Genomic DNA, 144,179 nt, shown 5'->3' with positions numbered 1-144,179 from the left:
GGACTTAATGGGTAACCAGTGCAGACTGGCACAGGGGGAGACTTCAGTGTAACGGCTGGAGAGGAAGATGAGCCTGGCTGCTGCGTTCAGGATAGACTGGAGAGGAGAGAGCTTAGAGAAAGGAACATCGATTAGTAGGGAGTTACATTAGTCAAAACGATGGATCAGGGCGACAGTAAGAGTCTGAGCTGTGTCAGTGGTGAGAAATGGTCGGTAACTACATAGGGGGCCATCTACTATATGAGGACTAGAGAGGAGCCCATGTACTAAAAGGGGGGACTACATAGGGTTCCATCTACTATAGGGGGATTACACAGGAAGGGGCCATGTACTAAAGGTGGGGACAAAAGTGGGGGTCATATACTATAGGGGGATCTACACAGGGTGCCCTAACTATAGGGGGATGCAAGCAAGCTCAGTATCAGTATATGCGCCCATTGGGGGGGGGGGGATAGCTCATGGCACAGGGTTCATCTAATCTGTCCCTTAGCAAGTCCAATACTTCTCTTAGGTTTAGTGAAATAGTGACGGGTCTACGCAAGGTGTTGGAAGAGGTAAATTTCCCCCAAGACATAACATTGTGCCCCTAATGTTGGTGTAATGCAGGTGGAACATGTAAAGCATGAACAGTTACTGGTAGTGGCTGAGAATGAAGAGTTTAGCTGTGCTGTGAGTAAAAGGCGTGAAGAAACTAGCATCCCTGGTCCTATTCTGCTTTGAAGGATGATCACACTGGTTTGCTCAGAGGGAATAGAGTTGCTTGAAGTTGTAATAAGTCTGACAGACATAAGTAATATTCCTGTCCAGATGCCCAATTCAGGTACCAGGCAAAAGCTATAGGGTCCTTGTAAAGCTCAACCCCAGTGACTAGAAGTTGTAGTTGTAAAAGTAGATTATTCAGACAAGGGTCAGGTGGTTGTTTACAAGAACAACAGCCGCTGATCCTGTAGGCCTCTGCAAAACGAGCTCTGGATATTACTAATGGTGGTTTTATACGGAACGATTTATCGTTCGAATTTGCATGATAACGATCGAATTTTGAACGATAATCGTACGTGTAAACGCAGCAAACTATCAAACGACGAGTGAGAAATCTCACTCAAATCGTCCTCAAAGTTCTCAAATCGTCGTTGATCGTTCGCAAAAAATTCGCAGATCGTTACATGTAAACAGTCTTTAAACTTTTTCACCTATGTGTGAGATAGGCTTAAGCGATCGCAAAACGATCGCATAACGATTTTTCCGTACGATGTATCGTTCCGTCAAAATCATTAATCGTGCGATCGGGCGAATTATCGCTCCGTGTAAAACCACCATAACTTTGAAGCCTCTAAAGGCTCCAGTCAAAAGACCATGAGGTCAAGCAAAGCTGACTACAGTGCTACCTCGGTTCTCAGACTGCTTGGAACTCAAACTGTATTTTCAAGGAAAGTTTGCTTTGGTTCTCAAACTCTTGCTCGGTTCTCAAACCCAGTCTTGAAGTACTCAGTATCTGAATGTTTTTGCGAGCGTGGATGGTGGGTTGTACCTGGTGAGTTTAGCATTGGTGAGGCTTCCCATACAGTACAGTACTGTATAAGACTGCTGGAGTGCATATACAGTGCAGTAGTAGTACAGGCAGTGCACCACCATCTCCCATCCTGTACTGTATAAAACTTCTGGAGTGCATATACAGTACAGTAGTAGTACAGTCAGTGCACCACTATCTCCTATACTTTACAGTGCTGGGATGGGGGGGGACTCTATACAGTAAAGGATGAGTAAGGAGTTGGTGACTACTGTAGTATAATAGATGGTTTTGTTGAATGTTTATTGTGTATAATGTACTGTACAGTATGGTGCTATTCTGTTCTGTACTGTAGAGATTAAACTGGGCACTTTTTAATGTCATATATATTACCATAGGTAATTATTGGTTGGTGCTGGAACCAATTAAACACATTTACACTATTTCCTATGGGAAGACACTGCCCGGTTCTCAAACTGCCTTCCTGAACCAATTAAATTCGAGAACCAAGGTACCACTGTATTTATAGACAACTCATTATACTAACTCCTCTCATTCCCTTTGAACTTTAGTAAAGTTCTGGGACTCTTTACATATTACCACCAGTAGATGGCAGCAAAGAGTACCCAGAACTGAATACTCTGTATATGGTGTGATATGAATAGGATTAACACCACCTGCAAATGCACAGGCTAAAAGTTACAGTACAATTTACATTATTAGAAATAAATCCACATTTTCTGGCATAGTAATAATATAACTGGACTCAGATTGCATTACATTCAATACCAGGGAGTATGTGACATAAAAGAGCAAACAATCCTTCTATGGGAATATGGTGCTGTCTATTAAACTATATTGCTGTCTGTGCTGTCTATTAAACATTATTGACCGCTGTCCTGCATAATATAAGGCAATGATCTTTGTAACATAGTGAAGTTGCATATAATATATAATGCTTCATTCCTTTTTGTTCCCATACATAGATATAGTATATATATAAAAAAAAACTGCCAACATATGGCATGTCTCTCGTCTGTAGCCTGTGGCTAACCTATCCTTGAACCATCCTTATGTTTTATCCACAGTCTTCACTCACTTATTCACTCTCTAGTGGCCATAACTGGTACTGCAGTTTTATCTGACATTTTAACAGTACAGTTTGTTGCCTTCACGATTTTCACATGACTGTTTCATCTAAAATACCTTCAAGTGATCTTACTATGAAAAAATGGTGGAGAATTATTTATCATCCAAGGAAAGCTTGATTCTGTCGTCCATTTTCTGATCTGTACTGATTAAAGATGAGTGAATCGGCTGAGGTTCGGGTTCGTATGAATCTGAACTTTTGGCTTCTGATTCCCACTGCCTTCTCCGTGGAGAGAGTGGATACAACCTTGAGCCATAGGCTGTATCCCAGTTTTCCAGGCGGTCCTCCGGCTGTATCCACCCTCTCCACGGAGCGAGCAGACAGCGGGAATCAGAAGCCGAGAGTTCAGGTTCATACGAACCCGAACCTCAGCCGGTTCGCTCATCTCTAGTACTGATCTAAACAGTTTGTACCACTGGGCAGATTTCTGGTTTAGTTTGAGCATATTTTCTTTGGATCAGTTTCAGGTTGAATCCCCATTAAATTGGGTTAATAGGTGCTAGACTAGTTGGGTTAAGGATTTCACTGCCATTCGTTTGGGACTTTCTCATGTAATGGTGAGGAGAGTACACCAAGAATGGTGAGATTCTGGAAAACATCCAGTGAAAGAAAATCCTGAGGAAGTTGTCGTGAAAAATTTCAGAGGAGGCTGGTAGGGATCATTCTAATGAGCTGGTTGTGACCAGTCAACATTAGGCTCCAACTAATGTCCAAGAACAATAGTTAATACAGTGAGCAAAAGAGAACCAAAAAAGTAGTGGAAAAACATTGCCTGGTCTGTCCCTCCCATGCTGATGGGAGGGACAGAATTTTGACAGCGCTGTGTTATAGGGGCTAAACATAGATGATAGATAGTGTAATAACTACACCTGTTGGGACATTGGCACGGTTTTCTTTTCAGTCTGACACAGTGCTCTCTGCTGCTACCTCTGTCCGAGACAGGAACTGTCCAGAGCAGGAAAGGTTTTCTATGGGGATTTGCTGCTGCTCTGGACAGAGGTGGCAGCAGAGAGCACTGTGTCAGACTGAAAAGAAAACTGTGCCAATGTCCCAACAGGTGTAGTCATTACACTATCTATCATCTATGTATAGCCCCTATTACACAGGGCGTGTAGAGGAGCAAACAAGCACTGTCAGCACTCGCTTGCTCCTCGTTCCCCACTCACTGCCAGCGCTATTACACGCTTCAGCAGCAAGCGGGTCAGAGCTTGGGGGGGGGGGGGGGGAGGCAGCGCGGGGAGCTACCCTGGTAATTGCTGGATCGTCCGTGCAGCCCATAGAAGATAGCGGCGGTCTGCTGCCACCACTCATATTCAACAGAGCGACGGCAGCAGATCGCTGCTATCTAAGTTGTTTGTCTCTTTGAACATGTTGAAAGACGACAGACAACAATCAGCCGACATCGTTCACGTCGGCTGATCGATGTCTTCTATTACATAAGATGATTATCGGCTGATAATCGTTTCGTGTTATAGGGCATTTAGTATCTATTATCTAGGACACATGATTCAAATTACTACTCTACCAGTCTATGAATACGATTGTATAGGAAGACATAAGAAACCTCTATAATAATACATTATTTCTATTCATCTATTGTGCAGATATCTCATACTATATACTATATTCTACAGCTTGTTATCTATATTTGATAGCCATACCATTATAATAGGTATAGCAATCCTTTTGTGTACATGTACAACTTACAGTCTAGAAACAATTATATTCATTGTTTTTCTACTCTGATGCCATAGAATAGGGAGTTTTATTCTTGGGAGTAGATCTCCATCTCCTGGACATTATGAGAACTACAGCCTTTATTCACACAAATAATTTTATTCTTCATCGATTCTCTAAAATCCTAATAATCTCTCTGCAAAGTCCAGCTGTTATTGCATGATGGGAGACGAGTGTTCATTTTGCAACAGCCAGAAAGCAACAGATTGGGGGCCACTGACATAGATATATTATGCAATAAAATATGTAATAATTCATCATCTTTCCTTGGCAGAATAAAATATTAAACACGACCAACAACCATTTCTCATTGTAAATATGAATGCAAAGGAAAACAACAGCAAGAATGCTGACATGGAACATAAAAAAGCACTAGATCTCTATCATACATTAAAATAACATATAAATCATCCAAGAAGGCGGTTGTCATGTAGTCATGGAAAATATTCTAGAAAACCTTGAAACCTTCACATGAAGGTGGAAAATACTCATGTGATGAGAACCCTCAACTGACCTGTATTATAACAGCAAAAAAAATACAGAACTGAAATATGTATAACGACAGCCATGAAAGCAGCTTCCTGTGCCAATCGTAAGAAGGCCCACAGCTAGGATTCCTATATATAAAGTCTGTATTGTCTTCATTACATTCGGATTTATTATTGACTGTGTGGATTTTTATTTTTAGGTGCTTTGGCCTCTCCAATATGAGGTGGACTAGGACCAGACACAGTTGCCCTTACTGGGGTCAGGTCCGCTGCTTCACTTTTTGAGGGTAGATATCTGCCCACACACAATAGATAGTGTCACTTTGACCCCATTGGTGTTCACTCTATTAATAATGCTAAAATAATGCTTGGGGAATGGCAAGAGAGCTGGGCAATGTTCAAGCAAAGTTCGGCAAACCAAAGCTAATGTAGCAAAGCAAATTAAATATAGTCAGGGTCGGCGCCCCCATGCACGGAGCACACTTACTGTCGGGCGGCAGGCCCCCCCCGACAGAAAGTGCTGCGCCGGAGTCCCCTCTCCCCCGTTGTTTAGCAGGGCCCCCCGCACTGCTGCCTTCCCCCTTCTCCTCCTCTCCCTCTTGTGACTGCCGTGCTTGTGGTCGCAAGTGGCAATCTGGCCCCTGGCTGATGCATCGCTTCCTGGGGGTGTCCCGGGGATTCCCAGGAAGCTCCCGCATCAGGAACCTCAGTGTGTGTCGGCCGGGACTTCCTGTACAGGGAGCGCATATTAGAGGCGCTCCCTGTGCTGAAAGTACCAGCCCCGTTGCACGCTGAGCTTCCTGATGTGTGCGCTGCATGCAAATCCCCGGGAAACCCCCAGGGAGCAATGCAACAACAGGGGCAGTAGAGGAGAAGACAGCAGCGACGGGGGAACGTGTTGTTAGGTGAGTTGTGTGTTTGTTTATTTTTTTAATTTGCTGTGCACAGAGGGACATCTATAAGGGAGATACTATGGCGGGAAGCATCTAAAAGGGGGACAACAAACGGGGGACATCTATAAGGGGGGGTATACAGGAGGAGCCATCTATAAGGGGGACAACAAACGGGGGACATCTATAAGGGGGGATATACAGGAGGAGCCATCTATAAGGGGGACAACAAACGGGGGACATCTATAATCGGGAATATACAGGGGAGCCATCTATAAGGGGGATAACACTGGGGGGACATCTGTCAGGGGGATAATACAGGGGGGACATCTATAAGGTGAACCACAAAGGGGGGACATCTATAAGGGGGAATATACAGGGGAAGCCATCTATAAGGGGGATAATACAGGGGGGACATCTATAAGGGGGAAAACAAACGGGGTACATCTATAAGGGGAAATATACAGGGGTAACCCTCTATAAGGGGGATAACACTGGGGGGACATCTGTAAGGGGGATAATACAGGGGGGACATCTATAAGGGGGACCACAAAGGGGGGACATCTGTAAGAGGGAATATACAGGGGGAGCCACCTATAAGGGGGATAACACTGGGGGGGGGGACATCTATAAAGGGGATAATACAGGGGGGACAACAAAGGGGGGGACATCTATAAGGGGGAATGTACAGGTGGAGCCATCTATAAGGGGGAATATACAGGGGGTGGCATTTATAAGGGGGAATATACAGGGGGAACCATCTATAAAGGGGATAACACTGGGGGGACATCTATAAGGGGGATAATACACAGGGGACATCTATAAGGGGGACAACAAAGGAGGGACAACTTGTAATCTGGTACTGTGTAATATTGGATTTATTATACAGGATTTAGTCAGTAACAATATGGTGGTGATGGTAGTGGTTATGGTGTAGCAGTAATATTTCTCCTTTGTATACTGTTATTATTGGTAATATTGGTCTGAGTATACTGGATTTGGTCAGTACTGGTATTATTGGGAATATCTATTTGATATATATATATATATATATATATATATATATATATATATACAAACACACACACACACATGTACACTACCGTTCAAAAGTTTGAGGTCACCCAAACAATTTTGTGTTTTCCATGAAAAGTCACACTTATTCACCACCATACGTTGTGAAATGAATAGAAAAGGTAAGGTAAGCTGGAGAAATTGCACCCCACGCTTCTAGAAGCAGCTCCCACAAGTTGGATTGGTTGGATGGGCACTTCTGGCGTACCATACGGTCAAGCTGCTCCCACAAGAGCTCAATGGGGTTCAGATCTGGTGACTGCGCTGGCCACCCCATTACCGATAGAATACCAGCTGCCTGCTTCTGCTGTAAATAATTCTTGCACAATTTGGAGGTGTGTTTAGGGTCATTGTCCTGTTGTAGGAGGAAATTGGCTCCAATCAAGCGCTGTCCACTGGGTATGGCATGGCGTTGCAAAATTGAGCGATAACCTTCCTTATTCAGAATCCCTTTTACCCTGTACAAATCTCCCACCTTACCAGCACCAAAGCAACCCCAGACCATCACATTACCTCCACCATGCTTAACAGATGGCGTCACACATTCTTCCAGCATCTTTTCATTTGTTCTGCGTCTCACAAACGTTCTTCTTTGTGATCCAAACACCTCAAACTTGGATTCATCCATCCACAACACTTTTTTCCAGTCTTCCTCTGTCCAATGTATGTGTTTTTTTGTCCATCTTAATCTTTTTCTTTTATTGGCCAGTCTCAGATATGGCTTTTTTCTTTGCCACTCTGCCCTGAAGCCCAAAATCCACTGGTGTTTTGCGGGTACTATTTAATGAAGATGCCAGTTGGGGACCTTATCTTCTTGCTTAGTTGTGCAACGTGGCCTCCCACTTCTTTTTCTACTCTGGTTAGAGCCTGTTTGTGCTGTCCTCTGAAGGGAGTAGTACACACCATTGTAGGAAATCTTCAATTTCTTAGCAATTTCTCGCATGGAATAGCCTTCAAGAATAGACTGTCGAGTTTCAGACAGTTTGAGCGTTTAATTGACCACACAAATGTGATGCTCCAGAAACTCAATCTGCTCAAAGGAAGGTCAGTTTTGTAGCTTCTGTAATGAGCTAGATTGTTTTCAGATGTGTGAACATGATTGCACAAGGGTTTTCTAATCATCAATTAGCCTTCTGAGCCAATGAGCAAACACATTGTACCATTAGAACACTGGAGTGATAGTTGCTGGAAATGGGCCTCTATACACCTATGGAGATATTGCACCAAAAACCAGACATTTGCAGCTAGAATAGTCATTTACCACATTAGCAATATATAGAGTGTATTTGTTTAAAGTTAGGACTAGTTTAAAGTTATCTTCATTGAAAAGTACAGTGCTTTTCCTTCAAAAATAAGGACATTTCAATGTGACCCCAAACTTTTTGAACGGTAGTGTATATATATATATATATATATATATATATATATATATATATATATATTGTAGGGATCTTCCCGGGGGATGGTGTGTTTGGACACAGTTCACAGCAGACTTGGACTTGTAAAATAACAGCTTGGCGTTTATTTTCAGCATAAACAGTCCGTAACAGAAATATAGCAACACTGTGCTTTAAGAACAAAACAAAAGGTCTTGCCCGTCTGGGCGCTAACTAACAAAAACAGGTTACCTCTCTGACACTTCAGTCGGCAGTATTGCGGGGTGTGAACAGGCCCCAGCAGCGGCTGTCTTCCCAGCTCTCACCAAACAGCATGCAGGCTGTTCACTCCTGGCTGAGAGAGAGAGACCTGTACACTGAGCACACCTTTTTGCCTTCTCAGGCTGATTGGGATCAGAGCTCACCTGATCCCAAAACCCACACTGGATCGAGGGGGAGGGAATGGCAAGTCCCACTACCAAAACCTACCTGCCATTCCATGTAAGTCCAGGCCCGGCAATAATAAATAATAGCTCAGCAGCATAACACTGCTGAGCACAGATGCCTCCTGGACTCACCATCTCACACTATGTATCAACCTGGGTGAGATGTACATCCCCTCGAGCACTTTTCCCGTGACATGTCCACATATCCCCCCCCTCTTCTTCAGACCGGAGGGCTGAGCATTTTGTCCCCACAGACAGTGTACCCTAGATAGGGCGTCAGCATTTGCCTGTAATTTCCCTGGCCGGTGTTCCACCATGAAATTAAAGTTTTGGAGGGAAAGAAACCACCTAGTCACCCTTGCATTTTTCTCCTTGTTTAATTTCATCCATGTTAGGGGGGCATGGTCTGTCACTAACTTAAACCTCCTGCCTAGTAAGTAGTACTTCAGGGATTCTAGGGCCCACTTCACTGCCAGACATTCTCGCTCAACTATGGCGTAGTTTTTCTCGGCCGGGGATAGTTTCCTGCTTAAGTACATCACCGGGTGCTCCTCGCCATTCACGACCTGTGAGAGGACGGCACCTAACCCTGTGTTAGAGGCATCTGTCTGTACTAGAAACTCTCCGCCTAAAGTCAGGGGTAACTAGCACAGGCTGTTGGCACAAGGCAGACTTAAGGCTTTTAAAAGCTTTCTCAGCCTCTGGAGTCCATGTCACCATTGCGGACTTCGCACCCTTTGTCAGGTCAGTTAGTGGGGCTGCAACTGAAGCAAAATTCGGCACAAACCTCCGGTAATAGCCGGTAATACCCAGGAAAGCTCTGACCTGTTTCTTTGTGAGGGGTTGAGGCCAATTCTGTATTGCCTCAATTTTATTTAGTTGTGGTTTCACTAACCCCCTCCCAATAATGTAGCCCAAGTATTTGGCCTCCTCTAAGGCTAGTGCACACTTCTCTGCATTGATGGTTAACCCCGCATCACTTATGGCATCTAACACCGCCTGGACCTTACAGAGGTGACTTTCCCAATCCGGACTAAAAATGACCACATCATCGAGGTAGGCAGCGGAGTAATCACGATGTGGTCGCAGAATCAAGTCCATCAACCTCTGAAAAGTGGCAGGGGCTCCATGTAACCCGAATGGCATCACTACGTATTGGAAGAGCCCATCAGGGGTGGAGAATGCAGTCTTCTCTCTAGCCTTAGGAGTGAGTGGGATCTGCCAGTAGCCCTTAGTGAGATCGAGGGTAGTTATGTACCTGGCATTACCCATCCTTTCTATCAACTCATCTACCCTGGGCATGGGGTAGGCATCGAACTTGGAGATCTCATTTAACTTTCTAAAGTCATTACAGAACCTCCAAGTTCCATTGGGCTTTGGGATTAACACAATCGGGCTGGACCACTCGCTCTGGGACACCTCAATGACTCCTAGGTCAAGCATACGTTTTACCTCGGATGATACCGCCTCCCTCCGTGCTTCTGGTATCCTATAGGGCTTCAGGTTTACTCTGCTTCTAGGCTCAGTTTCAATATGATGACTAATGAGATGCGTACGCCCTGGTAGGTCAGAAAACTTGTCTTTATTTCTCTGCAGGAACTCCTTAGCTTCCTGCTTCTGGGATACTGATAGGGTGTCACCAATCCTGACCGGAGGGATTGGTGGTGACAGATGACCAACAGGCTTTGTCGCCACCAAGGATTCCCTGTCTTTCCAGGGCTTGATCAAGTTTATGTGATAAACTTGGAAAGGCTTCCTTCTACCTGGTTGGTGTACCTTGTAGTTGACCTCACTGATCTTCTCTACAATTTCATAGGGACCCTGCCACTTGGCTAAGAATTTGCTTTCTACCGTGGGAACAAGTATGAGTACCCGGTCACCTGGGCTAAAGGTCCTGATTCTTGCAGAACGATTGTAAATTCTGCTTTGGCCCTCTTGCGCCCTCTGGAGGTGTTCCCTTACTAGGGGCATTACAGTGGCTATACGGTCCTGCATTTGTGCTACATGCTCTATAACACTCTTGTATGGGGTGGACTCACTTTCCCATGTCTCTTTCGCTATATCCAACAAACCCCTAGGGTGACGACCATAGACTAATTCGAAGGGAGAGAACCCTGTGGACGCTTGGGGTACTTCCCTAATAGAAAACATCAGGTAAGGTAGTAAGTGATCCCAATCACGACCATCCTTTTCCACCACTTTTTTTAACATATGTTTCAGGGTTTTATTAAACCTCTCCACTAACCCGTCTGTCTGTGGGTGATATACAGAGGTACGTAGGTGTGAGATTTTAAACAGTTTGCATAGCTCTTTCATTACCTTTGACACAAATGGGGTACCTTGGTCAGTCAAGATTTCCTTGGGGATCCCCACCCTGGAAAACATATAAAACAATTCCCGTGCAATTGTTTTAGAGGTAGTGTTTCTTAGGGGTACAGCCTCAGGATAGCGGGTCGCGTAGTCCAACACCACTAGAATGTACTGGTGTCCCCTAGCCGACTTTACAATGGGACCCACCAAGTCCATTGCGATCCGGTCAAAAGGTACCTCTATGATGGGGAGTGGGACCAAAGGACTGCGAAAATGCGACACTGGAGCGCTAAGCTGACATGTGGGGCACGACTCACAGTATTTTTTTATGTCAGCATAAATTGCAGGCCAATAAAACCTCTGGAGGACTCTCTCCTGTGTTTTATCTGTCCCCAAGTGGCCCCCAAGGACATGATTATGGGCCATGTCGAGTACCTGACGCCGGTACGACTTAGGCACCAGAAGCTGTTCCACCACCTCCTCATTAATCTTAGTGACTCTATAGAAGAGATCATTAGTCATAGAAAAATGTGGAAATCTTTTCTCAGCTTCTGGTTCCTGAGGTACCCCATTCATAACAGTGACCTGCTCTCTCGCATTTTTGAGAGTGGGGTCCTGTAATTGTGCAGTACCAAAATTATCCCTAGACACCTCTAAGTCTGGAACATTTTGCGCAGTGGGAGGAGCCTCTTCCTCACCAGCCAGGACCTGCAAAGGAAAAGCATCATTTTCATCCTGTACATTTTTATCATTTACCGTGGGTAATGCAATAGACTTAGGGGTCTCCTCACTCCTTTCAGGGGATTGTTGTTTTCCCCATAGAGCCCAGAATAAAGGAAAATCACGCCCCAATATCACATTATGCATAAGATTTTTAACCACACCCACTTCATATTGTACAGCGCCTAGTTCAGTCCCGACATTAGCCCGTACTATAGGGTAAACCTTTGTATCACCATGTATGCATACCACACTCATATGTCTTGCTGGCACAAAGTCCCCAGTCACCAGGCTGGCATGCACCAGGGTGACAAGGCTTCCTGAGTCCAGCAACGCCTTAACAGGAAAGTCATTTACAGTAATGTTGCAGACTTGTGGTTCAGTCTCTAGTCCAGTGACTGCAACAAAAGACGGCTCCGCAAATAGCGACTGACGCCGGCTAGCGTCACACTCCATGGGCTCAGTGGTAAGAGGGCAATGGGCAGACATATGTCCTGTCTCATGGCATCTCCAGCACTGGATAGGGCCTGGTCTCCTTGGCAGGGAGTCCTTTTTAGGGCCACTTAGCCACCGGGGACCACCACCAGTCTTTTGCCCCTGAGACGCCTCCTGAGCGCTCTTCCCTCTATCAGCACCCCTCCACACTCCCCCAATAGATGGAAGTCTCTTACCAGCTGACGGCACAGGTCTGGCACTCCGGGGAGGTGACGGTGCTGCAGGAACATCACGGAGGTAGTCCTCGGTCGCCTGGAACCTCTCCACAAGGCTGACAAGTTCGTCGGCACTCTTAGGGTCGCCTTGTCCCACCAAGCGTTGCAGATCAGCAGGAAGTGCGCGGAGGTAGCGATCCATCACGACCCTCTCTAGGATCTGTGCAGGAGTAGAGGTGTCTGGCTCCAACCACTTTCTTGCCAAATGAATCAGGTCGTACATCTGGGACCTCGCTGACTTGTCCAGACTGTAGCTCCAGTTGCGGACTCTCCGGGCACGGACAGCAGCAGTAACTCCTAGTCGGGCGAGTATCTCTGCTCTTAGCCGAGGATAGTCCTTGACCTCTTGCTCACTGAGGTCATAGTAGGCCTTTTGAGGTTCGCCTGTTAAATAGGGAGCAATGACCTCTGCCCACTCAGGGGAGGGTAACTTTTCTCGCTCAGCCACACGCTCAAAGACAGTTAAATAGGCCTCAACATCGTCATCAGCAGTCATCTTTTGCAGCGCACGCTGCACAGCTCTTCTCACAGACAAAGTCTCTGGCGCGGCTGCTGCCACCAGCTGGGGATTAGCACCTGCAGACGCCTCTTGCTTTGCTATCAGGTGCTCAATAAGTCTCTGTTGTTGAGCCATCGCTTGTTCGTGGCGCAGATTAGCATCTGCCAGAGCCTGTTGTTGCTGCCGATTAGCCTGCTGGTGTGCAGCCAATGCCTGTTCATGGCGCAGGTTAGCAGCCTCCTGATCCTGCTTAGCGGCTGCCTGAGCCTGTTGTTGTGCGACCAACGCCTGTTGCTGTTGCAGACTCACTTGCATTAGCTGCTTCATCATTTCCTCCATGTTGCTTGACTGTTTTTGGAGTGAAGCAGCAGCCTTCACCCAGGACATACGCAGCTGTAGCCAAGTTGATGCACACCGTTGCCCCTAGCAACCGCTTTGCCCGCTCCGCAGCACCAATTGTAGGGATCTTCCCGGGGGATGGTGTGTTTGGACACAGTTCACAGCAGACTTGGACTTGTAAAATAACAGCTTGGCGTTTATTTTCAGCATAAACAGTCCGTAACAGAAATATAGCAACACTGTGCTTTAAGAACAAAACAAAAGGTCTTGCCCGTCTGGGCGCTAACTAACAAAAACAGGTTACCTCTCTGACACTTCAGTCGGCAGTATTGCGGGGTGTGAACAGGCCCCAGCAGCGGCTGTCTTCCCAGCTCTCACCAAACAGCATGCAGGCTGTTCACTCCTGGCTGAGAGAGAGAGACCTGTACACTGAGCACACCTTTTGCCTTCTCAGGCTGATTGGGATCAGAGCTCACCTGATCCCAAAACCCACACTGGATCGAGGGGGAGGGAATGGCAAGTCCCACTACCAAAACCTACCTGCCATTCCATGTAAGTCCAGGCCCGGCAATAATAAATAATAGCTCAGCAGCATAACACTGCTGAGCACAGATGCCTCCTGGACTCACCATCTCACACTATGTATCAACCTGGGTGAGATGTACATCCCCTCGAGCACTTTTCCCGTGACATGTCCACAATATATATATATATATATATATATATTTTAGTTTTAGTTTGACTGAAAATATTATTCAGAAAGGATTTGTCACAGATACAGATGAATCCAGGAAAGGAGCGGGTCAGCATGTTGTGTCTCACCGGTTCTTTATTGATGGGCCTCAAGGAAAATTTCCTTTGGTGGGCCCCAGGTACCCCAGTCCGACACTGAATATAGTGAATAATGGGATAGGTAGGCCTCCCCTGTAGGTAACTCCCCAATAGTAAGCCCCCCAGTAGCAACCCCTTCTCCACTAAGCATCCCCCTGGAAGATAGTCTTCTCAAGTATGGAGTATCCCCCAATGTAGTAGTCAATCCCCCTATTACTTACACCCCCCTCCCAGTAAATGGCATCCCCGATGTCAGGCATATCTGTTGTTAGTAAGAATCTCCCCAGTAGATAGCATGCCCGAGCACACGAGTGACATGCACCACCGGAGCACTGGGAGAGAGTGCAGGATGCTGCCCAAGGCTAACGAGAGATTGGCACAGCGGGAAGCCAATAGCTCTCCCCTGTGTCAGTCTTTGCCGCTAGCAGCTCAGAGATCACAGGCCAAGAGGACGACTGGCATCAGGGAGCAGGGGTTCCCTTTAAGCTGAACAACTGTGTGCCAAGCAGCTTAAGGCCATGTTCAAACAGTGTATTTTTTAAGACAAGAATGGTTGTTGTTGACGGTTAACAGCCATTGTTCAATACAGCCGCACAATTAATTGACTAATAGACTTCAATAGTGATTTGGGTTGCAGGCACCAAATAAAATAGTGCAATAGTAAAAAGTTCATCGTATTAATTGGTGCGTGTAGATAGCGGCCTGCCACCCCAGCGTGTAAGTCCAATGTAAACACACAAGAAAGTTTCTAATGCAATATCTTTATATATGAAAATTTCCAATCTTACATTCAGTAGACATTTCACCACTTGTGCAAATAGCATTGAAAACGAGGAAGGAATGTAAAGTCCTTGGCTCACTCAAAGCTCTTCTGGTCCATTCGCAACAAGATCTTGATGGAACATCCGTGTTCACATGCTGTGTAGCAACGTTTCGAGAGTAATCTCTCTTTCTCAGGCATCAACTTTCATGTGTGTGTTTACATTGGACCAAATAAAAAAAAAGATGTTCCTGTGGCCGATATGGCGGTATCGGCTGCAGGGATATGTACAACGGCCTTTGTTTGACACTGCCAACAACATTGCTAAGTAAAACAACGGCTGTTGTTAATACACTGTGTGAACATAGCCTAAGGGGAACACTGTTTTCAACCCTTTACCACAAGTGTTTGGACCCAAAAGGAAACCTGTCAGCTCACTTCTTTATAAACCCTCCCCAGTACCCAGGGGCGTAGCTAATGTCTCTTAGGCCCTAGTGCAAGAGGTCAACTTGGGCCCCCCCTTTCTCGATGCTATTGGTATATATATATCTCAAGACTGATATTACCAATAATACCAGTATACAGGAAATATCACCATACATATTACCGCTATACTGTTACTAAACAAATCCTGTATACTGAGACCAATATTGCCAATATTGCCAGTATACAAGGGGAAATATTACCGCCACACCACAACCATCACCACCATATTGTTACTGACCAAATCCAGTATACTAAATCCAATAAAACACAGTACCAGATCACAAGTAACAAATAATTCCACCACATACTGACTAACACCACCACATACTGACTAACACCACCGCTGCTACTGAATATAATCCTCTGTACATAGACCAATATCACTTCATACACTCATATAGAGGTGGACGCACTGTACACAGGCTCTATACACCATATATATTACAGTGCAGTTATATCAAGTGTCTCACAGGGGACATCTTCTCTGATCAGAGTTCTTCCCTTTTCATCTTCTCCATCTGCCCTGGGCCGTTATGAGAACTTCTCCGAGCCACGAATTCACAGAATCTGCCAGACAAACATATTAGGCTCCTCACACTGACACCATCCTCATCTCTCTACACACTGCACATCTGTACTGTCCCCTTTACACCCTTATTTAGTAGGTAGCCCTGACACTATGTGACCCCCCTTACAGTACATGCCCCCCTCTGTGCATGCCCTATTGTATACACCCCCCATGTAGTCCACCTTATAGATGGCCCCAATGTTTCCCCTTATAGATGCCCCCCTGTGTTGTCCCTCTTATAGATGTCCCCCATGTTCTCCCCCATATAGATGGCCCCCCATTTTATCCCCCTTACAGATACCCCCCATGTTGTCCCCTCCTCCTTCCCCTTCATCACCATAGTACTACCCCTTTCATCCTCCTGCCCCTCCATCATCATACTACTACCCCTTCATCCTCCTGCCCTTTCATAATCATACTACAAACACCTCCATCATAATACTACCACCCCCTTCATCCTCCTGCCCTTTCATTATCATACCACTACACCCTTCATCATCCTCTTGTTCCTTAATCATCATACCACTACACCCCCATCATCCTCTTGTTCCTTCATCATACCACTACACCACCCCTCATCATCCTCTTGTTCCTTAATCATCATACCACTACACCCCCATCATCCTCTTGTTCCATCATCATCATACCACTACACCCCCATCATCCTCTTGTTCCATCATCATACCACTACACCCTTCATCATCCTCTTGTTCCTTAATCATCATACCACTACACCCCCATCATCCTCTTGTTCCATCATCATTATACCACTACACCCCCATCATCCTCTTGTTCCTTCATCATCATACCACTACACCACCCCTCATCATCCTCTTGTTCCTTAATCATCATACCACTACACCCCTCATCATCCTCTTGTTCCATCATCATACCACTACACCCTTTATCATCCTCTTGTTCCTTAATCATCATACCACTACACCCCCATCATTCTCTTGTTCCATCATCATACCACTACACCCTTCATCATCCTCTTGTTCCTTAATCATCATACCACTACACCCCCATCATCCTCTTGTTCCATCATCATCATACCACTACACCCCATCATCCTCTTGTTCCTTCATCATCATACCACTACACCCCCCATCATCCTCTTGTTCCATCATCATCATACCACTACATCCTCATCATCCTCTTGTTCCTTCATCATCATAACACTACACCCCCCATCATCCTTTTGTTCCTTCATCATCATCATCATCATCATACCACTACACCCCCATCATCCTCTTGTTCCCTCATCATCATCATACCACTACACCCCCCATCATCCTCTTGTTCCATCATCATTATACCACTACATCCTCATCATCCTCTTGTTCCTTCATCATCATAACACTACACCCCATCATCCTCTTGTTCCTTCATCATCATACCACTACACCCCTCATCATCATCTTGTTCCCTCATCATCATCATACCACTACACCCCCCATCATCCTCTTGTTCCTTCATCATCATACCACTACATCGTCATCATCCTCTTGTTCCATCATCATCATACCACTACACCACCCATCATCCTCTTGTTCCTTCATCATCATACCACTACACCCCCATCATCCTCTTGTCCTTCATCATACCACTACATCCTCATCATCCTCTTGTCCTTCATCATACCACTACACCCCTCATCATCCTCTTGTTCCTTCATCATCATACCACTACACCCCTCATCATCCTCTTGTTCCTTCATCATCATACCACTACATCCTCATCATTCTCTTGTTCCATCATCATCATACCACTACACCCCCCCATCATGCCCTTTAAAACAAAAAAATCTTTACTCACCTGAATGGTTCCTCTTCTTGTCACGCGCGCTGGCGGGCTTCCCGCGGCGGGGGTGTGGGTGTGTGGCTTCCAGCGGAGGGGGCGGAGCTTCGCAGGACCTGTTTTTTTGCCCACAAGATGCTCCCAGCCCCGCAAGTCAGCCGGGGGTCCGTCCCAGCCTTCCTCTTGTGATCGCAGGCAAAACATTGCTTGCGGTCACAAGAGGGAGTGGGAGGGGAGCAGTACAGTGGCAAGGGGGGGGGGGTCTCGCGGACCCTGGTAACTACGCCACTGCCAGTACTCTTTAGATGTTGGACACATTGTTCACTGTGTCCTTAAAGGGGTTGTCCAGGCCTACAAAACATGGCCATTCTCTTCCAGAAACAGCACTGCCTCCACCCTCCTTTCAGCCACTCAGGCTTGATTGACACTTTGAATGCTGGGATGGCGGCACTGAGGTTGGCAATTAAGCCTTAAGATCCCCATACACCTTATACTTTTGTTGGCCTTACCCGCTGCAATCCGTCAGTAGAGGGTGTAATGGGCTGTCCTGACCAACCACTGACAAGAGAAGAAGCCACACATTCTAGTCCTCCCTGAGGAATCTTTCTGGGTGTGCACTGCCCCGGTACCTACCGAGGAAGCATTCACCTCCGAGAAGAATGGCCTGGCAGGGTCTGGCCATGACAGAATTGGTGCAAAGGCGCATGCAGATTTCAACCTAAAAAAGGCTTGTTCAGCTTTGTCCAGCTATCAGAATTAGCGTTCTTCTTGGTAAGGACCACAATTGGAGCGACCAGGGTGAAAAAGTGGGGAATGAATTGTCCATAATAGTTGCCGGACCTCAGGAACCATTGTATAGCTCGTCCAACGGGCATCGCCACTGAAGAACCGCCGAGAGCTTCGCTGGATCTATTTTTAGACCACGGTCAGAGATGACGTACCCAAGAAACGGAAGGGTGGACTTAAAGAACATGCACTTCTCCAGCTTGGCATGTAGGCGATTGTCTCTTAACCATCATAGCACTTGACGTACATGTCCCACATGGGTCTGCAGATCTGGGGAGTAAACACATATAAATATATAATTTAGTCTATGGCAGCAAAAGAAAACTTTATACCACTCTATATCACAAGCTGCAGGTAAATTAATTTATCTTTATGTTGATCATCACAGTAATCTCAGTAGGTTCCCAGAAATGCGCCTCTGCACTACTTGACAATCCAACACAATAGGCTATATCTGGCAATGGTTACATAGCAACCAGGATGTTTCCAATGACTTTTCTGCACTCTCATTGCTGGATTTCTCTGCCATCCAAATTACTTTTTTTAGAAATACACTTAGATGTAGTCTCTGGTACATTTCCAACAGACCTGCTTTATACTTGGGTGTCATTGGCATAACAATGCCATGGATGTATTATTCCAACACTACAGACAGTTTTAAGTGTTTTTCCTTGTTAGGGCATTCAAGATCTTTTGTACACATCCAAGAATGTGCTGACATAAAGGGAAGTTAGATGCCAACTTCCACACTGACGATACACTGAGTGTAGAGAGCACCCTCTCCCCCCAAAACCTGTCTCATAGTCAGACAGCTAAAACGTGTAAGAATCCATAACTCATCCTACGAAGAAAGAGCTCCTCATCCAGTGTTTTTATTATATACAGTATTTAGAAACAATTATCATAAAAGATAAAATGGTTGTCTGGGCTGGAAGAGTTTCTCAATATGTGGCCCAGGCTGCAGTAATGATAACAAACAGGTATACTTGCCTGGCCACATTCCCCTGTGCGCACAGTCTATATCCTCTTCTTTACCAGCTCTAGGGCCGGTCCATTTGGACAAGTGCTCAGTGGCGGATGGGAAATAATGATTGATTTGCATCTGAACCACACATTTCCTATCCACAAAGAACATCAACGGCAGTTGTAAAAAAGAGTAGAGGGGAAGTGGGCCAAGTAAGTATACCTCATTGTTATGTTCTCTGCAGCCTGGGCCACCCAGGAGGAGGAAGAGCAATACTTCCCCTTGCTCCCAACACTCCACTTCTACCTTCCTGTCTTCATCGAGCAACATGAAGCCTACTTTGGGCTGCAGTGTGATGTAGCTGACACCAGTCTCTGGATTTAATTAGTTCACCACAGTTTTGGTTCTGCAAGTGTTAATGATGCTGAAGATTTGAATAAATTGGGGGAATTTACTTATACTGAATAATTCATAGACTAGTCCAGTCAAACATACCGCCAGCTTACAGTGAAAGGTAGATGGGGGCCTCCTCACTCTCTACTAACAGATGATGTTGGTGGAGATAAGGGTCGGGTGTTTTGGATAACAAAAGCTGGCACAGAGCAGTTTGGTAGTAGCTTACCCCCTCCTTCCCTATAGACAGCACATTAATGTACAGCTAAAGTTTTAGTTGAAAGTAAAGAGGTAAAAACATGCTAAAGACGCCCATACACAACATAGCTTGGGTGGTTTATCATTAGTTGATGAACATTGTCCTCTATTGTGGCCATTTCATGGCAGTTAGCAGTAACCATCATGCACTGGAACTCTAATAAGGTCAACAGGCCCAACAACGGCTCTGCTGATCTAACTGATCAATGCTTTGCAAAAATCACTGATGGGGGAACGAGTTAAAGTAATATAGACTGATCAATATGTGTGTGGACAGAACAGGTTTTACCTACAGGCAGAGTAGGCATGTTCATATAGATGGTCAAGGAAGAGAAGCATCTGCTTAGAAGAACACTTACATGTGCATACACTGAAAGGTAGTTATTAGGCTATGTATTATCCACTAGGTAAAATTGATGCCCGTTTTTTTGGACGGCCGTCATTTCACAGCACATAGCAGATATTTTAAAATGGCGGCCATTATTATATGGATAACGGCCATTGCTTTATTATAATGGCTGTTAACTGGCATGAAATGACTGCTGTCCAACAAAAACGAACATCATTTTTAACTATGGTGGCTCAGTGGTTAGCTCTGTAGCCTTGGCGCTGGGGTCCTGGGTTCAAATCCTACCAAGGGCCATATGTGCAAAGAGTTTATGTTCTCTGTGTTTGCGTGGGTTTCCTCTGGGTACTCTGGTTTCCTCCCACACCCAAAACATACAGAATTTAGATTGTTTGCCCTATTGGCGACAGGGAGCAATAAGTGGCAAAACTATGTAAAGTGCTGCGGAATCTGTGTGGGCTATTCAAATAAAAGCATTATTATTACATGTTCACTCTCAGGTGCATGGGAACAGCCCTGGCGCATCTGCCAAAAGTATCCATATGGCCATAAAGCCCCATTTACCCATCGGATGCCAACGGAGCTATCTTTGCTACTCTATACAGCGGGGTACCATATAGTATATGTTTTTTACTTATTGGTGACTATACCACTTATTCTGACATTTTCTTCAACTTGATGCAACTTCTAAATCTCCCCAAGCAACAACCTCTTGATTATAAGTGGGTTTATTTTCAGCCCTACAGAGCTCTCATCAGAACTAATATACGTTATGTCTCACAATTACCATCATTTATAAGGAAAATTACAAGGAGTAATGCAAATTATGAGGAGTATATACGGTAGGTATTACATATAAATACACCAATCACTCTGTAGTGTGCTGCAAAATTACATGTTCTGTCATTTACGTATCAATTACCCATCATTTCCATTAACGTTATTCCTCCATAAAGATCAAATGACTTAAGCTGAGTGGGACCGGAGCTTCTGCCTGTATTGGTTTCTGCATATATTTATTCATGATTTTTATTCACATTTATCTACATTATCTGAGCTCTTTTATTTTATTTCCCATAATATTAGGATTTATTATTTTCCCTATCACAATTCTTTGTCTTGTTTAGTGGTATTCGTCACAACCTTCTGTTAGAAGGCTAAGGCCACATTCACATTATGTAACTCAGCGGCTGTTCTCGGACACGGCTGCTGTCTGTGAAGTTCACCCCGGCCGGATGAACATCACTTCTGTTAAATAGGAATGCGGGCACATTCGGGTGTGTCCGCACTCCAATTATCCATAGGAGACAATTTAAAATATGGTCGGAGCCGAACTTTACATTGTCTGCACAGTCACTTTAGTGCCGCACAAAATTGACATGCCAGTTTTCTGTGCGCCCCACATGGAATCCCAACTGGAGTGTATACAGAGTGTATACTTTCCAGCCGGTATTCCATAGAACACAATGTCATTTGACACTTTCAATAAACTGCAACAACGGCCGATATTTATAAAAAAAAATAAAATAATAATAATAATAAAGTGTGTAAACAAGGCCTTATGTAAAAAAACAAACAAAAAACTTTATAAGCCTGGAGGAGGGAAAATTCAGAGGGTGCTAGATGTTTTGAGAAGTGGAAGTGCACTACTATGTTCTACTTGTAGCAAGTCTGTATCTAAAACTTATAGACTCTCGCCATGTGAATAAATTGCATATTGCATATATAAAGGGTAGTAGTGTGCTACACAGTTGATCACATGCGGCTTACCATGAATTGTTGTGGTTTCTCAGCAAGTATAGGTAAAGCATGTGGTTTCCTTCACACTATGGCCCGACATTGGCAACAGGTCAACCCAGTGTTAGGCTATGTTAAAGGGGTTATCCAGTGCTACAAAAACATGGCCACTTCCTTTCAGAGACAACATCACTCTTGTCTTCAGGTGCGGTTTGCAATTAAGCTCTATATACTTCAATAGAACTGGGCAGCAAAATCCTGCCCAAGCTGGAGACAAGAGTGGGGCTGTCTCTGGAAAAAAGTATCTATGTTTTTGTAGCGCTGGATAACCCCTTTAACACATTTTTTTGATAATGACCAACAGTCGTTAATAATTACAAAATAATTATAAAATAATTATAAAATAACTATATAATTAGTTATTTCACCTAAAAAGACGTCAGAACATAGCAATAGGGTGCGTTCACTCATACCGCTTTCGCAGTAGATTTCACTCTGCAAGTTTAGAAGTGAAATCTGCTGCGATACTCTGGCTATGGCTATACTATGGCTATGGCTCTGCATTTTCACAGCAGATTTTTCTTCCACTGCCGGGCTGGTAAAAGTAATAAACAGCAAATGCTTACCTTCCCATGCTCCATGGGGGCACTCCTGCTTCACAACATCTCCTGGTCCCAGCTCACTGATGGCTTGCTCAGCCAATCACTGACAATGGCGGGACAGTGCACTTATTGGCTGAGCAGGCCGTCAGTGAGCCGGGACCAGGAGACTGAAGTAGGAGTATGACGAGGGAGCGTGAATATTCTAAAAAAAAAAGGAACAACAAGACTAAGGGTGGTATTACACGAAGCGATTATCGTTCGAATAATCGTTCAATCGGTCGTATTTGAACGATTATCTTTAAGTGTAATAGTAGACAACGATTAAACGACGAACGATTGGTCGCTGGTCGTTTAATAGGTTTTGAATCTATTTTTATCGTTTGTCTTTTACACATCGTTCGCACATCGTTCGTTTGAATAAGATGTCGTTAGCCGTTCCCTGTTCATTCGCAAATTGAAAGGGGAGTGTTCTTGAATTTTGTTGCTCCAATATAACCGATAATCTTTCTGTGTAGTAAAACGAACGATTATTAGGCAACCGCTATTGCGATCGTTGGAGATCGTTTATCGTTAATCGTTAATTGAAAAAAATCGCTTCGTGTAATACCACCCTAAGGCTATGTTCACAAACAAATAAAGGTAAAATATGGTTGTAATTATAAACCATATTGAATAACATCCGTAATTGAGTATGACCAAATCCAGTATACTAAATCCAATAAAACACAGTACCAGATTAATATAGTATCAAATATTACCAACACATACTGACTAACACCACCGATGATACTGACTAATACCACCACATACTGACTAACACCACTGCTGCTACTGAATAAGATCCACTGTACACAGATCACTATCACCTCATCCAGTCATATAGGGGTGGACCCAGCTCTACACAGGTTCTGTACATTACAGTGCAGTTATATCAAGTTACTCACAGGGGACGTCTTTTCTCATCAGGGTTCTTTCATCTATTCATCTTCTTCTTCTGCCCTGGGACATTAGGAGAACTTCTCTGAGCCATGAATGCACAGAATCTGCCAGACAGACATATTAGACTCCTCACTCTGGCACCATCCTCGTCTCTCTACAAACTGCACATCTGTGTTGGCCCCTTTACACCCTCATTTAGTGGGTAGCTCTGACACTATATGATCCCCTTATAGTATATGCCACCCCTGTGTAGATGGTCCCTTTTTCAGTCTTCCATATAGATGGCCCCATGTGCATCTCCTTGACAGCCCCTCTCTGTGTAGTCCCCTTATAGTAGATGCCCCCCAGTGTAGTCACGTGTATCCCCTATAGTATACAGCCCCTCCTCTGTAGTCCCCATTATAGATGACTCTCTCTGTGTAGTCTCCCTTACAGATGCCCCCTGTGTTGTCCCCCTCTGCCCCTCTTTTAGATGGCCCTGTGTTGTACCCCTAATAGATGGCCCCCCTGGGTTGTCCCCCTTAGAGATGGCCCCCTTATGTTGTCCCTCCTTATAGATGGCCCCTCTGTGTTGTCCCCTTATGTTGCCCCTCTTATAGATGGCCCCTCTGTGTTTTCCCCCTATGTTGCCCCCCTTATAGATGGCCCTTCTGTGTTGTCCCCCTTATGTTGCCCCCCTTATAGATTGCCTCTCTGTGTTGCTCCCCCACTTGTTTTCCATTTTATACATGCCCCCTTATGTTGTCCCTCATATAGATGCCCCCCCGTTATCCTCTTATACATGCCCCCTTTGTAGATGGCCCCTGTGTTGTCCTCTTATACATGCCCCCTATGTTGCCCCCCCTTGTAGATGCCCCCCTGTTTTGTCCCCCTTATGTTGCCCCCCCTTACAGATGTCCCCCTCTGTGTTGCACCCCCTTGTTGTCCCCTTATACATGTCCCCCTTATGTTGCTCCCCCCTTGTAGATGGTCCCCGTGTTGTCCTCTTATATTTGCCCCCCTTATCTTTTCCCCAACAAAGCAAATAAAAACAAAGAAAGAAAAAAAACACACAACTCACCTAACACCTTGCTCCCCCGTTGCAGCTCCCTTCTTCTCTCTTCTTCTGCGGTGTTGGATGGGCCCTAGGCTGTTCCTGGCTCCATGGGGGTGTCCCCAGGATTCCCGGGCAGCACACGCACCAGGGAGCTGGTTGCAATTAAAAACCTGAGTGTGTGAACACACCTAAAGGGAGAATTACCCAGTTGTAGTATATGCAATAGTAATTAGATCACCACTGATCGCCAAGGACATACTAAGGAGAGTATGGCTATGTTCACACAAAGTTAAAAATAGAGAAAAGGCGTCCACTTTTGCAATTTAAATAACGTCCGTTTTTGCCATGGTTTAACTAACTGCAATGGCAATGCACTGAAGTCAATGGAAAGACGGAAGTCCAATGCACACAATTTATTGAATAATGGACGTTATCACCGCGAACGTCAAAATAATGTCCATTTTTTTCCAACGTCTTTTGCAAACAGCAGAAGTTTTTTATTTGTTGTTCACACAGTTTTTCTTTTGTATCTTTTTCTCCATTTTTACTATTAAATTCAATGGACTTTTCAATTAAGCCTCACCCAAAGGCCAATTAGTAAGCAAACTAGAATAATGTACCAGCAGCCGTCATTGCACTAAGGGGAAGCCAGACAGCTAAATGACATCTATTATTTTAGACTTAAAATGATGGACGTAATTTTAAACGGAGCTGAAAAAACGTTGTGTGAACATAGCCTAATACCAAGTAATATATCACTAGTATTGTGTAAAAGAGATGTGCATACAGTAATGTTACTGTAGGTGGCAGCAATAGTTCTCAGTCTCTACTATAAATAGAAATCATGTAAAAAATGTGGAATATCCTGAATTTCATCATATTGTGTCAAACTTGATGTAATGCTCCTTGCAGCAATGTTATCTTACAACAGGGTGTGTATGGGTGTTTGTGGAAGGTTAAATTTAAAGTGCCCATACACATTAAATGAAAGTTGTTTGAACTCGCGGAACTGGCTAATTAATATGTGTGTATGGTTGTCTTTACTATCTCTTTATAGCAGGTAGCTATGGAACAGTCAAAGGAGGACCCTTCAGGCCGTATTGCATGGCATGACCTGACAGGTCAGCGTTCACTTTCCCCTCATTCCTCGCTCACTGCCTGTGCTATTACACGCACAGACAGCAAGCAGGGAGCAGGGAGCAGCGGGAGGGGGTGCCCTAGTCTAAGGATTGTCCAGGCTGTTGCCACCAATCCTATTACACCGTCGCTTACATGATTGTGATAACTATGCTCAGCCAATCGGGGCTGAGCAGATGATGATACGCCAGAGGGGGTCCGGCATGAGGGAGGGCTGGAGCAGTCCAGCCGGCCTCCTGAAGATGACGTTATTGTCCCAAGATGGTGGCCAGGGTCGACAGTAATGCGGTGAGTATAATGCACCACACTTCCGAGGGTGGGGGACAACCGGGGAAGGGGACCATTCACTTAAATAACACACATTACAAAGTTGTATAACTTTGTAATGTGTGTTATTTAGTGAATAAATATCGAGCACCACACTACACCTTTAAGCCAAACCCATCAAAAAGTTGTAAATTTTTGTTAAAATGAGCTTTACACAAAATTTACTGACTTTTTGAGCACCAAGGGGGGAATTAATCAAGTTCGTCATAACTATACACCAGTCCTAAATAAAGTTTTGCCCCACCTGCCACTAAAATTGACATCAGCGATCATGCTGATGGTGGTCATTTAATTGTCTGACCAATGCCAATCCAGTAAGACCCCTTATTGGCATCACTGTGATTGCATTTCTTTAAAAAAAGGTGTAAAACAATATAAAACATGATGTCAACATGTCAAAAATAAAAAAAGTACATTTTTGGGTCTCTAAATGGTTAACGGACAACTGCGATGAAAAGCTTTTTTCCAGTAATTGAAACACATTAGGGTCCATTTACACAGAAAGATTGACAGATTTGAAGCCAAAGCCAGGAACAGACTATAAACAGAGATCAGGTCATAAAGGAAAGCCTGAGATTTCTCCTCTTTTCAAATCCATTCCTGGCTTTGGCTTCAAATCCTTGGCAGATAATCTGTCAGATAATCTTTCTGTGTAAATGGACCTTAACAAAGTTATATAACTTTGTAATATGTTACAATCACCTATCTGCCTGCCTTCCCTATCTTTTCCCCCCTCAACCACCACCAGGAAGTGAAGTAAACTCATTTTTACCTAATGACTGTTAACCCCAGGCTGCTTTGTGACAATGACATCATCAAGAGGGAGGTGGGTCTAATCCCTGTTAGGCCAGCCTCCCTTTGTCAGATGACTCAGGTTGCTCAGCTCTGATTGGCCGAGCAAGCTGTAAGCCATCTAACAGTTCTACAGAGTCAGTTAGACATCACAGGAGACAAAGTGCATCATGGGAAACCCCAAACCAGGAAGTGAAGAAAAAATGAAAACACCAACTGGAGCTTCAGTTCATTTTTTTTTATCAGCATCGGACTTGTCCTTTAAATCATCATTCATGACTTTTTCTACATGTAATCCACACAAACCAAGCCCAGTAATCTGAGAACAGAGCAAAATAGGCACAGCTCTGGTCTTTGTCTAATGTTGCATATGCATCTGCTATTGTGGAAAGTAAAGAAATGTACTGGTGAGCAAAGTCTCTGCTAATGTTATAATGGAAAAGAAAGACCGTAAGCTCACTAAGATGACATTTACACTTCAGATTGCAGTGAAACTATGGCAATGTAGAAATGTAGACAATGCTTCTTCCTGTCTGGCGCCCTGGAATTATCTGGCAATGAATAGTAATTTATTAACTATTATTTAACAATCATTGCCATTATTTGAAGGAAAAAGTCTGAATGACACATGGGGGAATTTATTCATTTATTTTGTCAAGCCTTCCTCCCCCTGTGGCTCACCTCCAAGGAGTGTGGCAACCCAGTACACCCACTGCAAGTGGGCAAATAAGTAACAGACTGTGTCACCATGCTTCCTGGAATAGGAACAGACGGACAAAGACAAACAGACAAAGAGGGGCGCTAATGTAGTGTAGTAATCTAAGAAATAGGCAGAATGCAAAAGCAGATGTTAGTGCAAGAAACTAACCTTGTTGTGTTGTGCAAATCATAGACACAACACTATTGAGGAAAGTATATAGGGAAAGTGATGTGTCCGCAGCCAGGCTCTTAGTTCACAGCAGATGGCTCCCGTCTCAGTGCCACTGCCAGTATTGGAGTAGGAAAAGACTGTAGACAACTTGTATAGCTACGGCGCAAGACTTGCAAAGACAATGCATAGGGTCAACTTTTTATTTGGGCAATCTAAGCAACATGTTTTGCTGTCGTATTGACACCTATATCAAGTTTCTCTGACACCATATCAAGAGGAGCTTGATAAAGGTGTCAGTACGACACCGAAACGCGTTGCTCAGATTGCCCAAATAAAATTTGTAACCTATGCATAGGGTACCTTGGATTGTGTGTGCAAGTCCTGCGCCATGGCTATACAAGTCATTTCCTACATGCTTCAAGGAAGTGAGCCGCTGGGAAGCAAGAACAGAAAGTACTTTTTATGTCTTGGCACAACAATAGAAAAGGCAGGTTTATCAATGTATTTTCATCAGTTTCCTGGCATAACTTGAGAAATGTGATCTTCCGGTGTTCCACATACAAATGAAATGACTAGGGCACTGAGTTGTATTATACTGAGGTGTATCAGAATACAAAATAATGTTCATTAACAATGGACACAATGGTACACTCAAAAAATACAAATTAAAAAAAAAAAGTGTAAGCTTGGAACTGGCCTATAAGATAAAAGATCCTGTCTGCTGCTAATAATAAGGTACAATGCTAAAAACAAAAGGGCAAATAAAAAGTGGGAAAAAAGCAACACCAATAAACCAGTATAAGCAAATGTCAGTGAATATAGTAGGAACATTAGGACCTCTATGGATTTGGGGGGATCATGATGCACACAAGGCATTAGAAAACAAAATCTTGGCCTTGAGTTCAAGTGTATTTATTTGATTTAATTCAAAGGTGATCATGGTCATGGTAGGTACAGTACATGTTTGCACTCCCATGCCATGAAGAAACCATAAGTTGATCATAAGACCTATCAGAGGTGGGGACTGGTAGAAAAAATAGCATTTATCAGCTTGACACCTGAATGCCGAAAGGGCTAAACTATAAAAATGATCTTTTGTTTCATTATTAATATCCCTTTCATTGCATTAGCCCTTAAGATACTCTTATTGCATTTTTTCTGTAAGATGCTGTTCACACTACTAGTGGGAATTGCAGTTTGTTATCGCGTTTTTATAGACAATCTGTCCCATTATGCGTGTTATACAAACCACATATAATACAAGTAATACTTAGAGTTCGCATATCGGGTTTCATACATATTTTGTACATATGAATTTAATCATACTTTGTCATTGTGTTATGTTATCTTTAAAGAGGACCTGTCGCGCCCCGTGCCGGGTCAGAGCCCGACGTACCCCTCGCTAGAGCCCCTTATACTCACCTCGTTCCCGAAGTCCCGCTTCTTCAGCCGGTCCCGGGACGGAGATATCACTGTGGGAAGCCCAGCGCGTGCGCTGTTGAGGTGAGTCCGACCATGTAATGTAATGTAATCCATGTTTTTATCACACACATGGTATAATAACTCATTTGCGGTACGTACTTGTAACACATGATTGAAACATGTGACTTACATTGTTTTCATGATTGGTCCTTGCTACTTTTTAATCCTTGCATGCACTAGTGTTTCTTATAACATGATGAAGCGCGCATGCACGAAATGCGTTGTCTTATGTGTGCTCCTATATGAAGCTTTTTAATGTTTTTGACAGGTTTTAACTTTTACAAAAAAAATTTGAGTGCTGGATCGACACACTTTTTATGCAAGTATCTCTGCAGTAAACTGAATGTTTGCTCTTGCATGGGCGACTCGAGTAAAGAAAACATTTCTGGTAAATTCATGTACTAATCATGGGAAAGTAGAACTTAAGTTTCGAAGAGGTGGTTTTCAGAGTAAACACATAATAAAGGTTACTTGGAGGGTTTCGAGCTTGCACTGGGAAAATACCTGCTGTCTGTATAGAGAGGCAGCATTACCAAAAAAAATAAAGTGCACTGTACAATAAATGTATGAAGTAAATAAAGTAGGTAACAGCTGATGGATGCTGGCGGTACTGTACCCTTGAGTGACCTACGGTATAGTCTATTTTGAGTGAGATTTGGGATTTAAAGATTTAAAGCAAATGTAGCATCAGTACATTCGCTTTAAGTCTTGCACATGAATAGAACAACAGCTGAGAGGGCAGGAGCGCGGAGGTGCACCAGCCCTCCCATAGAGACACCGTTTGACACTGAGGCAGGTGGGATTGCGCGGCTGAGAGCTCTGTTGCGGAATTCTGCCGAATTTGCTCAGTGTGGACATACCCTAAGGGTCCTATTCCATGGGCCGAGCAAGGCCCGATCAACGATGTAAACGAGCACCGATCTGCTAGATCGCCGCTCGTTTACTGGACCTATTCCACGGCTCGATGATCGTTGAGCGAGGGCTGCAGGGACATTGTTACCGATGTCCTTGCAGCCCTTGCCTGCAGGTCTTCTCCTCCGCTCTATCTTCCTTCCCGGGTCCCGCACGCTCTAGCTTCAGAATGGCAGGCGGTCCCTGCCTGTGATTGGCTGAGCGCTTCGTCAGCTGACAGGCCATTCTGAAGCTACAGTGCGTGGGACCCGGGGAGGAAGATAGAGCGGAGGAGAAGACCTGCAGGTAATGTATGCTGCGCTTCTCAAATCATCGGTCGCCCGCCGCGCACCGCTATTCCACCGTAGCGATGCGCGGTGGGGGAACGGTCTGGCCCTAAATGAACAATCAGCCGATGACACGAATATCGGCTGATCATTCTCTCTATTCCACCGAGCGATAATCGGCCGAATCGGGACTATTGGGACGATTATCGTTCCTGTGGAATAGGGCCCTAAGGCTTTCTAAAGATGATGCAGGATAACTCCTCTCTGATGTCTAGGAGAAGGGTTATTCTTTTGTTCCAACAGTGTCCTTTCCTGATGAGACCTCCCAACCACATCTTTCTGCAAAGGGTGGAAGCTAATCTGAACACAGAACTATTCTCCCACTGAGACTCACCATTTCCCTTAGCCTTGTTTTGGTTACTAGAAACCTAACTGTTCCTTATAATTCTGCCCACTTTTTTGTGGGAATGAAATGTGGTGTCTGGATCCTAGAAACACTGCTGCTGTGGTCGGTTGAAGAACAGACTTTTGTTAATTTATGACAGGGGTGCATAACCCGCAGATATCAGACTGTTTCCAAACAGGATGGTCAAAGGATGTCCAGGATTGACAGGAATTGTAGTTGTGTACCCCTGTATTATGGTACAGCCTGTTTGTTTTAGAAGGGATAACACCACGTCCCTTCTGCCTTGAAAAAACAGAACGTCATCCAGAGAAACCAAACACATTGGCCCAGATTTATCAAAGGGTGTAAAATATAGACTGGTGTACTGCCCACAGCAACCAATCACAGCTCAGCTTTCATTTTTTATTTTACACCAGTCTCTATTTTACACCCTTTGATAAATCTCCCCCATCATGCCTTATTTTTTCTCAGACAGGTGATTACCTACTTTAACCCCTTCAAGACAGAGCCCTTTGATGCGGAAAACTCCAGGTCAAATTAATGCAATGTTCCTCCCCGCCTATTTTTCCACCTACAGGGCTGGTTGAGGTGTAATTTTTTGCGTTATGATCTCTAGTTTTTATTAATATCATATTGGTGTAACAGAAAATTTTTGATCGCTTTTTATTATTTTTTTCTGATATATCATTTATAAAAATCACCAATCCTGGTGTGTGTCTGTTTTTTATGTTTTGTTTACGCCGTCCATCGTGCAGGAACAATAATGTAGTATCTTAATAGATCAGACAATTCCACACGCTAAGATATGTAATTTGTTTATTTATTTTATTTTTTAAAATATTTTTATTTTTATAATGGTCAAGGGAGTATATTAAACTTTTATTATTGGGGGGGGGGATATAAGGTTTTTTAAAAATACTTTTAAAAACTTTTTTACTACACTTTTTTTCACAGTAAAACATGCAATCATTAGATTGCATGTACTGATCTATGCTATGCCATGGCATAGCATAGATCAGTGTTATCAGTGGTCTATGCATACAGCATGCCTGAGAGAAGACTGTATGCACAGATCGCTGAACCGGCAGGATGGAGGTAAGAGGCTTACCCCTGCCCGTCGGTACATGCGATTGTGAACCCTGCACTCAGTGACAGATGCTTGCTCTGTTATTGAGTACCTTAAACGCTGTGATCGCTATAGATAGCAGTGTTGAAAGGTTTCATGAGACACAGCTGCGGGATCGCGGCTGCCTCTCATTACCAGGACACTGATGTGTGCAGGACCACTCTCACTGCAGCGGTACCGCACACATCAAACCCCTTCAGTGTCAGGAACATCAGGTACCGCACACATTAAACCCCTTCAGTGTCAGATACATTCCTGCTGCACTTGGTATGTGCAGCAGGAACGTATATCTACGTATCGCTGACGTGAAGGGGTTAATACCCTTGCAAAGGGTACCATTGACCTCTCCAAAGGAATTGAAGTAGTTTCCTGTTTTGGGGCACTATAGAAATTGAATAAAAGACGTCTTTGAGAAGTGTTACTTGATACTTTTGTAAATAAATGTATCTATCTGTCACTTAATAAAATGGAAGAATTGTCATGCAGTGGATTTCTTAAGCTTTTGCTCTGATATAAAAGCTGTTAAAACTACACATCCTTAACTGATTGTAGAGCATAGACCACAGCCATGGCTACTGTACCTGATAGTAGTCACAGGCTGGTCCCTGGCACTGATAAGACCCATCTGTACAGAAGGGCCTTTTAAACAGGTAGGTAGGATTCTTCAAATTTCTTCAAGAGAGATGCATCCCTAAGCCCAAACAGATTTACTGTTTGCAAATTTGGATACACGTAGCATTTTGGTCATGCATGCTGCCATATAATTAAATGCCTGTCCTATTATAAGAATCACTTTACCTAAAGTCTTGAAGGGGCACTCTTGGCAACGGACAAACAACGGGACAGAGTAACAGGATAGCGTCGGTGGCACTGGGGCCAGGAAGTTAAGTAAGCATTATTATTTTAAAGCAACCAGTCCCCGGGAGTGTGTAAAAAAAAGTACCTTGTTGGATTACCCCCAGGGTTCTTGGTGGCAGTCAAGGCCCGGACGCCATCACTAGGTCTACTACCTTTCTGTCGTTCTAATAATATACAATAGAGGACTGGCAACATGGGCAATCTTAAATTGCATATTCTACATGGTATTATACATAGTATTGTTAGTAAAAGTATTATTGACACTAGAGTGCTTTTTTGTCAGATATATCAATGTAATTTTGCAAAACCAAAATGCCCTCCTTAATTAGTGTCGTTTTGAATACAAATTGTGTAAAATTCCTGATGTCTGAGGTGTCCGCTATTACCCATCTCTGGGAAAACAACTTACCAGAGAGTGCTCAGCCAACTCAGGATCAGCCAACTCCAATTTGTAAATAGCTGTGTTAGCCCCTCTAAGGGTGGTATTACACGGAACGATTATCATTCAAAAAAACGTTAAATCGTTCAGATTTGGATGATAATCGTATGGTGTAATAGCAGACAAAGATTAAACAACCAACAAGAAATCATTGGTCGTTTAATAGAATTTGGACCTATTTTTATCTTTGATCTTTTGCAAATCGTTCGCATGTAATAAGACGTCGTTTGGTCATTCGCAGTAGCGGTGAACGCAGTGACGACAGGACGAATGCAATGACGATAATAAGTAACGATCATCATTCCGTGTAATTAGGTAAACGATTTCAAGTTGTTCGCCATAGCAGTCATTTGAGTTTGTTTATCGTTAATCGTCGAAAAATCGCTTTCTGTAATAGTACCTTTAGATAAGGTGGACAAGCATGTAAGTGTATCACATCTCCAGTCCACTTCATCCTGAGGGCAATCCTGAAAAAAGGTACGGAATTGAAGCAAAATACCTGGGAGTGTTTAAAATTATTTTCAAATGAGGTGGAGAACTGAAAAGCTGAGCTGTGATTGGTTGCTGTGGGCAGTTTACACCAGTCTATATTTTACACCCTTTGATAAATCTCCCCCATAGAATCTGCAGCACCTTTATTCCTTATGGTTTCTGGTGATTTTAAGTCAGTCCCTAGTTAAGTAAACCTCTATCATCTTTACTCAATGTTTCTTTGCAGGGGAGCTGTCAGAAGATGAGAAGGAGGAAGAAGAAAGTGTTCCCTGCCCTGCAGAAGAAGGAGGAAGAAGAAAGAGTCTGCCCTGCAGGGACTTCACTCACCGAGACAGATGCAGAAAATGAACATGCGTCATCCTCCATTGCTGCCAGAAATCTTCTGAGGGGGCTTACCCAACATGGCTGCTGCTGCTAGGGAACACAGCAGCAATCACTTTTCCTACACAAAGGGGAGACGCTGCTGGCAATAGTAGGTGGCTGCCTCCCGCAGACCAATACATAATTGCGACGTGTTTGTATTAGTTTTACCTCCGGCCCAAGCAGGGGCGTAGCTAAAGGCTGATGGGCCCTGGTGCAAAATGTTAGCTTGGGGCCCCCCATCTCACCCGATCAGGCAAAGTCATATCTAACGTTATATCCAATTACTTCTAATGCACTGCCACTGCCTCCACCTCATGTACTGCACTACTGCCCCCTATAATTAATGGACTGTACTGTGTCATTGTCTAACCATTGTATTCCAATCTTTGACTCTCCAGCTGAAAAACTACAACTCTCATCATGAACTGCCAGTTGGATAAGATGGGGGTTGTAGTGCTGCAACCTGAAGAGCCAAATGCTGCAAAACTCCCATAATAAACTGTCAGCAGGGCACGATGAAGTTTGAACTTCTGCAACCTGGAGAAGTCACCTGATATCACCTGCAGTCCTATGTAACACCACAGATAACAGTGATATCCCTCTGAGTACAGATAATGTAGTAGTCACCTGCAGTCCTATGTAACACCACAGATAACACAGTAATATCTGAGTACAGAAAATGTAGTAGTCACCTGCAGTCCTATGTAACACCACAGATAACACAGTGATATCTCTGAGTACAAATAATGCAGTAGATATCACCTGCAGTCCTATGTAACACCACAGATAACACAGTGATATCCCTCTGAGTACAGATAATGCAGTAGATGTCACCTGCAGTCCTATGTAACACCACAGATAACACAGTGATATCTCTGAGTGCAGATAATGTAGTAGTCACCTGCAGTCCTATGTAACAGCGCAGATAACACATTGATATCTCTGAGTACAGATAATGTAGTAGTCACCTGCAGTCCTATGTAACGCCACAGACAACACAGTGATATCTCTGAGTACAGATAATGTAGATATAGATCCCCTGTGTAACCCCCCATAGTATAGACCCCCTGTGTAGCCCCCCCACAGTATAGACCCCCTGTGTAGCCCCCCCACAGTATAGACCCCCTGTGTAAATCCCCCACAGTACAGACCCCCTGTGTAACCCTCTCATAGTATAGACCCCCTGTGTAGCCCCCCTCCCATAGTATAGACCCCTTGTGCAGCCCCCCCTCATAGTATAGACCCCTTGTGCAGCCCCCCACAGTATAGACCCCTTGTGCAGCCCCCCCAGTATAGACCCCTTGTGCAGCCCCCCCCAGTATAGACCCCTTGTGCAACCCCCCCCAGTATAGACCCCTTGCGCAGCCCCCCCCCAGTATAGACCCCTTGCGCAGCCCCCCCAGTATAGACCCCTTGTGCAGCCCCCCAGTATAGACCCCTTGTGCAGCCAAGCCCCCTCCCCCCAGTATCGACCCCTTGTGCAGCCCCCCCAGTATAGACCCCTTGTGCAGCCCCCCCCCAGTATAGACCCCTTGTGCAGCCCCCCCAGTATAGACCCCTTGTGCAGCCCCCCCCCAGTATAGACCCCTTGTGCAGCCCCCCCCCCAGTATAGACCCCTTGTGCAGCCAAGCCCCCCCCCCAGTATAGACCCCTTGTGCAGCCCCCCACATTGCAACATTTATGTAAAAAATGAAAAAGAAAAAAAAAACAAAATAAACTCACCTCACCTGGATCCTTGATCTCCCTCAGGCCTGGCAGCTTCTCTTCAGTTCAGTGAGCTTCCGGGATGCCGGCCCCGGCCGGAAGCTCACTGATGCAGGACCGCGGCGCCCGGATTTCTCCTCTCTACTGCACGGCGGCTGACATGTGACGTGATAACGTCACATGTTAGCTGCCGAGGAGGAGGAGAAGTCCCGGCGCCGCGGTCCTGCATCAGTGAGCTTCCGGCCGGGGCTGGCATCGCGGAAGCTCACTGAACTGAAAGAGGTCCGGCGGCCGCGGCTATTTAACTGCATGGGGGGGACCGGGCCGGGGGGCATATCCCCTGCCATGGCCCCCCCGGATTGGGGGAGCACAGGAGGAAGTGGCAAGGGGGGCCGTGCGGGCCCCCCGAGCGTAGGGGCCCGGTCGCCATGGCGACCCCTGCGACCCCTATAGCTACGCCACTGGGCCCAAGGTATTTATACATCTAAATGCCAGGAATGGGAGCAGGAAAAGCAACATACCAAGCATGTTCTGCTGTTTACAATGCTTCTTTTTTTAAAACATGTAGAATCAGATAGATTCCAGAATCCTCAAGGTTGTTGGCTGATCCCTCAAAGCTTTAAGGGTTCGAAAAGCTTTAGATCGTAGCCATATTGTGGCTCTGATTTATGAGGATCATATGGATAATTTGTCACTCATAGAGATGCAATGGGCTTTATATATATATATATATATATATATATATATATATATATATACAGTATATATATATATATATATATATATTCAACCGAAAAAACTTGTGGCATGATGAGTCACATGTATGTACAGAGCAACTTTCCCCTAGAATATCTCATGGCATGCTGGGCACAAAGAGTTTTTTGGTGATCTGGTGAGGTTCAAGTGGGTAAATAGAGAGACGGGGGGTTCCTGGGTCTCCTGAAGAATGCTTTAAGCTGTAAGCCCTCTTGTATTTCCAAAATTGCAAAATGCAGTTAGTAAATAGCATGTTAGTGCTATTAAAATTATAATAATGCTGTGGCCCGGGATGCTGGATACTGGTCTTGTACCAGCCGGTGGGCTCTGGTGTTTTGGGGCAACTTGTCACAGTATCAGTGACCACCCTGGTAGGTGGTACGAGTGCAAGGCTTCTGTATCTGGGTGAAAATAACTAGTGAAAGTTTTCCCACCTAGTCTAGTGTAGTCAGTAGACTTGCATCTGTGCTCTACTGCGGATTATTCCCACTGCCTTTTCTCTCTAGGGGGTGACTGTCCTGAATTGAAGAATCCATGGCATAGGCAAGGATTGTTACTGTAGTTTCTGTTACCAAAAGGTTGAGTTCAGCAGTGCATGACTGCTGTAGTCTCTCGCACTGGAACTGGTCATGACTCCTCTGTCCACCGACAGGGACTAACCCCTGACTGAGGCTACTTTGCTCCCCAACTCACTCTGAACTAACCAGGAAGCCTCCTATCTTACATAGGAACGGTAAGTGCAAGAGAGTGTGTGAACAGGCTAACCTTACCTCCTGAACTGCAGCTGTGCACAGGGGGAGGGAGACACCTAGTGGCTGGAGTAGGGCACAGCAACTACATAAACTAGCTGTGGCACCTGAAAGAATTAGTTTTACCTGGGTGTGTGTAAGACAAAGAACCACCTGTAATGGGACACTACAATAGAAAGATATAAACATAAAGAAAGCTACAAACTAAGATGACTCTGTTTTTCTAAACCCTTCTCCAGTGTCAGAGAGGGACACCTTAGGCCCGCCTGGGAATTTGATTTTAGGGGCCACCCTACATACACCAAACATGACCAGTGCCAAACCTTTCGCATTACTATAGCAACTTTGCACAGAGCTGTGTATGTGACCAGTGATGCAGGCTCACTGCTTGTAACTTGTCAGTGACTCTATGCAAGCAGCATAGCGTGCCACTTAGTTTCTTGAAAGGAAAAGTCCCATAAAACTAACAACGTAATGAACATAATGAAGAAAATATATGTACCTCTCCGTTTCCGCTTCCTTAACGATATCAGACAGCCGTTGGTATCTTTCAGCTTCTTTAGCTGCCGGGCTAATACATTACCTGTCCACGCTCCCACCTGCTGATCTCAGCATCCTGGCATTCTGCTCAGCCAATCAGTGGCTGTGGCGGGACAGTGCACTGATTGGCTAGGGAGCTGGAGAAGCAGGTGGGAGCTCGGGTAGGTAATGTATTAGCCTGGTAGCGGAGAGTAAAGAGGGCAGAATCTATATTGTTGGAGCAGAATGAAAATCCACTGTTAGGGTATGTGCACACTGAGTAATTCTGACGGAAACTCCATCACTGAATTGTCAGCTTGCGCCCGCTCGCGGACTGCGGCACGCGCATCTCCTCCCGTGTCATAGACTCCATTCTATGCACGGGCGGATTCTTTCATCCATAAAAAGAATGATAAAGTTCATTCTTTGGACAGAGGACGGAATTCGGCTGTGCATAGAATGGAGTCTATGATAGGGGGGAGATGCGTGTGCCGCAGTCCGCGAGCGGCCCCAAGCTGAGAATTCCGCGACGGAGTTGCTGGCTGAAATGTGCCCTCTCTCCCCCTCACTGCTTAGCTGACAGCTAGAAGCTGAGTCCCAAGCAGGTTTAGATAAAGGAGGAGAAGTTACAAATGAGTGCACATAATGTGTACTCAGGGCCGGCCTTAGGGAAGAATTTTGGCTCCCCCAGTTGTATATAGACCCCTGTGTGTTGCCCCCAGCAGTATATAGACCCCTGTGTGCTCCCCAGCAGTATATAGACCCCTGTGTGCTTCCCCCAGCAGTATATCGACCCCCTTGTGTGCTGCCCCAGTAGTATATAGACCCCTGTGTGCTCCCCTAGTCCCCAGTAGTATATAAATCCCTTGTGTGCTCCCCCAGTAGTATATAGACCCCCTGTCTGCTCCCCCAGTAGTATATAGACCCAATGTGTCTGCTATCCCAGTAATATATAGACCCCCTGTCTGCTACCCCAGTAGTATATAGAACCATGTGTGCTCCCCCAGTAGTATATAGACCCAATGTGTCTGCTCCCCCAGTAATATATAGACCCCCTGTCTGCTACCCCAGTAGTATATAGAACCATGTGTGCTCCCCCAGTAGTATATAGACCCCTGTGTGCTGCCCCAGCAGTATATAGACCCCCTTGTGTGCTGCCCCAGTAGTATATAGACCCCTGTGTGCTCCCCTAGTGGTATATAGACCCCCTGTTTGCTGCCCCAGTAGTATATAGACCCCCTGTGTGCTCCCTCAGTAGTATATAGGCCCCCTGTCTGCTCTCTCAGTAGTATATAGAACCATGTGTGCTCCCCTAGTAGTATATAGACCCCTAGGGTGCTGTCCCCAGTAGTATCTAGAACCCCTAGGGTGCTGTCCCCAGTAGTATATAAACCTCCTAGGGTGCTGCCCTTAGCAGTATATAGACTTCCTAGAGTGCTGCCCCAGCAGTATGTCGACCCCTGTGTCCTCCCCCAGCAGTATATAACCCCTGTGTGCTCCTTCAGTAGTATATAGATCCCCTGTATGTTCCCCTAGTAGTACATAGACCCGCTGTGTGCTGCTACCAGTAGTATATATACCCCCTGTGTGCTCCCCCAGCAGTACATAGACCCCTGTGCCCCCAGTAGTATCTGGAGACCCCTAAGGTGCTGCCCCCAGTAGTGTATATAGCCCCCTAAGGTGCTGCCTCAGTAGTATATAGAGCCCCCCTAAGGTGGTGCCCCCAGTAGTAAAGAGGCCCCCCTAAGGTGCTGCCTCCAGTAGTATATAGATCCCCTATGGTGCTTCCCCCAATAGTATATAGACCCCCTATAGTGCTGCCCCCAGTAGTATATAGAACCCCCCTAAGGTGCTGCAACAGTAGTATACAGAGCCCCCCTAAGGTGCTGCCCCCAGTAGTATATAAACCCCCCTAAGGTGCTGCACCTTGCAGGCATCCTTCACAGCAAAAAAACAACATTTATACTCACCTGGGTCCTGCGCCTGCTCAAGTGACATCACTGAAGCGCCGACGCCGTGAAGCAGGGGCAGAGCGGCCTCTTCTGACCAGTTCTGTCAGTGTTGCTGCATAACTATGAGTGCTCATAGTTACAGTAAAGGACACAGCAGCAGGCGGGGGGCGCCATGGATGGGTAAGTAGATGGATTACTTACCTATCACAATGGCGACTGCTCGACAGGCTGGCGCCCTGTGCGACTGCACCGGTCGCACATAACTAAGGCTGGCCCTGCGTATACTTGAATTTGATGGACATGAGTCTTTTTTTCAACCGTAACTATGTAACTATATGGAGATACAAATTGCATACAAATATATGCAATACATTCATACATCATACACTGATACTGTATAAAGAAATGCACATTATCTATATGCATATACAGCACACACACACATGCACAATACGTACATACACATCACATATAGATATAAACAAATTACATATATGCATAGATAATACACACACGTGCACCATACACACAGACACACATACATACTTCAAGTACACATTTACCTCTGGTACAGTAAAGTACCAGGTACAGCTCACATGCTGTCAGGTCTGCAGCTCCAGGAGGCTCCAAGGCCACACTGTGCAGACTGCAGCTTCTCTTTCTCCCCTCTTCCTGTGTCTCGACTGCCAGCAGCAGCACACAGAGCAGATGAAGACAACCTGAGAGGAGGAGGTGGGGGAGGGTCCCAAGGGAGAGGAGAGGGGCTACGCTGATTCTGCACAGGACATGGTGCGTTCTGTCATCCCAGTCAGTTTCTGCCTCTATATAAGAAGATAAATCCCGGGTTACTATATAAAGGCAGTGAGTTACCAGGTGACAGGCGTGTGTAGCCGTGCTGGTGGATTATATGTCATCCAGGAGCTGCTAAACAGGGGGGCCCACATCCTGCTCAGGGGTCAACCAAGGGGTAGGACCCCCTGCTCCCCTGTAGGCCAATCCAAACATGCTCTTCTCTTTTTTTACACTATTTCCAGTGCTGTATGCAACAGGAAATCTTTTACTGTATAACATATCCAGAGACCCCCATTAAATAATTTACTGTATGTTGGAAGGTAGCATGTATTTGCTGTATAGACTAGTACAGGCTGCAACATTATTCCATAGAGCAGTATTCAAGAAAAAAGAATGCTTTATGGTATACTTTCATTTACATGGGATTCTATAGCTGTGGCGACCACCATCATAAGTGTAGTCGCTGAGCATGAGGAGAGATACATACACTGTACTGTAAGTAATGATGCTTACTAACTTTGCAGAGTGTGAATTGCGCTCAGTATCTACTTTATGCTCCTGGATGTACTTTTAATGGGGCCCTACAATGATAGTGGAGCATGCAAAAGAAACAGTAGTGCATCACCAAAATCTTTGTTTGCTACCACATATGTATGTATGGCAGATGCCCCCAATGTATGCACCTGACGCTCACTGTGGGATGCATTGTAAAAAGAGTTGGAGTCACTGCAATAAAAAAGAACATAGAGCATTCTTATAAACTGACCTAATTTTCTCTTCTACATAAATGTCTTATCTTTCCTTTCTTTAACCACATCCTCTAGACTTTCTTAGTTAATAAGCTTGCCTACGCTTGAAGGCTGCTACTTGACTCACTGTCTCATTTTATCTTTATTAAAGGGAGTTTAGGGTCTTTGCTTATTTATTGATGTGGGGTCTGTACCTTTAAAGGGGGGGGGGGCTTTATTTATGTAGGGGCTCCAGGGAATCTGTAGTTAATTAGTCTGTTTGTTTATAAGTAAGGGCGAATCTGCCCCTTATTCGTGGTGTACGCCAGGGAAGCACAATGATAAATCCCTCCCCTTAAAAGTTTATGTTTTCTTATTTGTTGGTGGACACTGTCACAGAAGCTGGGCATCTAGGCCTTAACAGGCCTAGTCATATTTTGTGTAGTGATTACAATATGGCGCTGACCTTCTAAATACATAAAGATGTTTACACTCCAGAAAGCTTATATAAGGAAATACTGGTGCTAAGCAAGTAACTCTTTTCGTACCTCAGCCAATGACGTATTGACACAAGCCTTAGTAGAAGAACACCCGCCCACAGGATATATATATATAATGGCTGACATCTTTGAATAAAGGAGATCCACCATAACCATCAGTGTGTCAAGGTGTTTCATTCTCAGTGCGCTATTGACTGTCTAGTCAATATTACAGCACTCTTGAAGTGCATCTATAATAGGCCATTACATAACCTCTCCCCCTTTTGAACCTGTTGCTGCCATATAAGAAAACATAAACATTATATGCTTACCTCTCTGTGCTACCCCAGTGTCCTGTTGCAGTGTGACAACAGTCTTCCGCTGACTTCTACCACCGCTACTTCTGAGATTAGCTTGTCTCTGGAGTAACAGCCCGCTCAGCAAATCACTGACTAAGAGGGGACAGCACCACAGCCAGTGATTGGCTGTGCAGACTGTCACTCTCAAGACAAGCTCATCTGGGAAGTAGCAGTGATTACAGTCAATGGGGGACACAGGCAAGACCGCAGCAGGACACCAGCACGGGGCAAGGAGAGGTAAGCATATTTATCAGGACATTTATCAAGACTGGTTACATAGTTACATAGTTACATAGTTAATACGGTTGAAAAAAGACACATGTCCATCAAGTTCAATCAAGTTCACAATGCGCAGGCATTGTGCACAAATCTTCTTTGCCTGGTTTCTGTCTGTTTCCAGGCATATACCTTGATAAATGAAGAGTAAGAGGAGGCTACGTCTCCTCCCCATCTTGTCGTGTTCCCCCCTGCCTGCCCATCAGTAGAGTGGGGGGAAAAGAGATGAATCTGCCCCTTTTTTGTGGCGTATGCCAGGGAAGCACAATGATAAATCCCCCTCTAAATGCGTATGTTTTTTTATATTACAAAATATATTGGTGCTATGTTAATCATGTATAGCAATGATCTTATGAATCTGTTATCTTTAGGTGTAGCTGCCCCTTTAATAGACAACAAAGCGTCAGTGCTTCCTGCTGGAACAGGCTAGTAAAGTCATAAGAGACTCAGTTGTTCTGCAGCAGCCCAAGAGGAAACAAGGTAAATGCATTATCCTCTGTTATGGTGGTAGTCATACTCAGGCTGACTATTTGCAATCTATAAAGTGAGGATATCAGGATTGTTAAAAGGCTTGCTGACATACTGACATTTGGTGGATAACAGGGTTTCTATTACTTATATTGTTTTCCCTATTTTGTTCTCTTTGGGACCTGGCTGGGGGTTGGCCATGATAGGGAACAATAAGTTGTAAAATGTTATCCACAATATAAGGCTATGTTCACACTACGTAAGTCTCCGGACGTAGCGCGTTCTGTGAATAAGCGGCCGGAGACTTACGTAGTTTGCGTACAATGGAAAGTATATGATGTACAGGGGCACAGTTCACACTACGTAAGAACTTACGCCTGGATCGTACGCTGCGCCGTAAAAAATGAACCAGACCATTGTTTGAGGACGAAAATGCCGTAACTTAAGCCCGTAGCGTAACATGCGGTCCCGCACGTAGTGGTGATTTCTTCATTTTTTTTACTTTTCTTTGTCGATCCAAAAGGTTCTGTGGGGTGTCTGGGGCTCGGCGAAGATTTCCAAGTAAAAGACCGCTGTCAGATCTCTACGTAGGGCGCTCGGGAAGCGTAAGTAGACTACGGGTGTAAGTTCGCGGTCCGTATGTAGCCGGCCGCAACTTGCGTAAATTCCCGGCCGGAGTTTAACACGTATATGTCCGGCCCCGAAAATATGCGGCCGGACATATACGTAGTGTGAACATAGCCCCAATGTATATTTATACATATTACTATTGGTAACAGGTTCTCCTTCCCTGGAGTGATATCTGGCTATTCCCCTGTTTTGAGACTCACAACTGAGGCTCCACAGACCCCTTTTTTTTTGCATATTTAAATTTAAATCGGGCAATGTATCAATGAGTATTTTATTGGACTTTTTTTTCACTGATCTCCTTGAGCTCAGTGATTGTTGTGTTTTATATTACTATATAGCACACATCTATCAGGACAGAGATTTTGTCGTTTTCATAGATTATATTATAGTCTATGTATAAGTACTCCACAAGACTTGTGTACGTAACTGCAGTAAACGTGTACAGGATCTGTGTGAGGAACATCCTGGTGTTGTTATGTAGCTGAACCTGTTCAATGACATATTATTAGTATCTAATCTCATCATATGGGGGAGTACGTTTTTTTTTTCCCCATCAGATGTCTGCAGGGGATCTTATTGGTCATACCCGCTAGGATCAGGTGCTGATCCCTTATTCTGTGAAATGGGGGTAGGTGTCTATGGTGCTAGGACCCCTTTAAGTAATGGTCAGGAGAGATATATGAGATAGAGATATATGCCGTATTAAGGGACTACTCTAACACGAGGTAAAATAATTAAAGCAAATATACCATTGCCATCAATGAATAAATATTTTTATACCACCTAGTCGGTGCTGGTGTGCAGATTGTGATGGTGCCAGTCATTTTTCTGCTGCCTGATTTCTGCAATTGGCTTCACTTTTTATTTATAAAAATTAAGATGTTTGGTGCACTGGAGGCGGGACTTGATTCAGAAGGCGGGTGTCTTGCAGTGGGGGAGATTTCGGTGCACTGCAGTTGCTAGACAGAATATAGCAGCATGTTATAATCACACCTCATGTGGTTTCAACTGGTAGCAGAAAGTTATAAAGATTTGTAAATTAGTAAATTACGTCTTTTAAAATAAAATACAAAATTCTTCCTACTTATCAGCTGCTGTATGTCTTGAAGGAAGAGGTGTATTCTTTCCAGTCTGACACAGTGCTCTCTGCTGCCACCTCTGTCCATGACAAGAACTGCCCAAAGTAGGGGAGGTTTTCTATGAGGATTTGCTGCTGCTCTGAACAGTTATGGACAGAGGGAGAAAGAATACACCACTTCCTGCAGGACATACAGCAGCTCATAAGTACTGGAAGAATTTAGTTTTTCTTTAAATAGAAGTAATTTACAAATCTATATAACTTTCTGACACCAGTTGATTTACTAACATTTTTTTCTCCGGAGTACTCTTTTTTAGCTTGTGAATTTGAACCAGAATGTTGTATATAACGTAGATAACGAAACCCATGAACAATAAAAACGTAAAAAGCGTTTTTGATGGACTTTAATCCCACAGTATTGACATGATGAGCTGGGATAGTTTGCTGAAGATTTGGTAGGTACAGTATGTAAATTGCAGTAGAAATTATTTCAGTGTTTGCAGGCTGAAGACGCATCTATTATAGGATATGCAGTCTGCTTATACTTCCTGGTAGGGAACACCGGTTGGATCAGTAATAGGGATTAGTTTGCTTTTTAAAAAACTTGCACCTGGCCAGGGTACGACAGAAGCAGCAGGTGCTGATACTTGGCATGGGGCGGGATAACCAGTCAAATCTTTATATGAGTGGGGATTATAGAACCTGACTAAAAATGGAAGAATGGTTTTTCAGTTTTTTTTTAAAGATTCCAGACTACCCGCTGGCCACTGATTGGCAGCATTCTATCAATACACCTTAATGACAATGATTGTTGTGTTGGCAGTTTGGAGTGGGCAGCTCATGATAATTGCAGACTTCAGACTCGCTTCATAATCCATGTGAATTTAAAGAGATTGTCCATTAATAACTCACTTTCACCTATCCACAGGATAGAGGAAAAGTAGGAGGTTGCAGGGGGGTCCAACCTCTGTACCCCCCTCCCCCCGCGCGCTTTCCATATCAGACCTCGCTGGCTCTGTTATGAATAGAGCCACGGGTCCGGCACACGACCAATGGCTCTATTCATTCCTATGGAGCGACAGAAAGAGCAGAATACACCAGAAGAGTTCCATACTCAGCTCTTTCCGTCAGCTCCATAGGAATGAATAGCGCCATGGGCCATTTGCCGGACTCGCGGCTCTATTCATAACAGAGCTGGTGGGCCCCAATGTAGAGATCAGCGGTGGGGGGGGGGTTGTACAGAGGTCAGACCAGTGTGACCTCCTACTTTTCCCCTATTCTTTGGGGGGGGGGGGGGAGTGAATTTTTCATAGACAACCTCTTTAACTTCCCTGATCCCACGTCACTTGACGTTTAACTGTTACAATTACCCTTATGTCCTCACAAACAGCACATATAAGAAAATCTGCCAATTTTTGACCTTTTTATTTGTTTTAGCTAAAAATGGCACATATTACAGTGTTTAAAGGTAACCAATCAGCATACAACTAACTACAAACGTAATAAACCATGCTAATACAGCTACACACTTTGCAAGTATATGTGAGTTGCCCGAGTCCCTGCCTGCAAAGTCCTGTAAAAGGTTTACCTCCTGTGCTGTATGCCAATTCTGTTCAACTAGGCATCAGAGTGGTTCCTAAGGACAAAGTAGTCACAGACCTGGGGCTGTACAGGGCTGTAATCACACCTCTCTGGGCCTGATACACAGCCCTGTGCATTCTGTGTGATGCAAGGATAGAGAGCTGTTAATTCTGTCCAGAGAGTTGTAATTACAGCCCTGTACAGCCCCAGCAATGACTAGTTGAAAAGAATCTGCATACAGTGCAGGAGGTAATCAAAGTATTTTTGTGGGGCTTTGCATGTAGGGACTCAGCCAATTTACAGCTGGCGGACACAGGAGGATGCTGTCTGTGCCGGATCCTTCCCCAGGAGAGCGGCGCGTGTCTTCAGTCTCCTGCGGGCTGCGCGCGATGACGTCATTTCATCGCACACCGCCTGCAGGAGAAGACCGGCACAGAGGACCTGGGACAGAAGAGGACCTGGGCAGCGTGGGAACGGAGGTAAGGTGAGTGGGATGTTTATTTTTTTTATTTGGGGGTTAAATAGGCTACCAGGGACATGACTGATGGGGGTTAACTAGTCCACCAGGGACATGACTGATGGGGGTTAACTAGGCTACCAGGGACATGACTGATGGGGGTTAACTAGTCCACCAGGGACATGACTGATAGGGGTTAACTAGGCTACCAGGGACATGACTGATGGGGGTTAACTAGGCTACCAGGGACATGACTGATGGGGGTTAACTAGGCCACCAGGGACATGCCTGAAGGGGGTTAACTAGGCTACCAGGGACAAGACTGATGGGGGTTAACTAGGCTACCAGGGACATGCCTGATGGGGGTTAACTAGGCTACCAGGGACATGCCTGATGGGGGTTAACTAGGCTACCAGGGACAAGACTGATGGGGGTTAACTAGTCCACCAGGGATATGACTGATGGGGGTTAACTAGTCCACCAGGGATATGACTGATGGGGGTTAACTAGGCTACCAGGGACATGACTGATGGGGGTTAACTAGTCCACCAGGGACATGCCTGATGGGGGTTAACTAGGCTACCAGGGACAAGACTGATGTGGGTTAACTAGGCTACCAGGGACATGCCTGATGGGGGTTAACTATGCTACCAGGGACATGACTTGGGGGTTAACTAGACTACAAGGGGCATCACTGGGGGTTAACTACAATAGCAGGGGCATCACTGGGGGTTAACTACAATAGCAGGGGCACTAGGGGAACAATACTTTGCCTTGCCCTGGGTGCTGCAAACCCACACTACTAATTGCCGCGCACGGTATGCGGCCCTCAAATGATTTTATTAATGCCCGACCGGCCCTCGACATGGAAAAGGTTCCCCACCCCTGCCCTAAGGCTACATCCAACTTCTACAGCCACTGGTAACAAAAAGCAGAATGTCCGGATTTGAGCATGCTCGAGTCACACTCATCTCTAGTAATTACACAAATGTGGTGTCCCACCACGGGTGTTGCTATAGGTTACACCCTTTGTAAAAGTTTGTACTTATTGTCAGTCATTGGTGATGAAGGTAGTGATAAAGTTTCGCCACTAGATGTCGCTGTATTTGGTGTATGTACTCAGCTGCTAAACGGCTAAAGTGTGTAAAGGGTTATTGTTTATTTGTGTGTCACATGGATCTGTGAACCTATAGGAATCTTTTCTTCTTCTTTCCTATCACCTCTCTTCTTACTTCTTCTATTGCACTCTTCACCCACTCACACCGCAATTTAGATACTGTATACTGAAGAAGAAAGTCACATGGGAAGAGGAAGTGCGTGAGTCTTTTGAGCTGGACATTGTAGAGGAAGGCCGCAGGCTGGACAGCCCTCTACAGTGGTCCCTCTCGGGCCCAGGCCCTCTGCCAGGTCCCCCTGCTCTCAATAAAGTCAGTCTTAGTAAGGTCCCCGTATGGGTAGGGAGCAAGACAAGACACAGCTAACAGTTTCTCCTCAAGTTACTCTACACAACACTATGCAGTGTTAAAGCCCTTACAGGAGAGGACAAGTTAGAGACAACCTCAACCCATACCGTGGACTAGGAGAGTCACAGAGCAGGACATTATCCACAGACAGCAGTAAGTTAGGAACTGATCCGGATAGAGCAAAGTTGCTAAGAGCCTAGTAACTTTATCTCGCAGCGTGGTTGTCAGCAGGGAACCCTCAGCATTCCGCTCATCCCAGGTAACAAGGTCTGGGGCCTTGTGTCACCCTCATAGGACGGGTCACCCGACATTGGTGGGCCTTAGGTGGTGTAAAGACCTAAAGGTCAATACACAGGTAGCCCGGCAGGATGCAGTTCACAGGGAAACAAGGTACAACCGGCCTTCAAAACTAAAAGCAAGTGTGCCATCACACCTGTGTGCCCAACCGGCACTGACATCCCAAAATAACATCTTAAGGTCCGTCTGTATCTCGGCCAACCACCAACGGAGTGGCGTCACACCTCACCACCTAGCAAGTGACCGGCCGCTCCTTCGTCACAACACCACCGCACCGGGGGTTACCACACAAAAAACACTCATGGTTTAATATATCCTTTTCCCTAATCTTGGTACAGTGTTCCCTGTTGGGGGGCAGTATTGTATTAATGTTGGAGGTGTCTGGTTAAGGGCCTGTTAGCCTAAAGGGGTTACTCTCCTCTCAAATAACATAGTTATACTTTTAGGACCTGTCGAAATAAATATTTTTGCAAATACATTTATTTCGCAAACTTGTCTCCTCCTGTTATGCTCTAAAAGCAGTGGACTGGAGGATGCATACAGTATTCAGCTATATTGTACATGTATAGAGATAATTATCATGGGTGGGGGGATTTATCAAGGGGGGTAAAATATACACTGGTGTAAACTGCCCACAGCAACCAATCACAGCTCAGCTTTCAGCTCTTATTATTTATTATTATTTTACCCCCTTTGATAAATCTGGGCATAGTGTGTGTATATATATATGCTGTATAATGTATATAAAAATGTGAAATACATCTATATATACGCCAGCCATATTAATACTCTTATGGTCTGTACTTTATTAGGAGACCTGGTGTTTGCATTTTGGTGGATTTCGTCTAGGCAGTTAATATGGGGGGGTATTTTTTTATGGGTCTGTACTCATTTTATTGCGTAATGAAGGGGATATGTGTGTCCTATATAAATAGACAGGTCGTAAGGTAAATTTTGCACCTCATCGATTAGCTGTGGTCAATCAGGAATGTAACTTATTTAAGCTATGTTCACATGACGTACTAACAATGTCTGTTGTTTGGCACTTAAAAAAATGTCCATTGTTTTGAGAGTCAAATAACAGGTGTTGTTTAGCATGTTCCTGTGGCTGACATTGAAATGTCAACCATAGAAATAATTACTTTAGTTCGGCTGACCCTTTTGGGTGTGTCTTGAAATAAAAGGTCCATTGACTTTAATATATCAGAAATAATAGTGAGAAAAAACTTGGTGTGTATACACCGGTACCTTAGCTGTATTTTTTGCAGCGGCATGGAGTTTCCATGGGCTCATCGGTAGCTCCAAGCCTTGCTAATATTTTCATGCATAATTTTGAAGAACTATTTATAGTGAATAACTTGCCAGAGTCGTCCACGTGCATGCGCTATGTGGACGACGTCTGCTTGTTATGGACAGATAGTGAACAGAGGTTGACAGAGTTTGTTGATAATATTAATTCATGTCATCCATCTCTTAAGTTTTCGCTTGAGTATGATAAGGATGTCATTCACTTTCTAGACGTCGAGGTTAGACGTAAAAATAATGAATTTGAGACTACACTCTATTCTAAACCAACTGATAAAAATAACATGCTACATAGAACCAGTCAACATGCTCCTCATGTGTTTAAAAGTTTGCCTAAATCACAATATGTTAGAGCTAAGAGGATTTCTAGATCTATTGGTGAATATTATAAAAATGCCAGAAAATTAACGAAAAAATTCATAGAGAGGGGTTATAGGAAGCGTGACCTTGAGAAGACTTGTAGAGAGATAGGGCAGATGAATAGGAGTGCGAGAACAAAAGAAAAAGAATGAAAAAAAGGAAAATAAAATGATGTACAGTATGACCTATGACAGACATTCAAGACTAATCAGACAATCGGTGTTAAAACACTGGGGCTTACTGAGTAGTGATCCCAAGTATGGGTCACTATTCAGGGAGAAACCCGTTTTCGGCTATAATAATAATAATTTTTATTTATATAGCGCCAACAGATTCCGCAGCACTTTCCAATTCTGGAGGTACATACCAGGGCCGGGACAAAGAGTAGGCAGGGGTAGGCGATGGCCTAGGGCGCCAAACAGCAGGGGGCGCCACCAGGCCGAACCCGGAAGCAGCATACAGGAGCTGATTACATCAGCCCCCTGCCGGGAGAGACAGGTCTGTGGAGTCCTCAGCTGCTGCTGTACATAGGAGGGGGGAGGGGCGGCTCCCTGCCGGGACACTGCTCTGGCTGAGCTCCCACTTCCAGGAGGCGTCTGACCTGGTGCAGGACGGCAGCATGGGGGAATGTGCAGCATTACTCACATCCCCTGCTGCACATCCTCCAGGCTCTGGGAGCTGCTCAGCTGTCGGGCCAGGGAGGAGGAGGAGGTGAAGAATGGCAGCCTGCAGAGACCACACAGGGGGACCAGGAAGTGTCTGCCTGGGCCTCTCCTGTCAGCTGCTCATCTCTGCATCATCATCATCAGCAGCCAGACCCCTCCATGACAGTCCCAGGATGGTGAGGACAGAAAGTGCAAGCAACCTAGCTGAGAGGTAGCTGTTTTGTGTCTGTGTGTGTACATAAGAGTGTGAGTGTGTATACATAAGAGAGAGAGAGAGAGAGTGTGTGTATATACATAAGTGTGTGTGTGTGTGTGGTGGTGTCAGGGCCGATTCTAGCCTTTCTGCTGCCTGAGGCGAAAATTAAAATGGCGCCCCCCCCCAATAATTAGTGATCAACTGCACACATACATACATATATATATATATATATATATATATATATATATATATATATATATATATACTAGCAGCAATTATACCACACATATAGGTATATATTAGCTATAAATATACCACACACATAAAAATATACCTGCCGGCAGTGTATGTACTGCATAGTAGGTACCAGCAGTGCGTATACTGCATGCAAACACATGTACCAGCTGTGTGACCAGTTACCATCACTCCCCCTGTCTCTGTGCCTTAGGCCATGTGCACACTATGTATAACACCGGCCGTTCTGTGACCCAGCCGGATCACAGAGCGGCTGGTTTTACTGAAGATCATCAAGTCACCACAGTACCGGATGGATGATGTTCATTCCTTCTGAATTTGGGTGTGGGCGCACTCATGTGCGCCCACATCCGGATTCACCGCTGCGCACAATGGAGCGTACGGCCGGAGCCACACACTCCATTGCAAGAACTAACAGGTTCTCTGCAGCCGGTATTCAATGAATGAGATGGAGAGATAATGATGAACTATAAAGCATGGGATCCGCATAATCGCTGTACCCTCACCATGCTGTATAAGTCACCTCCCTTGATGCAGTCATCCTCCAGAGTGCCCAGTAGAGGATTACAGCATATGATCAGGGTAGGTGACCTATAAAGCATGGTGCCCCCTGGAATGGTGGATATCACCTAATACCCCCAAACAGCATCTTCGTTGGTGATACTGACCTCCTAATAGAAAATACCCATACCCTTCCCTCAGCAAAGACCCCCTAATACCAGTCACCCCCACAGTAAGCACCAAGAAACACTGCATACCCACCTCAGCATATATCTACTGTATAAAACCCACATGCACATTCACACACACACAAACACACACACACACTTATGCAATTCACACCATACCTTCTGTTTCTGATCTGTCTCCTGGCTACACAGGTCCTGGGAGGCTGTGGAGAGTCAGAACCTCAGAAGACAGAGCTCATGGTGCAGAGGAGGGGGGACAACACACACAGAGGAGGGGGGACAGGGCACTCAGAGGAGGGGGGCACAGGACAGGAAGCACACACAGAGGAGGGGGACAGGAAGCACACACAGAGGGGAGGGGGGCACAGGACAGGAAGCACACACAGAGGAGGGTGGACAGGAGACAGAGCTCTGCAGGGTCAGTTTCCTGGTCTTCTCACTGTTATGACCTCTGCAGGCTGCGGTGCTAAGTCCCCTCCTCCTCCTGCTTCCAGTCCCGACACTCAGGCAGCACACAGTGGAGGAAGCACCGGGATCACAGGGAAACTTTGTAGTATTGTGCATCCTCCACTGTTTGCTTTGCAGATAAGGCAGCCGGGACCCAGATAAGGCAGCAGGAGATAAGGTAACACTGTTGGGCGGCTGCTGTCATCTAGTTAAGTCAAAAATGACTTAAAGGGGTTGTCCGGCGAAAAAAATTATTCACAGAATAACACACATTACAAAGTTATACAACTTTGTAATGTATGTTATGTCTGTGAATGGCCCCCTTCCCCGTGTCCCACCACCCCCACCCGTGTACCCGGAAGTGTGGTGCGCTATACATTACCTGTCACGTGCCGACCACGGTCTCCGATCTTCAGTAGTGACGTCTTCTTCGGGAGGCCAGCGGATCTTCCCGAGTGCTGGCCGCCCTCTGCAGCGTCATCCGAAGCTCAGCCGCGATTGGCTGAGCATAACTGTGCTCAGCCAATCGCGGCTGAGCAGCTGATGACGTGGCCGCGTCATCAGCCGCTCAGCCGCGATTGGCTGAGCATAACTGTGCTCAGCCAATCGCGGCTGAGCGGCTGATGACGCGGCCACGTCATCAGCTGCTCAGCCGCGATTGGCTGAGCACAGTTATGCTCAGCCAATCGCGGCTGAGCTTCGGATGACGCTGCAGAGGGCGGCCGGCACTCGGGAAGATCCGCCGAACTTACGAAGAAGACGTCACTGCTGACGATCGGAGACCGTGGACGACACGACATGCGGTGAGTATAATGCACCACACTTCCGGGTCTAGCGTGGGTGGGGGGAAACACGGGGAAGGGGGCCATTCACAGACATAACATACATTACAAAGTTGTATAACTTTTTAATGTGTGTTATTCTGTGAATAATTTTTTTCGCCGGACAACCCCTTTAACTACAATGACAGAGCAGGATTGTGCCGCCCCCTCAGGGACCTCGGAAGCTGCCGCCTGAGGCAGAATTCTCACTCTGCCTCATGGTAGGAACGGGCCTGTGTGGTGTATACATAAGAGTGTGAGTGTGTGTATACATGTGAGTGTGGTGTGTATAGATAAGAGAGTGAGTGTGTGTGTGTGTGTATATATATATATACATAAGTGTGTGTGTGTGTGTGTGTGTACTGTACATAAATGTGTGTGCCTCTGTGTGTGTGTATGTATAAACTGTACATAAATGTGTGTGTATACATAAGTATGTGCCTGTGTGTGTGTGAGTGTGTATATATATATATATATATATATATATATATAAGCAGAAAAGTGTGTGTCTGTGTGTATATCCATAAATATATATAAATCAGAAGAATACCGCAGCACTCATGGGATAGAATTCAACACAACGTGTGTGTGTGTGTGTGTGTGTGTGTGTGTGTGTGTGTGTGTATATATATATACATAAGTGTGTGCCTGTGTGTGTACTGTACATAAATGTGTGTGCCTCTGTGTGTGTGTATGTATAAACTGTACATAAATGTGTGTGTATACATAAGTATGTGCCTGTGTGTGTGTGAGTGTATATATATATAGAAAAGTGTGTGTCTGTGTGTATATCCATAAGTATATATATATATATATATATATATATATATATACACAAAACTATATACAACTGGGGGCAGCACACAGGGGATATATATACAACTGGGGGCAGCACACAGGGGGTCTATCTACTACTGGAGGCAGCACACAGGGGTCTATATATAACTGGGGGCAGCACACGGGGTCTATATATAACTGGGGCAGCACACAGGCATCTATATACTACTGGAGGCAGCACACAGGAGTTTATATACTACTGGAGGCAGCACACAGGGGTCTATATGCTACTGGGGGCAGCACACAGGGGATCTATATGCTACTGGGGGCATCACACAGGGGTCTATATACTACTGGGGGCAGCACACAGGGGATATATTTATACAACTGGGAGAGCACACGGGATATGTATATACACAACTGGGGGAGCGCACAGGGGATATATATACAATTGGGGGAGCACACAGTGGATATATATATACACACACACAAAACTGGTGGAGCCCACAGGGGATATATAAACAACTGGGGGCAGCACACAGGGGATCTATATACTACTGGGGACAGCACACAGGGGTCTATAAAACATTGGGACTGCACAGAGGGACCTTACTAATATACTGGGGCACAGAGCATACCTAATTATTAAGTGGGGGCACAGGGACACCTTAAAACTATGGGGCCATATAGGGGTACAGGGGACCTAACTACTGTATGTGCTGGAGCCTAAAATGTTTCTCTGGCAGATTCTGGAGAGAGGATTCACAGCCAGGAGAAGACTTTAAGGTGGCCCAGGCTGGATGGAGAGAAAAAGAAAATGTCAAAGACTCTTATCAGAGAAGACGTCACTTGTGAGGAACTGGATGTAATTGCACTCTGTTATCTGGGTTGTAGTGATAGTGGCCATGGTGCGGCGGTATTACTCAATGGTATCATTAGTGATATCTTTTGGTTTTCTCCAGAGGCAATATGTAATCACTGTATGGTGGTAAGAATGTTATAAGATAACTACCGAATGTACTGGGGCTCGTAATACAGTGTGGGGGCACTTTCTGGGCTTTACACGGTCTGTGCCGTGCCAATTCTGATAACAGTGGCTTGCGGGGGGGGGGAAGCGGGGGGGGCCATTTGCCTTCTCTGCCTAGGGCACCAAAACTCCTTGTCCCGGCCCTGGTACATACATAGACAAAAAATCGACATTACAGAGATATATATAATTATCCATACATGAGGAGTGAGGTCCCTGCTCCTCATGTATGGATAATTATATGTATCTCTGTAATGTCGATTTTTTGTCTATGTATGTACCTCCAGAATTGTAAAGTGCTGCGGAATCTGTTGGCGCTATATAAATAAAAATTATTATTATTATTATTATAGCCGAAAACGGGTTTCTCCCTGAATAGTGACCCATACTTGGGATCACTACTCAGTAAGCCCCAGTGTTTTAACACCGATTGTCTGATTAGTCCTGAATGTCTGTCATAGGTCATACTGTACATCATTTTTATTTTCCTTTTTTTCATTCTTTTTCTTTTGTTCTCGCACTTCACTCCTATTCATCTGCCCTATCTCTCTACAAGTCTTCTCAAGGTCACGCTTCCTATAACCCCTCTCTATGAATTTTTTCGTTAATTTTCTATAGAAAAAATAAATCCTTGGCTAATAAACTAGTCAGGAGTGACATCAGAAAACGTAAAATGAGTAGACAGACATTCATGGCGGCAACAAGGAAGGGTACCTTTGCATGTATGAAGTGCCACATTGTAATAGTATAATTAAAGGTGGCGAGTTATCCCACCCTACAAAAGGCAAAAAATACTATATTAAGGGCTTCTATACATGCAATGATACCAATGTGATCTATTTACTCAAGTGCCCTTGTGGCATGGGGTATGTCGGTCAAACTAGCAGACAGATCAAGGTTCGTTTAAACGAACATAAATCGGCCATCAGAAGGTATAGTACAGTTAAGGACAAAAAGGAGGAAGGAAAGGGTGAGTTTGGCGAGACTACGGTCGCACGCCACTTCTGTGAACATAGGCACAATATTTGTGACTTAAGGTGGCAAGTTGTAGAACAGCTTGAGGTTGGTAACAGTAGCGAGGAGAACCGAAGACGGTTACTCCAACGTGAAGCATATTGGATTACCGAGCTTGAGACATTGAGTCCGAAAGGAATCAATGAAACATGTAGTTTCAGAGTATTTTTATAAATGTATAGTGGTTCTCCTTCAGAAAGGATCATGCGAGTAATATATGAATTGTTATATAAAATGTAATAGCGTTCTGTGATATAAAGAGTTAATGCTTTTTCTTATATATTGAACTCCCACCCGCTACGTCCTTGCGCATGAGGAAGGAGGAGCTTATCCTCCGAAACGTCCGCAGGACAACAGGTGGACGCTGGGTGAATGTAACAGCCTTGTGAGCGTTGTCTGTACCAGCACCCTGAATAAATGGATCTGTGATCAGAGTTCGGGGATTTCTTTTCCAGATATATGTAGGACAGCTGTACGAAGGTGCTAAGGTACCGGTGTATACACACCAAGTTTTTTCTCACTATTATTTCTGATATGTTGGATTGAGCGGGACGGAGTGGAGGTCCCGAAGTGAGAATCCGTTGGATATATACAGTGCGGTTTTGCTGTTTTCTGTACCATTGACTTTAATACAAAGGACGGTTGAAAAAAAACGTACAACGTGCCAACAAGTTAAAATAACGGCCGTTGTGCACAAAACATGGTTCCGAAAAAAATTGACATGAACATTATTTGTACAGCTGCCTGCGACCAACGTCTGTTTGCTACATTGTGTGTATGATCGGCTGTTTTTTTGCATTAACATCTATGGAAATTATCACAGAAAAGAATGGCTGTTTTTTTTGTTATTGAAAAGAACAGTCGTTGTTTTCCAAAAAAGTACCCAAAAAGTGGTGGAAACATAGCCTTTTATAGCCTTGTATTGAACTTCTGTGTGTTAACTTGACCCTCACATTTTTAAGCTATTTTTCACTATAAATAATAAAATAATTCCGTGAAATACAAGTATTAGATATGCAATCCACAGTGATAGTTTGCATAGCTGAGTGCTGAGACAATCTGCCATGGATCAAGTTTCCACATGAAGTTAAAACTGCATCAGTGTGGTCTTAAAGGAATACTCTGGGCAAAACCAGCACTGTGTCATGTCTTAAGAAGCTGGTGCATAGCATAATGATTCTCCTTAGTGTTCCTGTACATGATAACCAAGCAGGCCTGTGTGATTACCAGCAGCCGAATGACTGCGGCTGCAGTGGTAGCTTTACATGGGGGAAAATTAAGTTTTACTCTGCCATGTAAGGACGGGAGAGGCATGGCAACTAGTCATCTAGATGGGGAGCCACTTACCAGTTGCTGCCCCTCTCTCGTCCTGGAGTGGTGGAATAAGGGTGCCTTCAAACACACTTTTTGTCTGCTGTTTTTCAGGTTCCCCTCCCCCCCCACCACACACACACACACACACACACACAAAAAAACGCTGATGTGGTGTAAAGTATTTTTTTATGCTTTTTTCGAAACTTCTAGCATTTTTTCTAGCGTTTTTGACTTTTATGTGTGAATTATCTTGTTTATGGTTTAGGCGTTTTTTTTGTGCTGAACTTTTCTTCCTTTGAGGTCCATTGAGGTCTATGGGTGAAAGAAACTCCACAGTTTGCAAAAAACCCACACACCCTCTGCATGCTGCGTTTTGACAAAACTGCCACAGAGGCTCAAAAACACCAGAGAGGAGAGTAAAACGCCACACCAAAAAAACACTGTGTGTAAGGCATATCATAAACTTCCATTGACCTCCAGCTAACATCTGGACGCTAGCGTTTTTGCAAGAAAAAGAAAACCCACCATGGTGTTTATATTGGCATTATTCCAGGATTTTAAGGCATTGTGAAACCAGGCTAAAACTACTATTTTCTAGCTGTAAAACTACCGCCGCAGACGCAGCTGGTAGCTTTGGGGAGCTGCACAGCCGAGCTATACTGTGCTGCAGGGAACCATATCAGCACAATTGTGCTGATTGATTCCCTTTTATAGAGCTTTGTTTTAAAACAACAGCCATTATTTGCCATTAAATGACAGCCATCAACTCAATTTCTACAGTGTGGGAACATAGACTTTCTGTGTTTTCAATCCACTTCCGGTTTTGGTTGCAAAATACTGACCAAAATACTAAGCAAAAAACTGAGTGGGAACATAACCTTATAGACTTTTACCTAGGGATGCCTTCTTTGATATTGCTGTGGGAGAAAATATTTTATTTTTTTAGTAAATTTTTGTTTACATGTTTGCTCATGCATGTACATTAATTCCATCACATAATTTGTCCACGTTTTACTTTGCATATTCAAATATTATTGCTGTAGGTGAAATAAAGATCTATGCAAGCAATAAGGTGGTCCTCATCAGAAAACCAAAAAGAGTAGTGACAAAACACGGCAATTACTGAGCTCAAGGAGATCGAGAGTCTCCATTCATGCCACCCAAAATTTAAATATGTTAAAAAGGAGTCCGTGGAGCCTCGGATGAGAGTCTTAAAACACGGGAATAGCCAGATATCCCTAGCCTGTTGCCATGGTGTGCCACCATAATGGGGAGAGCACCACACCACCCTGATAGGTAGCCCCTTAAGTCCCATTTGGTTGCGTATACTGGAACATAAAAAGAAAAACAACAGGGTGGCCCCTTTTATGTCAAAGTCTAACTCAAGGTCCGAGTATTGCGACATGACAAGGGCTTGCCATAGCAGGCATCCATCCACAGACAGCTGTTTCGGGGTATTTGCCCCTCGTCAGTGTGGAGCAGGATTCTGGCTAGTTGGGGCAATGACAAATAAACCAACAAAATACAGCAATCACTGAGCTCAAGGAGTGAAAAGATTCAGTGAAAAAATTCTAATGAAGTAGTCAATCAAGAGTCTCCACTGATGCCCCCAAAATTTAAATATGCAAATAAGGAGTATGTGGAGCCTTACTGATCGGCACCCAAAAGTGGTCGTCCTCATCAGAAACCCAAAAGGAGTAGTGCACACACTTTTGCCTTTAAATAGCAGGACCCCTATTGTTTGTGGCATTTAAGACAGTTAAAGGGGTATTCTAGGGAAAATTCACTTTTCCCATATCCACAGAATAGGGGATAAGTTGGAGATTGCGAGATTGCGGGGGGGGGGGGGGGGGGTTTGACCCCCGAACCCCCTGGCGATCTCTGTATTTGACTCCAGCCAGCTCTATTATAAATAGAGCCCAGGGGTCTGGCACATGACCCGCAGCTCTATTCATTCCTATGGAGTGTCGGAAAGAGCCAATTGCGCCGCAAGAGCACTGTACTTGGCTTTTTCCGACACTCCATAGGAATAAATAGACCCGTGGGGTCACGTGCTGTACCCAAGGCTCTATACATACAAGAGGCAGCCAGGGTCCAATACAAAGATCCCCCTGGCGATCAGGGGTTGGACCTCCTGCGATCTCCTACTTTGTCTTTTTCCCTCTTACTTTTAGAATTCTCCCCTGAATACCTCTTTAAATGACTGAAATCTGTGCAAAAACTTTGCACATGGAATGTAGCCACACATTGTATAAGAAGCAGGTCTTCCATTATTGATCATCTCCAGTAAATGTGTGAGAAACAGCATTTCCAGTATTACGTAACATTTTTTTTTTTCCCTTCAACTATCCATTCCATTTTTCAGCAGAACAAAACTGCCTGATTATAGTGAAGGGAAACGAAACTGATCCCATTATTTAGTATACAACGCTCCTCCTTCCCCTCCCATCATATAACATTTCACTGTTCTCTCCCCTCACACAGATACTCCTCACCGATCTCACTGGGAAGACTTCTACATCTTCATTTCTAGAATCATGGAAAATATTAATTATGGACGGGAACTGAATTGTCCCCCTTCATATGAATCTCGATCCTATGAACGCCTTAAGGAAGAAGTGGAGTTCCCGAATTCTTCTGGCCAGACTATCCAATCCACTGTGGTGACCATCGTGCCTGATAGTCCCCCTATTCGGGATCACATCATTTGGTCACTTTTCAACACCGTATACATGAACTTTTGCTGCTTGGGACTTCTTGCCTTTGTTTTCTCCGTCAAGGTAAGGCTTTCCTATTGATCTGTAGTGAAATTGTTGCCGTTTCATTGTCTTTTCCTCATCTCTTTTTTTGTTCAATTAGAAATGGATTTCTGTATTTTCCTATCTCTTCATCCAGATATAGTGCATTGTATGGCCGTATACTGTCTCCCTCACTTTTACTACAACAGTCTTTCAAAGCTCTTTTCCGATTCCGGAAACTTTCATAGATTCTAATCTGATCTCTGTAAATCTGATTATACGTCGTGTGGTTACAACCAGGAGTTTCTTCGCCTTTGTCATAAAAGGACACAATAGGGACAGTACTAAGTGTAGGAAATCCTGGCAGCTATGCTATGCTTTGCTATGCTTGTCTGCGGTTGCTGTAATAATTTCCAGATGTCTTTTTATTTATTTTTTTATTTAAACTTTCAGAGGGGCCAACTATGGGGACTCAAAGTTCAAGTATGGGGTTAACAAACAGATTAGCCTGAAATTGCTATGCTTAGATAGGAGGGGTGAGGCAGAGCGACTTGTTAAACTTGTTTTCCTTGACAACTGTTGTGTCTTTGCTGTATTCTAAACATGATATATGCAGAGAAAGTATCATAACTCTATTTGCCTTTCAGAATTTTCCTACAGTACAACCCAAATATGATAGATACCCTGTAATGTGTGAAAACACTGATAACGCAGCACAATAGCACAATGGCTTGTACAGAAACCAACATACTATGCCATGCTGCTTCTTGTCTCTGCAAGTCAAAGCCTGTACAAGTCAATGTTTAGCTAAAAGAAAATATCACATCAGGAACATTTCGTCCTCTTTGGAGGTTGACCCTTTCTCTTTGTCCGTGACTTGCACAGAGCCCCCCCTCCCCTTCTCCCCATACGGTTGCTTTCACTGGTTGTCTGGAAACGTCTGTAGCACTGACAAGGAGATTAAATTCTCCGAGAAGGGAGGCGGAGGAGGGGTAAAAGTCTGCAGAGACTCATAAAATTCCATGAACAGGAAACCATCAGCGATCTATACGAGAGCTAAGACAGTGGGCTGACCTTGATTATATATATATATATATATATATATATATTATATAAAATTCTATTTTTTTTGGTCGAAAAACAACCAGCTTGAGATTTCATCTATTTGTTTTTTCTAATTATTTACTTAGTTTTTTTATTCCCCCCCACAGTCAAGAGACAGAAAACTTCATGGAGATAAGCACGGAGCTCTGAGCTACGCCTCCACCGCCCGCTCTCTAAACATCGCCTCCACCGTACTGTCCATCCTGTTTATTGTCATCGGAATTATCATTTTCATTGTACAGATGGTAAATCTCGCTCAAAGTATCCAACAACAGCAGCAGTACAACCACGTGGATTTAAACGGAAGATACGGAAAGTGATGGAACGTGTTTCCGAAATCTTTGTCTTTAACTTTTTCTTACTCTTACTGTAACTAGATCCAAAGACAAACGTGTGCTAACACATTTAGTGCCTTCTAGCCTTCATTAATTTCTTTTTACTGGGTTGTAGGTTTTCTGTCTTCAATTTCAAGTTTAGAAATGTAGTAGCAGTGCTGTATATCACAATAAGGGAACATTATACTGTAGATAAAAGTTACTGTACATGTTGGTGCAAACTATAAGCATTAAGCCAAAGATAGCTTCCACCATAGTTTCTTTCATAAACATTTAAAAAAATTTATGAACTGATATTTCCAAATCAGCTGGTTCCAGAAAGTATTACAGATTTGTAAATTACTTCTGTTGAAAAAACACAAGTTTTCCAGTACTTATCAGCTGCTGTATGCCTTTCAGGAGGTGGTATTTTCTAGTGCTCTCTGCTGCCACCTCTGTCCATGTCAGGAACTGTCCAGAGCAGAAGAGGATTGCTATGGGGAATTCATACTGCTCTGTAACAGAACAGATAGTCCATATGGTTTTATAAAAGGAACAGAGGCAGAGCTAAAACACCACCTGTGTGACCACTTATTTTTTTAAGACCTGCCAAAGGACGTTGCCTCCTATAAATAAATTTGGGACAAGGGCTAGTGGCAAGGGAATAACTTTAGAAAGAGACATTACAAATTAGCTATGATTATATTAAGGGGAAACACCTTTAAATGTGTTCCTGTATTTAGATCTTTGCCATTACAGAGTAAATTATGAGGCACGGTATTTGCTATGAAATAACATTGTTACTTGTATACGAAAATCAACCAAAGTTTCCAATTTACACACAAAGTTCTCTATTTTTTAAAAAAATTATTTGTAATAAAAGCACTTTTTCGGGAAGGGAGACCTTATATAAAGTATATACTACATCAAGGAGCACAACATATATGGGATATTGGCACGTTCATATATTGGAATATACAAATGTGTAGTAGACAAACTGATCTGTATGTAATACCACATAGTCATTCACAAGCGTCTGGATATGAAGAACGAACACTGCTGGACTGCTAATATTTGCTTGTATGTTGTTTGCTTTGAAACTTTTTTTTTCCTGTAACTGATGATCACTTGTTGAACTGGTGTGTTCAAAAAATTTAAGTTTATGTTGGAAACTGATAAAATGATGTGCACTGTTTGCCAAATAAAAAAAAAAATAACTTTGTGGTTTGTATGTTCTTCCTAAAAGATATTCCATCATTCTTACAAGATATGGGGAAAAAACAGGACAATACATTCTGACATGTCGCAAATTTCCCTTGACTAGGAGGGTCAGCCAGGATTAGAGAAACATAGCTGATTTCTTTTAGAAAAAGCGCCACTTGAACTGTAATACCACAGACTAAGGACAAGTAAGACTGGAGAAAAAGAACAGCTGTGTTTCTAATTCTGGATAACTGGTTAAAACATCTATAAAAATTATAAAAATTGTCACACTTTACATGTTCTAATGCTTGGCTGGATTAATGCATTGGACTGAGAAAACTGGAAGTGACTGAATTCTAAATTCTGATTTCTTAAAGCAATAGTCTTCAATCTGTGGCATACTAGAAATTATGTTTTGACAAAGATCAGCTTCTTCTGCCTATGGTGGTAGTAGTGGTACAGTGTGGGCAGGTTTGTGTAGTCAATACAGAACTGTCCTACACTTTGTGAATGGTACAGTGACAACCCATACTACTTGTATAACATCAATGTTCCAGTTCATCTATATGGACATTAATGCTCCAGCTCATCGAGGTCTCATCATAGGGATCAGCTGCTGGAGTCTGGGGGACCTCAAATGAAGTTAAGATTGCCAATCTGCCAATGTCTTAAGAAATCTCTGGTGGTTGCCCTGGCAGCATTGGCGTAGCTACCATCAAGGCAGGGAAGGCGACTGCTATGGGGCCCCTGCAGGAAGGGGGCCCGAGGAAGCCTGCCCTGCCTTCATGGTAGGTACTGACACTGACATCCGACCACTGTACCCCCAGGGGTCCAGAGAGGAAGAGGGACCCGCCACTGCACTGTTCAGCCCCCTCACTGTAGTGCCGGGTGAGCGGGCTGAACAGAGGAGGTCCTGCCAGGTCCTGCACGGCACAGGAGAGGGATGAAGAACCTTATGGTCACATGACCCAAAGGTCCTTAATACTTCTATGTGAAGATCAGCCCGGACTACAGGAGGAGGAGGGGGAAGCCTGGGAGCTGTAAGTGCTGTGTATGTGTGTCAGTGAGTGTAGATATGTATCTGTGGGTATATGTATATGTCAGTGTGTGTACATATGTATCTGTGTATATATGTATATGTCAGTATGTGTATGTTTCTGTGGCTATATGTGTGTGTATGTCAGCAATGTCTGTAGCACTGGTGTATATGTGTGTGTTTGTGTATGTCAGTTGTGTCTCAAGTGATTGACAGGTTTGCTCCCAAAGATGTTCTGCAGCAGCTTCTATTAACCCTTAGAGGACCCTGCCAATTAAAATTTTTGCTTTTTCGTTTTTCCCTCCTTGTGCTTAAAAGGCCATAGCACTTGCATTTTTTCACCTAGAAACCCAGATGAGCCATTATTTTTTTGCGCCACTAATTGTACTTTGCAATGACAGGCTGAATTTTTTCATAAAGTATACTACGAAACCAGAAAAAAATGTGGTGAAATTGAAAAAAAAAAAGCATAATAATAATAATAATAATTTTTATTTATATAGCGCCAACAGATTCCGCAGCACTTTACAATTCTGGGGTACATACATAGACAAAAAATAGACATTACAGAGATATACATATAATTATCCATACATGAGGAGTGAGGTCCCTGCTCGCATAAGCATTTATTTTATTTGGGGGGTATTCGTTTTTACGCCGTTCGCCCTGGGGTAAAACTGACTTGTTATATATGTTCCTCAAGTCGTTACGATTACAATGATATATAACATGTATAACTTTCATTGTATCTGATGGCCTGTAAAAAATTCAAACCATTGTTAACAAATATATGTTCCTAAAAATCGCTCCATTCCCATGCTTATAGCGCTTTTATCCTTTAGTCTATGGGGCTGTGTGAGGTGTCATTTTTTGCGCCATGAAGTGTTCTTTCTGTCGGTACCTCAATTGCGCATATGCAACTTTTTGATCGCTTTTTATTACAATTTTTGGGGATTTGATGCAACCAAAAATTCGCAATTTTGCACTTTGGGATTTTTTTGCGCTTACGCCATTTACCGTGCGAGATCAGGAATGTGATTAATTAATAGTTCGGGTGATTACGCACGCGGCGATACCAAACATGTTTATTTATTTATTTGTTTATTTTTATTTATAACATGGGAAAAGGGGGGGTGATTCTGACTTTATTAGGGGAGGGGGCTTTTTACTAATAACCTCACTTTTATTTTAACTTTTACACTTATACTAGAAGCCCCCCTGGGGGACTTCTAGTATAAGTGCACTGATCTCTCATTCAGATCTGTGCTGCATATATATGCTGCCCAGATCGATGAGATAGGCACATCGATTGCTTCCGGCTTCCGGCTCCCGAGTGCCGAGCCGGGATCAGCGCCATTACATCGCTGACCCCGGAGGGGGTAAGATGTGTAGATCGCTCCTCCGGGACAACGTCCCGGAAGGGCGATCCTCCCCACTAGACACCAGGGAATGGCTGCATTCAGTAATCGAATGCAGCTGTCAACTTTGAACATCCGATTACTGTATTAGCGGGCACGGCGATCAGACTGTTCCCGCTAATACCCGCGGTCCCGGCTACGAGCGGCACCCGGGACCGCGGCGGTTCTGGGTGCGGCCCCGCTCTGAACGTGGTGAGGTGGCCCTGGACGTACGGGTACGTCCAGGGTCGCCTAAGGGTTAATGCTGGGCTGTAATAAAAGAACCCACCACTAATATCTGCTGCATTTTCTTTTATTTCTGGTTGAGTATTTCTTATTACACTGAGATGATTTTCCTGTGTACAGTCTATTCATGGTGTATACATCAGCACTAGTGTAATCACATTACAGCGTATATGTGTGTATGTCAGTGGCGTATCTGTATACATGTTAATGGTGCCTCTGTGTGTGTATATGTGCGTCATTGTCTGTGTTTCGCAGTGGGGAGGGGGGTTAGGAGGATTCCTAGGTACGCCCCTGCCTGGCAGCAAGATATTAAGTCCTCCATGGTGTAAATGTGCTGAACTGTAGCTAATATGTGTCCCAACGTGGGGACAGAGGTAGTTTTCCTGACCTAGCAATAGCAGTGCAAGTGGCTATAAGTATGTGGAAAACTATAGTCAAATAGGATATTAGCAAGTCCTCAAAGCACAGAAATAGTAGGGCAACCTCTGGACCCCGTGGAATAGGATACCTACGTATACATATCCTCTCCTCCACCTATTTCCATACACCTTTTACAATCGCATCACATGCCACCACACATGCATCAAAGAGCCCGTGTGGTTCCCACACCTCCAACAGAGCAAAGATGCATTTGCAAAAAATGTTAGAGATACTGTAGGGCAGTTTCGACCCGACTGTTCGGCATTTGATTAGCGGGGGCTGCTGAACTTGGATACAGCTCTAAGGTTGTCTGGAAAACATGGATACAGCCAATGACTATATCCATGTTTTCCACATAGCCTTAGGGCTTTATCCAAGTTCAGCAGCCACCGCTAATCAAATACCGATCGTTCGGGTTCGGATGGACTCGAACCCGAACCCGGTTCGCTCATCTCTATCTAGGATGCTTCCACACTTTCTGACACTCTAGAAGGCAATGTGAATACACTTTTCCATTGTTTAGGGGAATTTCTGGTTGCTAAATCCTGCTTCCATTTAGTTTAAAAAGGAGAGAGGGTAGGTACAATCTGCTTCAAGAATACTTGCATATGCTACTGATATTCCCTTCTCCCCTTGCGATTGTGAAAAGATTGTTTTTGCAGTTACAGGAGCATCCCACTTCAACTCAAGGGAGGCCAGGAGATGTCTAATTTGAAAATACAGTACTTAAAAAATTCCCTGTGAAATATATGAAATGTATTAACAATAAACTGAAATCTCAATACTTTCCCCCATCCCTAATATCACTTAGGGTCATTACCCCAGCTCTAATCCAGAAGGAGAGGTCCGCAATCAGAAGTAGAATTTGTATCGCCTGTAGGGGAAGATGTTTGAGGCGTAATGGGCATAGTGTTTTCATAGGAAAGTGTAGGGATCACACCTTCAATCCAGCAGTTATCGTGAGTGGAAGAGAGGGGAGAACTCTCGGAGATAGCCCCACTGCCCACATATGATTCCATAGGAATGACACACCCACCATCTGGGCTTCCATGGTCACCCATTTCGCTGATAAGCAGTGCTGCCACCGCCACCTCATTAACCTGATCTACAAGTGTTGCTCTAAAATACAAAAGTAAGCATGGCCTTGCTAAGCTAAGCTATAGAATTTTAGCTGCTACCCTAGGCCTTTGATTTTGCCAAATAAATGTCATGATGGTGGACTGGAGTTTATGGATAATTGGGATTGGGGTGAGTACTGTGACAGGGTTGCCTTCATATCTGAGGGAACATGTAAATCTAAAATGATAAATTTCATGACATTTAGTTTGTAATAACTAGCTTTATTAAACTTGGAAATATTAGCTGTAACTAAAGGCAACAAAACTGTAGGATTTGTAACAGATATAATGACATAATCGGCGTATAAACCAATCTGCTGCTTATCTTGGTCAGTCTTCACCCCATTTAGCATCTTAGAGAGGTTTATCTGTTGTGCGAAAGGCTCCATCTTTAATGCAAATATCAAGGGTGAAAGTGGACACCCCTGACGGGTACCATTAGCGATAGCGAGCTGCTTTAACATTGTTCCAGCATTGCTGAAGGTTTGAATAGACGGCCATGATTGCTGTTACCATTCCAGGGTAAACTTATTTTAGATATCCCAAATGCACATGGTTGAACGCCTTCTCATCAAGAGAAATCAGCAGAGAAGGCACTCAACCCGCATGTGCTTCATGGATAATTTTCAAAAAGCAACAAGTGCTGCTTAGGGTTGGACGTCCTGACTCAAACCCAACTGTTGTAGCAGTGATGCTAACAATAGTGGGAACTATATCCATATGTTTTGGTGCCAGAAGCTTCGCATAAAGTTTTAGATCTGACTTTAGGCGGGATATAGATCAAAAATTAGGGGGATAGTCTGCTGGTTTTCCTGGCTTGGGGAGAATAACACCACTGCCTCCAGCATTTCGGGTGGGGGAAGGAGACCTGACGCAAAGTCATTAAACAACCTAGTTAGGTATGGAGTTGTAAGGGGGAAATACATACCCATGGCCTGGGGACTTATTGGGTTTCAACCCTTTAAATAACGCTTCTACTCCTTTTTCTGTAAACGCTTGGGTAAGTTCCTGCGAGGATAAGATAGCAGCTTCCGTTGCTTGGGGGGGATCCTTTTTAAGATTATAGAGAAAGGAGTAATAGCTGGTGAAGCAATTCGCAATTCCCTGAAAGTCAAAAACTTTGTAACAATTCAATGATATAAGGGATTTTGGACATTACCAGCTTACCCTTAATTTGCTTCGCTAATAAAGCCCCTGCTCTGTTTCCTTGCCAATTGATATTTAGTCTGAACTTGTGCAGTGCCATGTTGTATGTATGTTAGTTTAGTGTGGCACAATGCTATGTTAGTCACATACATGTGTAGTGTGTTGTGTATGCTGGATGTATGATGGATGCACTGTGTGGTGAACATTCTATGTATAGTATACTGTATGCCTTGTGGTATATGCATAGTGTATGCAGTTTATTTAACATGTGATGTGTATTGTATGTAGAACCTAGCAGTACTAGCAATGCCATATGGGCTTAGAGTTACCTGCTGGCACAATCACCCCATGGTGGCTGATAAAGGGGGCATACATCCAAAGTAACATGCTGCCTCTGTCATCTATGGATTGGATTTACATAAATGATGCAAATCAGATCAAATATTAAATGCGCCGTCTACAAAATAAAACAATAAAACTAGAAGCAGCATATAATAAATCACCAATCACTCTGGGGCTGATGGTTGTGAAACATGAACATAGTAACCAATCCCTGGCTTTTGCGGTCATACATACTGGTATCACTGCTGAGGTTAGGGATTGGTTGCAGTCATCATTTGTCAGTACAACACATCATTGTCTATGTAAAGAAGGTAAGACAGTGACTACTGAATGCTGTTGGAACTTATATTTGCTGTTGGTAGATTAGAGGACAGTGGAACAGTACATTACATAAGAGGGGACAGTGGCACAGTACATGAGGGGTACAGTACATTAGAGAGGGACAATGTCACAGTACATTAGAGAGGACAGTGGCACAGTACATGAGGGGGACAATAGCACAGTACATTAAAGGGGAGGGGGTAGTGGGGGTAGTACACTACATTAGAGGACAGTGGCTCAGTACATTAGAGGGGACAGTGGCACAGTGCACTGGAGGAGACAGGGGCACAATACACTAGAGGGGACAGGGGCACAATACACTAGAGGGGACAGGGGCACAATACACTAGAGGGGACAGGGGCACAATACACTAGAGGGGACAGTGGTAGAGTGCATTATAGAAGAGAGTGGCACAGGCCATTTAAGAGGTCAATGGCATAGTACATGAAGGGGCAGTGGTCCATTAGAGTGGGGGCAGTGGCATGTACACCAGAGGGCACAGGGGCACAATATGCTACGCCCCAGACCCCTAGGGACCACTCCGCAGTATAGATGGTGCTAACAGGCAGGAACCGGGGCAGCTGTAGGATAATGTGGTCACGGTGTAGGCACGAGGGTGATACAGCTGGAAACCGGGCTCCTGACCATGCGGGAATACTGGGCATGCGATTCTTCGTTGTCCTTAGTCAGGGCACCAATTATCACACCAATGCCAAGGTTCAGAAACAACGGTAGTTGTATATTTATTGTAACGGTCTTAACTAGTAGCAACAGTCTCTCCGGATGCAACCGGGAAGAAGGCAGACTTGAATAAAGCAGAGTAATGGGTGATGCTGCAATAGGCTGTGAGAGTAGCGTGCTGAATGATGGGAGTAGTAGTGAAACGGAAGTTGAGATGCTGGGTGGAATGAGACTTGAATGAAATACTTGCTGTTGATGATTAGAGAAGATGATAATGAGAGGAATGACTGAAGAACGGCACCCAGATGAGAATCTTGAGACTTGAGACCGGAACACAGCCAGTGGACTAGAGCAGCAGAGCACACGCAGGCCTCTCTCTTAGCAGGCAGAGAGGACGGACACAACCTATGCCCTTTTTGGTAGGGAATAGACTCAGGTAGAACAGGAAGTCACATGGTAACCCCAGCCAAAGCTCGATGACCATTGGAGTTACCATGGAAGCAGGGCACAGTCATATGACATCCAGCCATTGCATCATCACACCATTAGAACATATAGGACTAAATATACATGAGAAGTACCATACTTGAACACTGGGAGGTGACATAATACCATTAGGCACTGATACCTGAATATACATGCAATAAATGAATGGAATAGCAGACCTGAATACTGCAGGGGTGACACAATACACACAGTTTGCAGTGGACCATAGCTTTCCAGAACAGAACTGGTTATAATAAAAGTGTGAGCACAAGAAGGGCTGTTCTGGGACACTGGGACAGAGTGCATGGGGGGCAGTGGTACAGTAGATTAGAGGGGTACATTAGAGGATAGTGGCACAGTACATTAGAGGGGATACTGGCACAGTACAGTAGAGGACAGTGATACAATACATTAGAGTGGACAATGGCACAGTACATCAGTTGGGCAGTGGCACAATGCATTAGAGGGGCAGTGGCACAGTACATTAGAGGGGACAGGGCCACATTACCCTAAAGGAGATTGGGGCACAATACACTAGTGAGGACGGTGGCATGGTACATTAAAGTACAGTACATCAGAGGAGATAGTGGCACAGTACATTAGAGAGGACAGTAGCACAGTACGTGAGGGGGACAGTGGTACAGTACATCAGATGGAATAACAGGACAGTACATCAGAGGGGGGCAGTGGCACAGTACATTAGATGGGGCAGTAGCACAGTACACTAGAGGGAGACAAGGGCACAGTACACTAGATTATTAGAGGACAATGGTACAGTATGTCAGAGAAGTCAGTGGCACAGTTCATTTGAGCATGGTGGCACACCATTAGGGGACAGTGGTTTGGATAATTTCATTGTACAGTACATTATGGACAGTGACACAGTTCATTTGGGGGGCAGTGGCACCATTAATTGATGTGAGGGGGGGCAGTGGCACAATTAGTTTTTTTTAGTACGCTATGCTCACCTGTTTTATCCCTGCCATGTTCAGTGTTCCTGCACTATCCACGCCACCTTTGCTTACTTCCCTGCAGATGTTACCTGCTGAATCACTGGCTTCAGGGGTCTTGTGCCACAGACTGTACTATATATATATATATGTATATATATATATATACAGTGGTGCCTTGGATTACGAGCATAATTCGTTCCGGGGCCGTGCTTGTAATCCAAATCCACTCTTGAACCAAAGCAAATTTTCCCATAAGAAATCACCGATATGCAGACACTTGGTTCCACACCCCAAAAATAATGATTTTATATTCTGAACAACATGTAAAACAAATGAAACAAAGATTTAGAAACAGCAGAATATGTGATATTATAAGTTACTGTACAGTATAGCAATCAGCATGTGGAGTATAATGTATAGTAAGTGCATAAACCTGACAAAACAGCAGCTGTTTGCAGATTCAGGCTCGGTTCACACGTTGTAAGAGTGCGGCTGTATTTGCGGCTGTAATTGTGCGGCGGTATTTTTGGTGGTTCGTGTGTATGCTTGGAAGTATAGGATATGCGGTTGCACAGTGCACACTATCTCTGAATCTACGGCCCTATCGTAAACGGACCCGTAAAAAATGAACAAGACCATTGTTTGCGGCTGAACATGCGGCCGAGGATTGACAGGCGGTCCGTACGGAGTACTTCAAAAATAGCCGGCAATGATGCCGAATGCCGATGCCTCTAATAGTTAATATATTAAATTAATCAAACACATTTTCTTTGTAATCAAGACACTTTCGTTGATCAATAATTTATTTCTAACGAATCCATCATTTTGCAATTAAATATACTGTTAAAAAAAATAGATATATAAATAAATGTATATTTATCTATATATTTATTTTTTGACAGTATATTGAATTGCACAATGATGGATTCGTTAGAATTAAATTATTGACCAACGAAACTGAATTTATTTCAACGAAAATGTGTTTTCTTAATTAAATATTAATTAGTACAGGAAGCTCTATAAGCCGTTAATTCATATTGCCGGCAATAGAGCATTCTGTACTAATCATCACTTTACTTTAATGAAAACATCAAATGTTTCTTCTAATTATGTTATCACAATAGCATTATTAGAAGAAACATTTAGAATTATATGTGCGCTCAGCTGATTGGCTGTTCGGCTGAGCGCACATATAATGAGCCGGTCCGCAGTACAGTGACTTCATTGTGCTGCGGACCAGCGAAGAGGACACATCGGGGTGAGTATAGAGCTCTCCCCAATCCCTCCCCAGCACTGCACCCCTCCCAGCAAGGAAGGGGGGTCACTTAACCCCTTCCTTGCTGGGATGGGTGCAGTCTGACATCAGTCTGGCCCCCAGGGGGTTAAGGGGGATGCAATACATCCTCCCTTAACCCCTTGGGGGTCAGACTGTAAGCAGCGATCTGTAAAGATGCTGCATACTGTAAGGAGCACAACACCGCTCACAATGATGGGTGTTGTGCTCCTGTTTGTGTGTTTTTTGTGTGTTTCTCCCTTTTTGTTTTTCAGATATCGGTATCCTGGGGATTACGTCAGATTCCATGGACTACGTCGATGACCAGCGGTTGTTCTTTGAATTTTTTTTAATAAAATGGTCAATGAGGGGTGTGGGGGTGTTTTTATTTGAATAAAAAAATTTGTAAACTTGTGTCTTGTCTTTATTTCTTTACTTTATAGACTTAGTAGTGGAAGCCGTCTAATAGACGGAATCCATTACTAAGTTGGGGCCTAGTGTTAGCCGGTATAAAATGGCTAACACTAACCCCCTATTATTACCCCAGTACCCAATGCCACCAGGGGTACTGGGAAGAGCCGGGTGCCAGTGGTCCCGGAGCGTCAATATTGGCGCTCCTGGACCGGGCGGCAGCAGGCTGGTAAGATTTAGGCTGGGGAGGGCCTAAACCAATGGCTCTTCCCACCCTGGTGTTACCAGGCTGCTGTCGTTTGGTTTTTAACCCGGCTGGTTATAAAAATAGGGGGGACCCTATGCGTTTTTTTTTAATTATTTATTTATTTAAAAAAAAAAACAGGGTGGGAAGAGCCATTGTTTTAGGCCCTCCCCAGCCTAAATCTTACCAGCCTGCTGCCGCCCGGTCCAGGAGCGCCAATTTTGACGCTCCGGGACCACTGGCACCCGGCTCTTCCCAGTACCCCTGGTGGCATTGGGTACTGGGGTAATAATAGGGGGTTAGTGTTAGCCATTTTATACCGGCTAACACTAGGCCCCAACTTAGTAATGGATTCCGTCTATTAGACGGCTTCCACTACTAAGTCTATAAAGTAAAGAAATAAAGACAAGACACAAGTTTACAAATTTTTTTATTCAAATAAAAACACCCCCACACCCCTCATTGACCATTTTATTAAAAAAAACATAAAAAAAACGCTGGTCATCGACGTAGTCCATGGAATCTGACGTAATCCACAGGATACCGATATCTGAAAAACAAAAAGGGAGAAACACACAAAAAACACACAAACAGGAGCACAACACCCATCATTGTGAGCGGTGTTGTGCTCCTTACAGTATGCAGCATCTTTACAGATCGCTGCTTACAGTCTGACCCCCAAGGGGTTAAGGGAGGATGTATTGCATCCCCCTTAACCCCCTGGGGGCCAGACTGATGTCAGACTGCACCCATCCCAGCAAGGAAGGGGTTAAGTGACCCCCCTTCCTTGCTGGGAGGGGTGCAGTGCCGGGGAGGGGGTGGGGAGAGCTCTATACTCACCCCGATGTGTCCTCTTCGCTGGTCCGCAGCACAATGAAGTCACTGTACTGCGGACCGGCTCATTATATGTGCGCTCAGCCGAACAGCCAATCAGCTGAGCGCACATATAATTCTAAATGTTTCTTCTAATAATGCTATTGTCATAACATAATTAGAAGAAACATTTGATGTTTTCATTAAAGTTAAGTGATGATTAGTACAGAATGCTCTATTGCCGGGAATATGAATTACCGGCTTATAGAGCTTCCTGTACTAATTAATATTTAATTAAGAAAACACATTTTCGTTGAAATAAATTCAGTTTCGTTGGTCAATAATTTAATTCTAACGAATCCATCATTGTGCAATTCAATATACTGTCAAAAAATAAATATATATATAAATATACATTTATTTATATATATATTTATTTTAACAGTATATTTAATTGCAAAATGATGGAATCGTTTACATTTAATTATTGAACAATAAAAGGGACTTTATTACAAAGAAAATGTGTTTTATTAATTCAATATATTAACCATGAGAGACATCGGCTATAGTGCAGAGGATCGCAAACCCCGGTAATAGCAATTCATGTAAACTGTGTTCCCTGCTTTCCCAGATGCATCCAGAGGTGTTTCCATCACTTTCTTAAGATTTTATTTGTTATTTTTAGTTGAACCAGATTTCCAAGTAAATGACCGTATGTTTTGAGCCGCATGTCTATTTTTTCCCACGGCAGTAGTTTCACCCGCACATTTACAGCCGCATAAAAAATACAGCCGCACAGTTACAGCGTGTGAACCCAGCCTCAGGATGTAACTGCAGATCCCCATAATGCAGTAGTGTAGTACAACAGGCTAGAATAGAGAAGCCGGGCGGCTGTTAGAGGTCTGTGTGGTCACATGACAGCAATGGAGAAGGGGTGTGTGTTCAGCATGGACCAATCAGGACTGACAGAGACTGCAGGGAGCATGAAGCAATGAGCAGGGCAGATGTGAGCACATACATGCAGCACTCTCTGTCCGGGAGAGAGGGGGTTACAGCCATGAAGAGATTACCTCTACAGTCCTGTCCCATACCTCCCAACTTTTGCTGAGAGGAAAGAGGGACAGTCACGGCAATGTGCCACGCCCCTATAGCCACACCCTCCTCATAACCACGCCCCCATAGCCACACCCTCATATCCACGTCACCTATTACCATTATACTACTATACAAGATGCTGGGAAAGCTGGGTGACCTCCATTATACTGACTACCATACAAGATGCTGGGAAAGCTGGGTGACCGCCATTATACTGACTACTATACAAGATGCTGGGAAAGCTGGGTGACCTTCATTATACTACTATACAAGATGCTGGGAACGCTGGGTGACCTCCATTATACTGACTACTATACAAGATGGTAGGAAAGCTTGGTGACCTCATTATACAAGATGGTAGGAAAGCCGAGTGACGTTCATTATACTACTATACAAGATGCTGGGAAAGCTGGGTGAACTCCATTATACTGCCTACCATACAAGATGCTGAGAAAGCTGGGTGACCGCCATTATACTGACTATTATACAAGATGCTGGGAAAGCTGGGTGACCTCCATTATACTGACTATGAGATACTGGGAAAGCTGGGTGACCTGCATTATACTGACTATGAGATACTGGGAAAGCTGGGTGACCTCCATTATACTGACTATGAGATACTGGGAAAGCTGGATGACCTGCATTATACTGACTATGAGATACTGGGAAAGCTGGGTGACCTGCATTATACTGACTATGAGATACTGGGAAAGATGGGTGACCTCCATTATACTGACTATGAGATACTGGGAAAGATGGGTGACCTCCATTACACTGACTATGAGATACTGGGAAAATTGTGTGACCCCCCATTATACTGACTATGAGATACTGGGAAAGCTGGGTGACCTCCATTATACTCACTTCAATAGATGATGCTGGAAAGCTGGGTGACCCCCATTATACTCACTTCAATAGATGATGCTGGAAAGCTGGGTGATCTAACAGTCCGTGATAAGAGTTACGATACCTCCCGTGGGTGACATCGGGGGCGGGGCTTATCAACAGGGGCGGGGCTTGCCGGTAGACACCGGGACCGGCCGTAAGTGTAAGTGTGCCCCCAGCCCTGGACCATTCCTCCCCCACCCTACACACCCATTACCTCCATCTGTAGTGTGGCCCGTGCTCCCTGGCCTCCAGCAGCTCTGCCCAGGGAGACACTTGTCGGCCAGATACATGTGCAGCCTCAGTGCCTCCTCAGCTCCCCCACAGAGCCTGCAGCAACAGCACGTGTACTGCGTTGACCGGGTCACACAGGAAGCAGCTACAGCCCGGGCACCGCAGCACACTGTCTCCTCCATCCACATCACACCAGCCCCCGCACTGCCACAGGGTACACAGGGCGACAGTTACAGCTCCTTCACTCTGCCGCTCCGCACCAGATCCCACAGAATCCGGCGGGTCCGGCTGGGGAGAGGTGCGCGGCAGCGGGACACATTGGGGCTGTACCGGGACGGCGGGACATGACCCCAAAATCGGGACCGTCCCGCCAGATCCGGGACAGTTGGGAGGTATGCTGTCCCCTGATGTAAGCCCCAGCCTGAAGTGGATCTGCCATGATTTGGAAGGTGAAGGAGGCTTCCTGGGTCAGAGTACAGGGCTGTAGACCCCGCTATGCAGACCATGCCCCTCCCCAACTCACCCTCCCACCCAGTACAGGGAGCTCTTAAACCAAAACAATGCTCTTAAACCAAGTCACAACAACAGAATACAAAGCATTGTACTAAAAGAAATTAACCTTTAGTTGTTGTTGTAGCAAAAGTTTGTGTAACGTTTCCAGAACTATGTAATAGTTTTTTCTTTGGCTAACTCCTACATTTTTCAGCAGAAGAAAGCTGCCTGTGTAGAGGGGAAATGAAACTGATCCCATTATTTAGAACACAACGCTCCTCCTTCCCCTCCCATCATATAACATTTCACTATTCTCTGCCCTCATTCAGATACTCCTCACCGATCTCACCAGGAAGACTTCTAAATCTACATTACTAGAATCATGGAAAGAGCTGATTATGGACAAGAACTGAATGCTCCCCCTCCTTATGATTATCGATCCTCTCAAACCATTAAGGAAGAAGTGGAGTTCCGAAAATTTCAAGGCCAGCCTGTGGAATCCACTGTGGTGACAATTGTGCCTGAGGGTCCCCCTATACGGGATCACATCATTTGGTCCCTTTTCAACACTATATACATGAATTGTTGCTGCTTGGGACTTATTGCTTTTGTATTCTCTATCAAGGTAAGGCTGTGTTTTTGATCTGTAATGTTTATGTAAAGTTGTTTGTTCATTTCTTCATCATCATTTTATTATTTTTTTATTCTTAGAAATTTAGAGATTTCGTTATTTTCGTAGCTCCTTCATACAGATTTTGAGCATTGTGTGGCTGTCTTCTTTCTCCCGCACGCTTTACTGGTACTGGTTCAGAGTAATTCTTAAAGCATGCACATACCTTCCAAAGAATAATAAAATATCCCATGGATTTGTTACGTTAATCCTTTAGAGTGGTGATAACATGTTTTTTAGAGGCCCCGCTTACTCCCACTTATCCCCACCCACTAGATAGAAAAGGGTTGCAGAAAAGTTAAAAGCTGCTTGTGAAAAATGTTTATGCCAGAAAAAAGGTAAACAGGTTAAGCCCCCCCCCCCCTTTTTTTTAATCCCCCCCCCCCTTAATTTTTTCGTACACCATGTGGATAGTAACAATAATTTCTTCATGTTTGACATAAAAATACACAATTGGGACAGTACTGAGAGTACAAAATCCTTGCATCTAAACTCCTTGCTCTGTATAGGGTTGCAGTAATCATTTACAGATGTTGTGCTTGCAAAGGGGCCAACTATGGGGACTCTAGTGGGAGAGTTCAAGTATGGGGTTAGAGAATAGAATAGCCGTGCTGAGATGGGGGAGTGAGGCTGAGAAATTGAGGCCTGTCAATTGTTTTATGTGCACAGGAAACCAGCAGTAATCTAATATAAAGCTATGATAATCGGCCGGCCTTGATTTTTTATATTTGTTTACATTTTGTTAAAAAAAACAACTGGCTTGAGATTTGTCCCGTTCATCTATTAGATTTTTCTAATTATTGATTTTGTTTTTTGTTTTAACAGACCAGAGACCAAAAGTTGCGTGGAGATAGGTATGGCGCCATGAGCTATTCTGCCACCGCCAGGTCTCTAAACATCGCGGCCACTGTACTGTCCACCATTTTTATCCTTGCCGGAATTGTCAATTTCATTTTACAATTGGTAAAATGGTCATAAAATATCCAACATTCATACAAGATGCACATGAACAGATATGAAAAGTGACATGTCGCATTGCAAAAATGATTGGTGCCTGTTTGCCTTTCTTTTTATAACTCGATCCAAAGACAAATGGGTTTTTAAAGCATTTTGGCCCAGAATTATCAATCCATATGAAAGAAAAACTGGTGTAATTTTCTCATAGTCACCCATCACAGCTCAGCGTTCATAACAATATCTTAACAATCTCTGGTAAAATGAGAGCTCTGATTGGCTCCTATGGGCAAATTACTGAATACCAGTTTTTCCTTAAAGTGTCACTGTTGTTTGTAAAAACTTTTGACATGTCATAGAGACATGTCAAAAGTTTTCATCAGTCCAGGTCTGAGAGTACCGATAGGTGAACAAGCCGGAAAAAGACCACGCTAAGCGCGATGCTCTCCTTGCTCTGTGTCAGGTGATCAGTCAGGCTCCAGCTGATTGCCTATGTAAGTCTACGGAGCCTAACTGATATCACGTGACACAGAACCGGGGGAGGATCGCGCTTAGCTTAGCTCGTTCTCCTGATCGGTATGGGTCTGAACACTCAGACCCAGAACGATCAAAACTTTTGACATGTCAAAAATTTTTACAAACGACAGTGACACTTTAAAGGGGTTGTGTAGTGTAAAAGGCCATTTACTAATGCTGCCATGGCTGTGAGGGACATACCAGTGCTGAATACTTACCAGTCCCGGGCCGCCTGCTGTCTGTTGCTGTCATAATCTTTTAAGCTTCCACTGATATGCCATGCAGACAGGAAATAACTGTTCATCGTACTGTCTATGCTGAGTGGTCCTCCTGTCTGCATGACACTTCAGCAGAGGTTCAGAAAGATGTAAGAAGCGGCAGCTCCTGGCCTGGGGACTGGCATTTGTGGCGTGAAGGGTAAGTATTAAGCACTGGTATGTCCCCGACAGCTGCAGCATCAGTAAATGGCCACTTAAGCTGCACAACCCCTGATAAGTCTGGACCATAGTCCTCTATTTTTGAAATTTTCTAACCTCTATATTATAAAGTATAACAAGAATGACAATGTACATATGATATTGTAACACATATACCAAATCGTAGATGTTTGATAGACAAACTGATCTGTATTATTTAATGCTTAATAGTTATCTATAAATGTCAGTATATGAAGAGGGAACACTGTTAGTGTTACTAATATTTGCTGCATGTTTGCCTAGTAACTTTTTCCCTTTAACTAATGACATTTACTTCTAATTGTTCACATGCTTTTTGTATATTACTGTTAATAGAAGTTTATTTTGAAAACAATTTCTCATCTAAATAAAATGAAAAAAAACAAACAAAAAAAAAACAATAGTATTTTTGGTTTATAGATACTTTCTGTGAGATATATAATCATTCTTACCAAATAAAGGGAAAAACTGGTACATCTTAGGAAAACATTCTGACTGGGATAGATCATTGCATTGGACTAACAGTTGTGGCCTTCACATCAGTAAGTCACCTTAAAAATCAATAGCACTCCAGAAGGCAATGTTCACAGATGCAGCCAAAGCAGAAATATTTTAGGAACAGTGAAGAAATTGGCATCTTTCTGATTATTCTGCTGTTTTCATCTATCTAGATATCCATGTGATCTATGATGAATTTCAAATATTTAATAAGTCAATTTAACTAAAGAAATGTTAATGGACAAGGTTCGGGAGCCTACCCAGCATCGGACTGGGCCACCAGAGGACCGGAAAATCCTCAGGTAGGCCCCGGCCCGACACGCAGGTGCCACACTGACTGTCCGGCTGCAGGGCCCCCGACAATGACAGTGCTGCCCCTCTAACAATGCTTTTACCTGACTGGGCCCTCACTTACCCAGTCAGGTGACAGCATCACTGTTCAGCCCCCCCCCCATTCCCCCCTTTGCGTGGCTCCCTGGGGTTGTCCCAGCTGGCACACGCACCAGTGAGCTCAGCTCAGTGTGCGCCGGGGGGCGGGACTTCCGGCACAGGGAGCGCATGTTAAAGACGCTCCCTGTGCCAGAAGTACCAACCCCGCCGCACACTGAGCTCGCTAGTAGGGGGACACTACCCAGGGAGCCGTGCAGCAGCTGGGGGAGAAGAGGAGGAGACAGCTGTGACAGGGGAGCATGTTGTAAGGTGAGTTAATTATTTATCTGCTTTGCACAGGGGGCCTCTATAGGGGGATAATACAGTAGGGCCTCTATAGGGTGATAATACAGGGGGGTATCTAAAGGGGGATAATACAGGGGTCATCTATAGGGGGATAATATGGGGCATCTATAGGGGTATAATATATGGGCCTCTATAGGGGGATAATACAGGGGGCCTCTATAGGGGGATAATACGGGAGGGCTCTATAAGGGGATAATACAAGGGGCATCTATAGGGGGATAATACGGGGGAATCTATTAGGGGGATAATACAGGGGGCATCTATAAGGAAGATAAAACAGGGGGCATCTATAAGGGGGATAATACAGGGGCCATCTATAGGGTGATAATACAGGGGCCATCTATAGGGTTATAATGCAGCGGCCATCTATAGGGGAGAAACACAGGGGGCCATCTATAAGGGATAACACAGGGGGCATCTATAGGGGGATAATACAGGGGGCACCTCAAGGGGATTTACATATATTGGGTCTACTTCCGGTATCTATGTGACAGGCGTATGTGTTCCATAGACGAAAACGGGGCCCAACATCCGCCGGAGGCAATAATACATATCTGGAACGCAGTTTGCTTTCTATAGGCATCTGTACTGAATGGTTGATGTGGTGGCATCCTGTGCACCGCATGCAACAGAAGTGATCTGGATAGCACGGACCGATACCCAGAAGAGGAAGGTAACCATCATATATTATGCTGGTGGCATGGCAGATAGTTGACTCCTCCTGGATGAAAATGGAAAATACCTAATTGGGGACAACACTGAATGAATAAACACCTCATGGGTACAGCAAAGTCTAATCATTTTGTGTATCTGTCACTATCATAGCTATATGACTTGGCTCAAGATTGCATGTATCTCGGGCATACTATTGACTAGGTATCCATATTCTTTCTATCTGTTATGGTGTTCTATACTGTCACATCTCCATAGGTAATTGTTCTATATTTGTACTAGACTTGTGTATGCCTACAGTTACATGAGGGTATATATATATATATACAGCATCCTCTAGCATCTGTTTGTATGTTGTATAATTTATTGCACCTGAAGGCACTTATTGTGTCTCTCTTTTATTGATGGACTATTATCAACCTGGGTAGTTTCTCCACCCTGTATACGTATTTGGAGGTTGTATAGATTTTTTGATATTAACATATTTATCCTTGTAGTGTATTATTCAACCCTATTTAAATTATTGGTTTGCAGCTGTCTTCCCTTAATTGGAATTATATACTGTAGGTATGACTGGTACCTTAACTGCTACACCATTGCATGCTTTAATTCCCTGATAATCATGTCTCTAACGGGAGAAACGCGTTGGAATTGATCCTTTTTTTGCAATTTCAGATATTACTAATCTATTGCTGCATTTCCATATGCTGTATCTGTAATCTTGGAATTAATACTTTTTTGCAATTACTAATCTATTGATGCATTATTAACATATTTATCCTGCATTTCCATGTATCTGTAATCTTGGTTTGGGCACATACACTGTAAGCACCTTTACTTATTTTTTGTTTTCTCCTGGGCACTTATTACAGGCAAGGGACTGCCACCGTGGTTGGGGCCACCCTGTTAACCCTTAGAGGACCAGGCCAATTTAAATTTTTGCATTTTCGTTTTTTCCTCTTTGTGCTTTAAAGGCCATAGCACTTGCATTTATTCACCTAGAAACCCACATGAGCCCTTATTTTGTGCGCCACTAATTGTACTTTGCAATGACAGACTGAATTTTTTCATAAAGTACACTGCAAAACTAGAAAAAAAAATTAATGTGTGGTGAAATTGGAAAAAAAAACGCATTTCTTTTATTTGGGGGGTATTTGTTTTTCCCTGGGGTAAAACTGACTTGTTATATATGTTCCTTAAGTTACGATTACAACAATATGTAACATGTATAACTTTTATTGTATCTGATGGCTTTTAAAAAATTCAAATTGTTAACAAATATACGTTCCTTAAAATCGCTCTATTCCCATGCTTATAGTGCTTTTATCCTTTGGTCTATGGGGCTGTGTTAGGTGTCATTTTTTGCGCCATGATGTGCTCTTTCTATCGGTACCTTCATTGCACATATGCGACTTTTTGATCGCTTTTTATTACAATTTTTTGGGATTTGATGCAACCAAAAATGCGCAAATCTGCACTTTGGGATTTTTTTGCGCTTACGCCGTTTACCGTACAAGATCAGGAATTAAATAAATTAATAATTCGGGCGATTACGCACACGGTGAAACCAAACATGTTTATTTATTTTATTTTTTATCTATAACATGGGAAAAAGGGGGTGATTCAAACTTTTATTAGGGGAGTTTTTTTTTTTGATTAATAATAGCTTCTTTTACTAGCTCTTATACTAGTAGTCCCTGGTCCCTGGTTCTGGTATAAGTGCACTGATATCTCATAGAGATCTATGCAGTATACTTAAACTGCATAGATCAATAAGATCAGCACTGGATTGCTTTTGGCTGCTGCAGCTGAAAGCAACCGAGTGCCGAGTCGGGACCAGCACCGAGTGCCGGGCCGGCTCAGACGCGGGGATCCCCCCACTACACACCAGGGATGAGCTGCAATGAAGTCTTCAGATGCAGCTGTCAACTTTGACAGCTGCATCTGAAGCCTTAATTAGCGGGCATGGCGATCGGACCGTGACACTAATTGCCCGGGCTACGTAAAGCACTCGGGACCACTGCGGTTCAAAACACGGCCCCGCTCTGAACTCCCCTAGGCGGCCCAGGACGTACCTTACACCCAGGGTTGTCTAGGGGTTAAAGGAGAAGTCCAGCGAAAATTTTTATTTAAGTATTGTATTGTAGTGCTTTTTTCCCTGCACTTACTACTGCATCAAGGCTTCACTTCCTGGATAACATGGTGATGTCACGCCCCGACTCCCAGAGCTGTGCGGGCTGTGGCTGCTGGAGAGGAGGATGGCAGAGGGATGCTCTGTGTCCCTCCAGTGCCCTGTGTCCCTCAGTGTCCCCCTGCCATCATCCACTCCAGCAGCCACAGCCTGCACAGCTCTGGGAGTCGGGGCGTGACATCACGATGTTATACAGTAAGTAAAGTCTTGATGCAGTAGTAAGTACAGAGAAAAAAGCACTTTATAACCATTTCCCATAATAAGTGTACATTGGTGATTTGTATAACTTTTAAGGGGCAATACAATACTTTTTTGCCAGAGTTCTTCTTTAAGGAGGTGGGGTCCTCAAAAAGGCAGGGATAGTACATTACAAAGATCTAGTGTAATGTGCACTTTATCCCTCCCTTATTCTAGGCGGCCTTGATACCCTTTGAGATTTGTATTGTGCTCCGTTCCCGTCCCGCGGTGCCGTCCCACCGGCGCTGTGACTCTTCTTCTCTTCTGCCCAAATTGAACAGCACCGCGGTACAGGAACGGAGCCGTGCTGCGGGAAAACAATCAGCTTCCGTGAGTATATGCGCCAGCGGCTACCGGGGGGGGGGGGGCAAAATTTTTTGGGGAAGGGAACTGCTTCTTTAAGCTTTAATAGTCCTACTGTGGTCCTTAGTAGTTGGCGATTTGTGATTTAATAGACCACTGGGTCTTGACTATATATGGGACACGGATTCCGTGTATTTGTATGCAAGTGGAATCAAAATATAGATTATTACTGTTCACTTTAATCTTATTAACTAATAAAAATAAACTATTAATAATTTTATTATTAAAAGCATTCTTCCTTTGCAGCATTTTTTTTTTTGTTTGGTACTATACAGTAAATCAATTGTAACATCACTGAGAGAGGAAGTCACCTGCTTCTCAGTTAGGATTTAAAAGAAACAAATAAAGCTGGCAGCCTGGGGCATGACATCCTGATGGAAATGTATTTTAGTAGCATCCATTCCCTAGTTAATGATTACATAATAGCCTTGAAAACCAGATGGCCCTCCTAAGCTTATCATACCATTTATTACTGGGTTGTTCTCTGTAATACAATGCGGAATAATGTATGAAATCACTGTATATCCATTATGCTCCAGAATACTTTGAACCACACATTGCTTATGACAATTTATGATACTATGTGACAACTATGATATAGTCTTGGCAGGAAAAAAAAATAATTTTTGGTGACTTTTTTTTAAAAAAAAAAAATTCCATTTCACTATATCTAAACAAAAAAAAAAAAATCCCAATATCTTGCAGTTTTCATTCTTACCACTGGGGAAAAAACAAAACTGATGCTTCCTGTCTGTGGTGATAAGAGGAGGCTGCAGTAAAGTGATCTGTACAGCATTGCAGCGATATATAACACCAGGAAAGGAAACAATAGCAGCCCCCTGTGGAATGACCTCTTCAAAGGTCACAGAGCGTCATCAGTAATATTTCAAATTCATCTCAAGGAGACAGACTATGCCTATTTTTAAGCCCGGTGCATAAAACGCTGGACTCTCCCCCTATGTTTATAACAACCTATCCTATACTTTCCATGAAATTACATCATTTGTCACATGATGAGTTCTTTAACGTGTAACTGTCATTTAAATGGGCACACAGATTTCCACATCTCTGACGGAACAATCCTTATTTACTTTCAGATACTAATCTGTTCTGGGCATTTGATGAAACACAGTTACTGAGCTACGATGTCTATTGTGTAACTGTGATCAGTCTGGCTCTAGTTTTACTTCTACAGCCATTAACCAGCAGTGTTATTATTTCCCACAAGCTGATTACAGGGGAGTGTAAAAAGCACAGGGATCTCTAGCATCCTGAAGGCTTACAGATTATAGAAACATAGAAAGTTGTTGGCAGGAAAAAATAAAAAATAAAAACACTTGGTCCAGTCTGCCTTTTCAGTAGTTTTTTTTTCTTATTATCTCAAGATAGGTATATGCTTATCCCGTATTCAAATTCAGTTAGTGTGGCTTCCTATCACCTACCACGGTGGAAATCCGTTCTTTTGCCCCGAGGATTAATCACAGTAAGTTCACTAGCAGCTTGAGCACAAAATAACCCTCCCAGCATTACACAGAAGCTACAATGATGCAGATAAAGCCAGTCAGGGACTTGTTTACATCAGCTATCTCAGAAGGGAGGGAGAGGAGGGGGAGACGGAGAGAAAAGCTCACACACAGATTTTTGTGTCTTCAGCAGAAAGCAGCAGCTCAGAACTGGGGGAAGGAGACTGAATAGATAATATGTAAGTATGGAATTAATTGTTAGTCTCACCATGGGCAGCAACAGATGAAAAGTTATGTTTGAGTGGAATACCCCTTTAAGGCTGTAAAAAATCACTATGCCTAAATCCTTCTCTTCTAAAGTGTTTGCTAACACATTAATGTGCATGGCCATCTCTCTGTCCAGTCTGCACTTGCATTATAGTGACCAGTGGGACAGGAATCAAGGAGCATATCAAGAGGGCATAATGAGAAACTGTAAAATGTGTGTCATCAGGACACCTTAAGGCAGGGGCATTGTTAGGGTCATAAAACATCTGGGGCACAGGCCCACTTTTGTTAATTTAACCCACAGTCCACCCAGGACTTTTCACCAGGTGCAAAAATGCTTGTTATGCTGACAAGAACCCATTTTTGTGTAATATCTTAACACCATGACTACTTCCATCCTCATCACATAGTGACTAATACTACTACACCAGGGGTGTCAAACTCACAGCCCTCCACCTGTTTGAAAAGCTTTGGTGGGAATGGGAATTGTAGTTTAGCAACAGCTGAAGGGCCTGAGTGTGACGCCTGCACTCTATACGGTCACTGAATAAAATCCATTATATGAGTAAATATTACTAATAATACCAGCATATACAGGACAAATAATATCATTACACCATGACCACTACCCTCACCCTCTATACTGTCACTGAATAAAATCCGCAGTGACCGTACATATTGAGGTAGATCTAGCTGTATACAGACAGTTCTGCAAACTTATAAGTGACTCACAGGAGGCGTCTTCTCTGTATGAATTGCAGATTATATTTTTGCTTATCAAAGTTGCTCGCTTTTTCTTTTCTTCCCCATCTGGCTCGCCATCATGAAGACTTCCCCAACCATGACTCGTCTCCACAGTATCTGTAGTATAGCCCCTGTAGCATAGCTGCCCCTGTAGCATAGCCCCCTATGTAGTTTAGCCCCCTCTATGCAGACTGTATAGTATAGCCCCCCGTAGCATAGCTCCCACTCTGTAGTATAGCCCCCACTCTGTAGTATATTCCCCACTATGTAGCATAGTCACCCTCTTTAATATAGCCCCCTAATATATAGCCCTCATTGTGTAATACAGCACCCCTCTGTAGTATAAACCCCCTCTGTAGCATAGAGCCCCTGTAGAATACCCCCCCTGTAATATAGCCCCCCTTTGTAGCATATCCCACTGTTTGTAATATGGCCCCTGTAGCATAGACCCCACTCTGAAGTATAGCCCTGCCTGTAGTATAACACCTTCCTGAAGTATAGCCCCCCTTTAGCAAGACCCCCTCTCCTACTCTGTAGTATAGCTCCCCTCCGTAGCATAGCCACACTGTGGTATTGCCTCCGATAAAAAAAAAGAACATCTACTCACCTCTGACCCGCTCACTCAGCTGCAGCTCCTCTCTCTCTTCTCGGTGAGAGCAGCTTCCAATGCAGACAGCCTGACATACAGAGGCTTCCTGCACCGGAAGAGTGCGAGTCTCCAGCGCTCCGTTCCCTTAGCTGTGCGTGCGTCTATAGAGATGTACGCTCAGCTAAAGGTCACTCTGGCCAGGGGATCTGGGACTGAAATCCCAGGTCCCCGGGCAAGTTCCCTCAAAACTGAAAGCTGGTGGCTGCAGTCCTAAACTGCAACTGGGGGTAATGTCTCTCTCTGTTGCAGCTTGTCAGGAGGCAAAAGATTCGGGGCAGTGACCTTTTTATCTGGGGCACTGGCCCCAAATCTTAATGTCTAGCGACGCCACTGCCTTAGGGCTGTGTTTCCACACAGTATTTTTTCTCAATATTTTGCAACCAAAACCAGGATCGGATTGAAAACACAGAAAGGATATGTTTACACACTGTTGATATTTAGTGATGGCCGTCAGGTAATGGCAAATAATGGCCATTATTTTAGAATAACAGAAATTATTTTACATTAAATGTCGGCCATTCACTGAATGGGAAAGAAAAGGCTTCTGTTTCCATATGAATTGTGACTCCACATCAAAATCTGTGGGGAAAAAAAAACTGTGTGAACAGGGCCTTAAAATCCCAAATGCAAAAGTGAATAAATAGAGAAACGTATCAGTTGTCCTCATGGAAGTATTGTCACATGACAGACAGACTTCCAGAAACAGATCCTGGTAGTTTAATCAATTATGTTAGTTTAACCCCTTATATGCTGCAGTTAAATTCTGACTGTGGCTTCACAGTGGTTTCTGGGGATCTGTCACTCCATCGGCACTTCTGCAATCACAGGGTGATGATGGCTTTCCATGGCAACTAGTGGACTAAGGGCCCTATTACACGAGATGATTATCGTGCAAAAAATCGCTTAATCGTTCGTATTTAAACAATAATCGTTCTGTGTAATTGCAGGCAACGATCGAAAAATCGCTCGTATGTGGTTGTACATTGTTTTGCTGGGAACAGAAGGAATAAAAGATCATAGTAAAGATCGCAATAGCGATTATAGTATTGATCGTAACTAACGATTATCGTTCTGTGTAATATGGTGAACGATTTCAGGTTAACGATAAACAATCTAGTTTGCGATAGTTTATCGTTAGTCGTTAAAAATCGCTTTGTGTAATAGGACCCTAATAAAGGCCTCCAAGTATGCCCAGTATATACACTTAGCTGGCCTCTATCAGAGGCATGAATAGATTTACTGTTAGGGTTATGCTGAAGTAGTGTAGTGTGTTAAATCAATGATCAGAAGATCACATGGCAAAATCACCTTAATTTCCATTCAATTTTCTAATTTATTTTAAAGGTATAACAGTTAAATTTTGTTCTGTTACAAAGCACCATGTTTCCCTTTACACAGCTATAAAGTTGCATGATTACATTTGGTCTGCCACACAGGAACGCTCACTGTAGTAATATTCATAAAGCTCTGTTTAAAATCCATAAAATCCATGTACTGTACATGTGCGTCAAGCACCCTCTAGTGGCGGCTACCCATAACCTATGCAAGACAATTGCCTACTCTTTCTATTTTAAAGGGTACTTATCACTTGCCAATGTAAAACAAACCATGCCCCCTATCGCTTCAGTGGGCTCTGGTGCCCTATGAATGATCGGAAATTCAATGTCTGGCACTAGCAGCCCCCCCTGCCATATCATAGTCTCCTGCAAATTCTGTTGTTTCCTAACAATAAATCCAATGCAATGAGCCCTATGTTTTACTACTACTGTACTTTAACTTGTAATTTGATAGACTAAGTTATGACAACTTTTTCTCAAAGAATTGCAATGTGAGATGTGTTTGAAGTGTTCCCCTCTAAAATGATCAGCCTACTGTCATGTTATTATTTAGAGAGAGGGTCATTTGTTCCTCTGCTGGGCCTGTCTGACCCTTACTGGTGCAGATTTACTAGTACAACTGAATACTTTTTAGTGGCAAAATTGTGCAAATTTTTCGCAAAAACGTCTTTGCATAACGATAGGGCTTGTGCATATAATTGCATAAACTAGACAGATTTATTACGGTGTCTCTGTTACTTTGATAAATTTGGCGGATCTTTAGGCTATGTTCACAACCCCACACAAGACACAATGAAGCAAGCAGCCGGAGTCGCTCGCTTCATTGTGTGAACTAACAGGGTTTTCTACGGCTGCAATTCACTGAATTGCGGCTGCAAAAAAATTACATGTCAGTTCTTTGTGGAGCCGCACGGGATCCTGGCCGGAGCGTGTACGATGTGTATACGCTCCGGCCGGGATGCCATAGAACAATACGCTAAGTTCCCCTCTGCACGTAGTGTGAACATAGCCTTAGATTAGCTAGTCTAAATTTAGGCCATTATTTGGCCTACTTTACCCCAAAATAATGTTGCATTGTTTGGTACTCCTCTCTCTCAAAGCCATTTGCCATTAAGGCATATGCGCTTGTTCTTTTATCCAACACCAATATTGTTTGCAAAAAAAGGAAAAAGAAATGAACCACAAAAACAAATATTTACTTGCTCAATATCAGTTTATTAGATTTATAAATACACATTAATTAATGAAATATTTGGGCCCAGAGTAAACAGCAAATTTAATAAGACAGCCTACCCAGCAACCTCATATGTTAACCAGACAATTACATCTCAGCAGAATAAGGAGACCAGAAACTGATATGGTATTTCTACAGTTTTTAGAACTCCATCTCTGAGTTCAGAGATTGTCTCGGTTTTATATTTATGATCATTTGAGGGAAAAAAAACTATAATTTAGTGGAATCAGATCATTTTATACTTTGGTCTAATGCTAGATGTGCCAAAGTTATGCTCCAACTAAATGTAGCTTGATGCTTTTCTTGCTTTCTATTGCTTTGATGATTTTCCATCTTCTTTAGGTTTTGGCTGTGATTTGCTTTTGTCTCCAGTGGGCTGTTTTGTAGTTTTCAATACTTTTTCTGTAATTTTAGAGATTAGATTAGAGACTAATTTGTTTTCTGGGCCACTGTTTTCTGACTTGTCATTTTTGTTGTCTTTTTCCTGTGATTTGCCTTTTTCATCGGAGTCTTTATTTATTTTGTTCTCTGGCTGCTTGGTTCCCGAAGGCACTTTAACACCATCGTCTTCCTTCTTCTTATCTGCCTTCTCCTTAGAATCTACTTTATTGTGTTCGGAACTGTCATTCTCCTTACTATTCTCAATTTTTTTGCCTTTTTTGTCCTGTTGCCGTAAAGTAGTCTTCATAAGTTTATCTGTAATTCGAGGAACCTGTTTGGTTACTTTGACACCATCATCTTCCTTCTTCTTAACTATTTTCTCCTTAGAATCAAATTTTTCATGTTCAGAACTGTCATTCTTGTCCTTGTTGTCATTCTCCTTCTTTTTATCTACTTTCTCTTTAGAGTCTGATTTGTCATTCTTTTCAGAGTTATCTTTTTCTTTATAATTCTCTTTGTTTTTGTCATCTTTGCCTTTTTTGTCAGTTAACTGTCTAATGGTGTTCATTGGTTTGTTTGTGATTGGAGGAACCCGTTTGGTCACTGGGCTGTGTTTATCTTTATCATCATCTTCCCTCTTCTTATCTACATTCTCTTTAGAATCTGATTTGCTATGGCCAGAGTTTTCCTCTTCTTTACTGTTCTCTTTGTTTTCCTTTTTGCATGTGGTGTCAGCACAGCTACAGCTCTTGACATTAATAAAAGAGTATTTCATTGTCTGCCCATTGGGACAGGTCAAGTCAATAGTAACCTTTTCTGTCTGTGTCTCTTGGCAACAAGCACATTTTTGTTCCATAGACTGAGATTGTGCAGAGTACCTGAAACATAATAGGATAGGTTTGTATTAAACAATGCAATAAAACATTAGGTCACTGGTTATTAAGTAAATGAGAGCTTAGCATATAACAACACGAGTATCAGTTTTTCTGAAGACAAATAATATTTATATACTCAATTATCATTAACTACATTTTATATTCTATGGAATAAGGTAATATGAGAAAAGCATTACCAAACTGAGAAATCATATTAGTAGGTAACTTACATGGAATAGCTTTCGCAGCTTCCTTTACAGTATGACATCTCAACAGGCTTAGCAGACTTGCAGCCATTTTGAAGAATAATGTTTTCCATCTTTACCTTCTGACACTTCTTTTCTTCTTTCACACCTTTAAGTAAACGCCAAAAGGAAAATTTATTGAACCATTTGAGCCATTATTTTGCTCTAGAAACAAATTATGGAGCATGCCATTATATTGCAACTTTTTACCCCTCTCAACAGTTTTAAAAAGTCTATCATTTGGGTGGTGTTTCGTAGGATGGGCATGGCCAATGACAATCTGATAAATTTGATTTTTTAAATCATTTTAAGCCAGGAAGGGGTGCAACAGTATAGGGCTACATTCAAACAACAAAATATAAATACAACCAAGAAGATGCCTTTATTGCGGGCCTTAAAAAGACTGTTAAAAATTATTGCCATAAAATGAGTGTGTGTGTGTGTGTGTGTACATGGTCATTTTACTACTAGGTTCATAAGGACTGAGCTGAACGGTTCCCTTAAAGACTAGGAAAGAGTGCATATCAAAGCATAAACCATGAAATCCTGTGTGCCTATGTACGTATATGTTTTGATCATGTCTTCCATGTGGAATACTTACATGTTTCGCAACATCCTTTAGGATCTCTTTTAATGGTTCCCTAAAAAAATATAATTATATATATTTTTTAGCAACATTTTATAACGTGGGAGTTGTTAATGGATATAAGAAAAAGTAGCCAAAAAATTATACACTTATTATAGTTCTTAAAGGGGTATTCCAGCAAAAAGTATGATGCTAATAGGTTATTTATTTCATCAAGTTTTCTCTGGGAAAAATAGACATTTAACTTTTTCCCAGAGATCATTAACTTCCATTATGAATCAATTAACATGTCTTTAAGGCTGCGTTCACACTACGTATATTTTAGGCTGTATGTTTGAGGCTGTATAGCAACCAAAACCAGGAGTGGATTGAAAACACAGAAAGGCTCTGTTCACATAATGTTGTAATTGAGTGGATGGCCTTCATTTAATGGCAAATATGTGCTGTTATTTTAAAACAACGGCTGTTGTATTGAAATAATGGAAGTTATTTACCGTTATATGGCGGCCATCCACTCAATATCAACATTGTGTGGACAGATCCTTTCTGTGTTTTCAATCCACTCCTGGTTTTGGTTGCTATGAGGACCTGACATGAGGACCAAATACAGCCTCAAATATACATAGTGTGAACCCAGCCTTTAATACTGTATGTAGAAACAAGACTATTGTTTGATGAAGTTATACAAAATACTTACCGGTACACATTCATCACGGTTGAATTTTGGGCATGATACTTTGGATTCCACAGTTAAAACTTTGTTTTTCTTACGAACACACTCATATTCAGTACAGTTATCTCCAGGTGGTGACCAGGTGTCTCCAGGCTGTAAGAAAGCAAACATGCATTGGTACCTGTTCACAGAATTACTGGAAAGTTATATGGATGTTGACATTCATCATGGTACTCACCTTCAGAATTAGAGTAGAGTTATCAGGCAGGTCCATAATACACTCTGTCTGTTCACACCTTCCACAGCATTTTCCTGGGACTTTTGTATATTTAAAGCCCTATAGATAAAATAAAAATTGTCAACCGTAGGTTTAATGTGCACGTTTAAGACTATGTATGGATGTCAATGGTTTTTGGGTGATTTCTTTTATCACTTCAAAAACAATACCTGAGCGCATTTCTTGTCACATACGATTGGCGTGCAAGAAACAGCATGCATTCCTGTTGTTTTATTCATATCTCCATTACACAAACATGTTTCACAGGGGTTTGAAGAAAACACTGGGGCACCAGGCTAGAAGAAAAAAGAATAAGGTAGAGTGACCAGTAGCATTTCACGGGTATAAACATATTTTGGAGAATTTACTTATGTCACATGTGCCTGTTATAATCTAACATTGGAGTAAGATGTGTGAAATTTAATAAGGGCAAAGACCAAATAAATAAATGTGCTAAATAAATCCTCCTACCTCCAGCCTTTTAAAAAAAAATCAATATCAGCATAAAAAAGGCAAAAAACAAAACACAATTTATTCTATAATTTTAAACTTATATACTCTTTTAGTTTGGTTAATTCTTCCCGGTGTATAAATTTTATGGACAGAGAAAATTATTTGTACCTGATGTTCTGTTCCATTTTGTACACACACTTTTTTGGGTTCTGTAAAAAAAAAGGATGCACACTAAATAGGATACCAACTGATTTGGTTGAGTCAGCATCAAGTAGCTAGAATGAGATACACACCACATTTGTAGACTGGGCAGCAGCCTGTTTGATTCATACTTTGTACAGCTTCATATCCAGGCTTACAGACCTTTTTCTTCTTGGAGCAAAGACTCACGTTACAGCCTGGGAAAATAAAAAAATCCCAGATAATAGATGGATCAATAGATGGTCCATTGCTAATTATTGTATGTATAATGGAATATTCTCTTCATTTCTATAACAGATGTAGTGCTTAGAATTGGCCTTGGTGAAGTTAAAGATGGGGTGAAGGTCTACATTAAGCTATTGTTTATATAGCTCAGCAATAGTCCTTAGAATTTTTGAGTTAAAGGGGTTATCCAGCATCAGAAAAACATGACCACTATCTTCCAGAGAGAACCACTCTTGTTTACAGCTTGGGTAAGGTTTTGTATCTCAGTTCCATTGAAGTGAATGGAGCCTAATTGCAAACCACGCCTGAACTGAAGACGAGAGTGGTGTAAGAAAGTGGCAATCTTTTTCTAATGCCGGATAATCCCTTTAAAGGCTAGGTTCACACTTGCCTAATATGAATGCATGTATCTGTCCATACTCCTAGCTCAACTATCGGTATAATGACCCAAACTGACAGCTGTAAGTCCGAGTGTTCAGACCTCCATTGAGCCCAGAACTTGTGGCAGTGATATTTGCACAAAAATGTGTCTACACTAGAGTAGTATGAACCCAGAATAACATGGATATTTAGGATTTAGGTACTTACGACACTCAGTAACTTGGCAGCATGGATTAGAAAGGTTTGGTACAGAAACAGACATATATCCTTCTTTGGTGCAGTTGTCATGGGCAGGTACAGCACAGGTCTTTTTGGTACACACCACACTCATTGACGTCTTGTCACAGACGCAGGTTTGGCAGTTACTGTCCCAGGTTTCACCAGGCTAAAAGTGTACAAACATTAGCATATAGATATATACATGACATAAGATAATCAAACTTTTATGTGCATTACCTCTCTAGGCATTCCATCTGGACCAGTACATCCTACACAAAAATGACAAGAGTTAGGACCATAGAGTGTTAAGTGATCACTATAAAAATTGCTATAATAGTCACAACATACCACAAGTAGTCACACATTTGTTGGAAACAGTGTTGAACTTTGTCTTTCCCTTGGGGCAATAGCATCCTTCCATGAAGTCGCCTTTTGTCTTGTTGAAAAAGGCATCATTATATCTATAAGAGAGGCATATATGAATTAAAAGAGAAAAAACACAATATACACATTGCTATAAAGCAATATATAGCACTATATACTTACTTGGAATTACAAGTAGGTTCTACCGCAGGACCACAAGGATTGTATACCAGGTTTGAGGAACAGTTTGAAGCTGTTCAAGAAAAAAAGATAAAGATAGATTACTACAAGCATTTGGTAATTAAGATTCATTGGACAATATGTTTAACCGTTTCTTGACATGAAAGGCGGGGGAAGGGGTAATAGAGCAGGCTCAGGAGCTGAGCCCACTCCAAACAAAGAGGTTGTCGCTAAACCATCAAATGATTAGTTAAATAATTTTTAAAAAGTTTAAAAAACAAGTAAAAATTTAAGGCATTCCTTTTATTTTGAAAATAAAAAATCTAATTTTATACATATTTATTTACTTTACGTTAAGATTTTTTAAAGTAGTAAAGTAAATGGAAAGCTATATAGATTTGGCATCTTTGTAATCGTATTGACCCAAGAATACAGATGGCACTTTTTATCATTAAGTGCCTTGTAAATAAAGTTTCTAGTCTTGAAGTGGTTAAACAAAGTGTATTTATATTTTTGAGGTGATTGCACTTACCGCATATACCATTGGTGCTGTCTCTCCAGTCTATACAGACACCTTCTATTCCACAAAGCCTGGCATAGCTCTGTAAGTTAGAACACAGAATGTCCCCTTCTGACTTATGGCAACCGTCAGTGACACAGGCTTGATAGAATGGTTCAGGGGGTACAACGCGATGGCAAGCCGCAAAGACACTAAAAACAAATTGTTAGGGTATTAATAAATATTACAACTATAGGACATATCTCAATTGTATCTTTTTAGCTTTTATTATATTGTATTACAGATGTCTCTGTTTTACAATACCATTACCCAATATTGCGGTTTATATAAAGGATAGGCTTAATGTGGTCCACACCTGCTTAAGATAAGTTCGCAGACCTCTGGAGTATTGCAGGGTTCATCATCTAGAATTGATGCAGAAGTTGAAGTAAAACGAGAGAGCTTAGTTGATGGAACTCTTGTTGAAACCGTTTGGGGAACGCTGGACATAAGAGTGGAGAAGTATGAGGGTGACATTGAAGATAATGGAAGCGTGGATTGGCTAGGAGTAGTTGTTGGGGCCCTTGTAGTGCTAGAGGTACAAGATGAGGGGTTTTCACTAGGTGTACCCCATTCCCCTGCCATCTGAGTACACGATGGGGCCAACTGTCCATTTGGAAGTATACAATCATCGACACGGTTATTGGAGCATTTTCCTATGAATATAAGAGTGATCATATAAGTAAGAGCAGCTAAATTATTTTTTCAACTTTCAAATTGATTCAAGATGCTTACCACAATGGCCTTCGGTGTTACCAGAAAACTTGCTGATTGGAAGTTTCACAGTGAAGCTAAGAACACTAAAAGACATGTATGCACCAAGCTCTGGGATCTCCACAATTATAAATATACTGGAGGATTTGATGGATATACCATTTCTGGAGAATGCCGGATATACTCTCTGTTCATTTACATAAACCTTGAACAAAAAAAAAAAGAAACCATTTACAAAAATTTTTTTTTAGAGCCTACAGCAACCCTTAATTTCTGTCCCAGAGAAAAACTATGTAATGTTCAGTTGATTCAATTATGTTAAGTGAAATGTTACACTATGTGCAAAAATTATTTATATTGTATATATATGCTCATGATTACCTTGTTGGTTATTCTGTTTTTCATACTCTGAGATTCCAGCACAATTGTATCAGTTTTGTACATGATGCGAAGAGTCTTCACACAATTTGGATCTTCAGGATCACAGGAGAAGTTGTCGATGTAGACTCGGAAGTGATCAAAGACTGGAGTTATTTGCTGTACCAGGACATATGTGCATTGGCCATTAAAATCATAGTAAGTGCCATCAAAGGTAATATAATGGGAGGTTCCCCAACCGCCACAAACACCTAAAAGACGTTAAAGAGCCATTTAGGTTATTGTACAATTTCTGAATACACTTGAATGCATTGTTATTAGTAAGATACATTTGATAGCATATAGTAGAAGCCTTACATTCACAATCCATCTGATAGCAGCAGCCACTCTCATCAAATGTTTTCTTGGGCTGTAAGCGATTGGCACAGACCACCTCTTTAGTTGGTGCACACTGCTTCTTACTTATGGCTATGTTGTTTTCCCCAATACATGTTGCTTTAGTACACTGATCTATCATCCAGGTTTCATTCACCTATAAAATGGAAAGATGGTTAAATCTTGGCTCATATTTGTGGTCCATTGACAAACATCTCTGAACATAAGCATGTGCAGTTAAGTGAGTGAAAACTCACAACCATTTAAAATGGAAGAGAACTGCAGAAACATACCATCCGTGGAGGCATGACAGCACTGCATCCAGGGTGCACAGTGCTGGCCGAGGTAGCACTTGAAGCTGAAGTCTTAGTTTGGGCTGTGTTAGATGTTATGGTGCTTGTTTGTGATGGCTTTGTGGTGCTTGCTGTCTTTTTTGTAGTCGCAGTGCCTGTGCTGGCAGTCATAGTCTTTGGGGTCTTGGTACTGCTGGTGGCAGGTTGAACAGTAGAACTGAGGCAGTGTTCACTGTATTTTTCAACCTTGCAGCTTTGATTGCATTTTGCATAGAAACACCAACCTGCATTATCGGTTGTGTTGTAGATCACTTGACCTGTGGAGCAGAAGTATATAAACAATAACAATGCAGATCTAGGGAGAAAAAAAAGCTGCTTTTAGGCTTGCGGTGGGTTGAAATACAACATGGTAAGACCCTCTCTTTCCTGGCATCTACCACTTAGTGGGGATTTAGGATGCTATTGTGCACATACACGTTGATTTGGCCATGGCTTAAAGAGAACCAATCATGGGCGGAAATTAAAATTTTTTTTTTCGATAATTAGATTAAAATTGTTATTTTAATAATATTTGTAATATGAAATAATTACTTTTGGGGCCGCGTTTTCACAATATACCGATTTTCTTTTCCTGTCTCGCGCCGGCTCTTTTGAAAAGAGCCGGCGCGCGACAGGAAGCTCCCGGCATGCCGAGCGGCAGGAAGGGCTCCCATGAGCCTTTGCCACCGCTCTGTAAGTACACAGTGATCCCGCGCTATACAGCGCGAGATCGCTGTGTATGAATATCCTAACTGGGCCTATAAGTGTATTCCTGAAGATACAGACTGCCTGTGCAGTCTGTATCTTATTCTTTTACCTATAGCTGCGGAGCGGAGCGGAGTGGAGCAGTAAGGCCGGGGGCGGCCATCTTGATGACGTCAGTGGTGCGTTCCAGCGCTGGAACGCAAGGGACGTAATCAAGATGGCGCCCGGCTTTACTGCACCGCTACAGAGGAGTGGGTAAAGTATAAGATACAGACTGCCTGTGCAGTCTGTATCTTCAGAAATAAACTTCATGAAGATACAGACTGCCTTTGCAGTCTGTATCTTATACTTTACCTACTCCTCTGTAGCGGTGCAGTAAAGCCGGGCGCCATCTTGATTACGTCCCTTGCGTTCCAGCGTTGGAACGCACCACTGTGACGTCATCAAGATGGCCGCCCCCGGCCTTACTTCTCCGCTATACTGGATTAGGTAAAAGCATAAGATACAGACTGCACAGGCAGTCTGTATCTTCAGGAATAGACTTAGGGACAGAGAATCTTTTATTATAGGGATAGTGATTTTTAGGTGATTGGTCCTCTTTAAGGCCCCATTACACAAAGCGATTACCGGATGTATTTGGCTGATTATTGGCAATTACAGCCAATAATTGTTTTGTGCAATAGAAGGCAACAATCAGCCGACATTAACAATGTCGGCTGATCGTTGTATGTCGTTGTCTTTCAACGTGTTGAAACACAAACAACCTTGATAGCAAGGACCTGCTGCCATTGCTCCGTGTAATAGGAGCCGTGGCAGCAAAACGCCACTATCTCCTATGGGCTCCAGAGCTGATCTAAACATGGTCCCCCCCCAAAGCTACCCATGCCTCCCCACACTTACCCGCTCGCTGTTGGTGCGTATAATACTGCTGGCAGCGAGTGGGAAACGAGGAGCAAAAAATGGTGACCTGACTGGTTGGCGCTTGCTTGCTTGCAGAGATCGCCCCGAGTAATAGGGGCTTTATGTATTGGGTATGTCCAGCTTAAGGTGTAGTAATCTGTCAAAAACTCTGCAGCATTTAAGCTAGGCTAACACCAGTTTTAAACATTGTTCTAAATGATAAGCTGAATTATTGAGTTATGTAAAGCTTCAGATTATATTATACTATTAAGTAGAAAGTACATGGTATCCAAAAAATATACCTAAATAGTTGTGTTACAGAAACACGTACCTGGAGGAACCAAAACTCCATTGATATTGCACATACATCGGGCTGTAGAAAAGGATTCAGTGGTTGCTGTTCTTGAGGGAGAAGTGGCAGTAACAGTGCGTAAAGTGCTAGTTTTTCCAGAAGTTGAGAATGTTGATTGTTTTGTGGATTTCGAAGGTTGCTGTGAACTGAATTTGGTAATCAAGGTTCCTTCTGATGTACTTTTTGTAGAGAAAATGCTATGGGATATTGCAGTTACGCCTGTAGACACTTTGGTAGTTTTAACTGTTGTTGCAGATGTAACTCCATGCTCAGACTCGGTGGTTGTCTTATGGGAAGCAGTGCTCAGTTTGGAGGATGTTGTCTTAACAGAACTAATCTTTTCACTGGTAGATTTAATGGCAGATGTCACCTTTTCAGATTCAGTAGACATTTTGGTAGTTTTCATTGAAACAGGTTTGTGTGAAGTGGTTTCTTCATGATCTGATTCAGTAGTTGATTTATGAGCAGCAGTGCTTGGTCTAGATGATGTTACCTTGACAGAAGTAATCTTACCAGTAGTTTTGAAGGCAGATGTTACTTCTCCAGTAGTTGACTTATGGGCAGCGGTGCTTGGTCCAGATGATGTTGCCTTTGAACTAGTAACCTTAACAGTAGTTTTAAAGGAAGATGTTACTTCTCCAGAATCAGTAGACATTTTGGTAGTTTTGGTGGAGACTGGTTTATGTGAAGTGGTTTCTTCATGTTCTGATTTAGTAGTTGACTTATGAGCAGCGGTGCTCTGTGTGGATGATGTTGCCTTGACAGAAGTAACCTTTCCAGTAGTTTTGAAGGCAGATGTTACTTCTCCAGATTCAGTAGACATTTTGGTAGTTTTGGTGGAGACTGGTTTGTGTGAAGTGGTTTCTTCATGTTGTGATTTAGTAGTTGACTTATGAGCATCGGTGCTTTGTGATGTAGCCTTTGCAGAAGTAATCTTTCCAGTAGTTTTGAAGGCAGATGTTACTCCTCCAGATTCACTAGACATTTTGGTAGTTTTGGTGGAGATAGGTTTATGTGAAGTAGTGTCTTCATGTTCTGGTTTAGTAGTTGACTTATGAGAAGCAGTGCTCTGTGTGGGTGATGTTGCCTTTGCAGAAGTAATCTTTCCAGTAGTTTTGAAGGCAGATGTTACTTCTCCAGATTCAGTAGACATTTTGGTAGTTTTAGTGGAGACTGGTTTATGTGAAGTGGTTTCTTCATGTTCTGATTTAGTAGTTGATTTATGAGCAGCGGTGCTCTGTGTGGGTGATGTTGCCTTGGCTGAAGTAATCTTTCCAGTAGATTTGAAGGCAGATGTTACTCCTCCAGATTCAGTAGACATTTTGGTAGTTTTGGTGGAGACTGGTTTATGTGAAGTGGTTTCTTCATGTTCTGATTTAGTAGTTGATTTATGAGCAGCAGTGCTCTGTGTGGATGATGTTGCCTTGGCAGAAGTAACCTTTCCAGTAGTTTTTAATGCAGATGTTATTTCTCCAGATTCAGTAGACATTTTGGTAGTTTTGGTGGAGACTAGTTTATGTGAAGTGGTTTCTTCATGTTCTGATTTAGTAGTTGACTTATGAGCAGCGGTGCTCTGTGTGGATGATGTTGCCTTGGCAGAAGTAATCTTTCCAGTAGTTTTGAAGGCAGATGTTACTTCTCCGGATTCAGTAGACATTTTGGTAGTTTTGGTGGAGACTGGTTTATGTGAAGTGGTTTCTTCATGTTCTGATTTAGTAGTTGACTTATGAGCAGCGGTGCTCTGTGATGTTGCCTTGGCAGAAGTAATCTTTCCAGTAGTTTTGAAGGCAGATGTTATTTCTCCAGATTCAGTAGACATTTTGGTAGTTTTGGTGGAGACTGGTTTGTGTGAAGTGGTGACTTCATGTTCTGGTTTAGTAGTTGACTTATGAGAAGCAGTGGTCTGTGTGGGTGATGTTGCCTTTGCAGAAGTAATCTTTCCAGTATTTTTGAAGGCAGATGTTACTTCTCCAGATTCAGTAGACATTTTGGTAGTTTTGGTGGAGATAGGTTTATGTGAAGTAGTGTCTTCATGTTCTGGTTTAGTAGTTGACTTATGAGCAGCGGTGCTCTGTGTGGATGATGTTGCCTTGGCAGAAGTAATCTTTCCAGAAGTTTTGAAGGCAGATGTTACTTCTCCGGATTCAGTAGACATTTTGGTAGTTTTGGTGGAGACTGGTTTATGTGAAGTGGTTTCTTCATGTTCTGATTTAGTAGTTGACTTATGAGCAGCGGTGCTCTGTGTGGATGATGTTGCCTTGGCAGAAGTAAACTTTCCAGTAGTTTTGAAAGCAGATGTAACTTCTCCAGATTCAGTAGACATTTTGGTAGTTTTGGTGGATACTGGTTTTTGTGAAGTGGTTTCTTCATGTTCTGATTTAGTAGTTGACTTATGAGCAGCAGTGGTCTGTGTGGGTGATGTTGCCTTTGCAGAAGTAATCTTTCCAGTAGTTTTGAAGGCAGATGTTACTTCTCCGGATTCAGTAGACATTTTGGTAGTTTTGGTGGAGACTGGTTTATGTGAAGTGGTTTCTTCATGTTCTGATTTAGTAGTTGACTTATGAGTAGCGGTGCTCTGTGTGGATGATGTTGCCTTGGCAGAAGTGACCTTTCCAGTAGTTTTGAATGCAGATGTTACTTCTCCAGATTCAGTAGACATTTTGGTAGTTTTGGTGGAGATTAGTTTATGTGAAGTGGTTTCTTCATGTTCTGATTTAGTAGTTGACTTATGAGCAGGGGTGCTCTGTGATGTTGCCTTGGCAGAAGTAATCTTTCCAGTAGTTTTGAAGGCAGATGTTATTTCTCCAGATTCAGTAGACATTTTGGTAGTTTTGGTAGAGACTGGTTTGTGTGAAGTGGTTTCTTCATGTTGTGATTTAGTAGTTGACTTATGAGCAGCAGTGGTCTGTGTGGGTGATGTTGCCTTGGCAGAAGTAACCTTTCCAGTAGTTTTGAAGGCAGATGTTACTTCTCCAGATTCAGTAGACATTTTGGTAGTTTTGGTGGAGATAGGTTTATGTGAAGTGGTTTCTTCATGTTCTGATTTAGTAGTTGACTTATGAGCAGCGGTGCTCTGTGTGGATGATGTTGCCTTAGCAGAAGTAAACTTTCCAGTAGTTTTGAAAGCAGATGTTATTTCTCCGGATTCAGTAGACATTTTGGTAGTTTTGGTGGAGACTGGTTTATGTGAAGTGGTTTCTTCATGTTCTGATTTAGTAGTTGACTTATGAGCAGCGGTGCTCTGTGTAAATGATGTTGCCTTGGCAGATGTAACCTTTCCAGTAGTTTTGAAAGCAGATGTTACTTCTGCATATTCAGTAGACATTTTGGTGGTTTTGGTGGAGACTGGTTTATGTGAAGTGGTTTCTTCATGTTCTGATTTAGTAGTTGACTTATGAGCAGGGGTGCTCTGTGATGTTGTCTTTGCAGAAGTAATCTTTCCAGTAGTTTTGAAGGCAGATGTTATTTCTCCAGATTCAGTAGACATTTTGGTAGTTTTGGTAGAGACTGGTTTGTGTGAAGTGGTTTCTTCATGTTCTGATTTAGTAGTTGACTTATGAGCAGCAGTGGTCTGTGTGGGTGATGTTGCCTTGGCAGAAGTAATCTTTCCAGTAGTTTTGAAGGCAGATGTTACTTCTCCAGATTCAGTAGACATTTTGGTAGTTTTGGTGGAGATAGGTTTATGTGAAGTAGTGTCTTCATGTTCTGGTTTAGTAGTTGACTTATGAGAAGCAGTGGTCTGTGTGGGTGATGTTCCCTTTGCAGAAGTAATCTTTCCGGTAGTTTTGAAGGCAGATGTTACTTCTCCAGATTCAGTAGACATTTTGGTAGTTTTGGTGGAGACTGGTTTATGTGAAGTGGTTTCTTCATGTTCTGATTTAGTAGTTGACTTATGAGCAGCGGTGCTCTGTGTGGATGATGTTGCCTTGGCAGAAGTAAACTTTCCAGTAGTTTTGAAGGCAGTTGTTATTTCTCCGGATTCAGTAGACATTTTGGTAGTTTTGGTGGAGACTGGTTTATGTGAAGTGGTTTCTTCATGTTCTGATTTAGTAGTTGACTTATGAGCAGGGGTGCTCTGTGATGTTGCCTTGTCAGAAGTTATCTTTTCAGTAGTTTTGAAGGCAGATGTTATTTCTCCAGATTTAGTAGACGTTTTGGTAGTTTTGGTGGAGACAGGTTTATGTGAAGTGGCTTCTTCATGTTCTGATTTAGTAGTTGACTTATGAGCAGCGGTGCTCTGTGTGGATGATGTTGCCTTGGCAGAAGTAAACTTTCCAGTAGTTTTGAAGGCAGATGTTACTTCTCCAGATTCAGTAGACATTTTTGTAGTTTTGGTGGAGACAGGTTTATGTGAAGTAGTGTCTTCATGTTCTGGTTTAGTAGTTGACTTATGAGAAGCAGTGCTCTGTGTGGGTGATGTTGCCTTTGCAGAAGTAATCTTTCCAGTAGTTTTGAAGGCAGATGTTACTTCTCCAGATTCAGTAGACATTTTGGTAGTTTTCGTGGAGACTGGTTTGTGTGAAGTGGTTTCTTCATGTTCTGATTTAGTAGTTGACTTATGAGCAACGGTGCTCTGTGTGGATGATGTTGCCTTGGCAGAAGTAACCTTTCCAGTAGTTTTAAAGGCAGATGTTACTTCTCCAGATTCAGTAGACATTTTGGTAGTTTTGGTGGAGACTAGTTTGTGTGAAGTGGTTTCTTCATGTTCTGATTTAGTAGTTGACTTATGAGCAGGGGTGCTCTGTGATGTTGCCTTGGCAGAAGTAATCTTTCCAGTAGTTTTGAAGGCAGATGTTATTTCTCCAGATTCAGTAGACATTTTAGTAGTTTTGGTGGAGACTGGTTTGTGTGAAGTGGTTTCTTCATGTTCTGATTTAGTAGTTGACTTAGGAGCAGCAGTGCTCTGTGTGGGTGATGTTGCCTTGGCAGAAGTAACCTTTCCAGTAGTTTTGAAGGCAGATGTTACTTCTCCAGATTCAGTAAACATTTTGGTAGTTTTGGTGGAGATAGGTTTATGTGAAGTAGTGTCTTCATGTTCTGGTTTAGTAGTTGACTTATGAGAAGCAGTGGTCTGTGAGGGTGATGTTGCCTTTGCAGAAGTAATCTTTCCAGTAGTTTTGAAGGGAGATGTTACTTCTCCAGATTCAGTAGACATTTTGGTAGTTTTGGTGGAGACTAGTTTATGTGAAGTGGTTTCTTCATGTTCTGATTTAGTAGTTGACTTATGAGCAGCGGTGCTCTGTGTGGATGATGTTGCCTTGGCAGAAGTAATCTTTCCAGTAGTTTTGAAGGCAGATGTTACTTCTCCGGATTCAGTAGACATTTTTGTAGTTTTGGTGGAGACTGGTTTATGTGAAGTGGTTTCTTCATGTTCTGGTTTAGTAGTTGACTTATGAGCAGCGGTGCTCTGTGTGGATGATGTTGCCTTGGCAGAAGTAATCTTTCCAGTAGTTTTGAAGGCAGATGTTACTTCTCCGGATTCAGTAGACATTTTGGTAGTTTTGGTGGAGACTGGTTTATGTGAAGTGGTTTCTTCATGTTCTGATTTAGTAGTTGACTTATGAGCAGCGGTGCTCTGTGTGGATGATGTTGCCTTGGCAGAAGTAAACTTTCCAGTAGTTTTGAAAGCAGATGTTACTTCTCCAGATTCAGTAGACATTTTGGTAGTTTTGGTGGATACTGGTTTGTGTGAAGTGGTTTCTTCATGTTCTGATTTAGTAGTTGACTTATGAGCAGCAGTGGTCTGAGTGGGTAATGTTGCCTTCGCAGAAGTAATCTTTCCAGTAGTTTTGAAGGCAGATGTTACTTCTCTGGATTCAGTAGACATTTTGGTAGTTTTGGTGGAGACTGGTTTATGTGAAGTGGTTTCTTCATGTTCTGATTTAGTAGTTGACTTATGAGCAGGGGTGCTCTGTGATGTTGCCTTGGCAGAAGTAATCTTTCCAGTAGTTTTGAAGGCAGTTGTTATTTCTCCAGATTCAGTAGACATTTTGGTAGTTTTGGTGGAGACTGGTTTATGTGAAGTGGTTTCTTCATGTTCTGATTTAGTAGTTGACTTATGAGCAGCGGTGCTCTGTGTGGATGATGTTGCCTTGGCAGAAGTAATCTTTCCAGTAGTTTTGAAGGCAGATGTTACTTCTGCAGATTCAGTAGACATTTTGGTGGTTTTGGTGGAGACTGGTTTATGTGAAGTGGTTTCTTCATGTTCTGATTTAGTAGTTGACTTATGAGCAGCGGTGCTCTGTGATGTTGCCATGGCAGACGTTATCTTTCCAGTAGTTTTGAAGGCAGATGTTATTTCTCCAGATTCAGTAGACATTTTAGTAGTTTTGGTGGAGACTGGTTTGTGTGAAGTGGTTTCTTCATGTTCTGATTTAGTAGTTGACTTATGAGCAGCGGTGCTCTGTGTGGGTGATGTTGCCTTGGCAGAAGTAACCTTTCCAGTAGTTTTGAAGGCAGATGTTACTTCTCCAGATTCAGTAAACATTTTGGTAGTTTTGGTGGAGATAGGTTTATGTGAAGTAGTGTCTTCATGTTCTGGTTTAGTAGTTGACTTATGAGAAGCAGTGGTCTGTGTGGATGATGTTGCCTTGGCAGAAGTAATCTTTCCAGTAGTTTTGAAGGCAGATGTTACTTCTCCGGATTCAGTAGACATTTTGGTAGTTTTGGTGGAGACTGGTTTATGTGAAGTGGTTTCTTCATGTTCTGGTTTAGTAGTTGACTTATGAGCAGCGGTGCTCTGTGTGGATGATGTTGCCTTGGCAGAAGTAATCTTTCCAGTAGTTTTGAAGGCAGATGTTACTTCTCCGGATTCAGTAGACATTTTGGTAGTTTTGGTGGAGACTGGTTTATGTGAAGTGGTTTCTTCATGTTCTGATTTAGTAGTTGACTTATGAGCAGCGGTGCTCTGTGTGGATGATGTTGCCTTGGCAGAAGTAATCTTTCCAGTAGTTTTGAAGGCAGATGTTATTTCTCCAGATTCAGTAGACATTTTTGTAGTTTTGGTGGAGACTGGTTTATGTGAAGTGGTTTCTTCATGTTCTGATTTAGTAGTTGACTTATGAGCAGCGGTGCTCTGTGTGGATGATGTTGCCTTGGCAGAAGTAATTTTTCCAGTAGTTTTGATGGCAGATGTTACTTCTCGAGATTCAGTAGACATTTTTGTAGTTTTGGTGGAGACAGGTTTATGTGAAGTGGTTTCTTTATGTTCGGAATCAGTAGTTGACTTATAGGCAGAGGTGCTTGATTTGGATGATGTTAACTTTGCAGAAGTAATCTTATTAGTAGTTTTGAAGGCAGATGTCACTTCTCCAAATTCAGTAGACATTTTGGTAGTTTTAGTTGAGATAGTTTTGTGTGAAGTAGTTTTTTCATGTTCTGATTCAGTACTTGCCTTATGCGAAGTAGTGCTTGGTCTAGATGATGTTGCCTTGGAAGAAGTAATTTTAGCAGTAGTTTTGAAGGTAGGTGTCACTCTAATTTCAGTAGACATTTTTGTAGTTTTCATTGTGTCAGGTTTGTGTGAAGTGGTTTGTTTATGCTCTGATTCTGTGGTTGACTTACTGGATGTTGTAGTTTCTTTTGGAGATGTAATTGGTTTTACAGGTGTTGTCTTGTAGGCAGATGTTACTTTAATAGATTCTGTGGACACTTTAGTTGTTTTTACAGGTTTTCCAGATGTCACATCTTTATGTTCTGATTCAGTAGTTGACCTTTGGCCAGCAGTACTTGGTATGGATGTTTCCCTTGCAGATGTTATCTTACCAGTAGTTTTAAAGGTGGATGTTACCACTCCAGAATTGGTAGACATTGTTGTACTCTTTATGGAACCAGTTGTGTGTGAAATAGTAGAAACTTTTCCAGTTGTAGTTGAAATGGTCTTTTGTGTAGAGAGTGATTTTTTAGTTGTACTAGTCATTTCAAGTGGTGCAGTTATTACCGTAGTTTTTTTTGTTATCTTCGGTGTATATGTGTGAACTTCTTCTTCAGTTGTTAACTTTCCGATAGTTGTAGTTAACTTTGTATGTGATGAGGTAGGTAGCGATGTTATCATGTTCTTTGTGGTCTTTGGAAGATTAGTAGTAACTTTTGAAAATGTGGTTTCATGTTTAGTACTCATTGAGAGTTTAGTAGAAGTAGGTATAGCCTCTGTTGATGCACATCCAGAACAGCAGTAAACACGGATTTCATAATTATAGCAGTAAGGAAATGGGCCAGTTTGTTCCTCATTCCGACAGACAAGACCTTTACTGACATTGCAATGTACATTTTGTTGAAGTTCTTCCAGAGGGATATCTGGAAGATCAGAAGATCTGCACTGAATATCAGAAGGCTCTTGACAGATTTTGAATCCCGATTTTCTTATGTCTTCATAAGTTTCAAAGTCTCCATTTGTCTCATAGTGAGGGAAGCTTACATCAAACCACTGAGACCACTGACAGAAGGGTGTACATTTTCCTTTACTTGTTGTGGTATGTAAACCAGTAAAATGTGTACTGGATTTTGTTGAATGTTGAACTGTTAATGGTATTTTAGTTGTATGAGCATCCATTTTGGTAGTTTGTGTTATTTTCGGTGTTGTTCTCGTGAGTTTAGAAGTTTCAGAATGTTTGGTTGTGTGAGGTTTTGCAGTTGAAGGCACATGGGTGGTAGATATTTTACAGTCCTCCATAGAGCAACAAAGGATTTGTACTTGGTAATTGTAGCACAAAGGAAAATTCTTGATTTGGTCTGCATTATTGCAGATTAGACCATGAGTAATATTACAGCTGACTATTTGGCCAACTTCTTCAATAGTTTTATTTGGAAACCTTTCAGCTCTACACCTAATGTCCTCTGGTTTCTGGCATATGTTGTTTCCAGCAGCTCTAATGTTCGCCATGGTTTCAAAGTCTCCATCAGATGTAATAATACTAGGGAAATGTACATCAAGCCATGATGTCCAAGTGCACATCTCTTTCTTACACGGAGTAATGTGAGTCGTTCCTTGAGGTTTAGTTGTAGAAGGCTTGACAGTTTTAGTGATTGGCTTTATAGTGGATGTCTTACGTGTAGTTTTCAAAGATGATATTGCACTTTGTGTTCCTGTTGGTGGTACAGATGGTTTAACTGTAGTCTTTATGGATTTTGTTGTCGATTTGGTCACATGGGAAGAAGTTACATGGGGTTTGGGGGAAGCAGATGATTCCCCACATGGAACAAAGCTGCAGCAGAGAATGCGGATCTCATAATTGAAACACAGTTGAGAAAATTGGTCTCGATTGTAACACAAAAGGCCAACTGATGTATTACATTGTATTATCTGGCCCAAATCTGCAACTGGGATTTTTGGAAACTTTTGTGCGCGGCATTCAACTTCAGAAGGGATCTTGCATACAGAATAGCCCTTTTTTCTAATATTCTCGAAAGTTTCAAAATCTCCTTCATTCTCTCCATATTTTGGACAGGTAACATCATACCATGTTGACCACTTGCACACTTCATTGAGGCAGGATACAGAAGTGGGTGACATTGGTGCTGTTCAGGAAATAACATAAATTAGGGAAATTAGTACTATAATTTACAAATATCTTATAGCTAATACAATATGTGAGTAGAAACCTGAGAGTAAAATACATAAAAAAATATGTGATCATACCCAAATCAGAATTGGATTGGGTGGTGTTATCTTTAAAGGGGTTTTCAGATTTAAAAAATACTTGTCCCCAATCCACAGGACAAGTATAGGGGACAAGTATGAGATCGCAGGGGCTCCAACCTCCATGTCCCCCGGGGATCTCTCCATCGACAAGAGCAGCACTTGGCTCAGTCGGGTTGCCGATAGAGAGATCAACAGGGGACATGGAGGTTAACACCCCGCCCAGGGCATCTCATAAGGATTCATAAATTGAAAAACCCATTTCAATAACTACGGTTAATATTTAAAGCTAATATTATTTAATAGTAAACTTGAAATGAAGTCAGTTTATGGTAAGGAAATATAGAAAATGCTATTTGTAACTTAATACCTGTTGTAGAAATATTCTGTGGTATTTTACTGGTTGAATGAAAATGGAAGGTTGTGGTAGGTGCCTTTGTGGTGGAAACACAAGGATTAATGCTTCTTGTTATGGTTCCATTGGATGAACATGTGGCTGTTATGCAACCTCCAATTCCATCAGTAGTGTTGTAGATGACATCTCCATAGTTGTACTTCATATTTCCATAGTAGCAGTAACATGCTATGGATTTAAAAAGAATGTTTTCTTATTTATTTATTTATTTAATTTATATAGCAGTAACATATTCAACAGCTCTATACTGAGATTCTTATCCCTGTTTCCATTGGAGCTTACAATCTAAATTCCCTATTAGACTAGTGCCATCAGTAGAATGCATTTGCCATATACAGACAGTTATTCTATAGTATCAAGTCACAGACACATGGCTGTGTGGTAAACATAAGAGCATCACAGTCCTTGTGTTCCCGAGGATCACAGGTTGAGCACCCCTGCCTTATAGCTACATCCCTGGCCGTACTTATGGAAACACAGCCTCTTTGTTTTATATGTTCACCATGTAACACTTACCTCTAACATCCATCTGACAACGACGCCCTTTCTTTGTGCAGATACTGAAAAAAAAAAGGCATTTTTAGGATGGTAGCCACTATACAAGCAAAATGTTCTACTCACAACTATAGTGTTAAATTACCATGATTCACAATTCCTGTAGGACGGGACCATATCACCAACGTTGTAACGTTTGCCATCGTCATCATAACAGCCACAATTTGCCTGAGCAACACACTTCATAATGTCTTCATCGAAGAAAGGTCGTCCCTTAGGGCATTTTGGATAGCATCCTAACATAGAATACAATACAGCAAGAATTCTTGAGAACCATGTATGATCAGACTATATTGAAATTATAGGATCTTTGATCATGTAATACACCACTTTATGGCGGACTACAACTTCTCTCAGATATATCAGCTGTCAAGGGGTTTAGCAATGTCTTTTGTTTTGAGGGTTGTCCTAATAGGTCATCCATTGCAATGAAAAGGGAAGAAAATAGATACTGAGTAGAAAGAGCTGTCCATGTAGAAGGAAGTGATCCAATATCATATACAGCCAATTCAAGAATAACTCACCCTCTAATCCAGGCAGGTTGTTTATACACTGGCCGCTTGGGTTTCTACAGGTCTTCATGCAGGGAGCTCCACATGGCTTGTAGTGCCACTCACACTCTCCTTCAGGGTTATAGTAATCACAAAATAGAGCTAGAAATAAAAAAATTATAACAGTTAAAAGTTTTAAAATTCTAGAAAACCTAGTTTTACTAAAAAAACAAACAAAAAAAAAACAAGAAAAACTAGTTACATTTCTAGAATAATTGATTTTTGATTTGATAATTAAAACAACTTACGACAAATATCAGGGGTTCTCCATGACACACATATTCCTGCCTGACTACAGGCTGCAGCATAAGCAGCAACTGCGGTACAAAAGCACTCACAGTCCCCACCAGAATCACAAGCACATGTGTCACTGATACAAGCCTCATGGTAAGAAGTAGGGTCAACCTATAAGGTAAATAAAGTAAGAGGTTTGTAGTTCTTTGATAATAGATGGAGAACCTTCAAGTAAAAACTAAGATGTGTCTTACCTTGGAATGACACTTGGAGAAGCTAGAGCCCATGATAATGCTGCAGTGCTTCTGGGACCAGGTCTGACGGTATGGATTGGCAAGACAAGGGTTTCTTACAGGCAGAGCATTAGGGCATGTTGGGGCAGCTTTCCAGCTGTTCCCAAACTCCTGAATATTGACAACCACTGATTGACTTCTTGTAGTAAAATCATTGTATACACTACCATCATTGTTACCACAAAGACCACAAACTTGTCCCTGGAGGGTAAAAAAAAGCATATAAAATTAATTTAATTAAAAGCTAGCTATTTTATACCATATATTTTAAAGTAAAGTTTGTCCCCTGCAATCTTTGAAGGAGACTCTTGAAGTTGTTCCCTATTTCTTTAGAGACCTGCAAAACATTTCCCCACCTGATAGCAAAAGGGATGAAACCAAATAGAATCAGGCCTAAACTCTCCGTGGGTGCAAGAGCAGTAACGTGATATTGTATGTACACCCTTTATCATAGGATAGTAACAAAAAAAATACACATAGATGGAATATAAGAGACTGCTTACCTTGAACTTAGGGCTAAGCTTTATTAAGATACTAGTTTTCTTGTCCCACATGAGAATCAATCCATTCTTGGCTTCGATCACAAGGTAAATGCCCATCTGTCTAACCTGGTAGGGGACTTCACTGCCAATGTCCCTTTCCACTACTTCATATGATCCTTCACTCAGTTTCAGTTCAAAGTTCTAATGAGAACAAGATATGTTAAAATGTATTTTAAAATATTTTTAATACAATGTACCATATTTTCCGGCATATAAGACATCTTTTTACCCTGAAAAATCTTCTTAGAAGTCGGTGGTCGTCTTATATGCCGGGTATGGTCGCCACATATGGTGGGGGAGCTCAAAAAAGGCGGCATCCCCACCAAATCGGGCGAGCATAACAATCTTCTTAAAAGTCAGGGGTCGTCTTATACGCCCAGTCGCCTAATGCGCGGAAAAATACGGTAAGTAAAAATAGCACATAAGATTGTATTGTATGGGATTTGCTGTTAAAACAAGTTTAGTGAGAAAAGGTTTTGGGATGAAAAGGTAATAAATAAATCAATAAAATAATTACTTGACTCACCCCAAGAAATAGCTTTATTGCTTTAGAACAGGTGGCTCCAGTTGTCCCACATGGGATGTTTTCAGTGATGACTCGGAATGAACCATTTCCAGAGTTGGATGAACAATAGTCCTATAGAAAAACACATTTTTGTGTCTTAATTAAAAAATAAGGTAGAAAACAGCTCTAAGGTACGAATAGTGTCGAACTGGGTCATCTGGGGCCCACCAGAGGAAATAATCCTGGGGGCCCACCAATGAAGAACCAGTGAGAAACAACATGTCAGTCAGTGTTAGTGCAGGTTCTAAAGCTGGGGGCCCACCGGAGGATCCTCCGCTTCTCTGGTGGGCCAGTCCGACACTGGGTACGAAACTGCTACTACTACCGTGTCCAACTTTGACACTGTTACTTTTAACAGCTAAGGCCATGCTCACACGTTGTAAGAGACTGGCCTTTCCGTGACCCGGCCGGGTCACAGAATGGACGTTCTCAGAAAAGATCATCCCGGCCGGTACAGATAATCTTCACTGCAATTGAATTCAGATGCGGAGCGCATCCGTGCACGCCCACATCAGAATTCCCCACTAAACACAATGGAATGTGCGGCCGGAGCCGCACTCTCTACTGTGTGAACTGACAGGGTTTTCGGCGGACGCTATTCAATGACATTTTACACCCTTTGATAAATCTCCCCCTATGTGTATACACTCAAGCCGGGATTTCATCCGCCTTAAGCACAACGTAAGTTCCGTTGCAACAACGGCCGTGATTACTATGGAACTTACGTTGTGTGAACATAGCCTAATGCAATAAATATACAGATTTGACATGATGCTACATAGGCCCTTACAAGTAAGTGCATTGAAAAGCTTTAGAGGTGCACAATATGCTTTTCCAGTACCTGGGTTAGCGTATATTCACAGTCTCCACTAAACTCAAAACGTTTGCCATCAAAGGTTACGTAGTGTCCTTCACCATATACAACACAGGTCTTGTGACATTCCTTCTTTGTGCATTGCCACTTTCTACCTTTACAAGTGCTAAAAAGATAAAAATTATATTTAATATGATTCATTTGTAAAATTATGATATACAAAATGCACTGGAGTTCTTACTGCTGGAAAAATATATTTTTAAAAATCATCTATGTGACTTTATGTGACTTTTGCGACAAAAAAAAGCAAAAGCATTATAGGATTGATATCTTTATTGGCTAACTGGAAAACTGTATATATATATATATATATATATATATATATATATATATATATATATAGAGGTCGGCTCATCAGGCAAGTTTACAAATGAAAGACATTTACAAATAAACCCTGAAGAATGATAAATCTGCTTAGTCGGTAAGGAAATCTTTCTAGAATACTTTTGTCTTTTTTTACATCAAAGTATTTAACATCAAGTATCTCTCTGTTTTTTTAAATTAATGATTGAATAAATCTCTACTTCCACCTTTTGGTTGCTTTGTATATCGCATATGCAGATATGATGGATGTGTTTGAACTAAGCTAATTAAGTATATACTATAAAAAAGATCTTAAGCAGCAGCCCCATAATATTGTTAACTACTGACTAAATATGGTCCATTTCCCGCACCTATATGTTTACATTATACCTATATTATTAGTACCACCTACAATTTTATTATTATTATATTATTAGTACCACCTATATTATTTTAAGTACCACCTACAAACATTCACATGGGAGAAATGTTGACTTCTGTGTTGTTTCGTTATATACTTCGCCAGGTTTCCTTACAGCCGCACAAAAAACTGACATGTCAGTTTTGTGCAGCCACTATTCATTGAATAACGGCCGCACAAAACTGACAGTGCGGACAATGTAAAGTGCGGCTCCGGCCACACTTTACATTGTCTGCTATGGTGAATTGGAACGCGGGCACACCTGTATGTGCCCACATTCCAATTCAAAAGTCACAGCTGTGTCACAGAATGGCAACTAATAATACCAATGATAATTAACGCACTTTTGTCAGTGGTCAGTTGTTTTGTCTGTGGTCAGTTGTAGATGCAAAATGTTGAACCCATGTCCTGCATGTCCTTACCATGTGTTACAATCTTGCTGGATAGTTTCTCCACTTTGGTAAATTTCCCCATTGTGGACACATGGACATTCTTTTTCAGCAATACAGCTGCCATTATTACTGAGAACAAGGCCATCTGGACATACACAACCTGAAGCACACTGAATACTGAACTGTGGGCACAAAAAAAAACAGGCTATATACATTGTAACATTATCAAGTTCTGACTTCTGCTAAAGAAGTTTATAGTGGGCAATGACTATTCTAAATGTTGCTATGATGATACATGGTTACTTGTTACTTCACTGTATAAAACATCAGTTACTTACACATTCCAAGTCTAAAGTTTGGCATGTCTTCTGACACTCGGCCCCTTTTCCTCCCTTTGAAGCACTGGCACAGTCAAAATAAACCATGTTTCCAGGGCACACTGAAAGAATAGATTTGATGTGAGACTACACAGTCTTTCATGTGCCAGTAGTGTAGTAGCCACTGGCATCACTAGAGCCTTAAACTCATGTTCTTAAGCTGGCCACACACATTAGTAAAATTCAAACTGGCAAAACCCAATGATTTTAGTGAGATCCACCTCCCAGCTCTCTCCTAATGGACGATTTTGGGGAAGAGAATGGTTGGGCATGTTGTCATTCAATTTGCCTGATTAATTTGCTTTCAGGAAGACAAGCCACTAGCAAAGGTGTCTGGCAAATACCTGAATAGAAATCCAGCTTGAAAGGTGAATATAACACTTGCACAGATGCCAATATCAATGGAGTTCAGCCGAAGGCCACATCCAGCTTTTATGCAGTGTAGAGAAGTTGATCAACAGGGAGAAATCTTCTGAACTAGACAGATGCTCTGGCCGGTAGCACTGCACATAAGTTCACACAGTCCAGTTTTCCCGTGGCAAAAGTGGGATCCTGAGTGACATCACTCTCCTTTAGTATGGATCTTAGTGCAAGCCAGAAGTTATCTAATGCATGTTAGTGTACACGGACAACTGATCCAATTTTTGCCACAGAAAACTGGACTGTGTGAACTTATGTGCAGTGCTACCGGCCAGAGCATCTGCCTAGTTCAGAAGATGATGATCAATTTCTCTACACTGCATAAAAGCTGGATGTGGACTTTGGCTGAACTCCATAGATATTGGCATCTGTGCAAGTGTTATATTCACCTTTCAAGCTGTTTGTTTATACAGGTATTTGTCACCTACTGTATATAATCTTGACCCTCCTTATTCTGACTGACCCACTAATAATCTGCGCTGGGTGTATCTATATGTTTAGTTTATGATCTGTATAATTGGGGGAATACACACCTAGAAGCATTTATATTTTTGTATACAGCGCTAGTGAGCATATCTCCACACGGTGTATACTAACACAGTGAGTTGACTGCATTACCAAATATTCAGAATACCGTTGACTGTCTGACAGCTATATACTATGTATTGCCAGCCTTAGTTCACATTATCGCAACATTGCTCTGTGTGTCAAGAACTAAGGAGTCGTCTATTGCTACTAAGTAAGCAACCACCAAGAAACTGGAAAAAAATTATAATTACCTTCAATACTTGGTGTTTTGCCAACGCAGTGTAGTCTGCCATTCTGGCATGAGCTGAAATGGAGAATAGATACATATAATTTTTGTGACTTTTTTGTAGTCTGTTTTATAAGTATATAATATCCCAATGAAGTCAAATGGGGGAAAAGTGCTACATAAACACCAGGGAAAAAAGCAGGAATGTCATGGGAATCCCATGTACATATTAATTACAACACAACTTGGTGATCAGTCATCTGTCCTGACTCTTTTACTTACCACATAGCCCCATTGTCATACAAGACTTCTCCAGGTGGCATTATGGATCCTTTGTAGTAACAGGGGCATTCCTTATCAGACACACAGGCTCCACTGTCATCAAGGTAAGTCCCATTGGGGCAAGCGCAGCCATCAACGTTAGGGAACTTGAAGCTGCAGCTGGGGTCGGGTTCACTCAGAGAGCGACAACTTTTCTGGCAGGTGCTAATGGAGTACTGATAGGTACTGTTCTTTGGACAGTTCTTTGTATATTTATCTTGAATTTAAGATAAAGATGACATTACTGTTAGAAATGGCTTCCTATTTTCTTGTTGCTTTCCTAAAGACAATGGTATATGAATTCTAGATCCCTATACAGCTGTCTGCTCTGTAGAGTTATGAAGCTCAATACAATTTCCCGACATTCAAAATGGCCATTTGTGAATACATTTGTATGCATCTGGCCATTTTTTGCCAAGAAATACAACTTTTTTGGATGACAAATGTCCCCTTAAATGTATATAATCCTACCATTGTGCCCCATTTACACTGAGCAAAAATGGCGGAATTCCGCAGCAGAGCTCTCTTCCACCGCCATGCTCAGTGTCCTGAAGTATTTCAATGGGAGAGCGTGCGTGCCTCCGCTTCCTCTTCTCTCTGCTCAAAGAATTGACATGTCAATTCTTTGAGCAGAGATTGGCGGGAGCAGAGGTGCACGCACTCTCCCATTGAGATACTGAAGGACACTGAGCATGGCGGTGGAGGAGAGCTCTGCTGCGGAATTCCGCCATTTTGAATGGGACAGTCTGCTCAGTGTGAATGGGGCCTTGCAGTATTAATGAAATGATTCCACTATTACAGTGTTAGGTATAGTGGCTCACCTTCTATAATGCTTTGCCTATAATTTTTAGCAAAGATGGTAACAGTATAGTGTAGTCCCATACTTACCACAGATGACACCTCTCCACCCTTTTAGGATGACTCCTTCAGCAGCACAGGCCCGCACATAGGCTGATAATGCAGCACATACACTGTCCTCACTCTTTTCATAGTTGCAGCTGTCATACATACAGTTCTGTGAGGAATAATTTATAAAACTTAAAATATCTGACTATATTGTCTGTGATTGAAAAAAAATTCCAAAATTCTTAGAGTAAATTGAAAAAAAAAAACAACAAAAAAAAACGGTTAATAGTTTAATCGATATACATCTCCTACCTTTTCATATACCGCTGGATTCACAGCAGCATGGCATGGTGCAAAAGCTCCATTGCTGTCCGAGAGCTGGGAACACCAGTGCTGAGCAAATTTCTCTGCAGTTACCGAAAAGACAGTGCAAAGTTACAAACATGTATAAAATATATAATGATGCTGCATGTTTCTATCTGGAAATGAGAATAAGATGACTTCTATTAATATATTGGTCTACATACCGTTCTCTACGCTAAGTGAGCATGGATTGTCATAAATGTCCTTCACATTATCGCAGTTTGCCAGACTTTTCCATGTGTTGGCAAAAACCGAAGGTGTCCCTTCCAGTACACCACTGAATGCTCGGAAATCATCAGTTCGGATGTTGTTAAAATCTCCACAGAGACCTAATGATCAGAAAATAAGAATCCTGCTTAATCTATTCAGGAAACATACATGGGACCCATGTGTTGGGTGCTGGTTTCCACCAAGCTACTGCCACATCAATGCTGGCCATATGTAGATGTTGTCCAAATGGCTATCTTTGCCATATACAGTATGTGGATACCCATACAAAGGAAAGGGAAGAAAGGGTTGGACAGTTGAAATCTAATATGCCCAATCCTTCTCAACCATTGACATCTGCCTTAGAGGAGGAGTCAATAGTTAATCCTGCCAGAATCAATTGTTTTGTTGCAGATGACAGAAGGCCTTCTAAGAGGGGTACCTGAATATACTGTACATTAGTTTCAGACAACAGGTGGCTAATAAGGAGGGAGTAGCTGGGAACTGATATCATTCAGTAGCTTACCACATGCATCTCCTCGATACGTGGGATCCAAGCTTACAGTGATCTGCATAAGAGGGTTGAGCTGGATTTGGATCTGGATCCCAATGAAAGTCTTGATAATCAAGTAATGGGAGGATGGCTGGAGCACAGCAATGTTCTCTGCAAAATAAAATATAGGATTTAAGTGACAAAACAAAATTAACAATGCACAATATAAGAGGGCCATAGTCAGGTAAATATATTTTAAAATATTCCTAAAATTTGGGAGTTTTTATTCTGGCCACAGGGTCTAATAATTAGCTGACACCTTGTAGCAATCTCCTCTTCAACACAGGTAGGATGACAATGAAGAGTAGCATCTTTCTATAGGTAAGATGAAATATACCAAAAGTATACCAAAATGTACCAAAAGTCAATCACCCATTTGCCTATGTCCTGAAGACAATGTTTAGTTTCCAAGCTTCAGGAGAAACTGGTATATGATGGACAATACCCAGCTCCTCCAAAGGAAATAGTTGTTTTTTTTTTGTAAATAGGGGCCAATGACATAAATTAGCATCAGATTACAGAAAGTATACTGTACCTGTAAAAAGGGGAACACGGACAAAATTTCCATTTAGGAGAACAGTCCCTGAAGATTTGACTATGAGAATCTGTAAAAAGAATCACATAATGATAAAAGCTGGAGCTATATTATAAAAAAAAGGGTAGGAACTAAAGCTAACAGTGATATCCTGGTTACACATAAAGGGGTGTAAATGGTCCTAAGCATTATAAATGGCACATGGTGGGAATCTCTTACAGAGCTTGTTTTGGCCAATACTCACAGATAGTCCTTTATCCAGGGAGAGGGTAACACTTTTTAGGCAGGTCTCTGTATCAGTGACACCACACTTTCTCAGCTCCACAAGTACAACAAACATGTGTTGAACACAGTCCTGAGAAGGCAAAATTTCATTTAGGCCAAAACCAGATACTTAAAGCAAAATTATGAGTGTTTTATTAGTTCCGTATATACTAGCAGTTTTGTTCTTAAACAGTTTAGTCTTTATTATTTGGGTCCTAAAAGAAATTGCAAGAGCTGATATATTTAATAGTTACTGTAGGTCCAGTTTAAGGCACAAGTTGTGTGCTAAAGAAGGGACATTGGTTTTAATGGAAGTTTGGGAATAGTGTTAGATTCATTGTCCTACAACTTAAAGTGATTGTTCATAGTTAGAAAACCACAACCCTTTTCTTCAAAAACAGTGCCACTCATATCTACAACTTTTTAGAGGTTACTACAATAGAGTTGAGATGCAATACTAGACACAACTTATAAGCAGGTGTAGGAAGCACCAATGCTTTTCTAATCTTGGAAAATTCCTTTAAGGGGAAAATATTAAAAAAGTCAAATTATCCTTGCGAACCTTACTATAGGGAAAATTAAATACCTCACTATCAAACCATAACAGAAGTTGTAAGGATATTATAGATACCTTTGTGAAAACATAAGAACAGTCTCCATGAAAGTTATAGTGACCTCCATCATAGCTGTAGATGTGAGACCCTCCCTCCAGAGAACAGTGTCCAACACATGGTAGAGCCCGACACTTCCACTGCCCTCCTTGGCAGGTGCTAAAATGGAGAAGAAGTGATGAATACCAGAATATTTATGGTTCAGAATAACTAATGATAAAAAGCTGAATTGATCTTGATTTTGTACCAGTTGCGGCAATGGGTGCTGTAGGATTCTCCGGGTGCATATTTCCTATTGTTATAAGTACAGAAGCACTTGCTAAGTGGGATGCAGCCTTGTTTGTTAACATCGTCCAATACCGTTCCTGAAAGAAACGCAGTCATGTACATGGAGTAAACCCTCATACTAAGGTGGTCCCAAAAATTTACAAGCATAAGAGACTATGACTATGGCTTCCATAAACACATTATCCCCCCCCCCAATGTTATGGAAATAAGAGATATTCTAGGAGATAGCTTACCTGGTGGACAGAAGCAGCCATCTATACAATGTTCTTCACAAACTTGGGTGCGTTCAGAATTGGAACAGGTGTCAGTACAGGGGGAACCACACTCATCATACTTCAGATTCATTGGGCAGGTCCTCTCTGGAAATCAAAATGCACCCGATAAATGTGAGCGAGCAGTTCTTACAAAAGGTGGCTGATAACTTTTACCATGTCTGTCCATATTGGCCATCTGGCCATTCGAAGAATGTATTTACCGCACAACTTGTTTCTCCAGTTGCTTGGTCTTCCACCAGCATGGGCACACTGTCGGGAGTACTCAGCCAGCGTGTCACAGAAACAGGATGCATCCTTTGAAGATTGACAGCTACAAAGATCAGACATACAAGCTTCTATGTAGGGTTTCTGGGGGAGACGTGTGTCACAGTCGCCAAATGCAGGGACGGAGAGCATGCTGACACATACGGCCCTCTGTGGGAGCAAAATTCAAAATGGCAGTCACTCACAGAGTAATATTTTCATATTGTAAGCTAAAAGCTATCCCTTTGTACTATAATTAAATAGAACTTGATTATGCATAGCAAAAACAATTCCTCTTTGTTATGACGCACAAAGAGTTTTTACAAAACTCTGTGATTACCAGTAACCTGTGAGAGAACCTCACAGCAAATGTACAGTTCTGCTACAGTGAAATCACAGGAGAAACAATGCATTACGTGATTACAGCCCCTAAAATTAAGAGACCATCCATGCAATGCCCGAATGCACTGGGTCTTTCAGGGAAAGAAAAATGTGCTTTGTACCCAAGTGATGACCCCATAGATCAAATGAACAGATGAAACAGAAAATACAAAATTTAGTATCAGTTTAAATTTACCAAGTCACTGCAGTTCTTTGGGGCAGATGGAATAATATCCATACACTGTTCTGTGGGCCCATTCAACTTCTGCAGGTTACCAAACTGTACAGGAGTCAGCACCATATCTGTACAGAAGAGAAGATGATTTGTTAAACCCCCTGAACACCTCAAGTACAATATAACATCCTTAAAGGGGTTGTCCAGTGCTACAAAAATATGGCCACTTTTCCCCCTTTCTTGTCTCCAGTTCAGGTGTGGTTTGCAATTAAGCTCCATTTACTTCAACTGTGTTCCAAACCCCACCAAATCTGGAGACAAGAGAGGGGAAAAAGTGGCCATGTTTTTGTAGCGCTGGATAACCACTTTAAATCAATAAGTAATGTATCTACATAAACAAATGTACAGCAAATTCGGGTTTGCAAAACCTTGAACCCTCGGCCATAGTCTGTATCCATGTTTTGGGGGCAGCCCTAAGCTACATCCATCTTCTCCAGTCACTGGCTTTCATAAACCTGAATAAACTGTAAAACTCTTTTCTCTAAATGTATCAGATTCATAAGTATTATGACACATTTTTATCGTATGGGGGTATTCCCATTTGACTGAGGTGGGACCCTCAATTATTGAGAAAAGCTCCCAACAAGGATAATGGGAGTTAAGTAAACTGCACTGTGCCTCCCATTTACCTATATGGGAGTTACATAAAGTGTGTAAAACAGACCATTGGTCTTATTATGCACATCTTATCATGCTTTAACTTAAAATAGCTTTGTTGGACCCTCCTACTTTTTATTTTGTTACCTCCCGGAAAATAATGCTGTTGCCAGGAGGAAAGGGACCCATGTCACTCAAGTTAAACACGCCTGCCATCCTATGCCATTTCAAGCTGAGTTTACATAACAGCAGCTGGTATGTAGACCTCTATGGACCTCTGAAACACCATCCACTCTAAAATATATCTGGTCCCTGATGAGATCTGGTGGGTTTCACATAAGCATCTAATATAAAGACCCCCACCGATTTATAAAACTTCAGAGACCAGGTAAGTAAAACTGGCATGGAATGGCTTTTCCCTGGCATTTCCAGCATTTTGTAACTATACACAGTAACCTACAATTTTGCAAAATTTGTAAAATTGGAAGCTATGGTACAATATTTTGTAAACATGTAAATATATGTGCAATGTGCATGTGCAATGAAAATTCCATATGTTATTGTGCATATTTTATCTCTATTTACATGTACATGTACATATACATATATAAACAGTGTGCAGAGTCAACTATCTGACTTACCTTCAATCTGAAATTCGTCATGCTGCTTCCCGTTCATATTTCCACACAATCCACACGTGGTGTTCATGTATTTTGGGGACAATTGAAGCTGAAAATGAAATTATTGATTTAATGTTACAATTAACCTACATTGATTTTTTTGTACAAAAGGGCTTTACTTTAAATGTTGATCCAGTCTGATCGCCACTCAGGATCAGGAGGGAAATGTTACTACTTTTCGATGAACAAGATGCTTGTTTATCGGCTGATTGTATTTCTTGGTAACACCAATAAAATTCTCTTTACTGGCCGCACATCGCACTATGGAAAAGAGGGATCTACATCTAATCATGAGTTTAAATGGCTGCACAAACTATCTAGCAATCTTTTATGTGGTTGCTGCTGGTCTATATAAGCCATTTGAAGGCTCTATAAACGAGCACCGACCACAGGGATCAGAGCTTGCTATCGGGAGCCTAAGGCTGCATTCCCATGTTCCGTGAAGCTGTCCGTACGCACGGATCCGTGCACACAAACAAATTTATAGCCCATTGCTTTGTATTAAGCTATTCACATGTTCAGCGTTTTCATTCCATTTAAAAATCCATTCCGTTTAAAAATAGGACATGTCATAACTCTGAACGATAGCACGGAACGGATTCCCCATAGGAATCACTGAGATCTATGTTTTTCATGGATGTACATGGATGTGACATCCGTGTTCGTCCAAGAAAAACACAGACTTGATGTAATCAATGTAATTTAGTTTAAGTTCACACAAAGTATATATTCATTAAACAACGGCCATTGTTGAAGGTTTGAAACAACAGCCGTTATTTAATGACAGCGGCCAATCACTTTCATTACTATCACTCTGGCCGGGATTCCATGCGGCACAAATTTTGTCAATTTTGTGCAGCCACTATTCATTGAATAGCGGCCGCACAAAATTGACTGTGCAGACAATGTAAAGCGCGGCTCCAGCCATACTTTACATTGTCTCCTTTGGATAACTGGAGTGCGGGCACACCTGAATGTGCCCGCATTCCAATTTGAAAGAAGTCATGTTCATCCGGCCGGTAGTGCAGTCTTACAACATGTGAACGAGGCCTTAAAATGCTTTAAATAGATATGTGAAAAATATGGACACGGATGTAAAACGGATTCAAAATGGATAACAATTTGGATGGTTTTGCATGTATCACGAAGGTAGCTAGCAGACCACAATCACGGACCACAAAGAACATTAAACGTGTGAAGGCAGCCTAAAATAGAGGGGCCCTTACCCAAACTCATTACATCTTCTACCCACCCTTGGTTGAAACTTGGTGATTATCATGCAAGTCCCCATAAGTGATAGCAAGATATAACCAATTCAAACACTGACATATACAAATAAAGAAAAATAATTCATATCATACCATCAGGGCATCTTCATTGTTCCACAAAAGAGTCAACCCAATCTTTGCTGTTACTTTCACATAGACACTGCTCTGCTGTATATGGACGCCAAATTGGTTGTATGGAAAAGAAATCCTGAAAATGAAGACATTTTAGTCTCTCTGTTTTATCTTTAGGCCTGTGTCATAATTACATTGTATTCTGTAACTACACACTTACGTTTCTCCCCCAACAGTGATTTCTCTTTTCGTCATCTCAATGACCAGCCCTTCTATCTTTATAACAACTTTGGACAGAACTGGCTTTTCTGAGCCAACTGAGTGCCGTATCTGGATATTAAAATCTTCGTAGGTGTTTTTACAGTTGGAAGCAAAGACGTAGTTACATGGTCCAGGGAACTGGTAAATTTCTCCATCGAAAGTCTTATAGTGGAAATTTCCCCAGGTGCTGCAGACTTGGTCATTGTGTGCAGGGTTCAACACTGAAGTGATATAATTGTCCAATATAAGATCTCAGGAGAAATAATATCAGGCATAAACATATTTCATATACAGTATATGAACTAAGAAAAAAGACGCATTGACAATGCAAAGTTGTTAGTCCAGTAATAATAAAGTAGTGGTTATCATGGTTATACTCAAAACTGGCCACATATTCAATTGTCTTTAGCAGTTCACATAACATATGAATTTACCAGTAATACAAAGCTGTACAAAATATGTGGAGCTTTTATTGCTTCTAGCATCGACCATCCACAAATTTTGTCAATTTTGTGTAGCCACTATTCATTGAATAGCGGCCGCACAAAATTGACTGTGCAGACAATGTAAAGCGCGGCTCCAGCCATACTTTACATTGTCTCCTTTGGATAACTGGAGTGCAGGCACACCTGAATGTGCCCGCATTCCAATTTGAAAGAAGTCATGTTCATCCGGCCGGTTACTGTGCCAATAATCGGGAAGGAAAATAGATGACAACTCACTTTATTCAGCCAACTTGTCTGTGAGTTACAATACATACTTCTGTGCTTGTTCAAATAAGTCAGCTAGGCTCTGTAGCTTGATTCTTGCATCTCCACAGTTATAGGTGTCTAGCACCAACGGACAGTATATAGATCTTTCTAGAAAGATTTTTTTACACCTAGGCCTGTAACTATGACAAGGGGGCATCCTCTACATTTACAGTAAAGATGGTTTCACCATCAGCCCAGACGGGGATTCTTTACTGTAAGAGCAGTGAGGCTATAGAACTCTGCCACATGATTTTGTCACAGCTAATTCATTTAATAAGTTTAAGCAAAGTCTGGATGCTTTCCTCAATAAATACAACAGTTATGGGCATTAGATTTTATGTGACAAAAGGTTTATCCCGGGATTATTCTGATGCTATACTGGAGTCAGGAAAAAACTTTTTCTCCCTGCTATGGGGCATTTGGCATCTACAGTACCTCATGACAATTTTTGCCTTGCTCTGGATCAACACAGTAGGGTTATAGGTTTAACCTGATAGACTCTTGTCTTTTTTCAACCATAGTAACTATGTAACATAAGATATGGATATGGATACTTTGACCCACAGCAGTAACAAAAACAAGATTTGTTCACCATTCTGGAGCTTGTTCATGCTGAAAAGCCCATGATGAGGACAAAGGAACCTGACACATTTTTTTTTTCTGTATCTTTTAGAAGTAAAGAAGGCTATGGCGTTTGGACCTCTTTCCCTCACTTCTTTTTGTAAAATTTGCATTACCTATGTAAGGGCCCTATTACACTAAACGATTATTTGCTATACTTGGCCGATTACCAGCAGTTTCGGACAATAATCATTTGGTGTAGTAGATCATACTAAAAGACAATCAGCTGACATGCACAATGTGGGCTCAGCGTTGTCCTAAAACATGACCTATCAAAACGACAACATAGCACTGATCTTCTGGCCATCATAGCATGTAACAGGAGCAGCAGACTGCCACTATCGTCTATCAGCTACCCAGACGTCCCACCCCCACCCACTGCCTTCCAGTTGCGGCCTTCCAGTTATTCCAACACTGCAACTCTATGATACCTGGATAGACAAAGCCAACATAATGGCAATTGTAGTCTTGCAACAGCTGGAGGGCCACACGTTTGACACCTGTGCCCTAGGCCATAATGTCTCAAACATTTACTCTACATAAAAAAAATTCACAATACAATTTTAACATCCATAAAACCCCTACACATTAAAACTCAACAAAAATCTGGATACAACAGGAGTATGCAAATTATCTAGAGTATACTTAATAGAGGACACCTATGTCTTCAGATTTAGATTTGATGTATGAATTTAAAAGATTTTTCTCACCTCGAATTGGTAGTTCTAAGGCATAATTAAGAGTAAGAGCAGAAAGGATCCAGAGACCTGGACCCATAGTCCCCATGGTGCTCAGTGACTGCAGGTACAGTATACTGAGCCGTCTTCTGGCTGTTGGTGTCCAGTTTGGCCCTATATATAGGGCAGCTACTTTTACCTTCCTAGTAGGAGTGGCCAGTGGGGTCTTAGTACATATCCTCATAATTATACCATAGGAAAAATGTCAAACCCACACTTTCATGATAGATCTGATCAGTTATTACTTGGGATTACACTTATCCCTTGTAGTATCTTCTGCTTCTCCTACATCACATCTATTATAGGATTTCCCATCTGAACTCACCTGTTACATCAGAGCAATTAGTCACGAAACACTGTACATCATGTACCTCATATTCTTGTTTATTGGGGTATAGACGTGCCTTGGTATACTTTTTAGATCTTCTTAATATGGATCCTTAATTTTTTTACTGTTCAAACATTCCCTCATGTCTAATGCCAATAGCTTTTCTGATTTCCTGGCGTTTGAGTGGATCTAATATTGTTGCATACAGATTAGCCCACCAAAGAAATAACATGAATTCTGATTGATTAGGTTATTGGTAAATGTGCACCCAATAGATGAAAGTGATCACATCTATGGAGATGTATAACTGGTTTCTAGGCTGTCCACTTGACCATCATATGCTATTGTATCCGATGACTTTACAATGAATAGATCTATTTGCTTTACATTTCATAATAACAACGTGTGTATGTATACTGATAAAGCTTATACATATTAAATTATTATGTAGGCTATGGTGAGGCCTCTTTAGGCACCAGGGTCCCTAGGGTCAACCAGTACTGATTGCAGAGGTCACCAAAAAGCCTGAGTAAAAGAAAGTCAAGCTACAGTTCTTCCAAGGCCTAGCTGCAACTTCAGTGAGAGATTTGTGAGAGAATGCAAACTCTTCTACAAGCTCATTCAATTACTCACAAACCCTTGTGTGGATCGTCAATGGGGACAAAAAGTGGTATTCTATCAAGACAAAGAAGCACCCAGTCATAGGAGATAGGGCCGGAACAAAGAGTAGGCAGGGGTAGGCAATGGCCTAGGGCGCCAAACGACAGGGGGCACAGTCTGGATGGGTAAGTAAATAATCTACACACCCATCCATCCTGCCCCCCTGCCCGTCCTACAGTGTAACTATGAGAGCTCGTAACAAGCGCTCATAGTTACATGCAGCCATTGGCTCCCGCCCTGTCAGTCATTCTTGTGGCAGCAGGCAGTGTTTTGCCTGCAGTCACAAGAGGCAGATCTCCCCTTGCCCAGCGCTTGAGTGACGTCACTGCGGCGCTGACCCTGGGTCGGGGTTGGCGCTCCAGTGACGTCACTCAAGTGCTAAAAAACGCAAGGGGAGAGTGGCCGCAGGCAAAACACTGCCTGTGGCCACAAGAGTGTAGAGAAGGGGAGACGCTTGGCCCAGGTGAGTATAAGTGTTTTGGTTTTTTTCTTAGTTAGTTTGGTTGTTTTGAAGGATGCCTGCTATATGGGAGGGGGGCTTACAAGGGTTATATACAACTGGGGGCAGCACACAGTGGTCTATGAACTTCTAGGGGAGCACACAGGGGGGGCTATAGATAACTGGGGGAGCACACAGGGGGTCTATATATAACTGCAGGAGCTGTTGTACTGGGAGCGGATAAAGAAATTTCCATAGAGTGGCCATTTGAAGCCAGTTTCAGACAAGTGTAATACAAACAGATGTTTGTTTCTGTTTTGGAGACACATGATCCTACCTTGCCATAGATCTAATAACCTAAACTGAAAGCATCATAGATCCATGCTTTTAGATTGTGTCAGTATACCTGCAGCAGGGCTGGGACTTACATTCGTAATAAAAAGCAAAATTATTAACCCCTTAAGGTCAAAGACAATTTTAGTTTTTGCGCTTTTGCTTTTTCCATTTTATGTTTAAAAGTCCATAGCGCTTACATTTTTTCACCTAGAGACTTATATGAGCACTTATTTTTTGCAAAACCAATTGTACTTTGCAATGACAGGCATATTTTTCCATAAAATATGCTGCGAAACCGGAAAAAATCATTTGCGCTGTCAAATTGAAAAAAAAAAATTGTTTTGATCTCGAGGAGTTTTGCATTTACGCCGTTCGCCCTATGGTAAAACTGACTTGTTATGCATGTTCCTCAAGTTGTTATGATTACAATGATATATAACATGTATAATAATTTTATATTATCTGATGGCTTTTAAAAAATTGTTAACCATTGTTCCTTAAAATCGATCTATTCCCAGGCTTATAACGCTTTTATCCTTAGGTCTATGGGGCTGTGTGAGGTGTCATTTTTTGCACCATGATGTGTTCTTTCTATCAGTACCTTGATTGCGCATATACAACTTTTTGATCACTTTTTATTAATTTTTTTCTGGATTTGATGCGACCAAAAATGCGCAATTTTGCACTTTGGAGTTTTTTGTGCTGACGCCGACTACCATGCGAGATCGGGAATGTGATAATTTATTAGTTCGGTGCCGTTTGCAGCCGGGAGCGGTGCCGTTCAGAGCGGGGTCCCGGCGGGACACCGCTCTGAACACCGTCCGCGGCACCATGACGTACCAGGTACGTCATGGGTCGCTAAGGGGTTAATATTATATTTATATTACAATCTTCTAAATTGTAATTGGCCCAGAAATTGTGCTTTGCTTTCCAACCTAAACAATTTCCCATCAGGTTACTTGGCAGCACTCGTACCTTCTGGGTTGCAGAAAAAGGTACTCTAATACTTGGCCTATAGTTTAGCCACTCGCAGGTTCATCGTTGGTCTCCTGGCCCATAATATTTGGATAGTTTGTTCCTGGCCTTCCTTTTGGGCAGCCAGTTCTAAGTTCTGTAGTTTTGTCCGTCATTTCAGATCCGCAATTACGGACAAAATTAAGACCTGTTGGTTTTAATTGGCTTGTTCACACGGCCCATATATTTATAAAGTCTGCAATAAAAAACTGGCCCTAAAAGTAAAGCGAAATACCATGTGATTATAAGAGCATATTAATTTTTTTGAACGATTGTAATAAATTATGGACGTTATTCTATAACGTGTGTGCACTGCCAGCCATTTTCCATTGACTTTACTGGAAAGCATTATTATAATAAAAATACTGCTGTTTTTTTTTACCTAAGAATTAATTTTACCTTTATCTATGGTGTGTGAACATAGCCTAATAGTGACACTGGATAGCGGGTGTATGCCGTATAAATGGTTTCCATTGTCTTAAAATGACAAGTAAAAGTTGATGAATTTAAGATATATATATATATATATATATATATATATATATATATAATTTTACAGGTGTAACAACTAGCCTATAATCTATGCCCTAGACAACATCTTAATTGTTTAGTGATTATTGTAAGACTCAGGGAGGGGTAGATAATGCTTAAACCTTTTTTCAAACAAGGAGAATTGTCATTGCTTGGGATCCTTTCACATCCTCATTCCAGTATTTTACCTGCAGGTCAACAGGACACTGAGGATGACCATAACTCCAGTGACTAAGAAGGTCTAGTCGTATAGTTCTTTGTTTCCTGCACGGCTAACAACCTGCTGCCAGATAACATGCAATATCTTCGGTTTCATAAATTTTTATTAATCATTTATAATACAAAAGAAAAAAACTCAAAAGTACAAAACATAATACATTCAAGCCTCCCCCACCTCCCAAACTCCACCCACTTCTCCTTGAATACTCTGTAATCAATAAGGGTTCAATGTATACCATATATAACATCTTATTGTTTGCATAATATTTCCTCATGATAAACATTCCATTTCTTCCACATCTAGCAAGTCAGCAAAGAAACATCTTTCCGATAGGAAATCATGCCTTCCATGATGCTATTGAATTATATGCCTTAAATAACCTCTCTCTTGGAAGGTATCTTTGTACTCTTCCAGTTCTTTGCTAATAATGTTCTTGCCACTGTCAATAAGTGAATTATTATTGTTCTATCCTCCCATGAAAAGGGGTCTAGCTGAAGGGATAATAATAGCTGGAGACCAGCCAATGGGTCTCCCCATTATTTCCATATTCTAAAACGGTTTTACCTCTCTGCAATTCCACCAAATGTGTATCATAGACCCTTCCTCTAATCCACATCTCCAGCATTGCTTTGAGTAGCTAGAGTAAATTTTGTGAAGCATTTCAGGGGTCCTATACCATCTATATAATAGTTTTCTATTTGTTTCTATGTGATTGATACAATTGGACACCCTTTTCGTAATGTTAAAAGCTAGGTGCCATTGAGAGGCCTCCCACTTCATAACAAAATTAAGTTAAGCTCTGAGGAGTTCTTTATAGCATAGAGAAAGACTTCTGAAAGGGGGAAACCATTTGACTCTTGGATAATGTTAAAGCATTTAGATAGTGGCGCACCCTTAAATATTTAATCCTTAGAGGATCGGGCCAATTTGCATTTTTGCACTTCCATTTTTTTCCTCCTTGTGCTTAAGAGGCCATAGCAGTTGCATCTTTTCATCTAGAAACCCACATGAGCCCTTATTTTTTGCGCCACTAATTGTACTTTGCAATGACAGAATCTTTTCATAAAGTACACCGCATAACTAGGTAAAAATTCATTGTGTGGTGAAATTGAAGAAAAAAAAACAAACATTTTTTTGGGGGGGCGGGGGGGGGGGGGTAATTGTTATTACGCCATTCGCCCTGGGGTAAAACCTGTAATATATGTTCCTCAAGTCGTTACGATTACAACGATATGTAACATGTATAAATTTTATTTTATGTGATGGCTTGTAAAAAATTCAAACCATTGTTAACAAGTATATGTTCCTTAACCCCTTAAGGTCAAAGGCAATTTTCGTTTTTGCGCTTTTGCTTATTCCATTTTAAGTTTAAAAGTCAACAGCGCTTGCATTTTTTCACCTAGAGACGTATATGAGCGCTTATTTTTTGCGAAACCAATTGTACTTTGTAATGACAGGCATTATTTTTCCATAACATATGCTGCGAAACCGGAAAAAAATCATTTGCGCTGTCAAATAAAAAAAAAAACTAATTTGTTTTGATTTCGGGGAGTTTTGCATTTACGCCGTTCGTCCCATGGTAAAACTGACTTGTTATGCATGTTCCTCAAGTCGTTACTATTACTATGATATATAACATGTATAACTTATATTGTATCTGATGGCTTGTAAAAAATTCAAACCGTTGTTAACAAATATACGTTCCTTAAAATTGCTCTATTTCCAGGCTTATAGCGCTTTTATCCTTTGGTCTATGGGGCTGTGTGAGGTGTCATTTTTAGCGCCATGATGTGTTCTTTCTATCGGTACCTTGATTGCGCATATACGACTTTTTGATCACTTTTTATTAAATTTTTTCTGGATTTGATGCGACCAAAAATGGGAAAATTTGCACTTTGGAATTTTTTTGCGCTGACGCCGTTTACCGTGCGAGATCAGGAATGTGATTAATTAATAGTTCGGGCGATTACGTGTGCGGCGATACTAAATATGTTTATTTATTTGTTTATTTATTAATTTATATTTATAAAATGGGAAAAGGGGGGTGATTTGGACTTTTATTAGGGGAGGGGATTTTTTATTAATAAAAACACTTTTTTACTTTTTTTTTAACATGGACTAGAAGCCCCCCTGGGGGACTTGTATATACATAGCACTGATCTCTCATAGATCCATCAGATCGGTCATAGATTGCTATGGCCTGCTGCAGGCCATAGCAATCTATTGCCGAGCCGGGATCAGCGTCATTCCGACGCTGAGGCCCGGCACGGGCAGAAGAACGGATCTCCCCCCCGCGATCGCATTGCGGGGGGGGGGGGATCCGACCCACTAGACACCAGGGATAGTGTGCATAAAGCACTTCAATGCAGCTGTCAGGTTTGACAGCTGCATTGAAGTGCTTAATTAGCCGGCGCGGCAACGGGACCCGCGCCGGCTAACAGAGGCACTGCCCAGCTGCACGTGTCAGCCGGGATCAGCGCCGTTCAGAGCGGGGTTCCGGCGGGACCCCGCTCTGAACACCCCCCGCGGCACCATGACGTATCAGATACGTCATGGGTCGCTAAGGGGTTAAAATCGCTCTATTCCCATGCTTATAGCGCTTTTATCCCTTGGTCTATGGGGCTGTGTGAAGTGTCATTTTTTTGCGCCATGATGTGTTCTTTCTATCAGTACCTTGATTGCACATATGCGACTTTTTGATCACTTTTTATTACAATTTTTCTGGATTTCATGCGACCAAAAATGTGCAATTTTGCATTTTGTGATTTTTTTGCGCTTACGCCGTGCGAGATCGGGAATGCGATAAATTAATAGTTTGGGCGATTACGCATGCGGCAATATCAAACATGTTTATTTATTTATTTGTATTTATAACATGGGGAAAGGGGGGTGATTCAAACTTTTTAGGGGAGGGGCTTTTTATAAATAATAACACTTTATTTTTTTTTACACTTATACTAGAAGCCCCCCTGGGGGACTTCTAGTTTAAGTACACTGATCTCTCATTGAGATCTATGCAGTATAGTTATACTGCATAGATCAATGAGATAGGCACTCGATTGCTTTCGGCTGCTGAGGTGTCCACAGCAGGTATTGACCCATACTCGCCTGATCCAGCATCCCGATCGCGTCTTCCAGGTCCCACGGCGTCCTTTTCTTCAGTCGGCGTCTACGGCTTTTTCCGTCGGTCCCGCTTCGGCTTTTTTCAGTTCCTTCCTCATCAAACTTCGTCTTTTTCCGGAATTTGCGTCCTACTGCCCCCTAGCAGCTGATAAGTGTATATAATACACTTATCAGTAGCTATAGGGTTGTAGAAAGTGTTTTTTCCGCACCCTACCGCCGCTGAGTGCTGATCAGCATTGCACGTAAGTGTGCTGCTAATCAGCATCTTCTCCTTTTTGGCGTAGGGTGTTTTTTTTCTATATCCTACCGCCACTGTCTGCTGATAAGTACTGTGTCAGAAATAAAAACCTGGTGTGTATACACCCGTACCTTTGCACCTCCGGACAGCCGTCCTTCATATATCTGGAACCTTTAAGAAAAGGAATCCCCGAACTCTGGTCATAGATCCATATCTGTTTTATTCAGGGTGCTGGTACAAACAATGCTCACAAGGCTGATACATTCACTATATTTGCTATATATAGTGCAGTGTTTGCTGTTTTCTATACTGTGCTAATAAGTACCGCACATAAGTGCGGCATTTATCAACAACACCTTTTTTTTTTACACTGTTTTACACTACACCACTACACATTTACATACCCCATATACCAATCCCCTTATAAAAATGGCCCCCAGGGTGTTTTCGGTATCAGAGGCATACACTATTATTGCCTCCGACACCGAAAAAGCCAGTGAGGATGAATGGAGAGATCCTTTTTTCATCCATTCATCCTTATCCTCATCATCCAGTGATGTGTCTGGGGGTAGCGTAGTTTATGCTGCCCCAAAGAGACACGTCCTTTCCGCCAGTACTGTCCAAATAAAAGATCACGTTATGGCGTGAAATTCTACAAACTCTGTGAGAGTACCTCAGGGTGCACTTACAGATTTAGCGTACGTGCACACTGCGGAAAGGCGACGGATAACCCTCTGTGCGTTCCGCAGCTGACACCCCCCAGCGGACTGATGTGGGCGCGTGCGTCTCCGCCCGTGTCATAGACTCCATGTTATGTACGGGCGGATTCCATCGTCCATCCAAAGAATGAACACATTCGTTCTTTGGACGGAGGGCGGAATCTGCCAGTGCATAGAGTGGAGTCTATGACATGTGCGGAGATGTGAGTGCCCACATAAGTCCGCCTGGGGGTGTCAGCTGCGGAATGCACGCAGGGTTATGCTTCGCCATTCCGCAGTGTGCACGTACCCTTTGAGTGTATGAAGGAAGGGACACCGGAATGCAGCCCCAAGTATGCCCCCCCCCATCCTCGGAGTTAGTGGGAAGATCGTTTGGGAACTGATCTTCCCACTAATGGATTAAGGTTACCACCCTATGGGGATAACTTTTATACCAGCACCCCCTCTTCCGGTCTCTTGTTGCCTGAGCTACTGTAGCTAGCACAATCCGAAGATATCAGAAGCAGTAATAAAACCCTAATATATAGCAGTCATGAAGTGGACCTAGCGCTTCTGGATATGAAGGACCCTGTATCGTACCAGGGCAACATTTTTCAGGTGACGTCCCCCACACTGGAAAACAGGAGACCCCAGAAGAAGTGCAGAGTGTAGCTTAACAGGGGGATCAGGAAGGACACAATTTACCAGTGTGACACCTGTCCTGATCACCCCGCCCTCTGCATACTGGATCGCTTCAAGGCGTACCACACGTCATTGGAGTTCTACATTTTTTAAATTCTTCCCCTTATTCCTATTTCAGGGGTCATGTTGATCCAGGGATTATTCTGATTGCCATCATGGAGTCGGGAAGGAATTTTTTTCCCTGTGATGAGGCTACTGTCGTCTGCCTTACGAGGGTTTTTTGCCTTCCTCTGGATCAACACAGGATACATTTGATGACTCCTGTCCTTTTCAACCTTATAAACTAATAATTGGCCCCAAATACCCCCAAATAAATTGAAAATTGGCCCTTTTGCCCAACTAAATAGGTATGGCCGCCATTCCCATTAGAAGCTTGCCATGATGCAATTACAAAGCCCTTGTGCTGCCAGGACAGTGGAAACCCCACACAACTGACCCCATTCTGGAAACTAAACCCCATAAGGAATCTAACAAGGGGTGCACTGGGGATATGGCCCCCTGGTGACAGGCAGATTTGTGCCGTGAAAAATAAAAAATATATTTTTTTTTTATTTTTACACCATGTTTTACATATGTGCCAGTCACCAGTGGGGTCCATATGCTCACTGCACCCCTTGTGTAGATTCCTTGAGGGGTGTATTTTCCAGAATGCAGTCATTTGTGGGGGGTTTCTACTGTACCTGCAGCACAGGGGCTTTGAAATTGCAACATGGCCTCCATCCTCCATTCCAGACTCTAAATGGCGCTCTGTCCCTTTGGTGGCTTGCCCCGTGCCCATGTCCACATGTGGGGTATTTTCGTACTCAGGGGAAATTACCCTACACATTTTGTGTTCATTTCCTTTTTTAACCCCTGAAATGGAAAGAAGTGTAAAATGTTTTAATTCAAAATCTGATTTTAAAATTTTACTGAAAATTTGGAAATTTGCTGCTAATGTTTTAAGCTTTTTATTGTCTGCAAAAATGAAAGATAGTTTAATAAATGCCGCCAACATAAAGTAGACATATTGCTAATGCTATTTAATATATAATTTATATGGCATAACCATTTTCTCTATAAGCAGAAAAGTTTCAAAGTTGAAAAAATGCAATTGTTCAAAATTTTTCACGTTATTTTGGATTTTTTGATAAAGATTTGTTATAAGTATCGACTCCAATTTACCAGAAATGTGAAGTACCATATGTCACGAGAAAACAGTCTCAGAATCAGTCGGATAGGTAAAAGCATTCCCAAGTTATTAATGAATAAAGTTACACAGGTCATATTCATAAAATTTACCTCGGTCCTTAAGGCCATTTCAGGCCCGGTCCTTAAGGGGTTAAAGGGGTTATCCAGCGCTACAAAAACATGGCCACTTTCTTCAAGAGACAGCCCTACTCTTGTCTCCAGCTTGGCCGGGGTTTTGCTGCTCAGTTCCTTTCAAGTGAATGGACCTTAATTGCAAATCGCACCTGAACTGGAGTCGCGTTGTCTCTGAAATAAAGTGGCCGTTTTTGTAGCACTGGATAACCCTTTAAACAATGTTGTGAAGTGCCAAAGCCTAGCACCTGCAGGCTGTCCCCTTCACCACCACTTACATAAGCCCCACTTGCTGTCAATTTGAACTCAACATAAGGACCATTAGAGCAAAAGCTTTGTAGTGATAAGGTGTTTAACCAATAAGCAACCTATTTTTTTGTTTTATAGCATTTAAACCAGTTTCATTTACAAAACTCTTGGACAACCCATATTGTTTGACATGGTTGACCATGTTACAGCTTTTAAAAAAATAAATAAAAATAACCATGGTATTGCTAATAACACAGCACTTACTAAGACCCCCTTCATACATCCGTGACTGTTTTTACATACAGGCAACACTGATCAAAAAGCCTTTCAGGAGGCCTAAGGAAACCATCAGTGCTTCCTCACGTCATCAGTATTTCCTGACAGTAGTCAGTATTTACAGTAGGGAAACTATCAGGGGTGCTTTCACGATTTCCTGATCAAGAAAAAAAAATGTATTGTAGCACTACTGGATGTAGCATACTGGATGATCCCATAGGCTTCTATGGGGACATCTATGTTGAAATTCTGGACGAAAACCCTTAAGAGATTCCTTGCCTAATATAACCCTATGTGTCCGGAAATTTATCTGAATTTCATGATAAGAATAAATTTTACTGACGTGCATGGGGCCTTATATACAGCTGTGTTACTTCTGTGCCTATAAGTTGTGCTTCAACCCCTCACTTCCCTTCCCCCCCTGCTAGTTGGAAGGCTTCTCCGTTCATAAGATGGTTACCAATGGAGGGGCATCAGTACATTTTGCCTTTCCCACTTCACTCTGTCTATGCCTGTTTCCTGGATGCAGCGTACGGCTATGAGGAGGTAGAGTGACTATGCACTCCATATAGTTACCCACCTGTTGAGAATATTCCAGTTCCAGGCTAAAATTCTGTATGGCCCTGTGCACCGCGTAAGGGCTGTGTGCACAGAGCTGTGTTCTGTACATGACCCCCTATGCTGTGCATGCTCCTCGCCTTATTGCTCAGGCATAGCAGCAAAGTTTCCATGTTGGCAATGCTGAAAATAGTAACCATGTTTACCTATGGAGCATGTTTGCTCTAGAAAATTGCAAAGCTAGGCAAGGCCCTACCACGTTGCTTAGTCATGTTTTGCGAGTTGTCTTTCCTTTTCCCACAGCTTGCAGTACTTGACTTTACTGCTTGGTGTCTCCAAGAGCTTTAGAGAAATTTAGGTATAAGAGAAGCAGCCTCTCCCATATATATATATATATATATATATATATATATATATATAAAATATATTCCCTAATACCCAACATTTTTTTGTTGTATGTTATTACAATAATAATTGTAAACACTTAATTGCTATAAAATAAGAGCATCTAAGGAGGATGGAGAAGAGGTATGAGTTTATCTAAATTTTTCTATTTCTATAATTTTAAGAAGATCTTTAAGATCTCCACACACAGAAATTAGTGAGTCTGTTTCCCAATATATAGTATATATGAGTAGTGATATTGTCTAGTCAACACCTCCTCTGAGACAATTTTCTGTCGTTTCATTTATTTATTTATTTATTTTTTTTTGCAGAAATCAATAGTCCAGGCAAATTTAAGAAACTTTGTAATTGGGTTTATTAGGCAAATATGCCATTATCTGCATTTAAAAAGCCTTTTCCCAGGTCCCCCACGCCTCTCCTTTCTGTCATCCACTGCTCATTATCAGGAAATCTCGACTGGTTTACATCAGTTGGATCCTGTCTGTGCTATGGAGAAGGGAGGAGGGAGGAGGGAAATTATTCGGCAGCAGAGAGCAGAGAACAAAGGATTACACAGTAGGGAGCCGCTGAAAGCCCCTATTTAGAGGTCAGAGAGGTCAGTGCTGACATCAGAGGAGAGAGCCCGGTGATGTAGCTGTAAATTAACTCTTTGTTGTCCTGTTTTGGTGCCTCATTTCCCTTCACTCCTCCTCTCTCCATAGAGAACAATGAAGACAGGGGGAGAGCTTCAAACTGCTTTTTCATTATAAAAATGTGTCTTTCGACTAATAAACCCAATTACAAAGTTTCTTAAAATCGCCTGTACTGTTGATTTCTGCAAAGAAAAATTAACAACAGTGACACTTTAAAGTGTACCTGTGTAAGCTTTGACTAGAGATGGGCAAAATTAAAGTAAGTTCTGATTTCTGAGCCCAGTAATTGAATCCCACTACTCGGAGAAGATGAATACAGCCCTAAGGCTGCCTGGAAAACATGAATACAACCATAGGTCTCCTGTGTGAATTTTATAAGCAGAACTAGTTCTTACTAATACATCTTGGACAGTATATGACATTTTCCAGCAGATTTTTACTCTTCAATTTTTGCTCTGTGTAATCTGGGAACTGACAGCATAGATATAGACATATTCATGCTGTTAGTTTGCATTTGTTGTTATCGGCCCTGTGTGCCCTGTTTACATAGGGAGATGTGCAGCCGCTAACAATAACTGTTAAAGCCTGCTCTAAAGACATGATCAGACGAGGATCTAGCTTTTTCCCCATCCTCAGCTGATTGCGTTCGCTTTTATATGGGTCAATTATTGGCCGCAGGAGCGTTAATTGCAATGCCCCTAGCCAATAATCAGCCTGTGTAAAAGGCCCTTAAGCGTCACGTGATAATCTACTTTAAGGCTAGTAAACAGTATAAAGTGAAAGCAAAATATAGCTGCAAAATAAGTAAAAAATACAGATGTTTTCTTGTCTAAAAAGCTGCTAGATTAAGGTAAAAAAAAATGCGAAGTAAGACAGGAGAGACAAACAGTGGACCCTAGGCTTAGCTCCGTCCACTGTCCTTGCCTACTTGCTCTGATCTGCCCTAAACAGCAACGAGCAACTGGACAATTGTCCATATACTAGTTAGGTGATACACAAAACCCAGACAAGAAAGAGACAAACAACACAAGAGAGAGCCTGAGTCGGCAACAAACAGGCAGCACAGTACAAAACCAGATCCAAAGGCGTAGTCAAATAACAGGCAAAAAGGTCAGAGGAAGGCAGCAAGCAAGGATGATCAAAGATTCAAAGCAAGAGTCAGGGGACACAATGGAACAACAATAGCACAAGCAGGCAGAGACTAGCTCAACAACCGGCAAGGTACAGGAAGACACAAAGACCTTAAAGTGACACTGTCACCCCCTATTTGCATTTTGACTGCCCCCCACAGGTGTAAAGGGTAAATGTTACAGCTTTCATTACTTATTTTATATTACACCTCATGGTGCTTGTTCTGGTAAAAAGTCATTTTTATCACTTGTGGATTGGTATATGTGGGCGGGGCCTCGCGCCCTATGTGCCACATTGCTCCGTCCCTAGCTCCACTTAGCCCCGCCCATCTGTGACATGATCGCCACATAGGGCCCCACCCCCTCAGCAGCCATTTGAAGGGCCAGCCTAAAGCTCTAGGGCCCACCCCCCCTAGATTGTCCCACACCAATGACCGCTGAGGGGGTGCGATGACGGCACAAATGGGATGGGGCTAAGGGGCGGAGCGATGTGGCACATACGGTGCAAGGCCCCGCCCACATATACCAAGCCACAGGTGATAAAAACGACTTTTTACTAGAACAAGCACCATTAGGTGTGATATAAAACAGTGTTTCTCAACCTTTTCAAGCTAACTACCCCCATGTGACAAGATGCTCCAGCCGAGTACCCCCCAAGGATGTGATCAATTATAAACATTGCCTTAGGGTCGATTCACACGTACATTTCGCAGCAAAATACATTGCAATACTCTGTGCTGTTATGGCCTATGGCTCTGCATTCTCACAGAGGATTTTCATTCCACTGCAAGAATGTGGCCACTGCCTATTTAACTAGTTAGCTGCTGGGCCTTATGCTGGGTTTACACGGAACGATTATCGTGCGAATTTGCGAATTCGCCAATCATTCCGTGTAAACAGTCGTTCACTGATTTTACCTATGTGCGAGATAGGCTTAAGTGATCGGAAAACGATCGGAAAACAAATTTTCTGTACGATACAGTATATCGTTCCATCTAAACGCTGATCGTTATAAAAGAAAAATCGTTACTTAGAAATCGTTAATCGTACGATTGGGCGAATTATCGCTCCATGTAAACCCAGCATCAGGGTTCATTTACACAGAAAGATTATCTGACAGATTATCTGACAAAGATTTAAAGCCAAAGCCAGAAGCAGACTATAAACAGAGATCAGGTCATAAAGGAAAGCCTGAGATTTCTCCTCTTTTCAAATCCATTCCTGGCTTTGGCTTTAAATCTTTGGCAGATAATCTGTCAGACAATCTTTCTGTGTAAATGGACCCTTAAACAGATCATGCTTACATGCCTGCACTTTCACCTTCTTCTCTGGCACCCGGCTCACTGACAGCCTGCTCATCCAATCAGTGGCTGCAGTGGGATAGCACACTGATGGGCTGCGCAGCTCGTCAGTGAGTCACAAGCCAGGGAAGCAGGTGAAAATGCAGGCAGGTAGGCATGATATGTCCCTTTCAGATAGGTATGCCCCTGAAGCCAGATATGTCCCCTGCATCCAAATACATCCTTTGCAGCCACACATACCCCTTTCAGCTAGGTATCTCTCATGGAGCCAGATGTGCCACTTTGCAGCCAGATATGTCCCCTTTAGCCAGTTATGCCCCCTGCAGTCAGCTATGTTTCTTGATGACAGGTATGTCAACTGTAACCGGATATGTCTCTTCCAGCCGGATCTGTCCCCTGAAGTTGGATATGCCTCTTACTGCCAGATATGTCACATGGAGCTGGATATGTCCCCCTGCAGCCAAAAACCTTCCCCCATGTAGTCAGTTACCAACTCCCCCATGCAGTCAGATACCTCCCGCATATAGCCAGATACCTCCCGCATGTAGCCAGATACCTCCCCATGCAGTCAGATACCTCTCCCCATGTAGTCAGATACCTCCCCCATGTAGTCAGATACCTCCCCCAATGTAGTCAGATACCTCCCCCATGTAGTCAGATACCTCCCCCAATGTAACCAGATACCTCCCCCAATGTAGTCAGATATCTCCCCCATGTAGCCAGATACCTCCCCCATGTAGTCAAATACCTCCCCCATGTAGTCAGATACCTCCCCCATGTAGTCAGATGCCTCCCCCATGTAGTCAGATACTTTCCACATGTAGTCAGCAGGGTGGTCCTTCTGGCCCAGACCACCATGATAATTTCCTGCAGCTACAATTCATCTCTTGCCAGATAATTCGCCAGACAAACATCTCAGGCTCCTGACTTTTCCTTTAACTTCCTTCCCTTTTTCCTACCTATAGGCTCCCATACAATAGTAAGTCTGCTGTTTGGTGTCATGCGCAGAAAAGTGAATAGGTATTGGGTTGCCCCTGTATGTAGGATTCCCCATATAGTAATAATGTCCCCTGTGCTCCCCATATAGTAATAATGCTCACTGCTGTACCCCCATAGTAATCCCATAGTAGTGATGCCCCCTTCCCTGCCCCCATAGTAAATGAACCCCTCACCTGCTATGACCCCTGCTCTGCTGTGCCCCCATATTACTGCCCCCTACCCTGCTGTGTCCCATAGTTATGCCACATCCCCCACCAAACACCAAAAAAATTCTTACTCACCTAACCCGGGCATGGAGCAGGTCTTCCTCTCTTCTCCAGCCTTTGAGGCAGGGGGAAATCACATCCAGGCCCAGCACTGCAGATTGAGGTCCAAGGGGGACAAAGTGGGGAGACGAGGAATGAGGGGGTGATGGGGGAGAGGAAGTGAGGGGGTAGAGAGGAGGTTAAGGGGTGAGGGGGAAAAAGGAAGTGAGGGGGGGAGAGAGGAGGTAAAGGGGGAGAGGGGGAGAGAGGAGGTGATGGGGGAGAGCAGGGGAGAGGAAAAGAGAAAAGGTGAGTTGGGAGAGAGGAGGTAAACGGGGTGACGGAGAGAGGAGGTGATGAGGAGAGGAGGAGAGAGGGAAAGAGGTGATGGGGGGAGAGGAAGAGAGAGAAGGTGAGGGGGAAAGAGGAGATAAAAGGGGAAGAGAGGAGGTGGAGGGGAGAGAGGAGGTAAAGGGGTTGAGGGGGAGACAGGAGGTTATGGAGGGAGAGGAAGTAAAGGGGGTGAGGAGAGAGGGAAAGGGGAGATGATGGGGGGAGAGCAAGGCAGAGGAAGAGAGAGAAGGTGAGGAGAGAGAGGAGGTAAAAGGGGAAGAGAGGAGTTGGAGGGGAGAGAGGAGGTAAAGGGGGTGAGGGGGAGAGAGGAGGTGATGGGGGAGAGGAAGTAAAGGGGGTGAGGAGAGAGGGAAAGAAGATGTGATGGGGAGAGCAAGGGAGAGGAAGAGAGAAAGAGAAGGTGAGGGAGGAGAGAGGAGGTAAAAGGGGAAGAGAGGAGGTGGAGGGGAGAGAGGAGGTAAAGGGGGCGAGGGGGAGAGAGGAGGTCATGGGGGAGAGGAAGTAAAGGGGGTGAGGAGAGAGGGAAAGGGGATGTGATGGGGAGAGCAAGGGAGAGGAAGAGAGAGAGAGAAGGTGAGGGAGGAGAGAGGAGGTGATGGGGGAGAGGAGGAGAGAGGGAAAGGGAAGGTGATGGGGGAGAGGAGGAGAGAGGGAAAGGGGAGGTGATGGGGGAGAGGAGGAGAGAGAGAAAAGGTAGGTGATGGGGGAGAGCAGGGGAGAGGGAAAGGGGAGGTGATGGGGAGAGCAGGGAAGAGGAAGAGAGAGAAGGTGAGGGAGAGAGGAGGTAAAGGGGGTGAGGGGGAAAAGGAAGTGAGGGGGAGAGACGAGGTAAAGGGGGTGAGGGGGAGAGAGGAGGTGATGGGGGAGAGGAAGTAAAGGGGGTGAGGAGAGAGGGAAAGGGGAGGTGATGGGGGAGAGCAAGGGAGAGGAAGAGAGAGAAGGTGAGGGATGAGAGAGGAGGTGATGGGGGGAGAGGAGGAGAGAGGGAAAGGGGAGGTGATGGGGGAGAGCAAGGGAGAGAAAGAGAGAGAAGGTGAGGGAGGAGAGAGGAGGTGATGGGGGGAGAGGAGGAGAGAGGGAAAGGGGAGGTGAAGAGGGAGAGGAGGAGAGAGGGAAAGGGGTGGTGATGGGGGGGGGAGAGGAAGACAGAGAAGGTGAGGGAGAGAGGAGGTAAAGAGGAGAGAGGGGGGAGAGAAAGTGATGGAAGCTGGGTTTTGGGGTCAGAGGTCAGGGGCGCAATGGGGGGGGGGCGCGGGGCTGTCCTGCAGTGAGATGTGGACCGGGAGGGGCGCCCCCGCGGACACCAGCAAGCGGCGGCCAGGCAAGCGGGCAGAGGGCGACACACGCGGTACAGGCAGCGGCAGGCTGTGGCATGCTGATGTCCCTGCTGGCCGGGGTGAAGCAGGGCGGCAGGTTGATGTCCCGCTGGCCGGGAAAAAAGCAGCAGGGGAAGGCTAATGTCCCCGGAAGGGACATCAGCCTGCCGCCCTGCATTACCCCGGCCAGCAGGGGCATCAGCATGCCACCGCCGCCGCTGACTCTACCCGACGCGTGGGTCGCCTCTGTTCGTCCTGGAATCGCCCCCACCTCAAGCCCCGGCATGACACTGCTTGCCTCACCCCTGTGGTCACCCTATGACTCTGTCCTTCCCCTAGCAGCATCACCAAGCCCTGTCCCCCCACAGAAGCTGGTGATGCTGCTCGGGGAACTAAGGTGATTGATGCCGGGACATTGCTGGGTGATAGCAGTGTCCCGGTACCAAAAACAAGTATTTATTTTTTCCACCTCCCGGCGTACCCCCTCAACCGCAGGTTGAGAATCACTGATATAAAATAAGTAATGAAAGCTGTAACATTTACCCATTACACCTGTGGAGAGCAGTCAACATGCAAAAAGGGGGTGACAGTGTCACTTTAAATAGGAGATCAGGAACCAGGTCCAGAAGGCGACTGGATCACAGACAGAACAGACATAGCAAGGGAATGGAGAGACCAGCTGTCAATCACTGAGGCACAACTAGAATAACCATGACATGACCAGAGAAAACTTAGCAGAACAGATACGGGTGGGCTAGATCACAATTAGCAGAACACAGAATAGATAGAAAACTATGGCCAAAAGTCTCGTTCATACCTTACTTTCCAAGAACCACAACAAAGTTCCATTATGTGCATTCATAACAACTTGTTTACAATGTATGCACAGACGGACGTTTTTCCATAGACTTTAATGTAGTACGTTATTCGATAAATGGACATATTTCTTCTTCCTCATTTTACAGCTGTATTTTGCTTTTATTTTACTGTGTGTGAAACTAGATCATGATCATTAATAACTGTTTTGCGACCATATTTTTTTGCCCATATTTTTACATTGTTGGAACATAGCATTAAAATTAAGGTGAGTTCATACTTGACATCTTTGTTGCATATCATATTTTTCGGACTATAAGGCGCACTGGACTATAAGGCACACCTTCAATTTTAGCCTGCTAAGCCATCTAGGTTCATATATAAGGCGCACCGGACTATAAGGCGCACCAGACTATAAGGCGCACCGCATTATAGTGTATAAGTTTGAATGAACGAAAAACGTAAGTCACCTGCTGATCACAGCACTTACTGAGGCTCCTTACTATGTCACCTGCTGATCACAGTACTGTATTTACTGAAGCTCCTATGTCACAGTACTGAGGCTCCTAACTATGGTGGCCGTAATGCACCATGCAGGATAGGCAGAATTCTGCCAGCAAGTCCCGTTGGCAGAATTCTGCATGGAGCATTGTGGCCACCATAGTTAGGAGCCTCAGTACAGTACAGTGTTGCTCTATAACCTCCGGCCACTAGGTGGCGCTATTGAATGAAAGTCTATGCCTGAAGCCTATGCCTGAGCCTGTATCCGGGCTGCGGAGAGCAGGGAGAGCGGGACAGCGGGAGAGCGGTACAGCGCTACAACGGCAGAGCGTAAGAGCAGTACAGGGCTACAGCGAGAGAGCGGGACAGCAGGACTGGCCTGCGGAGCCATGGGCTGGGAGTCCAAGTGAGGGAGCGCTGCGCTGTGCTGTGTGGCAGGGAGATGTGAGCTCAGCATCTGCGCCATGGAGGCCGGAGCTGTCCCGGTCCATATATAAGGCGCACTGGACTATAAGGCGCACTTACAATTTCTTAGAAAATCATAGTATTTTAAGTGCGCCTTATAGTCCGAAAAATACGGTAAATTTCTATGACTGTTCCATTAATCTTTTTGGGGCAATTTAAGGGAACCTAGTAAAGTAAAGCATAGTACCTTAGTAAAGGAGGATCG

At 42.9% G+C, this 144,179-nt stretch overlaps 3 protein-coding genes across 3 annotated transcripts; 2 read left to right on the top strand and 1 right to left on the bottom strand.

Annotated features, from left to right (window-relative positions):
• The first annotated feature begins 42,995 nt into the window (after window positions 1-42,995).
• On the top strand, window positions 42,996-62,763 carry LOC138788109 (interferon-induced transmembrane protein 1-like). Its single transcript, XM_069965640.1, has 3 exons — window positions 42,996-43,018; window positions 59,870-60,165; window positions 61,335-62,763. Exons 2-3 carry the CDS (start codon window positions 59,923-59,925, stop codon window positions 61,545-61,547), a joined length of 456 nt encoding a protein of 151 aa, XP_069821741.1. The 5' UTR covers window positions 42,996-43,018; window positions 59,870-59,922; the 3' UTR covers window positions 61,548-62,763.
• Window positions 62,764-76,719: 13,956 nt separating this feature from the next.
• On the top strand, window positions 76,720-77,985 carry LOC138789272 (dispanin subfamily A member 2b-like). The gene is made up of 2 exons (XM_069967875.1): window positions 76,720-76,962; window positions 77,833-77,985. The coding sequence occupies exons 1-2, from the start codon at window positions 76,720-76,722 to the stop codon at window positions 77,983-77,985; spliced, it is 396 nt and encodes a 131-aa protein (XP_069823976.1).
• Window positions 77,986-89,632: 11,647 nt separating this feature from the next.
• LOC138789271 (mucin-5AC-like) lies at window positions 89,633-125,188 on the bottom strand. Its single transcript, XM_069967874.1, has 47 exons — window positions 125,113-125,188; window positions 122,989-123,250; window positions 122,790-122,904; window positions 121,390-121,477; window positions 120,113-120,219; window positions 119,493-119,706; window positions 119,251-119,376; window positions 118,977-119,094; window positions 118,750-118,888; window positions 118,099-118,209; window positions 117,855-117,924; window positions 117,293-117,430; window positions 116,724-116,888; window positions 116,509-116,603; window positions 116,239-116,365; window positions 115,312-115,567; window positions 115,055-115,107; window positions 113,817-113,917; window positions 113,509-113,660; window positions 112,330-112,468; window positions 111,450-111,560; window positions 110,885-111,064; window positions 110,343-110,582; window positions 110,103-110,259; window positions 109,828-109,956; window positions 109,389-109,539; window positions 109,265-109,308; window positions 108,704-108,916; window positions 98,676-108,212; window positions 96,701-97,017; window positions 96,390-96,564; window positions 96,036-96,283; window positions 95,676-95,859; window positions 95,257-95,596; window positions 94,914-95,092; window positions 94,385-94,454; window positions 94,187-94,299; window positions 94,076-94,107; window positions 93,827-94,004; window positions 93,106-93,210; window positions 92,981-93,021; window positions 92,530-92,655; window positions 92,321-92,419; window positions 92,107-92,235; window positions 91,425-91,464; window positions 90,809-90,932; window positions 89,633-90,581 (listed from the first exon to the last, which is right to left on the bottom strand). The coding sequence occupies exons 1-47, from the start codon at window positions 125,186-125,188 to the stop codon at window positions 89,633-89,635; spliced, it is 16,863 nt and encodes a 5,620-aa protein (XP_069823975.1).
• Between the last annotated feature and the right edge of the window lie 18,991 nt (window positions 125,189-144,179).

Source organism: Dendropsophus ebraccatus, chromosome 4, assembly GCF_027789765.1.
Source record: "Dendropsophus ebraccatus isolate aDenEbr1 chromosome 4, aDenEbr1.pat, whole genome shotgun sequence".
Lineage (NCBI taxonomy): Eukaryota > Metazoa > Chordata > Amphibia > Anura > Hylidae > Dendropsophus > Dendropsophus ebraccatus.
Note: the sequence above shows the minus strand (reverse complement) of the source record. Positions and strands in the feature narration are given on the sequence as shown.

Bases quoted from the DNA above. Each gene is read 5' to 3' on its own strand.
- LOC138789272 (XM_069967875.1), top strand. From the start codon at position 76,720: ATGGAAAGAGCTGATTATGGACAAGAACTGAATGCTCCCCCTCCTTAT. The intron at 76,963-77,832 runs GTAAGGCTGTGT...TTGTTTTAACAG, and splicing joins CTTTTGTATTCTCTATCAAG to ACCAGAGACCAAAAGTTGCG.
- LOC138788109 (XM_069965640.1), top strand. From the start codon at position 59,923: ATGGAAAATATTAATTATGGACGGGAACTGAATTGTCCCCCTTCATAT. The intron at 60,166-61,334 runs GTAAGGCTTTCC...TCCCCCCCACAG, and splicing joins CCTTTGTTTTCTCCGTCAAG to TCAAGAGACAGAAAACTTCA.
- LOC138789271 (XM_069967874.1), bottom strand. From the start codon at position 125,188: ATGGGGACTATGGGTCCAGGTCTCTGGATCCTTTCTGCTCTTACTCTT. The intron at 120,220-121,389 runs GTAAGTCAGATA...TCTTCTGTACAG, and splicing joins TGACGAATTTCAGATTGAAG to ATATGGTGCTGACTCCTGTA. The intron at 108,213-108,703 runs GTATTAAGTTAC...TTTCCTGAACAG, and splicing joins ACAGAATATTTCTACAACAG to CACCAATGTCACCCACTTCT.